General features: G+C 42.9%; 1 protein-coding gene across 1 annotated transcript; it reads right to left on the bottom strand.

Annotated features, from left to right (window-relative positions):
* Nucleotides 1-20,507: 20,507 nt before the first annotated feature.
* On the bottom strand, nucleotides 20,508-59,660 carry YWHAQ (tyrosine 3-monooxygenase/tryptophan 5-monooxygenase activation protein theta). Its single transcript, XM_041756783.1, has 6 exons — nucleotides 59,538-59,660; nucleotides 58,788-59,145; nucleotides 26,053-26,176; nucleotides 23,519-23,682; nucleotides 23,210-23,305; nucleotides 20,508-21,585 (listed from the first exon to the last, which is right to left on the bottom strand). Exons 2-6 carry the CDS (start codon nucleotides 59,079-59,081, stop codon nucleotides 21,526-21,528), a joined length of 738 nt encoding a protein of 245 aa, XP_041612717.1. The 5' UTR covers nucleotides 59,082-59,145; nucleotides 59,538-59,660; the 3' UTR covers nucleotides 20,508-21,525.
* Between the last annotated feature and the right edge of the window lie 50,936 nt (nucleotides 59,661-110,596).

The following is a 110,596-nucleotide window of genomic DNA, read 5'->3' as shown; positions in this document are numbered from 1 at the left end:
TGGGTTGTTCAGTTGGTTAAGCCTCTGGCTCTTGATCTTAGCTCAGGTCTTTTTTTTTTTTTTTTAATTTAAATTCAACTAATTCACATATAGTGTATCTTTAGTTTTATAGGTAGAGAGAGCTCAGTTATTCATCAGTTGCATGTAACACCCAGTGCTCATTACATCATGTGCCCTCCTTCATGCCAGTTACCCAGTTACCATCCTCCCTCTGACCCCCTCCAGCGACCCTCAGTTTGTTTCTTATGGTTAAGAGTCCTTTTTGGTTTGTTTCCCTCTCTGATTTTGTCGTGTTTTATTTTTCCCTCCCTTCCCCTCAGCTCAGGTCTTGATCTTAGCATTGTGAGTTCAAGCTCTGCCTTGGGCTCCAGGCTAGGTGTGGAGCCTACTTAAAAAAAAAAAAAATTATATATATATATATATATATATATATATATATATATATGATTTTAAAATGCGACCATTTTATATAATTTTTTGTATATAATCATAAAAATCATATATATGATTTAAAAATGCGACCATTGTATATAATTTTTTAAAGATTTTATTTATTTATTCATGAGAGATAGAAAGGATGAGTGAGAGTAGGCAGAGGCAGGCTCCCCTATGGAGTAGGGGAAAGCCATTAAAAAGCTTGGCTTTTACCCCAGGACCCCAGATCACCACTGGAGCCAAAGGCAGACACTTAACTAATTGAGCCACCCAATTGCCCCTGTATACAATTTTAAGATTTTGTTTATTTATTCATGAGAGACACAGAGAAAGAGGCAGAGACACAGGCAGAGGGAGAAACAGGCTCCATGCAGGGACCCCAATGTGGGACTCGATCCAGGGACTCCAGAATCATGCCCTGGGCTGAAAGCAGGTGCTAAACCGCTGAGCCACCCAGGGACCCCACAATTTTTTAAATACAATTAGAGTATCATTTCCTGAACAGCTAGGCACCATACTCTCCAGCTTAGAACTTTAGTAGGTCCTAGATTATACTTTTTGGTGTCTTTCACAGCTCTATAGTGTCTTGCTCACAGAAGGCACTTAGCTATCTATTTAATAAATGCCATTTAATTTTTTTTTAAGTAGGCTCCATGCCAACATGGGGCTTGAACTCACAACCCCGAGACCAAGTTACGTGCTCTAACAACGAAGCCAGCCAGGTGCCCCAATAAATGCCGTTTATTAAAATGTAAAGCTCTTGATCCATTTTCTTACTCATATCCAGAAGTCCTAGATTTTCAGGGACAGTCCAGATATGAAGCAATCCGATTTACAAATCAGTACCCAAATTAGGATTTCCAATTTGAGGTTTGCCTTTCATTTATCAGTTGTTTGTATCTTTAAGATAAATTAACACCACGTGGGGGAGATAAAGAGCCAGAGGAACATGATAAGAGGGACAGGTTAGAAGAACTAGTAGTCTGAGCCAGTGATCTTCAAACTTTTATTCTCTTATCCCCAAAAGAATTGATCAGAATGAACTTTGCATCATAACGTAAATACATTTAAAATTGAAATTGTTAGGGTCATTCTTTTAAATTTACCTAATGGGATATAAATATCTGAGAGGTTTGTTTTTTTTTTTTTTAAGATTCTATTTATTTGATACAGAGAGAGGGAGGGAGCACAGTCAGGGGGAGCTGCAGAGGGAGAGGGAGAAGCAGGCTCCCCGCTGAGCTACATCCCATGGGTGGGGCTACAACCCACATCTGGCTCCCTGCTCAGCGGGGAGCCTGCTTCCCACGACCCCGGATCATGACTTAAGCTAAAGGCAGATGCTTAATCAACTGAGCCACTCAGGTGCCCCTAAATATCTGAGAGATTTGATGGCCACAGTGTTCACCAGCCCCCAAGGAGCCCTCAGCGGTCCCTGCTTCAGTCCCCCAATAACACATTGGACAAAGGGTTGGTCCATATGGTCAACAGCATACAGCAGAAGTGACGGTATTTCACTTCCAAAATTGTAAGAGACTATCATCCATCTGCCGTGCTCTCTTTCTTACTTGCTCTCTCTTAGGTTACTCAGTGGAACATGCAGGAAGCCTACAGAGGCCCACAGCCAGCAACGGAGACTTACTGCAGACTGTAAGAGTGAGCTTGGAAATGAACTCTCCTGCCCTAGGTGAGCTTTGAAGTGACTGCAGTCCCCCAGCCCAGCAGCTGGACAGCAAATTCCAGAGACCCTGAGCCAGGACCACCCAACTAAGCCATTCCCTCATTCCCGACCCTTAGAAACTGTGGGAGAGAATAAATGTTTTAAGTTCCTAAGTTAGGAACTAAGTTAGAAAGTCATCTGCTTTAAAAAATACAGCCTGGGCACCTGGTTGGCTCAGTCCATAGAGTATGCAACTCTTGATCTCAGCGTCCTGAGTTCAAGTCCCAAGTTGGGCATAGCACCTACTTAAAAAAAAAAAAAAAAAAAACCTTAAGCAGGTTGACTGGATCCTAGTTTCCTCTTTTTCTTTTTTCCTTGCCTTTTGTTTGTTTGTTTTTGTTTTTTATTTATTTATTTATTTATTAGAGAGGCAGAGACACAGGCAGAGGGAGAAGCAGGCTCCACGCAGGGAGCCCAACATGGGACTCGATCCCAGATCTCCAGGATCAGGCCCTGGGCTGAAGGCGGGGCTAAACCACTGAGCCACCTGGGCTGCCCCGCCTTGTTTTGTTTTTATTAGGGAACAACATCTTGTGCTGCTTGTGGATCAATTTTATTAGTTTCAATTTATTCATTAGTTATTCATAAATTATCATTAGTTATAATTTATCCACTTTTATAGTTGTTTATATAGAGAAACTAGTCAGGTAATAGTCACATCAAAGAGGAAGTCCCAGTTAATAGTGCTTTGAAGTTAGCTTTTTTTTTTTTAATTTTTAAGAAGATTTTATTTATTTGAGAGAGAGAACGCAAGAGGCAGGAAAGGGCAAGGAGGGGCAGAGGGAGAAGCAGGCTCCCTGCTCAGTCTCAGATGTGGGACTTGATCCCAGACTCCTGGGATCTTGACCTGAGCCAAAGGCAACGCTTCACCAACAGAGCCACCCAGGTGCCCCTGAACTTAGCATTTTAAAATAAGGTAAAATGTAGTTCAGATAATGATAAGTCTTTTGAAAAATACAAGAAGTTATAAGATGTCCCAGCTATAGTACTCTTACATGAATTAAAAAGTTTAAATCTGAGGCCACCTGGGTTGCTCAGTCAGTTAAGCATCTGCTTTCCCCACCAATGAACTTCAGTTTGTTTCCTATGATTAAGAGCCTTTTATGGTTTTCTCCCTCTCTGATTTCGTTTTATTTTTTAACTCTTGTTTTATTTTTTCCTCTCTTGGAAACTAGAGTTCTTGGTAGATGATTACATCCAAGATTTTAGTTCAGAAATTGTAACTTATTTCAGATTCTTTTAGAAAGAAAATTGAAAAATATATCATGCATAGAGCATAATATTTGAGGATCCTGAACAATAAACAAATGATTCTTTTGTAAATTATTTAATGGGCAAGACAATAACCAGGTCTAATTGGAACTGGAATAATATTTCCTCCCAAGTTCAAAAAGAGAAGGAAACAAGCCATTTCATTTTTTTTTTTTTTTGGAAACAAGCCATTTCATTTAAAATATTTCAAGGAGATTCATTTCTAAAAATTTTTAGTAACCATTTCTCTCTCTCTCTTTCTCTCTCACACACACACACATACACACACACATTTTTTATGCCTTTTTCTTATCAGGCATCTTTATCAGAGGATTATTTGCAGCAACTCACTGGACATCGTGAGCAGAGGAATCATACCTCCTTATATTATATGCCATAGAAAATATGGAGCTGTGTTAGTTCTTTCTGTTCTTTGATCCTTTCTCTCTCCCTTGAGATCTCAGAGTAATTGAACCACATGAATAACTGAATATAGAGAGTAGATTGGATAAAGAGAAAAAATGGTAACTCGTGCTGGTTTGAAATTACTTCAGGTCTAAAGTGGCCATAAGTCATCACTCTTGGGTTGACAGGCCCCAGAGAGGAGGCCATCACCAATTACCCTCTGGTTCTACAGTGGCCAGCGACCTTAATTGAAAACCTGTTCTATTTAGCACCTTTCAGAAAAACAGACTCAGTTGTTGAATGTTTAAGATCTGGAAATTCTACTAGTATTTTAAGAATAATATCCCCAAAGGCAATGAAATCAGTATTTTGAAGACCTATCCACACTGTCCTGTTCATTGCAGCATTATGTACAATAGCCCAGATAGGGAAACAAGGCCAAGTATTCAGAGAGATGGATGATTAAAGAAAATGTAGTATAGACATACAATGGAATATTATTCAGCCCTAAAAATGGAATTCCTGCTATTTCCAACATGAATGAAACTGGAGGACATTATTATAAGTGAAATAAATCAGACACAGAAAGACAAATACTGTACATGTATAAAGTCACTCAGAGGGATCCCTGGGTGGTGCAGCGGTTTGGCGCCTGCCTTTGACCCAGGGCGCGATCCTGGAGACCCAGGATTGAATCCCACGTCGGGTTCCCGGTGCATGGAGCCTGCTTCTCCCTCTGCCTATGTCTCTGCCTCTCTCTCTCTCTCTCTCTCTCTGTATGACTATCATAAATAAATAAAAATTTAAAAAAAGTCACTCAGATGTGTAATTTTTAAAAAGGCAAATTCAGGTGATTGCCAGGGGCTGGGAGAGGACGGGTGGGAATGGGATATGCTGATCAAAGGCACACACTTTCAGGTTTGGTTTTGTTTTTTAAGATTTATTGAGAGAGAGCGAGACCATATGAGCAGGAGGAGGGACAGAGAAGGAGAGCGAGACTCAAGCAGACTCCCTTCTGAGCATGGAGCCTGACAGGGGCTTCTCTCAGGACCCTGAGATCATGACCTAAGCCAAATCAAGAGCCAGACACTCAACCAACTGAGCCACCCAGGTTCCCCCAAACTTACACTTTGAAAATGAGTAAGTTCTAGGGATCTAACATAGAGTATAATGACTATAGTTAACAATACTGTGTTGTATCTTAAAATTTGCTAAGAGTAAATCTTCTCATTACACACACACAAAAATGGTAACCATGTGAGTAGTAGATGTGTCATGTAGCTTGATTGCAGAAGTCATCTCACAATGTATAGGTAGGTATATCAAATCATCATGTTGCACATCTTAAATACAATTTTTATTTGTCAATTATACCTCAGTAAAGCTGGGGGGGGGGGAGTGATACCAAAGAGACCCACATCATACATTTTCCCTCAAAGGACTTCTATCTCAAAACATGGAAGGTACATAGAAACAAAAACACACACAATGTGATATTGGCCTGAAAAAACAGAACTGGACACATGGATTTTTTTTCATATTTTTTAAAATAGAGTTTTCATTTTGGAATTATTTTAGATTTATAGAGAAGTTCCAAAGTTCAAACACAGTTCCCACATACTCATCATCTGGCTTCCCCTAATGTCCACATCTTGCATAAAAGTGAACATCAGCTTTTACGATTTTTAAGGTAATGTGTCTTTTATGGCCCTTCAAAATAGTGATAAAACACACACATAACATAAAAGTTACCATTGGTGACATTCAGTACATTCACGGTGTTTGTACAACCATCACCACTATCTGGTTCCAGAACATTTTAATCACCTCAGAGAGTAATTCCACACCCACAGTCACTCTGTTACCCCCTCCCAGCCCCTAGCAAGCACTAATTGGATCACACAGTTTGGCCACTAATATTCCTTTTCTGTTCCCCAGTCCAAGTCAGGATACCACCCTATATCTAGTTACATTAATTTTTTTTTTTTTTTTAAGTAATCTCAAACTTTCAAACTAACGACCCTGAGATCAAGAGTCCTATGCTTTTCCAACTGAGCCAGGCAGGTGCCCCAGTTACATTCACTTTTTAACTCTTTAGGTTTCATAAACTATTTCTAAGTATTTCATTCTGTAGAGAAGCCCTAGTTAATTTGCTTACTTGGTATTTAAGGAAATCGTCCAGCATGATCCCTCACTACCTCCCCCTCTCTTCTGCTTCTGAAGTGACTTTCTTGTGTCTGCTTGCTCTCCACCAACACCTCTTCTTGTCTGGGTAGGACTAGCTAAATGTCTTCTTCTCGTGGCATGTTTCTTGCTTCTCTCATCATCCATGTGTTATTTCTCTTTTCTTTCTTTCTTTCTTTCTTTCTTTCTTTCTTTCTTTCTTTCTTTCTTTCTTTCTTTCTTTCTTTCTTTTTTTTTTTTTTTTGTAGGATCTATGTCCAGCATGGAGCCCAACATAGAACTTGAGCTCATGACCCTGAGATCAAGACCTGAGCTGAGATCAAGAGTTAGTCACTTAACTGACTGACCCACCCAGGTGCCCATATCATCTATTTGTTTTACCTTGCCTTGTTGCCTACTTGGTATCTTACTTTTCTCCACCAGAGCAAAAGCTCCTAAGGCAGGGGTACCCTGCTCCCTTTCAGAGCAAGTTATAATGCTGTGCATAAGGAAGTCAACAGTATTGATTAAATAATATAAGCTATCTGACATACAGCCAGATATCTCATAATTTCCCCATTTTCATCAAATTAGACATTTTAATGCTTGTAGTGGGTAGAACTATCTCCTCCCAAAAAGATAGGTTCAAGTCCTAACCCCTAGTATTTACAGATCTAGCCTTATCTGAAAATAACATCTTTGCCGATGTAATCAAGCTGAGATGAGGTCATGCATTCCTAAATCCAATGACTAGTGTTCATGTGAAAGAGAAGCCCCTCACGCACATGCACATACATGCACACACCATGTAATGACAAGAGAGGCAAATGGAGTAGCGACAACTGGCTGGCTCAGAGAGTGGAGCATGTGGCTCTTGATCTTGGGGTCATGAGCTTGAACCCCATGTTGGGCACAGAGCTTACTTTAAAAAAAAAAAAAAAAAAAGTAATGCAGCCAGAAGCCAAGAACCAAGGGTTGCCCACGACTTGCCAGAAGCCAGGAAGAGACAGGTAAGGATTCTCTTCCAGAGCCTTCAGAGGGAAAATGGCTCTGCCAACACCTTCATTTTGGACTTCTGGCCTACAGGACCCTGAGAGAATAAATTTCTGTTGCTTTGAGCCACCCAGTGTATGATCGTTTGTTACACAGACCTCAGGGACTAATCCTGGCTGATGGCACACGGGGGTGGGGGGTGGGGGGTGGGGATTGGGTGGGGGGTGTGTGTTTGTGTGTGTGTCCTCCCCTTTTGCCTTTTCTTCTGAAATTCCTCTTGCTCAGAACATATTTCTAGCTATCAAAAACCTAACCACCTTTCAGGGGCCAACTTAAGATACTGTGTCAATTCCAGGTCTCCTTGACCATTTTTCAGTACTTTCCACCTTTCGAAGATTCCACAGTAACTGAAAAAGTGTAGGCAGAGAGCAGTTAATCAGGAGAGTTTATTTAGGAGACTGTTTTTTAGTGGACACAAAGCATCTACCAAGCCATGAGAATTAGCTCCCTAATCCAAACCCAACTAAATGAAGTTTTCATGCAGTTCATAAGTTCCAACATTATTCAATATTCTCCCCAGGTTCTTTTAACTACTATGCCATTTCCAATCACGGCAGCCCTCCTAGCAAAGGAGGCAGAAGGGCCAACGTTGTCTTGTCCAGGAGCTATGTCTCACCCTTTGTTTTCCATAATTGATGCTTTACCTCCAAGTTTCTGTTCTTTGAAGATTTCATTGTGGCTTAGAAAGGAGGGTATGGACTTTGCAACCACACAGTCTGGGCTTGGACACTCGGCAATTACTTTTGACAAGTTAAAACAGGGAGGTACGGGGTGCCTGGGTGGCTCAGTTAAGTGTCTGCCTTGAGCTCAGGTCATGATCCTGGGGTCCTGAGATGGAGCCAGACATCGAGCTCTCTACTCATTAGGGATTATTCTTCTCCCTCTCCCTCTCCTGCATGCGTTCTCTCTCTCACTCTCTTTCTCTCAAATAAATAAAAATCTTAAAACAAACAAACAAACAAACAGGAAGTAAAGAGAACCAGCCTTATAGGGTTTAGAGGCTGGTGTTGTCCAGTAGAGAGATGGGAAAATAACTGTAGCATTTGAAAGCAATTTGTTGGAGCAACAGCATGATCAAAGGAAAAACAAAGCCATACATTAAAAAAAAAATACACTATGCAAATATTTAGTCTTTCAAAGCCCTTTTGACAGAGGATGATGATGTCAAGTAGCCTGCAGAGAAGAGAATAAATTTGCATTGTTTTCTACTCTTCCCGATCTTCAAAATTTTAATATGAAAGCTCTTGTGATTTAATCATTATTGTTCAATTGATCCCATTCTAAGAAGCCCTGAAGCCAGGTCACATGGTAGATATGGACCCAAGCCCTTGCTTCTATTCCCAGTTGGGGGAAAGCTGTCCTTGTCCTGGGCCCCACATGCCGTTCCGAGAAAATGTGTTTATCAGGTTCCATGTAAGGAATCTTAGTTCATGAATCTGTTCCCAGAAAATAAAATAACTGGCTAATAGTCTTGAATGATCTGTTCTTTGCTTTTGGGCAAGTTCCAGTTTATTCTTGCTTGAGGGTGAACAATAAAATCCACAAGAAACTTCCATGTTTTTTTACCTAACCTGGTAATTTAACCTCCTCACCCACTTTCCAAAGCTAAGAGGTAGTCGTGTGCCTGGCCTCCCGCCCCTTCTCTCCCCCTGGCCTGCCTGCTGGTAGAGTGTTCATGAGTCATAAAATAACCAGGAGACTGAGAGAAAAGCAGCAAAGCTGGAGGTAAGTAGGCCCTGAATGAAAAGTGTCAGGATCTTAGGGGAGTGCTTTTTACACCTTTAAAATAGCTCAGTGATTTTCCATGAACGTGTTGGCTCAGGGTTGGAGGAGTGGCGCCCATCCACAGCTGGTTCTCAATAAAAGTTTATTAAGAAACAAATTTAGGCTTGGAAAGTCCTGGCTGATTAGGAATGAGTCTATTCTTTTTTTTTTTTTTTTTTTTTTTTTTAAGATTCTTATTTATTCATTTAAGAGAGCAAGTGTGCAAGAGCAGGAGGAGGAGCAGAGAGAGGAGAGGCAGACTCTCCGTTTGGTGGGGAGCCTGATGCGGAGCTTGATGCCAGGACCCTGAGATCATGGCCTAAGCCGAAGTCAGATGCTTAAATAACTGAGCCACCTAGGCGCCCAAGTCTCTCCTTTTTATACAAAAACAGATTTTTTACCCATAATTTGGCTTAGGAGAAAGAAGTCACAGAGCTGGAGTATCTGTGCTGCACTCCTTGCTCTTAGGCGGTATCACTCAATGTTGCAGCCCATGTGAATGGCCCTACTGAGTTGGGCAATGGGCAGTAGGCAATGCACACAGCTGACCATGGCACTGCTGCAGGGAACCAAGAGGCCAGACTCTAGGATCTTGATCAATGAGATCTGCTTATAAAAACATTAGAATCTAGACAACAGAAAGAAGCACTCTTGCTTCCATGCTGTTCAGATTACATGACCACCAGTGAGAACTGTTGGTCTAGTGGTGCCTCTCTCCAGTGTGGGAATTCCTGAATTCTGATCTACATGGTCACCGTGCAGTCCTGTGCTTTGCTTCTGAGGGACAGGTCACACGGAAAAGCCAGAACATAACAGAGTTGTGGGGATGGGGTGGGGAACATCACCATTTCTCTATTGGCTGATCTGAAGCCATGTAGACCAGATACATAAATTGATGCTGCATTACAACACTGGATCCTATACAGCCCTCGATACTTCATCAGTATGACCATCTAGCTATGTATTATTTACACCCTGCCTTGTTCTAGAAATAATTTCAAAGCAGACATCCGTTAAAAATTCTAGGTAGGGGTTCTTGGGTGGCTTAGTCAGTTGAGCACCCATCCGACTCTTGATTTTGACTCAGGTCATGGTCTTAGGGTCTTGGGATGGAGTCCCGTGTTGGGCTCCACGCTCAGTGGAGTCTGCTTCAGGATTCTCTCCCCCTCTGCCCTTCCCCCTTAAAACAAATAAATCTTACAAAAAAAAAAAAAAAGATTCTATCTTTCCCTCTATTTAAAACAAAACAAGAAACAAACCCCACTCTAGGTAGTGGGGCATCTGGCTGGCTCAGTTGGTAGAGCATGCAACTCTTAATTTCTTGATCTCGGGGTTGTTCCAGCCTCATGTTGTGTGGGATTACTTTTAAAAACAAAACAAAACACAAATCTCCAGTTAGTGACATAGACGTGATTTTTAAATAGTAAAGGGAATGTGGTTGTCATCTAGTCCAGTGATGTTTTCAAGCCCCGGCCCCCTTTTAAGGATAGTTTTTACTTTTAGCTGTAGCACTCTATCCATCAAAGGAATCTTTTGCAGAAACAATGCAGCAATCTATTTTATATACATCAGAGCCTTCGGGTTTAAAATACTTGTGAAACATCTTCATTGAATCTGTAAGCCTTCCTGAAGTTTCCAGAAGGAGGTTCAGTGATCTTAAAGCCCCCAGCAAATTAATAACAGGAATGATAGCCCAGGCCTCTGATCTACAGTCCAGGGTTCTGTTGCCTAAACAGTGGTTTACTCTTTAGACAACTCCTAAAACTGGGCCCCAGCTGAGGATAGGCTAGTTCCGGATTGCCAACTGATGGATAAGGTGTGCGGTCCAACAGTTGGTAGTAACAGGAATGTCCACACAGTACAATATACGCAAAAAGAGCAGCTGGAAGGCCAATTATTCACCAGTTGTCACATCTGATGCCTTAGTAACAGGCCCAAGTTGAGTGCTTAATGCAAACTTCAAATAAGTTTTGGGAGACTTGAGAGGGTACAATATTCTCTTTACACAGGAGCTTTTCATTACCTTTTCATAGGTTTTCATTAGCTTTACTTCAATGAAGCAAGGTTTTGTTCTTAAATATTTTATTCATGAGAGACAGAGAGAGAGAGAGAGAGAGAGAGAGAGAGAGGCAGAGACACAAATAGAGGGTGAAGCAAGCTCCCTGCGGGGAACCTGATGTGGGACTCCATCCCAGGACCCCAGGATCACGATTTGAGCCGAAGGCAGGCACTCAACCCTGAAACAAGGTTTTACAGGAGGACTAGGAATTTGCTAGGCAGAAAGGGAAAGGAAGGACATTCTAGACATAGGGAACAGCATGGATAAAGATCCATAAGCAAGTGGCACACAGTACAGCTATCGATTTCTTGCCAGAAAAGCTGAACTTGAACCCAAGAAAGCCTCTTGAGCTAATTTCCACTTATAGGAGATATGGGTGGGGGATAAGGAAACTAGCTAAGTAAAATCACAAGGAAGCAAGAGACAAATCTAAAATGGGAGATATTCTGGGGCGTCTGGGTGGCTCAGGTTAACTGTCTGCCTTCGGCTCAGGTCGTGATCCTATCCTGGGGTCTTGGGATTGAGCCCCATGTCAGGCTCCCTGCTCAGGGGGTCTCGAAGTAAATAAAATCTTTTAAAAAATAAAATGAGAGACATTCTAAAGGAACCTATCCTGCTTCTGCAGCAAGCCAACACCCTCATCCAAAAAAGAGACATGCTCTAGAGTAAGAGATGTGAAGCACCGCAAACAAATGTAGTATGTGGTCCTTTTCTGAATCCAGATTCCAACAAACTCACTAAAAATATGCTTTTGAGACAACTGGGGGGGTGGAGGGAAGAGACAACTGGGGAAGCACGACTACCATGAACTAAATAGATGATGCCAAAGAATGAACGTGATTTTTGTTAGGTGTGAAAATGGATGTGATAATGAAATATGCTGTATTTCTTGAGATATACCCTGAATCATGTAGTAGTAAAAAAAAATACAGAATGCCTGCTGTTTGCTTTAATCTTCAGCAAATAATATTTTTTAACAAAGAATTAAAATAAAATGATATAGTGGCATGAAACACAGTACATTATGGAGACAACTATCAGATTCCTACTACTGCCTGAACCAGGCCCTTGTTGGTTTGTTCATCTGGCAAAATGCCTGGCATACCATAATCAAGTATTTATTGCATGCAAGATACATAAATTATTTCATCTAATCCTCTAACAATCCTTTGAAGCATTATCCCTGTTTTACATATGAGGTGACTTGCCCAAGGTCACAAGATTCAAATCCAGAGCCATCTGACTTCACCTTTATAACAAACACCTGTAGAATCTGGCGGAAGTTCAGGAACTCTACTGGGCAAGTGGCAAAACAAATTCTAGCCAGCATCCTGTAATATTGAGATCAGCCTACTTTTCCACACTCCTGCAGGCTGCACTCATGTCCCATGCCCAAACTCAAGACATTTCTGCCAGTGTACTGCACACATTCCACTCACAGATGAGATCTATTGAGCCACAACATGCAACAGGCATTGTGTTTTCGTGTTTGGTGTCCCAGGTGTTCACTAAACACGTCCCCTCAGACCATACACCTGAGAGGTGAAGCCAGCCATTTTAGATAGTCAAATCCTTAAAAAAATAAAATAAAATAAATTTATTTATTCATGAGACACACACAGAGAGAGGCAAAGACATAGGCAGAGGGAGAAGCAGGCTCCATGAGGGAGCCCGATGTGGGACTTGATCACCCCCCCCCCCCCAGCCAAAGGCAGATGCTCAACCACTGAGCCACCCAGGTGTCCCAGATTGCCAATTCCTATTGCCAAACACAGTACTGAAAACACTATCCTCATTATTTTGATCTATTAGAGACTTAAACAAAACTTGCAGAGCTCACTTCAGGTTATCTGTCCCCTTACAGGAAGCACTTGTGATCCAGCCTGAAGTTGCTTTCTGATCCTTTCACTATAGCCCCGCACCTCAAAAGCAAATGAAATACGTAAACACAGTAAATACCTATGTATTAGTTCTATTAGATCCCTGCATGGAGCCTGCTTCTCCCTCTAGGTCTCTGTCCCTCTCTCTGGGTCTCTCATGAATAAGTAAAATCTTAAAAAATAAAAATAAGAGAAGCAGGAGAGATCAAAGTGCTCTACCACCTAACAGGAGTACTGGGCCCTCAGTTTGCTCCTGGAGACACGAAGAACCAGGTCAGCTCACACGATGCCCTCACAGGTTTCTGGCTTCCTGCCCACTGCCGAGACACCTCCTTGGCTTCCTGCCTCAGCTTGGCACTAACCTCCCATCAACACGGATCTCCCACTAACACCGAATGCAGATCTCTGGCCACATACCCAGCAGCCAGATCCCCGGCTTTCTTACCTAAGGCCTTAAGGATCAAGTCTACTAACTTATTCCTCTCAGCATCTTGTCAAATCATGAAATCTGCTTGGTCAGGACAAGAGTAAAGCTGTATTTTTACTTTTAATACAAAACTGTTGACACAGAATGATGACTGAGGGCCTAGGCAGTTATCTAGAGTCTTTGGTGCTCTTCTGCATATACAACCCAATTTCAGTTGCTGAAAGGAAAACCGTCACACTGATGAGCTTCAAGGGAACACAAATCTCAAGTGTCCTGCTCCTCCCAGAATTCTTTTTTATTCCCCTGCCATGAAACTCACCTGATCTTTACTTTAGCATTAATTATTCATGCTTCCTTAAAGCAGTGGTTCAGAATTACCAAGTCCTGACCAGCACCAGCACCACTTTGGAATCTGTTACAAGTGCACATTATTTTTGGGCACTACTCTACACCTACAGAACCAAACACTGTTTCAACAGGTCTTCTCAGTACTCCGTACTCCTGAAGCCTGCTAAAGTTGGTAATTATGGCCTGGAGGCACCATCAATCACTTACTAGTTAACTCTTGAGAAACTAAGGCAATTCTCAGCACTTACTCTCTGGGTCTTGATTTTTCTTATTTTAACACAATGACCTTCCTCCATTTTATTCCATCAGAGAATGCTAATTAGAAGCAAAACTATTGCTTCATTTTTTTTTTAAACTTCGCATTCCCAAGTTACACTGTCATTTTCTTTTTGTGTCTATGTCCTTGAAAATCTAGGGCAATAGGTCTGTTCAAAGTGTGGTTGATTTTATCCACAAAATTGTTTTCACTTTATTAGATCTCTCCAATTCTGAAATTAGGCTTCTTTCCCACGTAAGTGTTCCACATACATATTTTCCACAATCTTTTACCCTTGGAAATAAACACATAGGCTCACAGGCAGAACAGGTGTCTACCTTTCATAGGTAAGAAAACTGAAGCCGAGAGAGATTAAGCCTACACCTGGAATGTGGCAGAGCTGCAAGTTCTAGTATCGTATCCTTGGCTCACAGCAGGCACTCGATAGGGAATGAATGAACAAACAAATGAATGTCTAAGTTAGACCTTTTGACTTCCAGGCTGCTACTCTCTCCACTTAGGTCTCACTGTCTCTCATGTTACGCAATCCTGGGAACAGACCAGCCTAGTTTGGAAGAGTTAACAATCTGGTCCCATTTGTTGTCCTAGCTCTCAAGTAGTCGTGTTGTCAGCAATCAGAGAACACAAGTCTTCAGAGATCTTTGTGGTGAATCCTCCAAGGTTCTTACCACTTTCCAAGATAGCTGAAAGAATACCATGCGTCAAGGACAATGGCTGGAACACAGGGCCTTCTCTCAAGACCCTCAGGTCTAGGATGAAGAAACAGCACTAAGTCCAGATGGGTGAACTGGTGATATCAGCTGAAAACAAGAAACAAGAGGTTTGGTCTCTGCCAGGGGCCTGAGTTATTCAAGTCAGACGGTATGGAATGAACGGCAGGTATTTTTACACTAAATGCCAACTTCCAGTATACACATCCACACATATGCAGAAATGAGGTTAACCCGAGCCACATTCAGTGGGCTTAACTCCTCTACATCTCTGTAGTGGAAAGGAAAACAGACTGCCCTAAGTTAAATTTTAGTTGGCTTTAAACAAACCTCTTCTAGTTTTCACCAATGACATGTAGGAAACAACAGCAGGCTGTCAGAAAGAAAAATGATTTTTGTATATATATATGCAAGTATCTATGAATAACCACAACAGGGCGTTTCTAAGTAGCCTAGGTGACAGTGATGGCTATCTTCACTCAGCGGCACATTATCACAAGAGCAAAGCAAATGGCCCAGAGAAGTAGAGAAGGAAGCCTGCCTCCCAAACAAATGAGCCCACAACATGTAATTTTATGTCTGAATTAGCAAGGAAATTACTAAATCTTCAGTTCAAATTATAGTACTTAACCCTTTTGATAAGCATTTGAGTAAGAACCCCAGATATCCCTGAAACAGCTGTATTCCAGCTCACACAAAAGAATTTAAGGGTTTAGAGTTGTAAGACCTATTGTATTTTTTTTTTTTTTGTACTTCTTTTAACTCAGGGCTCAACCCTGCATTTCGAATGAATTGCCCTTAGTAATTCGTATCACGTGAAAGCCCTCAATAAGCCTCTCCGCTACTTGAGTAAATCCTAACTAGGCCCTGTGTCCAGGGTTTAAGTACTTCGTCCGTAGTCTTAGGCCAAGGCTGTGATGTGTTGCAGAAATAGTGTTTGAGGACAAAGGGAAGATAAAATAATTAATCTTTACATAATCCTTCAAGCAATGTGAAATAAAAGCATCACTTTCAAAAGAGGGAGGGAGTCTCTCCTTTTTCTAGAGGGCACCAAGGGACTCACTGCTCAGCACATTCTAAAGTAGAAAGTGTTCCCGTGATCACAATGCTGTAAGTGGAAGGGGCCCAGCCATTAAACACTGGGATTATTCACTACAGTAAAATTATGAATTTATAGTCCTAGGACATAGACCGCAAAGAAACCTGTAAAATCACCTAGGAGAAATGGTTTCCAAGCTCACTTGAAATAAACTTTACATAATCCAATATTTACATAAACTGACTTTACTATTACCCTTATTAACATGTCATATATTTTCCATCCTATTATTTTAGTGTAAGCTCTACATCCAACATGGAAGCTTGAACTCATGAACCTGAGATCAAGAGTCACATGCTGAAAAAAAAAAAAAAAAAGTCACATGCTGTATCAACTGAACCAGCGAGGCATCCCAAAGATTTTTAAGATTTTATTTATTTATTCATGAGACACAGAGGGAGAGGGAGGGGGGGTAGAGAGAGAGAGGCACAGAGACATAGGCAGAGGGAGAAGCAGGCTCCACGCAGGAAGCCTGATGTGGGACTAGATCCTAGGACTCTGGGATCATGCCCTGAGCCAAAGGCAGACACTCAACCGCTGAGCCACCCAGGAGTCCCTAAAAATTAAAAAAATAATAATAATAATCTCTAGGCCCAAGCTTGGGCTCGAACTTACAACCCTGAGATCAAGTCACACAATCTGCCTACTGAGACAGCCAGGGACCCTACTTCCCATCCTATTAACAAAATAAGACTGGCAGTGACACAATCCACTACCTGGTTACAACCTAAAATGTAAGAAAGTAGTAATTATTGCTTCACTCTCCAAAAAAAGGGCAACACAGTGCAGGAGCTGAGTACCAACTTGAAAGTAGGCCACTTAAGTTCAAATCGTCATCCCGGGATCCCTGGGTGGCGCAGCGGTTTGGCGCCTGTCTTTGGCCCAGGGCGCGATCCTGGAGACCCGGGATCGAGTCCCACATCGGGCTCCCGGCGCATGGAGCCTGCTTCTCCCTCTGCCTGTGTCTCTGCCTCTCTCTTTCTCTCTGTATGACTATCATAAATAAAAAATATAAAAAATTAAAAAAAAAAAAATATAAAAAATTAAAAAAAAAAAAACAAAACAAATCGTCATCCCACTACCTGTGCTAGCTTCTGTGCTTCAATTTTTTCCTCCAAAATCAGGAGAAAAGTCTAACCCCCAAACCTCATGAAATGGACTTCTATTTGTGAAGATACTTAAGAAACAGGACCTGTTGCGATGGGAGAGTCGGGCCTCAATATGCTGGCCCAAGACCACATGGAGCAACGGGAGTGGAAACCTGGGCTGGAATAGCCTGATAGCTCTCCCACTCTAATACAGCACTGAGCAGGATTAAAATTCAATGGCCTTCAGCAGGAAGCATACACAATGAACATATCTGAGCCATAAATTTGACGAACTGCTTGGCAATGAATGTGATTTCCTTACTTTCTCTTAAGATTGTCAACGGGTTCACCCCTTAAAAAAAAATTCTGAGAAGCATAAAGCCTTCATTTTTAAAATCTGGTTGATGAGAAGAAATAGAATAATTTTCATTGAAAATCCTTTTCAATTTAGCTAGTACAGAATTACTGAGAATTTGGTTATTTGCATCTAGTTCTTTTGTCTAGTTTCAGGCCAAACAGCTAGTTGCTGAGCCCTCAGGTAAGTCAGTTGGTCTTTTCAGACTAGTTTCCATACCATGAGTTAAGTCTAGCATATCCTAGAATTTCTCAAGCTGCTCTTGAGGTTTTACTCAAAGGGCAAAACTGACAGCTTAAGGAGATTTGAAGGATTTGAGTAAGAGGTAAAACAAAAACGAAAATCCCTAAACTTCCAAATATGATAGAAAAATACTAATTTTATTTACTCACTATAATAAGCAAACCGATCCATCTATAACAGGGAACAGTGGCATAGAAACGAATTTGGTATGCCATTTGAATTCAAACTCTAGGTCTGTCAATTTAATAAGACACATAATTTTGGGCAAATAATTTCATTTTTTTCCTGATTAGATGTCCTGTCAGTCAAGTTGAGAGGGGAATCCTCTCAACTTGACAGGGAAGTTGAGAGGGGAATCCATTCAATTAAATATGAATGTGCATGGCCTGTGACCAGGCACCAGAACCTATTTAATTAATATGGGTTCCCTGTAAGTAAAGCAAAAGGGCTGGAACATCCATGGACATGCTCAAGGGGTTATTTTAAACTGAAAATGAGATAAGTCTCCAGCTTTATTCTCTGGACATTCATTATTATTATTCCCTTTAAAACATTAGTTCTGAAGGCATATAGCCATTGACAAAGTGTGGATAAGCAGTAAATGGCAAGACTGCTTCAAACTTGATTTCATAATGATGATCTTCGTATCTTCAGGTACCATTGGTTGTCTAAGCTCATGCTGAATGGATCCAAAAAAGTTCGTTGTGGTTTATATTGGAACTTAATTGCAATGTCCTCAAAATTCAGTAGTTACTACACATGGTATACATAACATGGTAACTGTCCTCTTGCAAAGCTCATCAAATACAAATTAGAGAAGGAAAGACAACAGATGTAGGTCAGAAGAAAATATAGTGTAACTGCCTTCACCAGTTTAAAGTGAAAATCTTCCTAAACCATATAAAGAAAGATGAGGTTAAATGTTCGTTTTAATATATTCAGATGGCACTCACCTATAATCAGTCCAAATAAAATCAGGCTCACAATTAGAGAGAAGCAGTCACATGTCCATGCCTGTAATTTTTGAATATTTGGCTCAACTCCTTAAAAATCAGTGCATTTAAAAAATAAGTGATTATAATTCTGATTTTCTTAAATTATTTTACTCTAATAGAATTTTTACACACCTCCTTTCTAGTGTTTTTCATTTTAAAAAACCACAGTAAAGTCTCTACCGATAAATACTTTAAATTATATACCTGAATGTTGTTCTACCAATCCCGCCCCCAACCAAAAAGTAGTTTTTCTTATCTCAAAACAAATCATAGTTCACTGTACTGTTCACTGGGGAACAGGAATCCCCAATGCTTCTATTTTGGATAGTCCATGTTAGAATGTAATCCTCCCAAATTGTTTTATTAAGTCCAAAATGACATTTAAAAAAACCCAAACAAAAAACAACAAAAAAAATAAAATAAAAAATAAAAAAACCCAAACAAACCACCCTCCCAATTAATAAGTTCGAATTATAAAATAGTTGTTAAGATTTAACATTTGAGGTCTGAAAGTAATTTGAAAAGTTCGAATACAAATACACCTTTGAACCTTTCCTCCACCAGAAACTTCATTCACATACTCCTTTCCTCTGAGGTGTTTTCTCTCCTACTGAGTTCTCAGCAGTGTTCTACAAATAAACTCTACATCTAGCGTAAAGAAGCCCCAGAATCAGAGGGTCAAAAGAGATACCACAAGGCTCGGTTCCTTTTAAGAGGCCACTTTCTCCTAAAGCAAGGAGAGGCTGATATTTGAGACTAAATGCTGAGAATAATCTGCTCTTTAAGGAGAAAGGCCACTTTGTGGCACCTGGGTGGCTCAGTTGGTTAAGCATCTGCCTTTGGTTCAGGTCACGATCTCAGAATACAGGAAGGGAGTCCCAAGTCGGCACCCTGCTCAACAGGGAGTCTGCTTCTCCCTTTTCCTCTGTACCCCCAAATTCCTCTGCTCATGCTTGCTCTCTTTCTCAAATAAAATCTAAGAAAGAGAAAGAAAAAGAAAGAAAGAAAGAAAGAAAGAAAGAAAGAAAGAAAGAAAGAAAGAAAAGGATAAAGAAAAAGAAAAAGAGAAAGAAAAAGATAAAGAAAAAGAAAAAGAAAAAGAAAAAAAAGGAAAAGGAAGAGGAAAAGGAAAAGGAAAAGGAAAAGGAAAAGGAAAAGGAAAAGGAAAAGGAAAAAAGGAAAAGGAAAAGGAAAAGGAAAAGGAAAAGGAAGGAAGAGCCAGCAAGCAACCAGGCAGGCTACTTTGTAATTACTCAGTGATTACATAGTACTTACCAGTACTTGTTAAAATGTGGTAATTCTTTCTCCTAATTCACAATGCTCTTCCTATGTTCAATAAACTTTTTATTTAAAAAGTAGTGTCTTGGGCAACCTGGGTGGCCCAGCAGTTTAGCGCCTTCAGCCCAGGGTGTGGTCTGGTCCTGGAGACCCGGGATGGAGCCTGCTTCTCCCTCTGCCTGTGTCTCTGCCTCTGTGTCTCTCATAAATAAATAAAATTTAAAAAAAAAAAAAAAAAAAAAAAAGTAGTGTCTTACTGACTTAGATTTGGGGGGACCAAAGTTCTATATTTAAATGGGTATCTCCCCAAGTCCCATTCAATTCTTTTCATGGTCACATTTTAGGAGATAAAGGTTAATCCTACACAGCTGAATTTTTCAGATTATCTTCTGACTTTAAAATAAATCCTCAGGTCAAAAAAAAAAAAAAATCCTCAGGTCAATATCTAAGACAGGTTAGTGTAACAGCCAATGTGATATTATAAAATCAAAATTAAAAAAAATTAAAAAAAAAAAATCAAAATTATTTGAAACTCACTAATGGCACTACAATGTTTACAAAAACTGAAAACTAAACAAGTAATATACTCTCAAACTTTGACATTCTGCTTCAATATCCACTGAAGCATACTTCTAACACCAGCCAAAGCACTCATACTCACATAATTAACTCTTCTAATTTCAAAATGTCCACTTTATTCCATACAACACTTAACTAGGTATCATTTACATCTGAAAAAGAGATGGCCCACATAACTGATCTATGGTAAAATACTAATTCTAAGACATGTAGTCCAATTTTATACATTTCCAGGCATCCCTAGACAAGTCAATCACAATGCAGGTACAGGTATCACTACAATTTACATAAGATAAAAGGGAAGTATCAGTAAACTTCAGAAAGTAGTAAATTCATCTGTCCCTTAAAACGAGTGTGCCATTGTTACAAAGCCATAGTAAATGGTTTATAAAATGTAGTTTTATTTTATGTTACTCTGCTGTTACATAGGGCATAACATTTTCACAAGGCTTTTTTGGGACTACAGTCAATGATTAGCAACACACAATAGTGGTCCAACTCTCTACATGACAATCACTAGACAAACTGGACACCCTCTCACATGTGTACACATCTGCATGGAAAAGTACTAACGTTTTAGACTTGGACTTGTGTACTTTATTTCCCCTTTCTAGTGTAGTAAGAAATGACATGCACTTTAATTTGCCAAAAGCAATGCTTGTATTCTGGCAGCAACATGCTACTTCTATTACATAGTAAAGTGAATACCAGAACTACAAAGGCAGGAGGTGTAAGTGAATTTTTATTGGGAAGGGAAGTTGTCAACTTAAACAGCAGCAAATGAAGAATGAGTAAGGAAACTTCCTGTTGTCACAGATACACAAGACCTCCATCATATATGATACGGGAGGCATTTCAATTTGTGACCCCCAGCGCAGAAATGCCAAACGCTTTCCACTCAATCTAATACTTCTGGATTCCTACCAAAAAGGAATACATTAAGAGCATGAAAAGTTGCTTACTGAAAGGAAACCCCTGAAGAAGAGTAGGGGAGGGAATGTAGAAATTAAGAAGTTATGTGGAACACTTTTAAATTGTAATGACTACATTTCATATCTTCACAGTAATACAAAACACAGTCACTTGCAGAACTGGTTCAGATTACTTAAATACCAGATACATTTTTAGTCCTCTACATAAGTGTTTGGAAGTTACTTATGTTTATATGAAATGAAGCTATTAATACTTTTCTACAGCAGTAACTGCACACCAGGAAGGCCAAGACAAACACAAATCAAGGAATGGAGTTTTCCCAAAGCTGTGGTGTGAAAAGACTATAAACAGTTGATTCCATACACATGAATGGGTTTCTTTGCTATAGGAAATCCAAATGGAATAAGGAATGGAGATGAGTAAAAAGGTTTCTCGAGGGGAAGAAGGATGACCACCCTGTATGCATTTAGTTTTCTGCCCCTTCTGCTGCATCACATTCTTCTCCTGCACTGTCTGATGTCCATAACTAGGAGGAAAAAAAAAAAACAACCAAATTAAGTTACCCAGACAATAGACCATGACTTAGAACGGAAGTTAGGTTTCTCAAAATCCCAACCACCACCAACTCCCTCCCCAAAGTGTATCTTTGTAAACCTTTCACTATGCATTTACAAATGACACACAAACATACACCATTTGAGTATATTTTTAAAGCTTTCTCTCTTTTTAAATAGTATAATTTTAAAAAAAGGCAATATCCTTAGATTTTAACTTTCTCTCTGTTCACAGCAGCCCTAATGCTCTTCCTGAAAGCACTACTGAAATATCATTTATGAGATGAGTAAGGCAAAAAAAAATTTATAGGGAGAAGGTGAACCATAGCCATTATTACGGTTTCCAAACATTTGAAAGGCTATCCTATGGAAAAAGGAGGCAAACTTACTATGCTTGCCTGATGGGTAGAAGGAGTAGCAGTGGGCAGGAGGGTGCAGAGAGCATTCCTGAATTAGACAGGATGTCAAGACAGAATTGATCTCCAAGGAATCTCCAATTTTAGGATGGAACAATGAAGTGAAGAAGGGATTATCAATACTTATTGACTACAATCAACAGTTCATAAAAATGAATCGCTATTCAACACCAAGGGGACTACTGGCATTTCTAGCTCCATAGTATTCTTGAGAAGAGGTGTACTGGCTCCATCTGCTCTTCTTCTATGGAAGTGCTTTATGCCCATCCTTCCAGTGTTACCCTACAAGTGCAGGGAATTCTAATGGCTGGGAATGAAGCATCACAACTTCCTTGTTCAACAGCAAAGTTGAACAGATACGGTACTAAAAAAAAAAAAAAAAAGAAGGAAAGAAAAAGAAAAAAAAAAATCCCTCCTTGCAAAAGACAAAGCTCCAAACTGAAGGCCTAGAGAATTACTTCTGCCACATTTAGCCTAAAATTTTTGACATATCCATCTACTTGAACCTATAAAAGCTAAGTTCAACTTATATTTTTTTCTCCATTACTTTTCCCTTCATTATCTGCCTATCCACAAAGCAGAGAGAAAAACAAAAGATAATTAAGTAAAACAGGTTTTGGCCTACAGGCAAAGGTGAAGTAAATTGAGGTTAAGGTTTATTCCCCCATCAAATGCCTGTAAGACATCATGCAGAGCTCACAAAGTGAATTTTCATTACAAGGCACTTCAACAGGATTTTAGGAAAGCTTAGATACCTACATAGTCCCTAACTTGCTGTAGCTAATTTACCCAAAGGAAGAAAATACTGCAACCACAAAAACTTTCTTTCTTTTTTTTTTTTTTAAAACTTTCTATATTAACGTAATTTATCAACATCTTCATTCCAATCAAATAAATAGCCAATGACATTAATATTAACAGTTCCTACAATCTTACTACCTTCTCAGGAAAGGTCTAGGTCTGATAAAACGCCTACTCAACTTAAAAATCTGCCCACAAAAGAACAGATGGCCAATACAAAACACTAACAAGCACTTAATACTTTTACTTACGTATCTTTATACTCGTTTTCTAAAAGAAAGTGTAGCTCTTACATAACCACCCCAAATGATAGGAAGACTGAACTAAAATATAAGTACTTTTATTCTTAAAAATAAAATTAAAAGAACGAACAACTCACTGTTAGGTTGTCTCTAAGCAACTGCATGATGAGGGTGCTGTCTTTGTATGAATCTTCATTCAGTGTATCAAGTTCTGCAATGGCCTCATCAAAAGCCTGGTAAATATTAATATCCATGGTAGATATTTGCATCAAAACAAACTGCATTACTCTACAACTATAAACTATTTTTATAAAATAGGTGAACATCCACTTTATGTTCTACTATCAATTAAAATAAAACTCAATGGAATCATTTTCAGATTCCCAGTTTATGACAATGACCCCATCAATATGAGTAAGAACATGTAAGAATGACCCGAAACTTACTGTTTTAGCCAGAGTGCAGGCAAGCTCTGGGTTATTAAGGATCTCGTAGTAAAATACAGAAAAGTTAAGAGCCAGCCCCAGGCGAATGGGGTGTGTAGGTTGCATCTCTTTCTTGCTTATATCAAAAGCCTCTTGGTAAGCTCCTTGGGAATTATCTATCGTTTCTGTGAGGGGGGGAAAAAGACAAAAGAAGCACAATACTGAAAATATCCATCAAGTATACAGCATATTAACCTTTAACTTATGCTACCTCATGTAGAGCTGGATTTTTCTCTGTGGCCTTCCTTTAAAACCATAGTAGCAAATTGAAAACATTACCTCATACCGGCTTATGGAGAAACTAGTTTATAATGTTGCTTTCTTTATTTTTTTAAAGATTTTATTTATTTATTCATGAGAGACAGAGAAAGAGGCAGACACACAGGAAGAAGGAGAAGCAGGCTCCCTGCAGGGAGCCCAATGTGGGACTTGATCCCTGGACCTAGGATCACGCCCTGAGCTGAAGGCAGATGCTCAACTGCTGAGCTACCCAGGCGTCCCATGTTGCTTGCTTATAATCAGCTTTAAAAAACCCAGTATGAGATAGTGCAATTGGATTTTTCCAGATCTGTAACTCAAACAATTTTCTTTTTCCATATCTTTTAATTTTACTAATTGGAAATTTAGCAATTAAAAATACTTTCACCGATACACGTCAATAATACTTAAATAAAGCTAGAAAAAAATTTTGGCTATCTCTTCTCAAAATAATGAAAACACTTTACAAAGATCATACCACCAAAATCTCTTTTTTTGTGACTTATTTGTAAAAACAATACTAATCCTTGGTAACAAGATGTATTATGTGAAAGGCAATAGAAAAGTGTCAAAATACAAAATAAAATCTGCTCTGACAAGAGATTGATTACTGGCCTAATAAAAAGGTTACCTTCCTGAAAAATGCTGTTCAGTGATTGCTACCAATTCTAATCTGACTATGGCCATGCTTTCAAAAGAGTAGGTAGGTTTTCTCAATGAGACCACTGGCTGGCCCATTACAGCTTTAGAAATACTCATCTAACAGAAATGTAAAGTTAACCTTTTTATGGCCTGAATATAAGGATTTTTCCTTCTTCAGAAATGGCACACTTATTAATCTAAATATAGCTGGTAGAGCCCTCACATAGTAAGGAGTTCTTGCTGTTTGGCATTTAAGGAAGTACTGTAATGAGTAGCAGTAAGGGGTCTCAGCTCCTAAGCTGTGAATACAGACTATGAGTCCCAGTCTACCGGAGTATTCTATGGATAGGGATAGAAATGCCAGGAAGCTAGAAAGGGTTAAATAAGATTAATGCTGGGGCTATGTCCCAATCTCCCAAAGATATCCTTGTGACTTGCAAATATCTGTTACTTTCAGCTTTGCTTATCTTTATGGCAACAGAAATTATACATCATTAAGTTTAGTATACAAATTGTTACAGTAGGATGCAATAGTTTTCTCTTTGTATCTTCAATTACACTGATATTTGGGGTGGTAAAACTGTTCCACTTTCAGTTAGTACCTCTTTGAGGGTAGGAAGCCACAGTAACTACTTGAAAAAGTACACTCTTTTTGGATGGGGCAAAATTAAAAACAAATTAATAAACCTACCAGAAATAAGGAATTGGGTGAAACTTCTAACTAGAACTTGATAAATATGATAGCAGGCACATACACAAAATTTAATAGGACCTGACTTGTACTCAGCTACTAATACTCCAGGAGGCTAAGTCCACTGTTAATAAATTGCTTTGATTTCCTTTTTACAATCAACTCTAGCAATTCATTTATTCTCTTTCCCAGATCTATATTTTCTATGACAAACTATATACCAGCAAAACTCTCACTCACCTCTCTTCCTCAGAAATTTGGTCTTGTAAGTATTGGTAGTCAATGTAATGATCCTTCAAAATAGGTAGTTAATAAATTGTCAAACAGAAAAAGCATACATGCTGTTTCTATATTCTCTTTGTAATTTCCAGTAAGTTTCAAGGTACGATGACACAAGAGGCCATGTAACAGCACAAACTCTCAAAGCATATGCAAATTACTAGGGGGCTAAAAAATATGCTTCACCAAACTCTAAAGTATAAAAGAGTAATAAGCCTCTCTTATTTTTTCTTTATTACTATTATTTTTCACGCTGAGTGTGGAGCCCAGCATAGGACCTGAACTCACAACTGTAAAGATCCAGATCTGAGCTGAGATCAAGAGTAGGAAGCTGAACAACTGAGCCACCCAGGCGCCCAAGATTAAGCCTCTTTTAAATAATATCTTAGCAGATTATCACCAGAATTTGAGTTTAATTTTTCAAAAACAGTACATAATGTAAATTCATGGCTATTTTCACTTTTTAGAACATTAAGGTCACACTACATTAATTTTATCGTATGTAGATTCCAAGATTTTTTAAAAAGTTACAGAGGACCTGGAGATTACATAGAGACTACTGTCACAGTGTCCCACTTATCCTCCCTTCCTTTTTTAACTTTACCTATAAACCAAACATACTTACGTTTTCGATCATCACCACACGCAACTTCAGCAAGGTACCGAAAATAATCTCCCTTCATTTTCAGATAGAAGACCTTACTCTCTGGATTAGTTGCGTTGGCTATTAAATACTTATCCAACAATTCCTGAAAAGAAGGAAGATAAAGTATTAGGTACCAATAAAAAGCTATTTTATTACAGGTAAGCACAATGAAGGACTACCACAGTAACTACAACCATTCCACCTTGGACTTGAAGCATGGACTGAGAGCAGGGGTCATGTAGTTGTCATCAGTTGAATGCTTTGGCCTATAGCAAGTCATAGTTTCTAATAAAGCTAGGTTACATCAAACACTAAATATAAAGAGCTTGTCTATTCACTCATCCATTCATTCAAGTAAGCATTTCTTGGTACTGGCTGGGTGCCAGGCACTGTATTTGGCCAGAGGGGATATAAAAACACAAAGTTCTTGCCCTCAAGGAGCTCACAGTCTTAAATAAGATACATAAGCATTATCTTGTTTATCCTTTATCTAGGATAGTGGCACCACAGAGAGAGCATCTGGGTGTGCTAGAGGTGGCCACTAGCTAAACAGGATTTCCCTGAAGGGATATTTCTGACTTGTTAAGAAGGAACAGTAGGAATGTATCAGTTCAGAAATGTGCATGTGCAATCAGCTTTTTTTTTAGTTTTACATTATGTTTGTGTGTTTGTGTGTGTATAAGTTATCTCCGCACTCAACGTGGGCCTCAAACTCATAACCCCCAAATCAAGAGTCACGTGCTCTACTACTGACCGAGCCAGCCAGGTGCCTCTGTACATTTTAAAGAAGGGAAACAAAATGTTTAAGACATCAAGTATGAAGAATATAATCAGAACAACTAAGTCAGCATGGCTCAGAGCAGGCCTGGCTCTTCAGTGTCTCTTACAGACTACTGCTCATCCAAAATAAGGGTAAATACAGGGATCAAGAGAAAGTACTTTAGAAACACATATAACAATAAATGTCATGTCTACTAAATAGAATTATTTGAAAAAATATTGGGTTAGTAACTAAGTACGACTTCATTCCCTATTTTATTCAAAGAAATGTACCCTTGGATCCAATGAGCTAGTAGCGCTTCTCAAACTGAGGGATTTATACAAGATGTGCCACAAGAATAAAAAGTTACAGAAGAGGGGGTGTCTGGCTGGCTCAGTGGGGCATACAACTCTTGAACTCAGGGTTTTGAGTTCCAGCCCCTGCACTGGGTGTAGAGATTACTTAAAAAGAAAATCTTAAAAAAAAAAAAAAGGTCACAGAAGACAAATAGGATAGAGATCTTCTTGAAATATCAATTTTACTTGATGGTACGTAAAAATCTTTTTGTAATAAAAAAGTATTATAGGTGGTTCAGTGGTTGAGCTTCTGCCTTTGGCTCATGTCGTGATCCTGGGGTCCTGGGATTGAGTCCCAAATCGGGCTCCCTGCAGGGAGCCTGCATCTCCCTCTGCCTGTGTCTCTGCCTCTCTCTGTGTCTCTCTCATGAATAAATAAATACAACCTTTAAAATATTATGGAGTAGAATAAAATTCTCATAGAAATTTTAAGACACTAATGCCTGTACCTCATAGGTTTGTTTGGAGAATAAAACCAATAAATAGATGTGAAAGTATGGTATGATGTCAGCATGTTAAGTGCTAATGTTAGTGATTAGCTAGCCAGGTGTTCCCACTCTTCCATCTAGGTGCATAGTTTGAGAAGCATTGATCTAGGTGATATAAAACTAGTGAAAAAGTTTAAGCAAGGAACAGATACAATCATGTTTGCATTCTGGAAAAATTGCCACCAATATTATCAATTAACATTATATGAAAATATTAACTACAATACAAAATTAGAAGTTTGGAAAAGAACTCAGTTAAAATTGTTTCAAATTCACGTAAATATATTACTGAAAAAGTAAAAGCAGACTTTTACAGATTAAAAACAAAAAAGGGTAAGAAAAAGTTTAGAAAACGCAGTTCTAACTCAAGAACTTTCATGTATCTGACTAAAAGTGGCCTAAACAGGAATACTTGGGTGGCTCAGTGGTTGAGCACCTCCCTTCAGCTCAGGGCGTGATCCTGGCTCCCTGCATGGAGCCTGCTTATCTCTCTGCCTGTGTGTCTCTGCCTCTGTGTGTCTCTCTTGAATAAATAAAATCTTTAAGAAAAAAAAAAGGTCTAGGGCAGCCCCGGTGGTGCAGCGGTTTAGCGCCGCCTGCAGCCCAGGGTGTGATCCTGGAGACCCCGGATCAAGTCCCACATCGGGCTCCTTGCATGGAGCCTGCTTCTCCCTCCCTCTGCCTGTGTCTCTGCCTCTCTGTGTGTGATTCTCATGAATGAATGAATGAATAAATAAATAAATCTAAAAAAAAGAAAAGAAAAAAGAAACAGTCTAAACAAAATGCAGTGGTTACAACCATGTGTTATTTTAAAGGAAAAAAAAACAGAAAAACATTATATTTTACACCCCTAATTTTTTAAAGTTTACATAAGCCGCAGGAAAAATTAATTAATTAATTTTCATAATTATGAGAATCAGGCTCCATGCAGGGAGCCTGATGTGGGACTTGATCCTGGGACTGCGGGATCACACCCTTAGCCAGAGAAAGGTAGGTAACTCAATCGCTGAGCCACCCCCCAGGTGTGCCAGGCAAAATTACTTCAAAAATTTTTAAATTGCCCAACAAAGCCCCAGAAGTCTACATATATTATAAAACTGGCAAACTCTATCAAAATTGTGGCTTCAATCTGGAAAGTTGCCAGGCCAGCAACACAGCATTAAGGACCACACCCAAACATGAGAGGCAACAGTGAAAATGAAGGCTTCCATTCCACCATCCTCTTAACTAAGACAAGATTCGAAGGATCAGCTTGTAAGAATTTCTTCTGCTCAACATCACCAATTCAATTTTATTTATTCATGAGACACACAGGGAGAGGCAGAGACACAGGCAGAGGGGAGAAGCAGGTTCCATGCGGGAAGCCTGATGTGGAACTTGATCCCAGGATCCCAGGATCAGCCCCTGAGCCAAAGCGGTTGAGCCACCGAGGCATCCCACCAATTCAATTTTAATAGTTACTAAAATGAACCTAAGAAATTTTCCCAGAATCTTAAATTCGTACTACTTTAACTTTTTACTCTAATATCATTTTTATCTATCTTGGATGACTTTCAACTTAAAAACTACTTTGGGGAACACCTGAATTTAGGATCTTTGCAGGGAGAAAGGCAACAGTGTGACTGCCACAAAAAGTTTTTTTACTTATTTTGAAATCTCAAACTGACTCATAGTCATCCCTATCTTAAAAGAAAACTCAAACAAGAGTGGATTCTGAGAAGTTGTATTAAATAACGCAAAGACAGTATTTATTCTGTGGGAATCACCACCTCTGCTTGTACCCAAACTGAGGAACTATAATGTAAAACAAAGTGCCTCTCACTTTTCTTTTTCTTCCAAGTGAGTCAGTCAGTTAAGATAAGATCTCAGAGGATCTCCAAAAAGGTGCCAACTCTGGTGAAGATATTTAGTCACAAAAAAAAGCTATTTGGTACCTTTAAGATCTAGCACTTTGTGATTAAATGTGGTAGAAGTGTGGTAACAGCGGCTGAGAAAAGCCTGAGTAGAGTGAGGACTTGCGGTAAGAAGGGAAATGTGGTTCTAGCACCGATCTGTCCTCACTCCCACAGCCAGATGTGGGCATGCTTCTGAGGATGCGGGATGGCTGAGGATGGCTTACTAGCCTTCCCAAAGACTTTGGCTAGTGGCTCAACAGCTACTGCACTAGTAACTGCACAGCCACTTATGAGCTAAACTCTTCCTTTCTCAAATCTGGATTACTAGTTTGCATCCAGCCATTACATACGATTGACAACACTGGCTTTTATAGAGGTATTTGTACATCACTTTCAACCTGGAGTTTCAGCCAGGTAACTCGGTTCTTTTTCAGATGCCACTAGCTAGCTCTCTGTGAAGGAAACAAGAGGTACAGAATAGTTCTGTCTTTCCACATGCTATCAGTAGTAGAGATGGTATATTAACCCAAAAAGACAGTGGATTCTGCTTCATGTCTTATCAAATGATCATGGCTGTTATCAAGTAGTATCAATACCAGTATTAATTATTAATACCAGATAGAATAAAGGCTATGAATACTTAAGAAATATAGTCTAAGTGTACAGTTTTTGTAAAAAAAATTATTAAGAAAACTCAATATGGATCAGAAATGACAAGTGGCTCCCTGAGTAAGAAAATCTTTCCACATAAGGTCATTGGTAAGAAGTCAGGAGACAGGGAATCAGTTAACTATATGTAGTTAAAAAAGCTCCCCTTTAATTTCTCTTGTGCGTTATTCTTGCTGATTAAGCATGAGATCCCCTTTATAAATCTTCAACCCACAGATTTTATTATCCTGGAAGACTTGGGGAGCTAAGATTGAAGTTCTCTCCAGCACTGACAATGTTATCTGACTTGTGCAGAAGGCAAGTGATGCATTCCTTTTTGAAAATGTAAGATTCTTTTTAAGATTTGAGAGAGAGCACTCGAGAATTTGGGGGGGGGTGGGCAGGAGGAGACAGAATCTCAAGCTGGGTGCAGAGCCTGCTCAATCCCACAATGGCAAGATCATGACCCGAGCCGAAATCATGAGTCAGACAAAACCAAATGGGGCACCCAAGTGCCCCAAAATTCTGAGAGATTTGTAAAGAAGTTGATGTACTCATTCCCCAAAATTACAAGATGGACTGTAATTGAGATCTAGACCAAAGAAACTCAAATCTGAGCAGGATCAGAGGAAAAAATATCAATTACCATACAGGTCACTTTAAGAGATGCTAAAGGACCTTAGAGTAAGCTTAATCTCATACAAATAGGATGGCAATGAAATTGATGTAAATTCAGTACCATAACCATTCCTCTTCAATCCCATGTCTTCAAGAAAAGGCTAGGAAAAAAAAACAAAACTTCAATACGAATTCTCTCTCTAGGAGTCAATTATTTTGGTATATAATAATTCCACCATCACATCAACAGTTTTTTTCTAAACAATTCACCTGGCTTCAATGGAAATATTCCGTGGCATTCAACAAACTATAACAATTATTTTTACCTTAAATTCATTTAAGTGGTTTCTGTTTTATAGACAAAATATAAACTGCTTCTGTCCCTCATTACATAGGTTACTCTTTATATAAGAAACCGATTTAATGAAAAGAGTAGGTAACTGGTAACTGGTGAAGAGCTTTAAAATACAAACAAAATAATCAAAAGGAAACAAAAAAAATGTTCTAAGGATTTTCACTTCCCTGTTATAGTAGCTTATTGAAATTCATTAATAAAAACTATTAATTAATTAATAACTATTAAACATTCAATCTCTGACTTTAGGGCATATATACTCACCATTATCTGCATATTTTTATCAATTTAAATCAGCACATATTACCATCAAAACGACACTATGTTCATTCAATTCAGTAAATATTCAAGTGCTCTACATGTGCCAAGTCCCATTCTAACCACTTTATGTAGTATTTATATATAAACAAACCACTGACAATAAAAATCACACTGGAGACCAGAAATGTGTCCAAAGTCATACAGCTAATTAAATGGAGCCAGAATCTGAAACTAGAGCATTTTTAATCACTACCTGATAAAATAAATGTTAATATAGCCAAAAATATCTACAAGCATTTGGCCTTATGTTAGATATATAATTAGTAAAACTAAAGAATTAATATGGTATACAGGGCAATATAATTATTTAACAACTGGAACATTTACTGAATGGTAAGAACTAACTTTTTCTAACATTCCAACTTTAAATATTTTATATAGTACAAAGAACCACTGACGCAGTATATATGAAAAATAGTCTCTAGACAGAACTGTCTCTTAATTAGATTAATTCAAGACATTGAAATCAAAGTAAAACTCAAGAAGGAAGTCCTGTGTCATCCAGAAAGAAATTACACAACCACCCACCCTTGAGGTGAAAGGTCTGAGGGAACCCTTCAGAAGCTGCATGTGGTAGGCCAGAATTATGGCTGGGTCCAAGAGTAAGGAAGATGAAGGTCAAGAGTAACTTTGGGTTATTTTAGAACGTAAAATTTCAGAAATTATTTGTGAAAGTGACTTTTGTTATTAGCTCTGTGATCTTGTGGCAAATCATAGCTTCTTAAAGCTCTTTCTTTTCAAAGATTTTATTTGGGATGCCTGGGTGGATCAGTGGTTGAGCGTCTACCTTGGGCTCAAGGTGTGATCCCAGAGTTCCGGGACTGAATCCCACATTGGGCTCCCTGGAGGGAGCCTGCTTCTCCCTCTGCCTATGTCTCTGCCTTCTGTGTCTCTCGTGAATAAATAAAATCTTAAAAAAAAATCCAAAGAAAAAAAATCCAAACATTTGGCTACATTATGCTTTAGACATGTGAACATTTATATATGGAAATACATACTGTTTTACTACAAATTACTTCTTAGAAATTACCATTCTATTACAATTTTATTTTATTTTATTTTTTATTTATGATAGGCACACAGTGAGAGAGAGAGAGGCAGAGACATAGGCAGAGGGAGAAGCAGGCTCCATGCACCGGGAGCCCGACGTGGGATTCGATCCCCGGTATCCAGGATCGCGCCCTGGGCCAAAGGCAGGCGCCAAACCGCTGCGCCACCCAGGGATCCCCCATTCTATTACAATTAAAGCAGCTAGAGTTGAATCTCATAAAGGATTTGTTGCCTTAATCAAGGAGTCAATAACATTACCTGTAACACGATCCAAGTGTTGATCATATATTACATCATCAATCAATGGAAGTATTTTCTACTCTTAATGAGTGCCTTGAACAATGAATTGCCCTTGCACTATTTTAAAATGTTTACTGATTTAGAACCAAGAGACTTGGAATCTAAGTCTTGAAACTCCAGCTCTGGTGCCCAACTAAAAAATGAAGGAACGAAGTAAAAATTTTCAAGATAGAGGCCAATGACCAGCATAAGGGATCCCATAGGCTGTGTGATTTAGCTGACAAAACATAACAGATGAGATCAGTTAGAGCTCAAACTCAAGTTGCAAAGCCTATTCAGGTTCCTTACTTCCTTTACTTAAGCCTGTATCAAATCCCAAACCTCTACAAGCAAACACACATTTTAACAATAAATTATACCAGAGAAGTAGAGTGATTCTATGCGCTCTCTCATTCTTAGTAAGTATCCCAATTCGGAAGATATATAATCATCCTGAAGGTAAGGCATGAGTCATAATTCAGAGCATTATTTCAATACTGAAAGATAAGGAATTAAACTTCTTGTCGTACCATTTAACATTTGCATAAAAGGCACTAAAATTTTTAGGCATGTACTGAGAAATGAGTGAGGTCATGTTACTAACAGTGGTTCTTTAAAAAAAAAAAAAAAATTTATTTATTTACGAGAGACACACAGAAAGAGGCACAAGCAGGCTCCATGCAGGAAGCCCAGTGTGGAACTCGATCCCGGAACCAGGATCATGCCCTGAGCCCAAGGCAGGTGCCCAACCCCTGGGCCACCCAGGCGTCCCCTAGCAGCAGTTCTTTCCCTGAACATCTTTATATTTTTATTATTGCTTTTTTTTTTTTTTTAACATTTTATTCATCTATTCATGAGAGAGAGACAGAGACAGGCTCCATGCAGGGAGCCCAACATGGGACTCGATCCCAGGTCTCTAGGATCATGCCCTGGACCGAAGGTGGTGCTAAACCGCTGAGCCACCGGGGCTGCCCTTATTATTGCTTCTTTAAAAAGACTTACTTATTGCCGGGGAGGCAGGGGCGGGGGTGGGGGTGTGGCGCACAGAGGGAGATAAAGCAGACTGCCTGCGAGTGCAGAGCCTGACCTGGGCCTCGATCTCACAACCCTGAGATCATAACCTGAGTAGAAATCAAGAATCAGACACTTAACTGAGCTACCCTGAACAGCTTCTATTCTATTATTTTTTTAAAGATCTATTTATTTATTTTTATTTATTTTGCGTGAGAGAGAGCATGAGAGCACGTGCATATGTTTAAGAGTGAAAGGAGAAACAGGAAGAGAATCTTAATCTTGTACAGACTGTGGAAGTCTGTATTTGAAGGTTCTTGCATTCATGGTGATTCTTAGGGGCAAACATTTGGCTACATTATGCTTTATACTTTAGACATGTGAACATTTATATATGGAAATACATACTTAATTTTACTACAAATTACTTTTATTTCTCCTTAAGTCTTAATGTATATCACATTAACATATTTAAAATACCTACTAATTCATTTTCATTTAGTTAAGGACACATAAAATACTAGTCACATAGATGGGGTTATCTGAAAGAATAATTGAATAGGGGAGCCCTGCACTGGGCTTTGTGCTCAGGGCAGTCTGCTTCTCCCTCTCCCTTCGCCCTCCCCCCCCCCCCACCACGCGGCATACTCTCTCTCGCAAATAAAATCTTTAGACTTAGGGGAAGGATTCTTCCTCTTGACACAAAGTAAGACTCTGGTTTCCATTAAAATAATACAAGTCCATCACAGAAATTTTGAAAGCGATAGTTTCTCTCCTTTCCTCAGGTTCTTAGCCATCCAATTCTTCCTCTCCCTCAAGGCAACCATCATTATTAGTTTCTTGTACATTTTTCCAGATATTTTATACACTTAAAATCCATGTCCCCCCCCATGTCACCACACTATACATTGTTCTATACCTTGCCTTTTCCATATAATAAATAACCCCTCTGAGATCATTCCATATCCATTTATTTATAACTGCCTCTTTGTATATGGAACACTGCACAATAGTCCACCAAATGGGCATACTATAATTGTTTAAATAGTCTCCGCTGATAAACATTTAAGTTGCTTCAAATCTTTTGATATTTCCAACAATGTACCAAATGTGCATTTTATCCTTAGGATAGAATGTTAAACTGTCCTTCCTGGAGGCCTCTTTCAATTTATAATCCCACTAGCAATGTTATAAATGTTCATATTTCTCAACATCCTCTGAATTCAAGAGTATTATCAAACATTTTTTCTCTTTTCCAGTCTAGCCAGGGAAAAATATCAGAGTTTTTTGTTTGTAGCTTTTATTATCAATGAAGTCAGAGATTTTTTTCTACACTGTATTTATAACCTTTGCCATTTTCCTAAATTGATTTGTAGGAACTCTTTATAAGTTAATGATAGGAGTTCATTTCCCAGATGTATCTTGTATAAATTTCATGTATTTAAAGACTGGCAATTAAATGGCATTTGTTATATTTTTTATTATATTAAGTCATGTAATACTACCAACATTTCTGACCAATATGAGAAGTACAAGTTAATGTGACTATCCAACTTTAGCACAAATAAAATACACAAACAGAAGACTTCTAGTTAAAATACAAGTCTGAATGTGTTTAATGTACCATCTACCTGACCATATCAAATGGTAATACATCTTAAATGTTACCTGAACAGCAGTACATCAAATTAAAATGCACATACAGAAACATACACTCTTAGTATGAAGTACTTAAGAAATTTGTGACTCACTATCTTAAAATAGACAAAAACAAGACTTTCTGATTCTGGAAATACAGTAAGACTGGGCAGACTTTCCCTTCTAAAAATAATCAAAATGCTAAATAGAAGCAAATAAAATAGAAAAACTACAACAGAACTCCAAAAGAAAAAAGGGGTATCTTGTACTGGACAGGAAGATGAAACGAAAACTACAAGTTTATAACACAGTGACAGTGGTGTGGGCAGGTAGTAGGGGCCCTAGAAAAACTGCCTGCTGTTGCTGAGAAGTAGCAAGAAAGCAATTTCCTGGGCTTGTGTGGTGGGTGGGTACAGTCTCCCATAAAAAACGAAAATCCGAATCCATGTTATGTGCAAGTGCTATTTAGATTTTTTTTCATACACAATGTATGAATCCACAAGCTGAAAATGTATGTAAAAATATGTCAAAAATATGTCAAAGTTCAGTGTGCCCAGCAGAAACAAATCACCAAAACCACTATAAAGACACTTCCAATCCAAGGCATACACAAGTTCCACAGAAAAAGCTACATTCATATTACAAGTGACAAAACTACTCAAGGAACAAATACACCATTATGAAAGATCAGCACACAAACAAGGGACGGTTAGTACCCAAGAACTTAAAAAAAAAAAAGTGTGTAATAAAACATAAGTTTTTAAAAAATTATTAAAGATATACATCTTAATAGTTATGGATAAAATAAATGATGCTGCCCAGGACTAGCTTCAAAAGGGGTGGAAGGGCGGATACTTGGGTGGCTCAGCGGTTTGGCGCCTGCCTTTGGCCCAGGGTGTGATACTGGAGTCGTGGGATCCAGTCCCACATTGGGCTCCCTGCATGGAGCTTGCTTCTCCCTCTACCTATGTCTCTGCCTCTCTCTCTCTCTCTCTCTCTCTGTGTCTCTCATAAATAAATAAAATCTTTAAAAAGGGGCGGCGGGGAGGGAGGACTATTTCTGGTGGGTATATAAACAAGTATATAAACAAAACAGAATTCATAATTGCTGAAGTTGGGTAATGAGTTATTTAGAACATTCTCTATTTTTGTAGAAGTTTGAAACTTTTACTTGATTAAAATAACCAAAAAGGTTGGGGGGGGGGGGGAAGGAAACAGAAATTAGGGGGAAGTACAGGATACAATAAATTAAGAAAAGGCAGCCTGAATTGAGGGGAGAAAGGGAAAAGTTTTTACAATTAAAAAAGAGAAAATCCGTAAAATGGATTTTAAGAAACTAATCAGAATGCAAAACAAATACCAAGATGAAAAAATTATGTGTAAATCTAAGGATGCAAATAGAGAGGCCTAAAATATGTTTAGGGGTGCCTGGGTGGCTCAGTCACAATCTTGGGGTCATGAGATCAACCTCTTCATCAGGCTCCAAGCTGGGCATGGAGTCTGCTTAAAGATTCGCTCTCTCCCTCTTCCCCTTGCTCTTAAAAAAAAAAAAAAAAAAAAAAGTAAATACATTAAATAAAAATGTTTAGGATAATATGTGGTTGGAATTCCAGAGAGAAGAGAAAGAATGAGGAAGAGATGCTATTCAGGATATTCAGGAATAAGGCTGAGACTCTCCCAATATTAGTATAAAAGACGATTAAATAATCATCTTCAGACGAGAAAAGCACACTGAATCCTAAGCAAAAGAAAATAAAAATAAATTCATACCTAGACCATCATGGTAAAAACAAAGAATGCCAAAGACAAGAAAATTCTTAAAAGCCACCATAGGAAAAAAAAAAAGCAACCAGAGAAATGACATGTTACCTATAAAGGAAGAGACAGTAAGTATGCCCAACAGATGATTTTTCTTTTTTTTTTTTAAGATTTTATTTTTTTATTTTTATTTTTTTAAGGATTTTATTTATTCATTCATGAGAGAGAAAGAGAGAGAGAGAGAGAGGCAGAGACACAGGCAGAGGGAGGAGAAGCAGGCTCAAGGCAGGGAGCCTGATGCGGGAATCGATCCTGAGACTCCAGGATCACGCCCTGGGCCAAAGGCAGGTGCTAAACGGCTGAGCCACCCAGGGATCCCGACAGGTGATTTTTCATCAGAAAACAAGTCTCTTTGAGGTGCTGAGAAAAACACCTGTTGACTGCAATTCCTTAAACCAACAGAAGTACCATATAAAAGCAGATGCAAAATAAATAATCTATCCAAAGATAAAGTTCCCACTCAGACCTTTACTGAAATAACCCTTTTAAGAGTGGGAAAGAAAAGTAATAGAATAAAAGAGAAGCCATCCATTAGAGTAATTACAGTAACTGAAATTTCAAGTAATTGAAAAATTCCTGGTCTTAATCTGTGAAGTTTCCACTCTCCTAAAACTGTAACCAGAATTAGTATAAGATGCTAAATAACAGCACAGGTGTGATACATCAGGTTTGCAAAGGATAATATTTCAGATTACTTAGCAACACAGAGTTCTTTCATACTTAGTATGTGCAAAGAACTGAGGCCATAAAAAGGACATGGATCTCCCAACTCTTTTTTAGAAAAATTTCTACATTTTTAAGTATAGTTAAGTATTTTTTTCAACAAGTGTCTGCCTTTATGACTATACTTTTTTTTTTTAATTTTTATTTATTTATGATAGTCACACAGAGAGAGAGAGAGAGAGAGAGAGAGAGAGAGAGAGGCAGAGACACAGGCAGAGGGAGAAGCAGGCTCCATGCTCCGGGAGCCCGACGTGGGACTCAATCCCGGGTCTCCAGGATCGCGCCCTGGGCCAAAGGCAGGCGCTAAACCGCTGCGCCACTCAGGGATCCCTATGACTATACTTTTTAAAATCTGATGACTAACTATGAAATTTGCTACCAGGAAAAAATGTTTCATTAGAATCATCTATATCTCAAACAGTCAATAGTTCATTTTAAGGTAACTGAGAAGGTGTGGGTTCATTTGAGATATTTATTGGCATGACTTTAACCAAGATCTACAAGCTAATGACTCACAAATTTGCCCCTTTCCTATTTGGGTAATTTACTTTTACAGCTCTGTACCTCAGTTTACTCATCTATCAAACAGTTGATGCCAATCTCTGTTTCTTCACTGGGTTGTCCTGAAAATCAAGTAAGTTAATTCAAATTGCTCAGAATACTGCTTGGTACATAAACGTCAACAACCATACACCACCACATATATCTTTCTCTGACATATCAGACTTAGTGTTCTACATGCACACACATGTGCACACACACAGAAACCCCTGGATGGGCCATTGGGACTTTAAACCCCGTAAGAAAAAATTAATTTTGCCTTGTAAACACAATCTGTTGATTCTCCCCCCGCCCCTACTCCATTTTCTTAGGAAAAGCAAATGCCCCAGTTAGAAACCAGGGTGTCATCCTGATGTTTCCTTTGGCCTTACTCCCCTAGCCCTCTGATATTTAGTCACCCAAACCCGTGAATGTAGTTTTATCCAGGTCAAGATTTCATTTGGAAACCTCAGACAAATAAATAAGCATGGTATACTTTGGGAACATAGATCTCCTCTCTCCTTAACTATAAACCACTGAAGGAAATGGATTTGTCTAGATTTGATATATAATGCTTTGTATAGCAAATTAATAAAAACGCAAGACTATAATCTGACATAATGGAAGATAAACTTTAAAAATAAGGATGAGTCAGTCAAAAGAACAGAGACGTGGAAAGAGAAAAGAATGAAGAAAACAATCCAATATATAGCCTAAGGAGTATAAATCATAGACAATCAACTCACTGACAAATCCATGCCCTGCTGTGGAGATGATGGCCTTATTGAACAGCAACAGAATTCCTCATTATAAGGCCACATTTACTAAACAATTTCCTGATGATGACTTCATTTCTACGTGAGTCTCTCTGCCTACTGAAAGAGAACATACTGGTCATGCCAACGCAAGTACTGCAATCTGTGCTAATTATTCCTCACTATAAATTAATAATGTTCTTGGTTTTATACACCAGTCACATGAACTTTTAATTTTTTTTTTTTTAAATTCCTGAGAGACACACAGAGAGGCAGAGACATAAGCAGAGGGTAAAGCAGGCTCAATGTGAGATTTGATCCCAGGACCCCAGGAGCCAAAGGCAGACATTCAACCACTAAGCCACCCAGGTATCCCCAGTCACATGAACTTGATTGCCGGGATCTATCCCTGAAAAAGGGCTCCCCTTCAGTGTGTCTGAGTTCACAAGGCTAAAGGCCATACTATTATAGTGCACTCGACTGGACGCCTGCGTGGCTCAGTCCATTTTGGGCCAGGTCATGATCCCAAGGTCTTGGGATTGAGCCCCATGTTGCCTGCTTCTCCCTCTCCCCCCCCCCCCCCCCCGTTCATGCTCTCTCTCTCTCTCAAATAAATATAATCATTTAGAAAAAAATAAAGTGGACTAAACTCATGCAGGTAGTAATACAGCCCTTCCAGCAGCTCATTCACACTCTCAACCTCTCTGTAGTGTTGTATGGTTGAGTATCCTCATACATTTGTAAATGAGTTTCTACCAAATCTCAAGTGCCTTCAACAGAAATGAATTTATTTCCAAAGCTGTTTCTATACTTATATTCCATATTTCTACTAATTATTACACCATCCTCTTCCCTCTCCTAGCTACCCAAAGCCATCAACATTGCCTTTGACTTTTACTCTCCCTTTCCCATCCTACAATCACCAGATGACAAGCTCAACTGATTCTGCCTCTATAATAGTATGCAGATCCATCTTCTCAGTCTCATTCCTACTCCTATTACCCAAGTTAACCATAGCATTTCACCTTAATTAATCCAATCACCTAACTGATCTACCAGGCTTTAGGGTTCTTCTTTTTCTAATCCATTTTATACCCTGCTGCCAGATTAACCTTAAATTCCATTCTGGGTATTAATAATCTCCTGCTCAAAAATCCCAATGGCCTGTTAAAGAAAGAATAAATTTATAAGCTTAGCATTCACCATCCTCCAGAATCAGACTCTAACCTACAGCTTCTAACTAATATAAATGGTAACAAGATATTGATCCCCTCTGCCATCACAGCAACAGGATGAAGCTGGGGGAAAAATCCACTTTCCCCAGTATATCATATAAACATAGTTGTGTGCCATAACACAAAAACATTAGGGAAGCACTGTTCTGAGTGACTGATGTCCAATCTTATTTCTATCATCACCATTCCTTCAACAGCAGGAAGAGCATGGAGCAAAAATGAGGTGTCTCCAAAATACCTGAAGCAAAACATACTGGCAATCATTATGTTAGAAGCTGGCAATACAGCAGGTACTGGGGAGAAGGTGAAAAAGCAGAAACACTGAGTAATCTCTAACACTATTAAGAGGAGAGGGTACTTGGGTCCCTGAACACAGTCTTTCAACAGCAAAGCACCTATACAAAGGCTGGATTCAGCAGGTGTCAAACTAGTCATTAAGATCATCCAACTATTAAAAAAAAAAAAAAAAAAAAGATCATCCAACTATTGCCTTATGTTGGATTTCTCTGCTCACCAAACAATTTCCAAATGCTAAAATTGGTTCTCCCTGTAAATCTGTCCATAGGCAATAAACACAAGACCATTATTCTCTGATCAATTTATAATCTTGCAGTTCCACTCTCAATGTGCCAGCAAATTAGACATGGAGCCCAAAACACCAATGGGACAAACCCTGGACTGTAAATGTACGCTATTGGTTTTTGTTTTGTTTTGTTTTGTTTTTTAATTTTTATTTATTTATGATAGTCACAGAGAGAGAGAGGGAGAGAGAGAGGGGCAGAGACATAGGCAGAGGAAGAAGCAGGCTCCATGCACCGGGAGCCCGATGTGGGATTCGATCCCGGGTCTCCAGGATCGCGCCCTGGGCCAAAGGCAGGCACTAAACCGCTGCGCCACCCAGGGATCCCCATTGTACACTATTGTTTTAGTGTTCTGGCACCCTTGCCAAACAAACCAACAAATTCTTCCTTATCCTGATTTTGGTGGTAGTGGGGAAATCCCTGATAAAGTATTATTAGACCATGATAACAATAGTTGTGTGTATGTGTTTTAAGATATTATTTATTTATTCATGAGAGACACAGAGAGAGGCGAGACATAGGTGGATGGAGAAGCAGCCTCCTTGCAGGGAGCTTGATGCAGGACTCCACCCAGGATCCCAGGGTTACGACCTGAGCAGATGCTTGGCCTCGGAGCCACGCAGGTGCCCCACAATAGTCACTATTTATTAAAATTAATACAACTCCAGGGCACTCATGAATGTGCATATGCATTCTTGGGAGAAAGAACTGATATTAGTGTTAGGCTAAAAACCACCATATATTCAAACTCTTGAAACATAATTCTAAAAGTAACAAAGACTTAAAACCCAACACTGGTTGGGATATTTGTCAAATTGACAAATCAATATTAATATGATTACTTTGTTATAATGAATTATCATCATGGTTAGAGAATTAATATGGATTCTTTAGACCCAAAGGGATATGTGCCACTGTAGTTACAATAAAAGTAAAAGTAAGTCAAATAAGTCCATACAATCAAGCGGTTATTTTTGTGTGCAAAAGAAAATAAAGAGCTAAAAAGGATAAATTAGAGGGGAAGGGCAGGAAAAAGAATCCAGGGCTCTCACTAAAAAGAGTAAGTTTAATCTATCTCTCTGCCCCAAATATTTCTAAATTCCTTCTCTTGGTCCATAAGATCTGTAGCCACCACCAACCCATAAGTGGGGAAAAATGATTACCAATGACAGTGGTATTGTTATCAACACCTGCTATAGGACAATGGTGCTTTTTAAGGGGCCAAGATGGCTTTTTGGTGAACACAGTTCACCCCCCCTCTGTTCCCCTAAATAATTAGTACTTTAGAAAACCCAAAACCAATAAAATGCTCACATGTAAGAATGTTCACCCTATCTTCCAACTCAGCTACAGAGCTGTTATGACTACAGTGGTAAAGACACATAACAAAGTTTTAGCCTCTAACAAATATCAGGGTGTCTATGAATGGCCATGAGCCAGTATCAAAGAAAATCATGGTCTTTGTACCCTCAATTCACACAAAGCAGCTGAACCAATTCCAGGTATTATTGGAAACAAATGTAATGCCCAGTCCTTTATCTCTGACCTCTGTCTGTTATGTATCTTCATATTTTAGCAGTGGGATACTGAGTGGCCATAACAGCAAAGACAGGAATGTAACACCTTCTGTTCAAAGATTCTCAAACTCTCTGGCCAAGATATACAGGTTTGGAATGACAGTTTAATACATCCAACTGACTAACACTACTTTCCAAATTTGTCAATCTGCATAAAAAACAATTACACACACACAACCACAATATGCCAACATTTACAGATCAGTGCTACCAAAAGAACCAAGGCTAATAACACCAGTGTCTATTTCCTTCCCCTCAGAGAAATTAAAATTTACCGGTATCCAGAAAAAACTCTAGCCACTGATTTGCAAAGTAAAAGAAAAATGGTAGTGAGAAAACAAAGAGTTTTCCTTAAAAGGAAAAAAACCCAAACAAAACAGGAAGTCAATTTTTAAGTTTGGTACTGACAGACATCCTGATACCTAATAGTATGTTCTGATTAAAAACAGGTCAAAACTTCCTTGCTAACTTAGTATATGGGTCAAGTTTTGAGATATCCTAGGAAAACTACTAAAAAAAGATAATAGCATACACTAGCAAAGACACCAGTATACTTTCATATGAACTTTGTCTTCTGTAAGTCTATAACAGATTGGATTAAGCCATTTCTACATCACAGAAACTATAAATTATTTGCAGACTAATTTTTCCCTCTATGGCTAATCCATGCCATCTACGTTTATCTCTGCGGCTATATATATATATATATATATATATATATATATATACAGTGCTCTAGTCTATGAGATCTGTTACAGGGCACAAAGGGAAGAACAGAGTCAATAGGAATTTAAGAGACTGTGGTAAGAAGATTATTCTGCATTTGGAACTAAATGGTTTAGTTATATGGCTTACTGATTATATTCAACTAAACTGGGCACAGTACAAAAAATAACTTTGAAAAATATAGTAGTGCTTAAAGTATAGAGAGGACAAGAGAAAGATAAAGTCCTTATTCTTACATATCCTTAAAGCTTACCAGTACCGATCTGAACTGGTTACAATTTATTTTAGGGGCAGTTACTTGAGGAACTCAGGACACAGGTAAGCTCCAGACAGTATGAAATTGGGCCTCATTATTAGGCTGGGTAAGAAAGAAAATGCTGTATTAACAATATAACACATTCTTACACAGGGGGAAGAATTGGAGCAAAGGTAAAATTCACAACAGAACTGAAGTAGTTCAGTGTGGCTGAAGCACAGAGGGAAAGAGAGTGAGAAAGGAGGCTGAAGAGAGTGGCTGGGTAGGGGTGTGGGGGGGGGAAGGAGGCTAGTGGGTTTCCTAAGTCCTATTCAGGAATCTGGACTCCTTCTAATATGGTAATAGTTGCAAAATTTTAACAATTAGTAATTATTTCCTCCCCCAAGTCTTTTAAAGCAATATTAAGTATATATTTAAAAAGGTAAAAGGGAGCTGCTCCAGTTGAAGAGCATGGTTGTAGAAGGTCCCAATCCTCCCCTATTTTCACACAGAAGAGAATCCAGAGAAAGAAGAGAGGAACTTAGAAGAGTTGGGGTCTGTAAAGGAAGGCTTTATAAAGGAAAGGCAATGGAAACGGAAAGAACACTTTTCTAGAAAAGCTGAATTTGAGTTCACTGCCAACTGGCTATGTAAGTTACATAAATCAATACGCTTCAGTGTTCATACAAGTAAACACATCTCATTTATTCATAACTGCACATAGAATAGTGCAAGGAAATAGATGTTAAAGTATTAATAAGCTATAATTTGTAACTGACTATGGAATGAGTGCCGGGGTACATAATTATCTGCAGGACAGGTGTGACTTTAACACACAGAAATGGTAGAGGGAAGGCTTTACAAGTGAGAAAAGCAGTAAGTAGAGGGATGGAAACAAACTATAGAGTGCTTTGGCCAAACAATTTGGCTGGAGCAAAAGAATGTTAAAGTCACAAGTCTTAAGTGAATCTTTATGCCAAACCATTTCGGATTATTTCAACAAATGGTTCTAGGCAACTGAACAGCCACATGAAAAGAATAAAGGTTGGACCCCTTCCTCCTACCATATATAAAAATTGACTCAAAATGGACCAAAAACCTAATCATAAGACCAAGATGTTGTAACTCTCGATGAAAACAGAAATGCAAATCTTCGTGACTTTGAATTAGGCAATGGTTCCTTACATATTACACCAAGAAGAGCACAAGTAACCTAAGAAAACAAAATTATTTGTGTTTCAAATATTTATCAAAATTAACAACTTTTGTGTTTCAAAGGACACTATCAAGCACATGAAAGACCACCTACAGAATGGGAGAATATATAAGTAAATTATATAACTGATAAAGGTACAGTATTCAGAATATATAAAATACTATTACAACTCAACAACAACAATCCAGTTAAAAAATGAGCAAGGATTTGAATTGACAATTCTCCCAAAGACAGATAAATGGGCAGTGAGCACATGAAAATATACACAACACCCATTAATCATCTAGAAAATGCAAATCAAAAACACAATGGGATAGTACTTCATACGTACTAGGACTGTTGGCGAGGATGTATATACTTGAAAGTCTAGTGGAAATTTAAAATGGTGCAGCCACTGTGGCACTAGAGCAGTTTCTCAAATGGTTAAACAGTGTTACCGTTATCATACAACCCAGGAGCATAACCAAGAGAAACAAAAACATTGGGGATCCCTGGGTGGCGCAGGGGTTTGGCGCCTGCCTTTGGCCCAGGGCGCGATCCTGGAGACCCGGGATCGAATCCCACATCAGGCTCCCGGTGCATGGAGCCTGCTTCTCCCTCCGCCTGTGTCTCTGCCTCTCTCTCTCTCTCTCTCTGTGACTATCATAAATAAATAAAAAATTAAAAAAAAAAAAAAAAAAAAGAAACAAAAACATTTGTCCACACAAAAACGTGTACATGGGGAGCCCCTGGCTGGCTCAGTTGGTATAGCATGTGACTCTTCATGTAGAGGTTGTGAGTTTGAGTCTCACATGGGGTATAAAGATTACTTAAAAATAATACCTCAGGGGCATCTGGGTGGCTCAGTCAGTTAAGCCTTGGTTTTGGCTCAGGTCATGATCTCATGAGCCGTGGGATGGACCCCCACATCGGACTCCATGCTCAGGAGGGAGTCTGCTGGAGATTCTCTCTGCCCTTCCCCCCCACTCATATACTCACTTTCTCTCTAAAATAAACAAATAACATTTTTTAAGAAAAAACTCAAAAAAAGCATACATGAATGCTCACAGTAGCATTATTTGAAATAGTTGAAAGATGAAGTAACCGAAATGTCCATAAACAGAGAACTGGATAAAAAATGTGGGATCCCTGGGTGGCACAGCGGTTTAGCGCCTGCCTTTGGCCCAGGGCGCGATCCTGGGGACCCGGGATCGAATCCCACGTCGGGCTCCCGGTGCATGGAGCCTGCTTCTCCCTCTGCCTGTGTCTCTGCCTCTCTCTCTCTCTCTCTCTGTGACTATCATACATAAATAAATAAAAAATATAAAAATAAAAAAAAATAAAAAAAAATGTGGTACATCCATACAATGGAATATTATTCAGCCATTAAGAAGTCATGGATGAACCTTTAAGACATTACGCTAAGTCAAAGAAGCCAGATACAAATGGTCATAGACTGTAGGACTCCATGTGTATGATGAAATGTCCACAATAGGCACATCTACAGAGACAGTCAAACAGTAGTTGTTAGGGATGGGGGAAATGGGACTGAGGGATAACTGCTAATATGCATGGGATTTCTTTCTGTGGTGATGAAAACATTCTGGAATTAGATTGTAGTGTGCTGCACAATTTTGTGAATATACTAAAAACAACTTGAGTTATATGCAATTAAAAGATACATATGGGGACACCTGGCTGGCTCAGTCAGTAGTGTATGAGACTCTGGATCTCTAGATTGTGAGTTCGACCCCCATGCTGGGCATGGAATTTAATTAAAAAAAAAAAAAAAAGATAAATATGACTGATATTCCAAATCATTAAATAAAGACAGTGAAAAAAGATAGAAAGCTTCTCTAATATAGATAGTATCTGTAACTAAAACAAATTACTTTGCAAGCATTTCTTTGAAACCAGAGGAAGATTATTAAGTTTCTTTACAGGAAAAAGAGAAAGAAAGGAAATTATCTATATAGCACTCAATACTAGGACTTTAAAATATATGTAAAATATCACTAAAATTGAGTGCCTTGACTTTTTATTTTAGAAAATATTTAAAAACAGAATAACACGGGCAGCCCTGGTGGCGCAGCGGTTTAGCGCCGCCTGCAGCCCAGGGCGTGATCTGGAGACCCTGGATCAAGTCCCACGTCAGGCTTTCTGCATGGAGCCTGCTTCTCCCTCTGCCTGTGTCTCTGCCTCTCTCTCTCTCTCTCTCTCTCTCTGCATCTCTATGAATAAATAAATAAAATATTAAAAAAAAAAAAACAGAATAACAGCACACAAGATCGGATGATCAGAGACCACTTGTTAAATGAAAAACATTCAGAGTTTGAGAGATTAATTTTTAAACTCCATCCAACCCTTTAATCCTATTTTCCCCATAAACTCTCTAATTATAAATTCTACCGCAGGGAAGATAGAACTATATCCTATGGATAAATATTTGTTTTATTTTACTGTTTTTAAATAAGTTCTACGCCCAACATGGGGCATGATCTCATGACCCAAGCAAAAGTTTCATGTTCTACCAATGGAGCCAGCCAGGTACCTCCTATGGAAAAATATTTGAGAACCTATACTAACAATTCTTAGCAGGTCCCCCAAAGACTCAACAGATTTGGAGGCTAGATACTCTGCTTTGAAATCTTGAAAGAAAACTGATAGGAAGCTAGTTCTATCAATAGCTGAAATAAGCTTTATAAACATCTGCCAGGCCATTTAGATTAAAACTAGAAATTCTCAGAAGTCTGTCTCAAAAATGGATCACTTAAGTGTTTTTTTTTTGACATCCACAGAAAGAGGAACACCAGTCTTTTTCTTCCTAAAAATGTACAGCTGGTTATAAATAACACAGAAGTATAGCCCTCTCTTCTACCTGCTGGGTTATTCAAACTGCACCAGGTTACTCTGGACTATATATTAATTTATTTTATATATATAAAATATATATATTTTATAATTGAGTGGGGGTACCTGAGTGGCTCAGCCAGTTAACTGTCTGCCTTCAGCTTGGGCATGATCCTGGAGTCCCAGGATAGAGTCAGGCTCCCTGCTCAGCGGAGGGCCTCCTTCTCCCTCTCCCTTGCTCAGATAAATAAAATCTTAAAAACAAAACAAAAGATTTTAAGTAATCTCTACATCCAGTTGAGGCTCGAACTCAATCCCCCAGATTGAGGGTTGTATACTCCTCCAACTGAGCCAGCCAGGTGCCTTTTTTTGCACTATTTAAACACAGCAATAAATTAAAGATAAATCATAATAAAAATAATATAAAAATAAATGTCATTTTCTTGACATAGCCTTATCTCTGTGTAAAATAAATGAAATGCAAACTTGGATAAACAAAAGAAATTTGCCAAACAAATAAATACTGCCATTTAAATATTTTTACTCTTTTTTTTTTTTTAATTTTATTTTATTTATTTATGATAGGCACACAGTGAGAGAGAGAGAGAGGCAGAGACACAGCCAGAGGGAGAAGCAGGCTCCATGCACCGGGAGCCTGACGTGGGATTCGATCCCGAGTCTCCAGGATCGTGCCCTGGGCCAAAGGCAGGCGCCAAACCGCTGCGCCACCCAGGGATCCCAATATTTTTACTCTTAAACTTAGCCATCGAGCCCAGCCAACACACACCACCTCTACCTCCTTCCCCCACCTACTGAAGTTGTTATTCTCCTAATAATTTCTCTAATTAAATGGTCCCCAATTTTTCTTCTACTTCAAATCTCTTGGCAGATATGGGGAAGGAGGAGGAAAAAAAATTTCCTGGGAACCACCAGTAGTTTTATAAAGGCTCCCATCTCAATTTGAAGTCACTATGTAAAACATAGTGCACCATTTCCCATTTTAAATGGCAATCCCTGGATGTTTAAATGTATTAAAAAAAATTAAATGCGGTAAAACCTAATTTACATTAAAAATAACATTCATATAGCATGATTATATTAACTGGATAATCGATCCTGCCAAACTCTTAAGTTTTTGACATCACCAAGAAACAAATTATCTGGTCTCTGTCATCAGCCTCCAAATAATCTAAAGCATTTTCTGATTAAAGGATGTGTAAACACTTACTGTAACCTTTCTAACCTCTTCAATAGTCCATCAGAATTATGAGAGGACAACACATGCATGGAAGATTTAAAAAATATATTCCTGGGGTGCCTGGCTGGCTCAGATGGTAGAGTGTGCGACTCTTGATCTCAGGGTTGTGGGTTTGAGCCCCACATTGGGTGTAGAGAGTACTTTAAAAAAATCCTTAAATAAATAAATACAATATTGTTAAACACTTGGAAACAGTACCAAGCTGAAAGATCAGAATACAGCGCGAGCTAACAGCAGGTATCTAACAACGCGAGCTAACAGCAGGTATCTAACAACGCGAGCTAACAGCAGGTATCTAACACTGTAGTTCTTAAAAGAGCAAAATTTTTCTCATCTGTTTGGTGGAATAAGCAAAATAAGGGGGAAAGTGGGAGTACTAATACTAGACTAATACTAGATGAGAAACACCAGCAAGAGTAACTTGGCCAGTAAAAAGTCTAATCTGAACATCAGTAACATTAATTTAAGCATTTTCATGTCCTTATTTCCCATAGTTACCCGAACATTTAAAAACAGCAATCTAAGATTGTCCTTTAAGAAAAAGCATTTACATTAAGTTTATAGAAATCCTTATAGTTATGTTCTTACTACTTGTACCACTATTTCCCCATTTCTCCAAGTAAAGTCTATGCAAACATACAGGAGAACATTCACAAAGTTGAAAGTCAGTAAACTAAGGATAACATACAAGTTTAGTACTAAATCCAACTGGAGTAAAAGGTCCAGAGGACAGAAAGATCATAGAATACAGGTCATGTGAATAGAACTGTGAAATGGATACTGAAGATCTGTATGAAAGACAAGTTTCACTGAGGTACTTCAACCATGCTGGCTAACATCTAACCTATCTCCAAAAGCTGTGTAACTTTCAAACCTAACTGCACAGGTTTGCAGTTAGCTAAACCTACATATTTCATTCATACTAATTCTGCTTTTGAGTTGGGAATTCATGAGTGAAAAGAGGTATCATCTTAGCCTTACATTACCATTCTCAATATAAGTAAGCAGAAGTCATTCCAACACACCATTCTTTTTTTTTTTTTTTCCAGGAATAGGGGCTCTTTATTACTCAATTATCTAAAACCGACTTTTCCTTTTTCTTGGTTACCAAGTCTGAGACCCTTCCTGAAATAATTCCTAAAACCTATATTCCTAAAATAATTTAAGGGATGAAGGGATGAAGCAATGAGAAGGGAGGGGAAGGTTTTACAAATTTCATTATCACCATATATGAATGACAACTACTCAGAAAACTGCTCGATCACCCAGTGATGATCATAGTGATGATTATCAAGTTTCAAAGCAGAATCTCCCCAGGGTATTAGTAATTTTCGAAGTGCAGTCTGGGGGCCTTTAGGAGTCCCCCTTCCACTCTTTGGGGAAGGAGCACAAAGTCAAACCATTTTTACAATACTAAGATGCTATTTTGCTTTTTCATGGTCACTCTTAAGATGAGTAGGGTTTTCCAGCAGCTCTAAGAGATGTGATACTACAATAGACATAACAAAGTGATGTCACTATTTGTGATTCCACTTATATGAGGGAGGTCTCTAGAGTAGTCAAATTTAGAGATGGAAAGTAGAATGGTGGTACCCAGAAGAGAAGAATAAAGGAGTTCAGTTGGAGAAAATGAAAAAGTTCTGGAGATGGATGATGGTGATGGTTGCACAAAGTAAACATACTTCATGCCCTAGAACTGTACACTTAAATATCTTTTTTTTTAAGATTTTATTTATTTATTAATGAGAGACAGAGAGAGAGAGAGACAGAGACACAGGCAGAGGGAGAAGCAGGCTCCATCCAGGGAGCCCAACGACATGGGACTCGATCCTGGTCTCCAGGATCATGCCCTGGGGCCAAAGGCAGGCACTAAACCACTGAGCCACCCAGGGATCCCCGGAACTGTACACTTAAAATAGTAAATTTTATGTTAGATATATTCCACCACAATTTTTATTTATTTTATTTTAATTATTCTTAAAGATTTTATTTATTTATTTATTCATGACAGACACAGAGAGAGAAACAGAGATATAGGCAAAGTTAGAGAAGCAGGCTCCCTGCAGGGAACCTGATGTGGGACTCCATCCCTGGAGTCTGGGATCACACCCTGAGTGGAAGGCAGATGCTCAACCACTGAGCCACCCAGGCACACAACACAATTTTTAAAACCACACACTATTCTAATGAGTTTATTATTCCAAATGCATTCTAAATGGATTACAAAATTCTCACTTTTAATTTCTAATAATGTAAACACCTACGGGTATAATATACATGAACAAAAGCTTTTGGGTTCCACAATATGTTTAGGTTTGCAAAGATGTCCAGAGTCTAAGAAGTTTGAAAACTACTGCCCTGCGGTACGGTTGGCTGGCTCAGTTGGTAGAGCATGAGACACTTCATCTTGGGGTAGTGAGTTTGAGCTCCATATTGGACAAAGAGTTTACTAAAAACAAAGACAAAAGACAAAACAAAACAAAACAAAACAAAACAAACAACACTGCCCTAGAGTATTGGTCAATTATGTAAGTCTTCCACTGTACATCATAACTCTATCAATCTAATTAATATTCATCACCAAATAAAAACAAAAGCTCACCTGATGCCAAGTCTATCAGTCCTTTCTGAGGTAGATACTGATACCTTTCCACACATGCTCATACCTTGACATCAGTAAGACCTAGGTTTCAGTTTATCTTGCCATAGGTTTTATTTTTATTTATTTTTTAATTGTATTTATTTACTCATGAGTGTGACACACAGAGAGAGGCAGAGATATAGACAGAGGAAAGGAGCAGGCTCCCTGCAGCATGCTTGATGTGGGACTTGATCCCAGGACGCTGGCATCATGCTGTGAGCTTAAGACAGACGCTCAACCACTGAGCCACCCAGGTGTCCCATTCAACCACAGCAGTGTAAAATATCATACCCCTAGTTCACAACAACTACCAACTACAGTGAACATCCCTTCAGTTTCTACATAAACTGAAGACACCAGTATGTGCATCAATAGTTTTCTTTACTTTTGAAACAAAATTTACGTACGATGAAATGCATAAATGTTAGGTGTACATTTGGTGAGTTTTCACATATGCACATACCCGTGGAACTCAAACCCATACCAACATAAAGAACGTTACAATCACCACAGAAAGTTCCCTCCAGTCAAGTCCATCTCTGCCTCCATCCCCACAGAGGCCACTATTCTGACTTTTCACCCACAGACTACTACTGCTTGTTCTAGAATTTCATATAAATAGGATTACATGATGTACTTTTTGGTGAATCTTCCTTTACTTAGCATGTTTTTGAAATTAATCTATCTTGTAGAGTATAGCAACAGTCCATTCATTTTTATTGCTACGTAGTATTCCATTGTATGAGTACACCACAGTTTACCCACTTTACCATTAATGGACTCTTGCCAGTTTTTTGCTCTTAGAATAGAGCTGTTATATAAACATTCTTTTTTAGGTCTTTTTCTGGACTTACATTTTCATTCTTGTTGTATAAATACCTAGGAGTGGAATTTCTAGGAGGAAAAAAACCCTTTTTAATTACAGAAAATTTCAAACATACACAACAGAGCGAATAGTATAATGGATTCCCATTAAAGCCAGCTGCACCTATATTGATTCATGAACTCTCCTGTTTCATTTATGTCTTCACTCATTATTTTGAAGTCCTAGATACCATCACCATCATTTTGTTTTGAAATACTTCAATATGTAAAAAATGTTTTCAAATTTGGTCATATTATTTATCATGAAGGATTTAAGAAACCTTCATCATTGCTTTACCTATGGATTAAGAGTTTAAGTAAAGTAGCAATGGGTGAACTTTAATTTTTCTTCTCTTCCTATCTTTTATTTTTATTTACTTTTTAAAGATTTTATTTATTTATTCATAGAGACACACAGGGAGGGAGAGAGAGAGAGAGAGAGAGAGAGAGAGAGAGGCAGAGACACAGGCAGAGGGAGAAGCAGGCTCCATGCAGAGAGCCTGACGTGGGACTCGATCCAGGGTCTCCAGGATCACGCCCTGAGCTGCAGGTGGTGCTAAACCGCTGTGCCACCGGGGCTGCCTTCTTCCTATCTTTTAAATGATGTCTTCTCTACCACCCCTCCTTATTACCTAGAGTCAACAGGAAAAAGATATATTCTGTTCTTCCTCTGAAAGAACTTAAACACAAAACCTGGTATTGAGAAATATCACCTAAGAACATCAATATGATCAAGCCGATCACCCAGCTGTTAAGCATCCTAAATTAACTAATCCCATGCTATGGTACCATTTTAGAAGTGAAACTGTACATGAGACTTAAAAAAAAAAAAAAAGTCTGGTAACTAGCCCTTTCTGAGAACAAAGGCAGTCCTCATTACCTTCAAAACTGAACAAGGAGGTAAAATTTGAACTCTTCCAGTCACTAGATTTTGGTTATCCTCAAAAACCTATCTGTCTTGGAGAGTATAAGGGGGAAATGGCCATTCTCAACAATTGCTGGTGACAGCGTAAATGCATACAATCTTTTCTGAGGGCTATGTGGAAAAAAGATAAGCCCATCTTTTGATTTGGAAATTTCACTTCCAAGAACTTAACCTAAATAAATCCTAGCATTTAGCATCCAGCAAAGATGTCCTTCCCAGTGTTGCCTGTAATAGAGAAAAACTGTTTACAACCTAAATGTTCAATAGGGCATTAGTATAATTATGCAACATTCAAATAAACACACACCAAGGATTTAAAAGCCCGGAACCACATATGCATATGCACATATGCATAACTGTATATATACATATACACTAGCATATATGGCAGTTATGAATGAGAGAGGAATATTTGCTGTTCATCAATTTTAATCACCTATTCCTAATAAATTTCACTATAATTTCAGTTGCATCTTTTTTCTCTGTGCCAAGTTTTTCAAAGAGCAAAGCTTAGAGCTTTGGAGGCAACCATGATGTGCATCCTTGAAAATACAGGACTCAATGATTAAGTTCCAGAAAAGTGAACTACAGAGTCAAAATAGTACACACATGACAGTAACAAGGGAAAAAAAAATGGACTGAAGTCTAGACAAAGGGTTCTGACAAGATGCCAATGTTAATAAAAACCCAAAGAGAGGCCTTATACAATCCAGTACAACTTAATATTGTTCACTTTATTCATGTTCCAGCCCAGTTTCTCAATGCTGGCATTACTGACACTTTGGGCTGGGAAATTCTTTGTTGTTGTGGATCTTCCTGTGCATGATATGATGCTTAGCAGCATTCAGGCCTCTAACTCACCGTATGTTAGTAGCACCCCTCCCTTCCCATTCTTGACAAGCAAAAACTGTCTCCAGAATTTGCTAAATGTCCCCGAGAAGGGGGGTGGTGTGTGTGTGTAAATTCACCCTGGTTGAGAACCACTGATTTAACTTTACACTTGTATATCTGAATACACAACATTCTAATCCATCTCACTCTTCAAAAACAACTCTTGGCTTCAAGGAGTTAACAATTTAAAGGCAAGAGTCAAGAAGTTTTAGAATTTTATTGCAATATCCTGTGTAAGAGGAGGGCTTCAAAATTATAGACTGGAGTTTTGTCCACTACAGACCTATCTTTCTTCCTTCACAACGTACAGACATAGTGGCTTATACTAAACTGTACAAATTCCTCAAAACAGAGATTCACACTGTAATCTTCAGTCAGCTACCCTGTATTTAGCACTACACAGGTTTTACTTAATCTCATCTGGAGTCCTACCACTTGGGTTCAAGTCCCTGCTCTACCATTTACTAGTTTTGTGATACCAACTAAGTTCTTTAACTTCCTTATGCCTCAGTGCTCTCAACTTTAAAACAGAAATAATACTATCAACTTAACTTTACAGGAACAAAGGGAGTATAAAATGCTTAAAACAGTGCTTAGTGTATAGTAAATGCCCAATAAATATCAGTTATTTGATATTATTTTAACTACAAGCCTACTAAGGCAGGCACCATCATCATCACCAATTTATAGATGAAGAAACAGGTCAAGAGATTTAAGAAACTTGTCCATGGTCACAAAACTGTAATGCTATGGTGCAATTATTCAAAAAACAGTACCTATGATTCCAGAGCCCATAATTTTTCCATTATGTAAATAAAACTGCATTAAGTATCAAGAGTAACATATCAGTCTTACTTCAAAATAATAACACAAGACACATTTTCAGTAAAAGATTAATTTAGAACTCTTTAACTAAATTCAACCATATTACTGAATTAAAGTCACTTGCTTTTGCACATGGACACAGACAACTTTGTTTCTATATCCCGTTTCAAGTGATTCTTATTTATATACACCTTAGTTTTAGACATTTATATTTTATACCGAAGCAGATTATTAAGATTAGTCTACTAAAAGACCATCAACACCCAAGGATAACATGGGGTTGCCTGTGACAGAAGTTATCATGTATACATTCTCTAAGTGTCTTGTTCTTACTCCAAGGTCACTGACTTCGCAAATGACAGATTTTGTGTTCCCAAGTCTCAGAAGGCTCTAGTGAACCTTTTGGTTTCTTTGATTTGCCCTTACCTCACACCTAAATTCTTAATGACTCCCATATACCCCAAATATACTATTTACATTGCCTGGTTGTCATGTAACTTTCTAATCTTTCTTGATTAAACTTTGCTACTCCCAATAAACCAACAACTCATGCATCATCTCCTCCTGAAACCATTTCCGTACTGTTGTTAGTTTTCCAACGTTTCATACATGTCAATGACACGTTCTTCAACCTGGACTTTAGAGCTGGGAGAATGTCAGAACAGAGGTTGAATGGCTAGGTCCTAGAGAACTTTCTAGTCTCCAAAAATGAGAATGAAAAGAGACTCAAAAACTTAGCCCAACCCTCTGGTTTCACAAATAACACTGAGACACCAATAACAGGTGAAATCCCTAACCTCTTTAAGATACTATGAAGAGTTTGGTCTTGGCCATTTGGGCCCTCTTACTCTCCTTTGCTCTTACAATTACTCATTTGGATTTAAATTTTTTTTCCTGCCTCCCCAGTTCAGTGTCCTCCTCTCAATAGAGTGATTTTCAAAGTTAAGCGCTGTATATCATGGTCATTTTGAGTAAACAGTGCAAATAGTTTCACCCCAACCTGCTACTCTATAAAGGAGCCAAGAGCTTAAGAATCTCTATTTAGAACTAAAGTTTTGTCTACCCTTCAGGTTACTCTTTTACTAGTCTTCTATATAACAAGTCAGTTTCACTTAATTTCTCCACACCAAATTCACCTTCTTGTTCACCAAAGGAAAAAAGAGGAAATTTCATTTTAGCACCCACGTTCAGAAATCTCATGTTTCACTCTTTTTTCCTCATTATTTTGGTAGACTCTGCATTAAATTACTAACTTATCAATCATCAGACTCTTGCTCACTAGTTTATCACTTCCTCCTCATCTGTCAGTTCAGATTACAAGCTGGTAATTAGCACTCAAATCATGAATTCTAGATGCTGCCACATGTACGCCATTCAAAAACCTTTGATGCCTCCCTGGTCAACCAAATGAAGAAATTTCACTCTGACATTCTCTTAAATGGTTTCTACCTCGCTTTCTTGATTCTCCTCCATCAGAGCTCATTCCAAAAACCACGCTTTTGTAAAGCCTTTCCTGAGGTTTCCGTTTCCTTTGAACCATGCAGCATTTTGTTCATAACCAACTTACGGAAATTATACATTGGGGTATTTCTCACATGCACTCCTTATTACAAATGATTAGAGGAAGAAAATCTATGGTTCTTAGTCTTGTTCCTCCCCATACTGCTTAGCAAAGTGCCATGCACATACCAAAGCTCTCAAATACAGTTGCCAACTTGAAGATGGGCTTTCCTAGGATTTCTTTATATGCCTGGCCATCAAATCTAAATTAGTTACTTAAGCAATTTTGTTTAAAAAAAAAAAACTTTACTTACACCCTGGTGTCTCCAACTAATCAAACTAAACTTTATTTCACTTGGTATATAAAAAAAATTGTCCTCATTTCAGGGGTTCTCTCCTATTGAAATGATCTGTATGAAAGTCTAGAACACTTAGTCTCTCTTTCAAGTCACTTGTCAACAAAGCAAAACTCAAAAAAAAAAAAAAAACACAAAGCAAAACTCTTTTCTCCTCATGCCATCATAAAAACTAAATTTCTAAGAACCATAAAATAAAACAAATATTCCTTTGACCCAGAGTTCACTTGCTTTTAGAAAACAGGAAAAGCTCTGTGGTAATTCTGAATTGCTGCAAGGTAAGTAACAAAACGCAAAGTAATAACTGAACAGAAAGAGGATGAAACATGCCGTGAGAGCCACCAAACTACTACATATACACACAAAAAAACTTCTCTTTAACATATGGAATTTGTACGAGTCTTCCCTTGATAATAAAGTCTATGTTGTCAATAACCATTACCATATGCTATTTAAGTCTGCCATCACTTTCAAGTTGGGAAATTTCTTGAAGCCAAGTGGCAGCAATTCAGTTCAAAAAGCTTTCAAAGTGCCTCCTCAATGCCAGGCAGGGAGTGGAAGCTAAAGAAACCTATAAATACAACATAAAGTGCACTCTCCGCATTGCCGCTTAGCCTCCTATCTCCGTTAGCCATGATTCAGACCAGATCACTCATTCTTTGTATTACAAAACTACCTTCAAGAACTAAAAAAGAGAAAAAATTTCCTGCCGCACCTATCTGATGGGGCAGGGAAAGGAAGGTCGGGAAGGAAAGAGGCATTTTCTCCTCTATTCCTTCCTGAATAATCACCGATCTAGCATGCTTGCCTTTCAAGCCCTCCTAAAACATCAAAATTCAGTAGGCCTTTTGTAAAAGTGGTACTTAAGAATAACACTCCGGGATATGATGATGGCATTTAAAATTTAAGAACTTGTTACCGATCAAAAGATCCAATGCCATGACAAAGCTAAAAATGTTCTCACTAATAAGAGTGAATCAGAGCAGTTACCTACTCCACCCAATAGCCACCCTTGCTAAGACTGGACAGTTTGAAACCTGGAAAGCTTTCTTGCCTGCTCCAGAAGCGAATTTGATTTGATACATTAGCGTTTAAGTGTAACTAAACACTTAAAATAGCAAGAAAATGTTACCAGATACTGAAATTTATCAGGACACTCTGTCCTTTAGATTTATCTGTACCTTTTTCAGTTACAGAACTAGAACTCTCGCACCCCCTCCACTGCCTTTTTTTTTTTTTTTTTTTTTTTTAAGCACGGAAAAGCTCAACGGATACTCTTGCTTGAAAAATGAGCTATCTGTTCGGATTTCTGAAGTACAAATTCCCGTTACTAGCTTTGCGAGGAAAACCTACTCCACGCAGAAGTGTCTCTAACGAAAAGGTGCCTGCACGTTCGTTCGAGAAGGCTGGAGCCTGCGAGCTGATGCCACACGTTTCAAGGCTTCCCAGATCTCAGCCCGCGGACGAAAATGATGCTCAGTCTCGCACAGACCAACTTGGATGTTTCAAAGTTGCACGGTTCGGAAGCAGCCCAGCACCTGGGCAGAGATCTGCTTCCCCACCACCACCACCACCACCACCACCACCCTTGGAAAAGCAGCTTTTTGAGTCTCACGAAGCGAAACAACCACATCTCCAACCGTCCACGCGTCCGCAGACAATCAGGCAAGCCCCGGCCCACGTTTCTTTCCCCGTCCCCGTGAAATTCTCAATGAAAGGCTTTCACACACAAAAGGACCGGCTCCCGCCACCCCTTCCCTCGGGCGCAGCTCGGACGAGCGCGCACGAGCGCGGACTCACCAGCACCGTGGTGCAGATGGACCTCAGCTCGGACTCCACTTTCTCCCGATAGTCCTTAATCAGCTGCAACTTCTTGTCCGAGGTGTCGGTTTTCTGCTCGATGCTCGAGATGACCCGCCAGGCGGACCTGCGGCCCCCGACCACGTTCTTGTAGGCCACCGAGAGCAGGTTGCGCTCCTCGTTGGACAGCTCGGCGCCCTGCTCCGTCACGGCCTTCATGCAGGTGGCCATGTCGTCGTAGCGCTCGGCCTGCTCGGCCAGCTTCGCCTTCTGGATCAGCTCCGTCTTCTCCATGGGGACGCGGAGAGGAGAGCGAGGGCGAGCACCGACCCGGATCGCGAGGAGGCGTGCGGACGGCCTGCGGGCGGGAGGCGGGGGCGGCGCCCTCAGACAATGCGCCCGCCGCCCCGCGCCGCCCGCCCCGCCGCCCCGCCGCCCCTTTTGTCCGTCCCCGCACGCGCCGCCCAGTTGAATTTCCCTCCCCCGCCCACGCTCCCCGCCGGCGCCCGGGAGGCCGAGGGGCGCCCCCCGCGGAGGCGGCCCGCGCGGCTCGGGGGTGGGGGAGGCAGGGCCGCGCCCGCGCCCGCGCCCGCCCGGCCCAAGATGGAAGCGGCCGTTGGCCCACACCTTGCCGCCAGAGCCGTCCCCGAGGAGCGCGGCGTCGAGGCCGCCCACTCGCGCGGGGCCGGCCTCCCGCCCTGCCCTCGGGCCCGGCCACCGGGGACGACCCGGGGCCACCGCGGCGCTCACCTTCACGTCTCCGCGGCCGCGGCGCGAGTCCCACCACTTTGATCCGCTTTGGGCTTTAGCCGAGGACCCTCCCGTCTCAGCCTACCCCGGAGCCGAGGGGCGGGCCGCCGCGCCGCTGCCCTCGCTCCTGTCGCCCAATGACGCGCCGAGCTGCTCCCGGGAGTCCCGCCTCCGGCTCCGCGGCTGGCCAATGAAGGCTGAGCGCGCGGAAGGGGGCAAAGAGGGCGGGGCGGGAGGGGAAGCGGAGGCTAGGAGGGTGGGTCGGCTTGGGCAAGTTCGGTTGGCCGGCAGGCTGCGGCTTCGGCCACGGGGTTTCCTCCAATTAGATCCAGGGTAAAAGGACGTCACTGTTGCCATGGCGATGCTGTTACCAACTCCCCTCAGCCTCCCGCCACCCCCAGCGCTTGTGGGTGCGGCACGGGAGCGGGAGGTTCGCACCACCTCTGCCGCCGTAGCGGCGTCTCCTGCTGCAGCAGCGCTGCAGATCGTGCACTGCATCTAGTGCGCTGCACCTAGCGGGCTGATGCCGCTGCGGCTCCACTCGGCCCTGGCGGGGAGGACCCGCGAGGCTGACAGAAGCGGCTCTTTGGTTGCACAAGCCCCTTTCTTTCCTCCACCTTCCCATTCGTGACAAAGGTTTGGAGCTCCAGACGCTGAACGCAGCCTTTAATGACGTTGCGATTGGAGCTGCGAATTAGAAATAATCCCATCCCCGTTAAAGAGGAATTTGTTCCTGGAGAAAGTCGCTTAAGAATGTGTCTTCGTGATCAACTCGAGTTTTCAGACGGGCACCCAAACCTAAAATTCTCTTGTAAAACCCCCAAGAAAGTCCAGGCAGGTCTCTCGGGCAATGGCCAGATATTCTAATTTTATTCTGACAGTCAGGATGTTTTGGAGAAAAACACACATTCGACACCCCTCCCCGCCCAAAGCAGCTGTTGTTATATCTCTTCTCGTCTTTGCAGGTTATGCATCTATTTTTTTTTTTTTTTTATGATAGTCACAGAGAGAAAGAGAGGCAGAGACACAGGCAGAGGGAGAAGCAGGCTCCATGCACCGGGAGCCCGATGTGGGATTCGATCCTGGGTCTCCAGGATCGCGCCCTGGGCCAAAGGCAGGCGCCAAACCGCTGCGCCACCCAGGGATCCCCAGGTTACGCATCTAAATACATGTTTCTTCTATCTCGTTTTATCTGTATATGGGTTTTGTTTTCTAGTATTATTTTTCAGAGGACACGTGAAAACCTAAACTTGTCTCCCTCGATGTTCACTTTTGACTTTCTCCTGGACTTTCTGCTGTTCACACTCTTGAGAAGTGAGAAAGTTTGCCCCACATGCTTTGTATTCAGGGTCATCTCTAGCACTTTCTTTTCTCTTTAAAACTAGGCACACCCCTCCAGCCACTCCCTTCCCTCCTGGCACTTTGCCAGCGCCTGACACATAAGGTAGCCGGTCCTGGGTGTCTGGGAAGAGGCCTCTGTGCCATCCTAAGATGAAAATTGCCATCTGGGCTCACACTGCTACGATTCCAGTTCTAGCACGTCTAAGGGAGTGGATGTTTCAAAGCCAAAGAATGCCACAGCTGAGAAGGAATTTTAAATCCAAATGGGGGCTGGAGCAGATCTGGAGAATCTCTAGAATGGAAGATCTGAGAGTTCACACAGATGGCAGGAGAAGGTACAGACTTTCCAGAAATCTAAACTCCCTCCTACGTGCCCCTCCCTGTCCTGACTTGTAAAGGTTGCTTTGTGCTTTGACGGACAGGAGAGGCCTGGGTTGGGAAGGGCCTGTGTGGATGCAAAAATGCCTTTCTATGTCCTAGCGTTCTAATGTAGGGCCCTGCTGTTATTTCTGGAATCCCTGGGGCCAAGCTGCAGACACACAAGTGTTTATGGCCATGTGGGCTGGGGTGGAGCCGGACACCAAGAAATCCCAATGGAAAGAATTTGCATGTGGAAGGTCAGATAAAATGCTTTCTGTATGACCAGTGAGTTTCAAGCTTAGAAATTAGAGACAGCCCAAGCAAGGGGACATACTGGTGGAGGTTGACCGGAGTGGGGGTGGGACAGAGACCCTTGAAGGCGACTGTCAGGGGACTGAACCTCTGTGGGAGGCAGGGAGGGAACAGGCAAGCACACTAATTCTTTGTCAGAAGGTCTGGGTTGTCCTGCCATCTCCCTGGGTGACCTTGGGCAAGTTTTTGCTGCACTCTGTAACTTAGCCTCTAACATTTCTGCTTTCATTCAATCATCAAACACTCATTGAGCACCAACTTCTATCATTACGATCATCTGCAATCATGGGTGAAAAACTGCTTGGAAATAATGGCACGCTATGAAATTACAAAGTATTTTACAAGGGTCTAGAGGGACAAGTGCGTATCTGAACACCTCTGCAGTTGACCGAACTCAGGGAGAGAAAATTAAAGCCCTGGGAACTTGCAGTTCCCCAACACATAAAAAGCTAACATTTATTGAGTGAAGTGCATGTGTCAGATGCTATTTTAAGTCTTTCGTATTCACTCATTTAATCTGCTTACTGCCACTGTGACGTAGGTACTACTATGACCATCACATCTGTCTCAGAGGTCAGGAATCTCTTTTTTTTTTAAAGATTTTATTTATTCTTTTTTTTTTTAAGATTTTATTTATTTATTCATGAGAGACATAGAGAGGCAGAGACACAGGCAGAGGGAGAAGCAGGCATAGGGAGAAGCAGGCTCCATGCAGGGAGCCTGACGTGGGACTCGATCCCTGGTCTCCAGGATCACACCCCGGGCCGAAGGCAGGGGCCAAACCACTGAGCAACCCAGGGATCCCCTTATTTAGTTATTCATGGGAGACGCAGAGAGAGGCAGAGATACAGGCAGAGGGAGAAGCAGGCAGGCGCCCCGTGGGGAGCCCGACATGGGACTCGATCCCAGGACCCAGGGGTCACGACCTGGGCCGAAGGCAGACGCTCAACCGCTGAGGCACCAGGCGGCCCAGAGATCAGGAATCTAAAGCACAGAGAGGTTAAGAATTACACCAGAACCCCTAGCTGGTGAGCGGGAGAACCTGGATGCGGACCTGGGCACCGGTCTGGGCACTCAGGCGCATCTCTGCTTGCACTGTGCCAGAACTCTGCTGGGTGCTGTAGGGCCCCTGAGAAAGCTCAGACCAGCCTCTCTCCTCCAGGGGTTTCACCCTGTGAAGATAAAATGCGTTAAACATCCACGCCCAACATGCTGGGAAGCACAGGAGGGAGCAGACCGCTCACAAAGAAAGTACTGAGAAGTTGTTACATATCTTGTGAGTTTTGCTAAATTACTTGGTGGGAAGAAGCTGCTGGAACAAGAGGGAGCACGCTGAATTCCAAGCCTGAAGATCCGAAATTCCAGCCTAACCTTGGGTACCCATGACCCCCGCCCACCCCCCCCAACTTCATCTCCCGAACCTGTGAAAATCATCGCTACCTCAAGGGTTGTTGCAGAGCTACCCCATAGGAAGATAGATACTGGGCTTATCACACATGTTCGGTGAATGCTAGGGTTTGGGTTTTTTTCCCCCTCCTTTCCCTGTGTTTGGGGATGGGGCATAGAGGAGGGAGGGAGATGCCTGTCCCCGTCCACAGCAAGGAGCCTTCTCTCTTGAATCACTGCTGTAATTAGTGGAGTTAATGGCCTGCGGAATGGCCACAGTCGGTGTACTTTGCAGAATGAATGAGTCTTCCCAGTTGAGTTTACTCATAAATTATTTTGGTGGTTTATTTGCACAGAGCAGTGGGTCATTTCAGAGGAACTTCTTCCTCTCTTGCCATATGGCAGATATTTTACTGACACGCAAAACATTTGAGTGGGACTCTTCATTCAAATCCCTGGATGATCCTTGTCGATATTTCTGTTTAGTGGATAGTTGAAGAGTTACCCCACTGTTCACTCCACCTGGAGGTGCTAAATGAGAGTCCCATAGAGCCCAGACAGGTGGGAAAATCAAGGGAGCTTGGTCAGGGAAGTCTTCCAGACATTCCCTGGGTCACGCCTGTAGAACTGTTTTCCATCAGGCCTGCAGTGGGTGAAGTTTACTCTTGCTGTGTGCAGGCATCCCTCTGTGCCCATGGTTGCCCCATTTCTGGAGTCTCCTGGACACCCCTTGGCCGTGTAACTGTTTTCTAACCCTCAGTGTACGGGCTTTAAGAGGAAAAAAAATCAAGTCATCCCTTCATTAAAAAACATGTAGGTTGGACAGCCTGGGTGGCTCAGTGGTTTAGCACTGCCTTTAGCCCAGGGCGTGGTCCTGGGGACCCGGGATCGAGTCCCATGTTGGGCTCCCTGCATGGAGCCTGCTTCTCCCTCTACCTGTGTCTCTGCCCCTCTCTCTCTCTTTTTTTTTTTTTATTTTTATTTATTTATGATAGTCAAAGAGAGAGAGAGAGAGGCAGAGACACAGGCAGAGGGAGAAGCAGGCTCCATGCACCGGGAGCCCGATGTGGGATTTGATCCAGGGTCTCCAGGATCGCGCCCTGGGCCAAAGGCAGGTGCCAAACCGCTGCGCCACCCAGGGATCCCCTCTCTCTCTCTGTGTCTCATGAATAAATAAAGAGCCTACTTCCAAACAAACATATAAGTCTTCAAGTGGTGTTTCTTCAGCCACAACTTGTATTTTTTTTTTTCACAACTTGTATTTTAAGAGGAAAGAAAACTCTTCCATTTGAAGAACAAAACTTCACTCGTAGAATGTCAGGCATTCTGAACCGGCTTTTGGACAACCGGCCTCTTGGTGAAGGGTTCCAGCATCCTGCCATTTCCCCAGCATTTCCTGTGTGCCAGGCAATAGAGTATTTTTTAAAATGCTTGATTGCTTTTGTAATGATGATAGTGATGATGATAATATTAACCGAAAATGTAATAGCACTCATTCTACCAAAAAAATGAAACAATACATTAAAGTACAAGGGAGATTAAAAAGACCTTGAGAGCCTGACTCTGAGAGGTGACCACTATTAGCGTTTTGGTGATTGCCTTCTAGACCTCTCTCTTTTTGTTTGGACATATGATTGTGGTTTCACATTTATGAGATTACATTCTTCACTCTGCTCCGTATAATGGTTAATTTAATGTGTCAACTTGGCTGAGCCACAGGGTGCCCAGGTATTTGATCAAACATTATTCTGTGAGTGTGTTTTGGGGAGAGATTAACATTTAAATTGGTGGATCTTGAGTAAGCAGATTTTTTTTTTTTGAGTAAGCAGATTGTGCTCCATACTGTGGGTGGGCCACATCCAGTCAGTTGAAGACCTGGAAACAACAAAAGAGTAGTTTCCCTTGAACAAGAGAGACTTCTCCAGCAGATAGCCTTTGGACTTCATCTGAAACATCAGCTCTTCTTTAGTCAGGCAGCCTTTAGACTCAAACAGAAACATTGGTTTTCCTGGGTCTCTAGCCTATAGGCCCACTCTGCAGATTTTGGATTTGCTAATTATTTGTAATAAAAATCTTTCTGTATGTACACACATCCTATTGGCTTTCTTTCCCTGGAGAATCTCAACTAATACAATAGTAACTTTCTTTTTTCACTCAACAAATGACATGATATTTTTAAATAGCTTTAAGCATATGTCTATGACATATCAATCTCTCTCAGCCAGACTGTGAGCTTCCTGGTGGTAAGAATTTTTTTTCTTTCTTTTCTTTTCTTTTCTTTTCTTTTCTTTTCTTTTCTTTTCTTTTCGTTTCTTTCTTTTCTTTTCTTTTCTTCTCTTTTTTTCTTTTCTTTTCTTTTCTTTTCTTGTCTTTCTTTTTTCTTTTCTTTTCTTTCTTTTCTCTTCTTTTCCTTTCTTTTCTCTTTCTTTCTTTCTTTCTTCTTTCTTTTTTAAAGATTTACTTCTTTATTCGAGAGACAGCACAAACAAGGGAAGGGCAGAGGGAGAGGGAGAGAGAGAATCCTGAAGCAGACTCCCTGATGAAAGCAGAGCCCAAAGCATGGCTCAATTCCAGGACCCTGAGATCATGACCTGAGGCAAAGTCCAGAGTCAGCTGCTCAACCAACTGAGCCACCCAGGTGCCCTGCCCCCAACTCAGGACCCCGAGATCAAGAGCCATATGCTCTACCAGTTGAGCCAGCCGGGCACCCCAAGAGTTTTCTTTACTAATCCTGTATTGCTAGTACCCTTTCAACAAAAGACCGGTATTATAATCCCACTGTGTGGTTGAATAAACTGACTCTCAGGGAGGCTACATTACGTGTCCAAATTGATAAACGATAGAGTTAAAATTAAAAAACAAGCCTGTCTGAGTTCAATCTTCTTCTATTACAATAAATAAGACTGTGCTACCCGAGATGGAAGACAGAAACTCCCAAGTTTGCCAGCCCGGGAATAATGTTTAGTTATTCGAGGCTGGTGGGTGGCTGAGTATATATCTGCCAGTGAGTCGGTGGCTGATTTTATTTTCATATGGAAATCTCTGTTTTTACACTCAACACATCTGCAGGGAGAGGGCACCTTCTCGTTTGTTGTCTGTTCCCTTTAATTAATTACATGCCCATTTCTCCAGTTAACCTGTGACCTTCCAGTAGGCAGACCTTCATCTGCCTTCTGCATCCCTGGTGTCTCTGACTGACCCATAGAAGGCATTTAGCAAAGTTTTGTTTTGTGAGTGAATCCAGGTGATCAAGGGGGGCATTTCCACTCATAGCAATTCTTCTTCTTCTTTTTTTTAAGATTTTATTTATTTATTCATGAGAGACAGAGAGAGAGCGAGAGAGAGAGACAGAGAGAGACAGAGAGAGAGAGGCAGAGACACAGGCAGAGGGAAAAGCAGACTCCAATGCAGGGAGCCTGACATGGGACTCGATCCTGGGTCTCCAGGATCACGCCCTGGGCCAAAGGCAGGCACTAAACCGCTAAGCCACCCGGGCTGCCCCGCTCATAGCAACTCTTTGCACTGAATGCTTACCATGCACCCAACCATATATGAAATCACTAGAACTTTAGTAAATTCACAAATGCCATAAACACGGGATTGCATCTGCTATGAAGAGCACACCAAGAGCCTTGAAGTTAGTGTGGCAGGTCCCCTGAGAAGTCCTTCCTCAACTTCCCACATGAGTGCACACACACACCACGCTCAGAGGAGCACTCCCAAGCCCTAACTCACGCTCAATCCATTTCTTGCCAGGTCACAAAGTATTGAAGGTCTACCATGTTCAGACACTATCTTAGAGGCTGGGATTCCAAAAATGATTATGACACAGCCTGTACCTCTAAGGACGTTGGCAGAGATCCCAGAGGTGGGGTGCCAACCCCCGAGCTCACGAGGAGCTGGGAGGGTGTCCTTCTCTTTTTGGTTCTTGGGTGCTCACCTACCTGGTTTCCAAGCCTGTGGTGGGTCTAGAGGTGGTTGCATAGAAGGCAGGAGTAGAATTACACCTGGGAGTCCTTCCGAATACACTCTACCTTTCTCATCTGATGATTCAGGGCAGAGTAAGAGCCGAGGCTTTAGAAGGCCTGTCCCCAGGGGCTGTGTCGGGATCCCCTCTATGCAAGGCAATCAGTTGTCAGGGCAGAGACATCAAACCCATAAAAAGCACATGAAAAAGTTCTAGAGGTTGGTGCCAATCAGGGGAAGGGCACCCGACAAATCTCTCCCAGACAGGGCCGAAGCATACAGCAATGAGCCTTAATCATCACAAAAAAATGTTCATGATGTTCTCACTCTGTTGTTGTTGAAGAAGTCAGTGATATACTTATATCTGTATATTTAAGTTCGGGTACATAAAAGCAACAAATCTTCAACATCTCCCAAATTATGACTCATCTCCAGACAATTCAGGACAGTTGAACGGTTGAATGAACACAGAACAGTTAGAGAACAATGCACACAGGAATCGATTGTGTGGCTCTCACAGTAAGTGCTATGCACGTCGAGAGAAGGGAGACACGAGTGTGGGCTGGAGAGATTGCAGCAGATGTCAGGCACCAGAAAGCTTCAGGAGAAAAGGAGTCACCAGAGGAAAAGAGGAGAGCCACTGAGAGGAGGAAGAAGGTCTGCATTTCCCTCCGCTGGTCCGCTGCCCCAGGGGATGCCTCTGGGAGGACAGAAGGGCTACACTTGCTTCTCCTTGTGTGGGAGTCAGCCTTGGATGGGCCCAACCCCAAGAAGAGAGCTCTGGACAGCATGTTGGAATGCAGCCCACCCAGGGAGAGCTTGGTGTCCAGAGGAGCAATCTTTTCTGCTTCTTTACCTCCTTCTGCCGTAACCAGCTCAGCCACATAGGCAGCTTAACAAGTGCAGGCCACGCTGGGGAGACTGGTTACGCTAACCTCCTGCCCCCTTCATGGGGAGGATCTTGTAAAACATGCAAGTCTGACCCTTACATTACTTTCCTGCTTAAAAATCCTCAGCAGCACTTAGCTGCAGCTCCTGGTTGGACTCAGAAGAAGCCAGATGGCCTGAGTTTGAATCCTGGCTCTACTCCTCACTAGATATGTGATCTTGGGCAGGTTACCTAACTAGTCCGTGCCTCGGTTTCCCCATTTGTGACATGGGGATGATGATAATAATACCTCTTCAGAGGGTCATTATGAGGATTTGATGAGTTAAGATGGATAAAGCGCTTTGAACAGTGCTATGTACGTGCTCGTGAGATAAACAGAATCAACTCAGAATCCTTCAGGGGACTCACGAGCCCCCCAGTGATCTCCATTGGAGCCTTTCTCCTTATGCCTTGGCTTCTCCTCTTTCTCTTGGGCTTCAGCCCCTTCTGAGTTTTGCTCCTGCTCTTTCCCTCTTTCCTTACATCTTCATCTTCTCATTTCCAGAATCTCAGCAGAAATGACACTCCTCTCCTCTCCCAGCTGGGCAAGCTCCCTGACATGAAACACATGACATCACTTCTCCTGGGTTTGATTCCCCAACAGGCTGAGGCACCAGGAAGGCAGGATTATGCCTCCGGGATTTGCCTGAGGAGCCCCAGTGCCTAGCAAGGTGCCTGGAGGATACACTGGGTGCCAAGAAATGGACGACCAATGGACAAATGAACAAAAAGATGGACAGAGGGAGGAGTCACGGGCAAGCACACAGTGGCCTCAGGACAGGGTGAGCTGAGGCTACTTGCTCAGGAAGGCTTCGGGCTGGCCTGGGTCCAGCCCCCAGCTGGAGGCACCCAGGACTCTAGCTGGGAGGGGCTAGAAGCTCCAGGCAGCCCCCTGTGGCCCTCCTTCCTCTCAGTCCTCTCAGGCTCTGTAAACAAACTCCCAATTGCATCAGACCCAGTAACGAAGAGAATCCAGGGAAGCAACCTTTTGTAGAGGAAGGAACGCTTTTGAATACAATAACTCCCTAATTTGGACAATTTCTTTTCTGGATTTCCTGAAAGCCAGGATAAGCCCAGGTGAGAAATTTGGGGGTGTCACACATCTAAGCAAAACCCTTAAGAGCTTGTTCTATCAAAAGCAGCCCCTGGAAGAGGGGAGCTGATGCCACCCTGCTCTGCTATTAATGTGCCTTGAGGTACCTGGAGACGGAGATTGTTCTAATCAATGCTAATGGATGGAGGATCCCTGGCCCTGCTCCTGGCTCTGCAACTCGGAGAGCTGCCAGCCAGCCCCAGTGTGTTCAAACGGAACCCAGCAGCCCTGCTACAGCTGTCCCACAGCTTCCGGAAATAAAGGGGAAAAGGCAGCAACTTGTTTCTTGAACCAATGGATATAGAACACGAGACCCAGTAAGAGAGATTTTAAAAACCCACAACCTCCAGGAAGTTGGTGAAATGAGAATTTGCTCAGCAGCGGGCAGCAGGCAGTCTTGGGGCTTTGACAGGTTGTGGCCACACAGGCAGCCCCTGAAGGCCTGGGGATGGGGAGGCTGGCTGCTGAAGCTCAGGCTGGACATGCATCCACAGGCATCTGGCCGGCCTAGAGGAGACCCTCACGGGGCCCTCAGGACTCTCAGAGCCTCAATGAGAAAAGCATGTTTTGCTGTGTTACCTCTTAGGTGCTCAGAAAATGCAGATTTCCCTTCCCCTTCCTAGAACCCCAGGACCCAGCTTGGACAAGGTTAATTATTGCACTAGAGCCCTTAGCTGCAAGTAGCAGAAACGACTCCAGTGGACTTAAATATGAGACCATTATTTCTTACTGATCATGAGGGAGGCTGGCAAACTGGGCCTTTAAATGGGTGGGGACTAGGGCGGGCATCTAGCCAGAACCACAGCCAAAATCACATTGCAGACAAAATCACCTTGCTCAGAAAGATCCCTGTTGTTTCAGCCTCTGGACCCCTGACACCAGTCCCCTCTGCACTTCATGTGGGTGCAAGACACTGGCCCTCGATCCTGCATTGGCTCCATCTTTATTGAAACCCAAGGCAGCCTAGCTGCTGCCCCTAGAAGGGACTCTCTACTATCCCCTTTTCTTTGGGTCATTCTTTCTAGAATCAAAATCCTGGGTGGGGCGTCTGGCCAAGCCTGAGTCACTCGCACCACACCTCACTGTAAGACAGGCCGGGGAAGCAGGTATCAGGAACATATACCTTCCAGGGAGGAAAGCAGGCTCTGCCTCCACTAAAACTCATAAAGTGAGGAATTCCTCAAACAACAGAAGGGGTTTCAGATGCCGGACAGCCTGAAAACAGCCCACGTCCCTTAGTTACACTTGGGCTTCTGATCTGTATGGAGAAACACAAAAGCCTGGGGTGGGGGTGGGGGGCATGAAAGTTGGAATCTGGAAAAAGCCTTAGCCTGGATCTCATCTTTCTCTTCCTGGAAGAAAGACAGGGGGGCTTTGCTGTCATTGACACCTCTGTCCAGAAGGCTTGTCCTCACTCAAACTTGACCTCCTCCCAGATCCACAAAGATCACTCTCTCTCTCTCTCTCTCTCTCTCTCTCTCTCTCAGAAGATGCTATTCCACCTCTAGATTGCATCATACTTTTAAGAAATGAATCACTTCATTTATGTATGTCTCAAAATCTCCCCCAGGATGGAGACAAAAATCTTATTCATTAAACAGTTAACAAACATTTATTGAGTGTCTGCTAGGCCTTGGGGAGCCTGACTGGGACAAAGGCAGGGCCTGTGCCTTAGAGAAAGAAGGCATATCTGTGCCAGGTGTGTCGAGGTGGGAAGGCTTCTCTGAGGAGGTGACCTGGTTTAAATGGGTCTTACAGATTAAGCCGCTCTTGGCCATTGAGGGGGCAGGGGGAAAAATACATTCTAGAGAGAAGGAACAGTAGAGACAGAGACAAGGTATCGTGAGAAGGCATGCTGTGTCTGGGTAGCAGAATGGGTGGGACATGCTGTGAGCATGTGGCCCCTGCAAGGAAGTGGGAGATAGGGTTGCTAATGAAGACTGGGACCACATTCTGAGGAGCCTTGTTTGTCTTTCTGAGGAATGTTGTATCCTGAGACCACTAGGAATCACCAGATACACTTTTATTTATTCATTCATTCATTCATTCATTTAGCTCTATGCCCAACATGGGGCTTAAACTCATGACCCTAAGATCAAGAGTCATGTGCTCTACCAACTGAGCCAGCCAGGCGTTCCTATTTTTATTTTTTTTTATTGTGGTAAAATATATATAAAGTAAGATTGACAATTTTAACCATCTTTAGGTGTATCTTTTAGTGACAGTAAGTACGTTCATATCATGGCACACCAATTGCCACCATCTGGCTCCAGAAATGTTTCACCTTCCCAAACTGGAACTCTGTGCCCATGAAACAACTCTGCCTCCCTTGCCTTTCCACCCAGCTCTGGCAACCACCACCTGCTTTCTGTCTCTGTCATCAGATCCTTTTAAGCAAGAGAATGACCTGATGGGATTTTCTAGAAGGATTCCTCTGGCTATGATGAAAAGGGTTAGCAGCCTTGAGGCAGGAAGCCATTGCAGAGAACTCTGGAAGAGCTAAGGAAGAGGAATCATGGCAATGTGCAGGGTGGCGGATGGGAGTGGAAGGAGCAAGAGATCTTTCAGGGATAGTGATTAGATGTAGGAGTGGAGAGCCATCCAAGACTATTCCAAGGTGTCTTCTTCTACTTTATTTTCTCTCTGTTGACCCCTGCATGCCTTCTTGTGTGAGGAAAGGAGATTGATGATGCTATAAAATTGATTTTTAAATAATCCTCAGGCTGTATTGGGTCATAAATATTTCAAAATTACAGCCTATGTAGATGAATGAAGTTCATCCCCACATCATTACTGTAGGGTGTACAAGATGACTTTGGGACAGATGGGATCATTGCACACTTTGGCCAATTTTACAAAAGAGAAATAATTCACAAGAGTAGTTTGTGGCCATTAAATGTGTGATGGCAACTCAGAACATTTTCCCTGCTAGGAAAATTAGCTGAGGCTTATGTTCAAAAGCCAGCTGATGGTAGGGTCTCAGAAAACCTGGGTTCCAGCCCAGTTCTGTCCACTTCTCAGCTGTGTGGCCCTGGACAAGTTACTTACCCTCTCTGCATTTCTGAATCTCCTTCAGTAAAATTGTTGTTGTATAAACAAGCTGATTTGGAAAAAGCACGAGAAGAGTGTCTGACTCGCAGTAAGGGCACAATTTGGGCTGTCTTGCTATGCGGTCATGATGATGATGATGATGATGATGGTCACCACCAACACCCCGAAGGGCTCCTTCAGTGCTGAAGCCCTGAGATGTGCATCGTTCCTGAGAGGGAGATGGAATCACCTATTCCTTGTTGTTCTGAAAAAGAAAGGAGTCATCCTCTCCCTGAAGGCTCGGCCTTAGCTTTCTAAGAAAAAAAGTGTTGCACATGACACTTCTGCCCGCCTCGTTCCCCCACCCCCCCCATTTCTTCTCCCAACTTGCTCTGGTCCCAAACCACCCTGTGTCCCTTAGCAGCTGAGACCTGTCCTTTCCTGCTTCCACGATGCCCGCCTCTCCTGCTGGGTCTGGGAGCCCAGGAGGTGGAGGATGAGCCCCTCCTCACAGCCGGCTCCCCCTCCAACTCCCCTGCACACTCTCTCTCTGCCTGCCCACCTGCCTCTCTGTCTACCTTCCCCACCACTTGGAGCTCCCCTGCCGGTGCCCTTCTGAAAGGTGTGTTCTGGGCACAGGATTTCACCTAAAAACTAAAATAATGGGGCTTTCCATGCATTGACACCATGAGCTCCAAGTGGGCTGGTGGTGTGTGAGTGGATGCAGGGGGGGCACCGAGAGCAAGGTGTGGGCCGTTGTGAACTCTGCTGATTAAGAAGAGACTGGCAGGTGCTGGGGATGGGACAGGGTTGGAGGCATCTCAGAAACTCATGCCAATAGGAAATGCTGCAAGCCTTGTCTGTTCCCACAGGACTAGGCTCTGTCTGCCTGGGGGAGAACGCATGCATTCTGCTTCCTCGTGGCATGTAGTTTTAAATCACAGGCTTCGTAGACAAAATCCACAGGGTCGGGCAGGTATCTCATTGCCAGGTTAGAGAATCCAATATTTGTTGATGAAAAAAGCTTTAAGTTTCTTTTACAGAATTGCTCATTGAAGTCAAACATCATAGATGCTGAAGGTACTTTGAGTGTGTGGCTTGAGGGTCTCTATCACTCCACGCAGTTTGCTCTTCATGCTCAAACATCATTCAGTGTCTTTGATGAGCGATTTATTGTTTTCTATGTGCCGAGGTATTTCCCCAACTTGAGGGCAGGGACTGTGTCCCCACCCCCCGACCCCCAGCACATAGCAGCTACTCAATTAATATTAATGTCAGGAATCTTTTACAGCAAAAATGATTCATTTCCAGACAATTGGACTCAGAAACTTCTTAGTTATGGGCACATCTGATTCCTTGATTCAGGCAGGTGAGACCCAGCTCAAGGCTGCCTGAGAATAAGCACATATGTGCCCACTGGTGTCCTTTTTGGTTACCCTGCAGCCAGCTGGTGGTTGAGAGTGTGTGTTCAGCAGGAACACTTTCCCAGAAACATGATGTGTCTCTTTTCACACACACTTCTCACTTTGTGACCATTTTCCTGGTTTCTGATGACAGCAAGTGTTTATCTATATTTCCTGGGGTAAGATTCTAGTCCCCTGACAGCTTCTATGGAGAAGTTCAGGGGCTCCTGGCTGGCTCAGTTTGAAGAGCCTGCGACTCTTGAACTTGGGGTTGTGAGTCCGAGCCCCACGTTGGGTGTAGAGATTACTAAAATGAATAAATGAACTTAATAAAAAGACTAACAGAATAAATACATGTTAAAAAAAAAAAAAAAGAAATGCAGGCAGGAAAATCACTACACCCTCCAGAATTCTTTTACATGGAATTTCATCATTACCCAGAATTTTGAGGACAAAGAGCTATTGTATTGGTTAGCCAAGAAGAATATTTCTGACAGACAAATGTTCCTTCCGGTTTTGTCCTTGTTGAGTCTAACTTGAACTATGCTTCCCTTAGACCAGGGTCTGTACTATTTGTTGTGGGAAGAAATTTTAGTGAGCTTCTATTCTGTGGAACTGTGAGGTCACAAGCCCTTGGGGGCCCATGCCGGACTTGTGTGCACCCCAGGACGATGATATGCACCAATATTAACATATTGGAATGGTCTGCTCTTGTGAGTAAGCGGTGGCTGCTTCCGAGCCTCACGAATGCCACCCCATTGCTCCGGCTCCTTCCTGAGACCCCTTAGACTCTCCACACTCTTTTCTAGCAACAAAAGGCTCAGTGGCTGCCACAGCCCTGGGGGTGAGGTAGGGAGTCCAGCTGTGCAGCTATGTTGGGGGGTTAGATATTTTGGCTGTCACTGCTGGGCAGTGGACTTGCAGCCGATGCACCAGGGAGTCCCACCGATGAGCACTTTGGAAGAGGGAAGTCAGGTGCTGCAGGGGACTAGCCCTTCGTGACATGGTAGCAGAAGGTTGAGGACTCACATGCTGGTGCTTGAGTGGTGTCCATGGGAAGTGATGGCACTACCTGCAGGTAGCTGACCAGGTGAGGCAGAAATGATTAGAGAGAGAGGGACCCGAGAGAGGACAGGATGATGCCACTCCTGGTGTGAACCTCTCTGATGGCTCTCCATCACACGCAGGATACATCCAAACCTCCAGGTGTGGCTCCAAGCCCCCACTCCTGGTTCTTACCCCCCATCACGATCCCCTTGGCCCTCACATGGTGTCCTCCTGCTCCCCGTGAAGAGGCTCTGCCGAGGCAGCCAGCCCCCCACCCATTGTGCAGGTGGTCTGTGTGTGCCCCCACCTCCCCAGCCTCGGCCTGGCAGGACAGCCGCCCTGTGGATCACCCCTGACTGCACCCCTGGGCCCTGGCAGCCCTTGGCACTGCATTTCCCATCCCCTGTTGCCATCATGGTTTCCTCCTGGTGAACTTTCCAAAGACAGGGCCTATCATGTCCCCAAGCGCCTGGCTGAGTGACCAGACCACATGGCAATTTGTTCACAAATGTTTGCTTCCAAGAGAAAAAGAAGTACAGGGACAGAGAAAGGGGTGGATGGAGGGGCCCTGTCTATAACCTGAGTCTCCTGGTGCCCTGGGCGCTGTGCTCCTCTGACAGCCAGTGGCAGCCACGGAGGAAGAAGAGAGACGGTAGGCACAGCGGGAGACTGGAGGGTAGGCTCGGGGCCTCCTGGCTGCCTGGGGGGCTCCTCACCTGGCTTCCACCTGCCCAGCTCCACAGACTCGGCAGTGTCTGGGGGCAGGAGTACACAACAGGCCCACCTCTCAGGAGGTGTGTTTGGGCACAAGGGTCTCCTGGACACAGGAAAGCACAGATCCTTCAGGGGACCTGTCTTGGAGGCTGTGTCTGTTTTTTTAAGATTTTATTTGTATATTCATGAGAGACACACAGGAAGAGGCAGAGACACAGGCATAGGGAGAAGCGGGCTCCCTGTGGGGACCCCGACATGGTACCCTGGGATCTCGACCTGAGCCGAAGGCAGACGTTCAACCGCTAAGCCATCCAGGCACCCTGAAGCCTCAGAGTTTAAGGGACAAGGAAAGGACCCCCCCCCCCAGAAAGGGTGTCTGGCGCATCCTCAGGCCTCCCCAGAGAAATAGGCACTGGAGGGCCTGTCAGAACTGCACCCACTTTCCTGAGCTCTGTCCCAGGCTGGGCCACAGAGAGGAACAAGGACGCCCTGCCTTCGAGGAGCTCCCGGGTCTGTGGGGACAGGGTAAACCCCAAGACAGTCCAATACAGGATGTACAGTAGGAAAGAGTTTGCCCCAGATGCCCAGTAGCCCCGAGAAAGAGGAAGAGATGAATGCCCACAGGGGAAAGGAAACTCCCATGTGATGTGGAGGGAAGGGATAAAGAGGACTTCCCAGGGGAAATGACATCTAACTCGGGTTTTAAAGAATGAATAAGTGTCAGCCGGGCCAGTGTGGGTGGAAGACAATTCCAGGCAGGGGGAACAGCATATGCAAAGTCACAGAATCGAATGTGGGAAACAAAGAGTGCTTGGGAAAGTGCGAGCAGGTGGTCATGTTGGGAACTTCAAGTGCAGGGCAGGGAGATGAGGGGTAGGGCTGAAGACAGGCAGGGGTGAGAGCCAGACAGGTTGTAAAGAGATTTGCAGAGAGATCTTCAGTTACACGCTACATTCATTCCATTCATTATCACTTATTGAGCTCTTTCTGTATGCAAGTTGTTTGTCTTCGGACCTTCTCATCAGTCCTCATTTTTGCCTGTTGCTAACTCCTGGGGACACCTGAGACACCACAGAGTCTAGACCCATTTTACAGATGAGGAAACTGAACTCCAACTAGTTAATGTGACATCTGAGAGCTCGCAGTTGCTTAGCAGCAGAACCAAGACTAGTCTCCAGATCCCCAAACGTCCCAGCATGGGGTCCCAGTGCCTTGTAGTTGGTGTGCAAACCAAGCCCCTCAGAGCTGAAACTGCTTCTTATTTATTTAAGATTGAAATGGGCTATGAAATGATATGCAGGGCAAAGAAGTTCAGACTTTCTGAAGTTGAGAAAATCCCTGAAACCCATGACTTGTTGAGCAGACGTCCATTCCATAAGCATCAATGTGAATTTGAAAAACCACGTGCTTGTAAGCACTGAGGCCTCCTTCCAGACTCCTAAGAAGCCCACTTTGGAGGTTGGCCTGTTGGTTGCTCAAGTGCTGCCGCTTTGCGTGAGATCCACCCACAGGGTGTTAATCCCCTCCCAGGTCTCCCAATGTCTTCATGACCAGCGAGCGTGCTTTCAGGCCCATGCCAGTTCTTTCCCAACATCACCCTCAGATGCCAGCCTTCCCATCAACATTCTTTGTTGGCAGCAGCCTTGTTGGTTTGCAGAGACAGCAAATACTGGGAGATTAGAAGCTGTGTGCTCCTGGCTTCTCTGCAAGGTATTGGGCCCTGCAACTAAGTGGGGTTTGTAGAGAAAGAAGTGAGGGACATACAGTGGCTGGTGCTTGGGCAGACGACATGTGGAGGCCTTGCCTGGGTGAGTGGCTTCCAGCCAACAGCTCCATTCGTTAGATTCTCCTGGGATGCTTCAATAGAAGTCCTCCCTCCGGCCCAGGATTGTGACTGCAACTTCTGCCCCTGATTCACTCCTCTGTACCCCCACCCCATCTCAGGGGCCATCTCCTGAGCTGGCAGGCAGTGGGGAGCACCTCTGCCCAGCCAATGTGGGATGCTTCTGACCAGTGGTGGGTGTCAACCCTAAGGTCCTGGTTGTGTGGGGTAGCAGGCAATGCCCTGGTTTGGTGTCAGGCAGACAAAATGCATATCTCAACTCTACTAGCTGTGTGACTTTGAAAGGTTACCTGCCTTTGGGGGGCATTTTAATTTTTTTTATTTTTATTTTTTATTTTTTTAAAATTTATGATAATCACACACACACACACAGAGAGGCAGAGACATAGGCAGAGGGAGAAGCAGGATCCATGCACCGGGAGCCCGACGTGGGATTCGATCCCTGGTCTCCAGGATTGCGCCCTGGGCCAAAGGCAGGCGCCAAACCCCTGCGCCACCCAGGGATCCCGCATTTATTTTTTAAATAGGTGTAGACCAGCCTGTCTGATATGGTAACCACTAACCACATGTGGATACTCAACACTTGAGATGTGGCTAGCCCTGAGGTGTGCTTGCTGTAAGTGTAAAATACACATGAGGTTTCCTCCCCTGCCAGCTCCAACTAGGGACACTACTGGATGAGGCCCAGGATGTAGGGAACCGGACCAGGGAGGCATTTGTGAAAGGCCCTCCTTCCAACCCATTACACTCATGGGGACACCCGACATCTAGCAGTCCAGGCAGGTGCTGCACATGGCCTCACCCCATACCTGGCTTCTGTGGCATGCCTCGGAGAGAGCATGCTACCTTCCCACACCTGGCCCAGGCCCCTGGGTCCCATGCTAGAGGAGCAATGGGGTGTAGACTGTAGATCTCCTAGCTTTGGCTCTGCCACCTACTCCCTGGGTGACTTGAGACAGCTGCCCTTTCCAAACCTAAACTTTGTCTCTAAAACGGCCAGGCCTCTGGTGCTGAGTAATTCTTTAGGTGGTATTTGTTTTGTTTTGTTTTGCCACTAGATGCTCGTTGGCTTGCAAATGTGTCATTTCAATCTCTGCCTCTGTCATGACATGGCCGTCTTCTCCCTGGGTGCCTTTGTCTTCATGTGGCTTTCTCCTTTCTCATGGGGACTGCAGTCACTTTGGATTAAGGGCCTGTCTTACTCCAGGATGACCCCACTTGAATTAATTATATCTGCAATGACTCTATTTCCAAAGAAGGTCATGTTCTGAGGTACTGGAGTTGGGATTTCAACATATCCTTTAGGGGAATAATTCAACTTGTGATACCCCAGGAGGAGCTGAAATCAAGGTCTCTTGCCTGCTCTCTAGTTTCACTGCTTTCCTCTACTGGAAGCCACAGCTTCCTCTCCTGTCGGCTACTCTTTCAGGGTTCTGGTAATTACTCTTTCCCTTTGCCCTGAAACTGTATCCATATCTTGTTGATTTCCTTAAGCCCTTGTCTACTTCTTTGTAAATAGCTCTTGATTAAATTCTCCTCTAGTTTCCCAATTTGTGCATGTTTCTTGACACAGTTCCTTACTAGCCATTCACCTATCCACCATCCACCCTCCCATCATCCATCCATTTATCCATCCATGTACCCGTCCACCCACCATCCATCCACCTACCAACCCATCCACCCATCCATCTGCCCACAATTCCATCCACCCACCCATCCGCTCATCATCCATCCATCTATTCACCCATCCATGCATCCATTCACCTACCATCCATCCACCCACCCACCCACCCATGTACTCTTCCTCTCTACACAGTGCAGAGTTCATTGTGGATGCTCAATACCTTAGGAAACACTAAGCACCTACTACGGTGCTGTCTGTGGCTGGCTCTAAGTCTTATAATAAGAATGCAGCAAATAATACACAGTCCTTATTCTCCAGAAGCTGGTGTTACAGTCCATACATATGACTAAAATATACACACTCCATTTCCTGATAATTCTCTGCATCTAGTGGCAAAACAAAAGAAAAACCTGGAGAATTACTCAGCACAATTTGGAGATGAATTAGGAGGTACATTCTGTTATTTTTAAATTTTGAAGTAGTTTGGCTCTAAAATATTCTGTTTGTCTTCTAAGAGACAGAAAGAGAGAGACCAGATTAAATAATCAATGTCTCCTTCTGAAAGAGGCTTCCTGGTGGCCAGTTGCCACCTACTACGTCCTGGGAGGATGGCTCTTCCTTGGGCCCCTGAGCCAGACCTCTCCTCATTCTCTGGTCCACCCAAGAGGGAGGCAAGATCTGAGATCAAACATTGGATCAGGGAAAGGGAGGCAAGCCAGAAGCATTTTAGATTCATGGTGAAGCCCTTGCAGTGGCTTCTTTGGCAGTTCCTGGGTAATCTGTAAGGGGCTGAGGAGGTGGCACAGGTTCACAGAAGCCCACTTGAAGTTCACTCAAGCCCAGGTTGAATCAAGTTGAGTCAACTCAGTAGACTTTGGCTGAGCCCCCCAAATAGCAATCTACCATGCCAGGCTTGGCTGTGCATGGATAATACACTAGCCGACCCTGGTGGCTTCATAACTTAGCTGTATTGAGAATGATGCACAGGGAGTTCAGGAGATTTGCCTAGGTCATGCATCTAGTAAGCAGGTGTCAGCTGCGAGGTAGCCGTGAGATTTGTTTGATAAATATATACGTACCATGTGCCTCGCATCACTTGAGTGTTAGACACAATGGATGAGATGCAGAGAGAGAGCCTCTAACTCTGGGGGACTTCTGCTTGAGGGGCAAGGGAGAGATAGGCTGTGGGAGAACTGGGTGTGAACTCTCAGAAGGCAGAGGTCCTGGGGCTCAGCACAGAGAGGAGTAGGTGCCCAGTGAACTTGAGAGCATTTCATTGATTCCGACCTGACCATGAGGCTCCACAAAAATGCATATACGGGGAACAGTCTGCATTCAAAATGGTACAACTAACAAGCAACCAGCAAAACTGCTGGGTGGGAAGGCAGCTCCCTCCCCTCTCGCTTCCTGTCTATCGCTATGGTGACCATCACCAGGACTGGTCAAGGTCAAACGTGGTCAACCTAGCAGCAATTCTCCTGGGGGCTCCAGCGGCTGCATCATTGGCTGCATCATGGATTTAGAGCACAGCATGAAGATCTTTTGTATTTCACATTATGAAGCTCCACTACGCACGATATCAGAGTCTTTTTGCTCCTACACGAATAGGCTGAAAACTTTAAATATATTTTTGAAAGAAAGAAAAACAAACCATCTCTTTGCCATAGAACAGATTCAATTTTTTGCATTTCCTTTCCAGCCTTTGTCCGTATGCGTGCACTTTTTGTACTCAGTGGTAATCACACAGCGAGCATACCATTTTGCATTCTGCTTACAAAGCTTTTTTTTTTTTTTTTTTTTTTTTTTTTTAAGCATTTGTTCTTTCATATAGATTCTGTACTTGGGGCCAGTCTTTGTTGGCACATCAGTTTTCCTCTTAGGAGCACGTCACTGAAAAGACAATGGGGATGTTTTCATTGCTTGTATTGAGTATCTGTGAAATGCTTTGTTCTCCGGACTTCTACAGACTAGGGAGTTAGCACAAGAGCAGAACAGAACAGACTTTTCATGCAGATTATTTGTATTGTTATCTAAGTAGGGTGTTCTATCTGGATGGGAGGAAACCTCCCACATAGATCAAGTGGACACAGAGTTGGTGGTGAGTCCCCAGACGGTCACTCACTAGTTGTGAGACCCTGGGTCACTCAACCTCATTCTCTGCTTAAGTAAGGACAGTACTGTCTGTCTCACTGGGCTGGGGAGAGGAATTATGGGAGATACGGCCTGGGCTTTGGCCCGTAGAGCATGTGGTCTATGATGCTCCCTGTGGATGGACCCTGAGCAAATCTCTCTGAGCCTCCGTTTGTCATATGTGAAACGGAGAATATAGAAGTCCCAACGAGCTGACCAAAGGATGAATACAAAAGTGCTTTGTTAATTAAAATGTGTCGGGTCCTTGCTCCGTTCATCTTCTTGTCTCTGTTCTCCCTTGGCCCCAGGATGAGGTGTGGAAGTCTGGGGCTGAGTTCTGAAGCAGGTCCTCCCGCTGGAGCCACAGCGGCCAACGACTGCATTGGGCCAGCAGCTTGCAGAGAGTCCTGGGGCACCAGCTCCAAGTGGGAGATGCTGTGCAGAGCTTCAAGCTCCCCTAGTCATCTCTGCTGGCTGCCCTCTCCCCGGGGACCAATTCCCAGGCAGCTTCAGCTAGAAGCTGAGGATTTCATTAAGAGCCAGCCCTAAAATAGCAGCAAGTGGGTGTGCAGTGGGGACCTGGGGATGGGCCCAGGACAACCCAGCCCAGCGCAGGGGTGAGCTTAGGGAGGCAGGCAGGGCTGCTGCAGCTAGAGCTGAAGCCACCCAACCTGAAGCCTTGGTCAAAGGTCATCTGCCCTCCCTCCTTGCTCTTCTCTCCTCTTTACTTTCTTTCTTTCTTTTTTTTTTATAAATTTATTTTTTATTGGTGTTCAATTTGCCAACATATAGAATAACACCCAGTGCTCATCCCATCAAGTGCCCCCTCAGTGCCCGTCACCCAGTCACCCCCACCCCCTGCCCACCTCCCCTTCCACTACCCCTAGTTCGTTTCCCAGAGTTAGGAGTCTCATGTTCTGTCTCCCTCCCTGATATTTCCCACTCATTTTTTCTCCTTTCCCCTTTAATCCCTTTCACTATTTTTTATATTCCCCAAATGAATGAGACCATAAAATGTTTGTCCTTCTCCGATTGACTTACTTTACTCAGCATGAGTGAAGTTCCATCCACGTTGAAGCAAATGGTGGGTATTTGTAATTTCTAATGGCTGAGGAATATTCCATTGTATACATAAACCACATCTTCTTTATCCATCATCTTTTGATGGACACCGAGGCTCCTTCCACAGTTTGGCTCTTGTGGACATTGCTGCTGTGAACATCGGGGTGCAGGTGTCCTGGCGTTTCACTGCATCTGTATCTTTGGAGTAAATCCCCAGCAGGGCAATTGCTGGATCGTAGGGCAGATCTATTTTTTCTCCCCTCCTCCGTCCTCTGCCCACTTCCCTCCGGGATTCCCCAGTGCTTCCTGCCTCCCCGCTTCCATGGGCTGCAACCCTCCCAGTGGTGTGGGATCTGCTGCATGATTCTAGAAATCCTTCAGAAACCTTCAAGAAGAAGCAAAATCAATGATCAAATTCTGAGCCACTTTTCTTGCAAAAACAAACTTTTTTTGGTGAACTACTTCTTCTGGGAAAGGAAACCAGGGAGAAAACCATTTACAGATTATCTCAGACTTTGAAGTGAGAACCACAGGCCTGACCCCAGTTCACCTACAGTTGACTGTAAACAGTAACCACAGCCTCCTTCAGGGATGAGATGAGCGAGGCGAAGCAGGGCTCACCCCTGCATGGCCTCTGCCTCTCTCCCCGACCCCCTCCCTCCCTCAGCCCATGCTCAGTACCTCCCCCTCCTCAGCCAGAACCCAGAGATGCAGCCAAGGGGGGCTCAGCACCTTTCCCTTTCCCAAACACTTTATTGGGGTGTAAACACATCTGCCACCCAGCACCCTGCTGACCGCCTTTCCTTTGTGCTAGGCCATGGGCTCCTTGCTGTCACTCTTCACACACTAGCGAGGTCCAGCTCCCCCACTGGGTCAGGGTCCTTGAAGGCAGGCCCCATATTTGAGGCTGTAAGACAGACATTGTTGTCTGCTGGTTCTGCCTTCGTTCCCTCTTCTGGGATGGCCTCTGGGTTTTGTTTGCTGGAGCTGTGATCAAAGGGCCTTGACCCTCCTTGGTACTCGGACTTGAGTGGGTGACGAAAAGACAGAAATGTCTGGAGCCAGGTTGGGAAGAGCCTGTCCTCTGGCTCCTCAGGGTCCCTCCCCTCAGAAGCCTGGATCTTCAGCCTTTCTGTCAGCGTTGTGAGGAACCCCACAGCTAGAGGCACCCTTTTGTCACTTACAATCAAAAAGCCCAATCCAAGATGGTACCCTCTTCATCTTTGTGTCCCCGGAGATGGTATGTGACCCAACACACAGCAGGCCTCGAAAATGTTGAATGCTGTTATGCTGTTGACTTCCCTTTGCAGTCTGGGTGCTACAGAGAGAGAGGCACCTGGATGTCTTTGGTGGGAGAAGCTCTGTGTCATCACCGTTCCCAGGCGCCTTGGCTGGAACGGTGCTCACCAGGGGCCCTCTCAGTATCCTGGGTCCTGGGCTTGGAGCTCCATGTGACTCCACCCAAAGCTGGGCACAGACTAACAGGATTCCCATCCCAACTTGCAAGATTGGTCTCTCCTTCCTAGTAGGTGTCTCCCAATCCTGAGCCCTGTGGAATTCTAAGATTCCCACTTCCAGTGCCTTCACATCCTATCTGCTTTATCTCCCACCTCTCTTCTCAACCCCTAACCAACCAGTGCTGCGTTTCCCAAGAAGTTTAAAAACATTAAAATACTCATACCACTTGAGTATATCAGTTAACACAATGTACAGGTCTCTTAAAAATCAGAAATCATTTGGATTTTTTTCAAAAGTGCATTAGAAGGAAGGTTCTAATATGGGCAATTAAGTCACATGCCCTGACTGGGGGAAGGCAAAAGTGAAGTCCCTCAGTTTTTCTCTCTTTTTCTGGCTCAAGATCCATCTGACCTTGATCAAACACTATCAGCACTACTACAAGAAAACCTTTGTTTGGGGATCCCTGGGTGGCTCAGTGGTTTAGCACCCACCTTCAGCCCAGGGTGTGATCCTGGAGTCCTGGGATCGAGTCCCACGTTAGGCTCCCTGTATGGAGCCTGCTTCTCCTTCTGCCTGTGTCTCTGACACTCTCTGTGTGTCTCTCATGAATAAACAAATAAAAAATCTTAAAAAAAAATAGAAAAGAAAACCCTTGTTTCCTTTATTGACACTCACAACCACACCACACTTCTGACACAAAAAGTGTGGATTTTCTCCATATACCAACTAATTCTCCAATTCTCTGGACATCAGCTGGGTGTCCTACAATTAATTCAGTTTGGACAGTGACTCCCTGCAGTTAGTGCAGACCTCATAGGTTAAGGGCTCAATACCACAAGACTACCCCCACTTCAGATGCCAACACAGCAAGGAGTGGATCCCTAGGTTACTCTACCCTTCTGTCTAATATTGCCACAAAGTGAGGGTTCCCATGCCCCTCCTCAGGTTTGATCGTTCATTCTAATGGCTCACAGAACTCAGAGTTATCTTACTTACACATTTGCCAGTTTGTTATGGGAAGAGGTACATAGGGCAAGGTCCAGAAGGGTTCCAAGTACAGGAGCTTCTGTCCCTATGGAGTTGGTGTGTTCCATCCTCCTAGCACATGGTTGTGTGTACCAAACTAGAAGCTGACCTGCATAATATGGGGATTTAAAAAAAAATTCATTCATTCAATCATTCATGAGAGACACACAGAGAGAGGCAGAGACATAGGCAGAGGGAGAAACAGGCTCCCTGCAGGGGATGCAGGACTCGATCTCCAGACTAGGATCACACTCTGGGCCGACGGCAGGTGCTCAACTACTGAGCCACCCAGGCGTCCCTAATTTAGGGATTTTTAAAAAAAGATTTTATTTACTTATGAGAGACACACAGAGAGAGGCAGAGACATAGGCAGGGGGGAGAAGTAGGCTCTCCACTGAGAGGGGAGCCCAATGCGGGACTGGATCCCAGGACCCTAAGATCATGACCTGAGACAAAGGAGAATGCTGAATCACTGAGCCACCCAGGAGCCCCTAATTTAGGGATTTTTATGGATGCTTCATCCGTAGGAATGATCCATTATTAACTCAGCCCTAGTCCCCTACCCCTCCCTGAAGAAATGGGGGGGTGGGGCAAAAAGTTTCATGCTTCTCATCATGGCATGCCTCTTTCTGGTGACCAGACCCTCCTGAAGTTATCCAGCAGCCTACCAAGAGTCATCTCATTAGAATAAAGATGCTCCCATTGTGCAAAAAATTCCAGGGGATTTGGGAGCTTTGTGTCAGGGACTGGGGACAGAAGCCAATATATATATATTTATTAGTTTCACAGTTATTCATAGAGAAGTTAATGAATCACAAATGTGAAGTGACTTCATATCATTGTCTGGTATTGTCACTTAATTACTAAATGCCCATGCAATGTTAGAATACTTTGCTTACTTTTTTTGTTTTTAAAGATGTATTTATTTTTATTTTAGAGAGAGAGTGAGTGAGCATGAGTGGGTGGAAGGGCAGAGGGAGAGACAGGATCTCAAGCAGACTCCCCACTGAGCATGGAGCCCGATGTGGGCTGAGATCATGACCTAAGCGGAAACTGAGAGTTGGATGCTTAACAAACTGAGCCACCCAGGCAACTCTTGAGTACTTTGCTTTCTTAAACTCACACAGTGAAGAGATTATTTCAGTTATTTTTGGACAGAAGAGCTGCTCAGTAAATGAGCAGCGTGGAGGGATCAGTGCTTCCCCAAGCCTATTATGGCGTTCTGGCTTTCTTTCCTTTTTTTTTTTTTTTTTTTTTGTTTTTTTTGTTTTTTTTTTTTTTTTTTTTTTTTTTTTTTTCTGGCTTTCTTTCCAAATTTACTTTTGTTTATAAACATTTTTTCTACATAGAAGCAGAGAGAATTGCATATGGACCACCATAGATCTGTCATACCATCTCAACAATGATCATTGTGCTATTCTTGTTTCATCTACACTCCTGCCAAAAAAATTTTTTTTCTGGGGTAGTTTAAAGCAAATCTCATTCATCATGTAATTTCAACCATAAAGCCTTCAGTATACATTTCTAATACGGCTTTTTTTAAAAAAAGATTTTATTTATTTATTTATTTATTTATTTATTTATTTATTTATCTGAGAGAGAGAGCACAAAAGAGAACACGAGCAGGGGAAGGGTCAGAGGGGAGGGAGAAGCAGATTCCCCACTGAGCAGGGAACCCCAGGATCAGGACCTGAGCTGAAGGTAAATGCCTAACCCACTGAGCCACCCAGGCATCCCTAGGACAAGACTTTTTTTTTTTTTTTTTAAGATTTTATTTATTTACTCATGAGAGACACACAGAGAGAGAAAGAGAGAGGCAGAGACACAGGCAGAGGGAGAAGGAGGCTCCATGCAGGGAGCCTGACGTGGGACTCAATCCCGGGTCTCCAGGATCACGCCCTGGGCTTGATCCACAGTGCTAAACCGCTGAGCCACCCAGGTTGCCCCAAGGACAGGACTTTAAAAAAAAAAAAACAACTCAATTATAAGCCATCTTCATACCTAACAATAATCATACTTAACAATAATTTCTTAATATCATCTTAATACTTGGGCCAGACTCAGTTTTCCTCAACTGTCTGAAAATATTCTTTTTTAAAGTTCTTTTTACAGTTATTTTGTGCAGATTAGGATCCTTAAAAGGGTACATGTGGTATTAGATTGGTATGTCTCTATGCCTGTTTTCATCTCTTTTTTTTTAATGCCTTTTTTTTTAAATTTTTTTTTTAGAAGGAGCCAGGCCATTGGTCTTGCAGATATTTCCTATGGTTTGGATTTGGCCAATTGCACCTGCACGATGACATCTGGCACATCCTCCATCCCAAGATGGCAGATGTTTGCCCTGGACTGTGCTTTGTGGCAAAGGCCTGCCTAGTTTCAGAGTAGCTTAAATGAAAAAAATTGTGGTCCCACGTTGGAGCAGGGAGGACTGACTAACTCCTAGGAATGTTTAACCAATGACAGATAAGTCCCCCAGCTTCCCCAGCTTCTGTGGGCATCTCTCTAGAAGGTTCTGCAGAGGGGTCCCCAGCAGGACCAAGTCTGGTCATCCGGGGTAACCAACACTGACTAGCTTTGTTATTAATTTAGTAATAAAGGGTGACCACTCGCTTCATTGTCTGTTTTCTTTTCCTTATTCCCTCATTTCTTCCTGAGACCACCTCCCAAAGAAACTATCTGCACCCAAATCCTTGTCTCAAGCCCTTCCTCTGTGGTTCTGGGGGTTTGGCCAGATTTAGACTCCTTTTCCTTTTCTTTTTGACAGTTTGGCTTCTTAGGTGGTGCTGTGTGCTTTCTGTTGCACCACCCTGTCTCTGGCGGCATGTAGGAGGGCGACCTGCTCGTATGTGCACCTCAGAATATCAGGGATCTACCTGGAAGCCTCAAGAGCCTTCCTCTAATCTTTCCTTGTAACCATTCTGGAGTCACTCCCCCTGCACCTATAGCTAAGCTCTTCCACAGCTGATAGATACCCTCCGCCTGCAGGTAGCATGCTATTCGTTTAACGGGAGGAGACGTGTCTGGCCCCCCTTGCAGGTAGCTCTCAAAGGAGCCGCATTTGGTTCCTCTCACCTCACCAGAGCCTCCATGTGTGAGTCATTTCTGCCAGGAGTATGTGTGTTGTGAAGTCCTCATGGATAGAACACTTGGTATCACAAAAATAGAAGCTCATCAAAGGTGTGCTTTGCTCAGCTGGATGGCTGCTAACCAATTCATGCGAGGCTTAGCACCCTGTAATGGAAAAGCAGAGGGGGAGGACGTTGGCTGGGCAAGTGCATGTGTGTATATGTGTGTGTGTGTGTGTGTGTGCATGCGTGCATGCATCTGCACACAAGGCCTCTTTCCTCTTAGGTGGCACAGATCACTGCCTACTTGGTATAGTTTCTCCTTCTGAAAAGCCTTCCCCCTTCTTATTCTGCTCATTATCCCCAATTATCCACCCCCGACCCCCCACCGTCCAAAATACCTGAAATGGAACATGTTAAGGTGGAAGGTAGCTCAGTAGTGGAATTTTGAGTTAGAGGATCTGATGACTCACTGTGTGACCCTGGGGCAGTCACCGAACCACTATGGGCTTGATTTTTCTTGGCTTTAAGTTGGACATAATAAAAACTATATGTTAGAATGCTTTGACTTAACAAATCAAATGAGAGTGCATCATGAGAAAAGAATATTGTCAATAGCCTTGTCTGAATGAAAAGGGATATTTTTATGTCTTAGTGGAAATAGATTTTCAATTTTTTCTTGGACAAGTTTTGATAGGAATAAAAAATGGGGATGGAACCAGACAGGGTGCTTAGTTGCAAACAACAGAAACAGACTCAGGCTAAAAGAAGCAGATAAGATGCTTGTCGACAGTATATCGAGTAGCTTTCAGACCTGCCAGGAGGATGTGAGCCAGGTGTGTTTGGTGATCGGGAGGGAGGAGCTCTGGGCAATGACCACAGTCATGGCCAAGACCATGCTATGGGCCTGGGACACTGGCATGGCCACTGGTGAGCACAGGACAACACAGCTTGCTCTGGAATGAACAGTCTGTGGCCCTGGAGCAGCTGGCACCTCCTGATACCAGATGGTTCTCGGTGGGCTCTGCTCCTTTGTAGCATGTGCTTTTTGCCAGCGTCTGGGTGGGCCTCTGAGGGGCCCAGTCACTGTCTGTGCCTGCCTGTGAGAAGCCGGGTCTGTGGGCCACTGGGATCTTCCACCCCCATGGTGGGAAACACTGAGGGAGGAGATCAACAAGCAGGAGCAGCAGTGGGATGGGGTGGGAGGCTGATGAAGGCCAAAATTAAGATTGATATTGTCATACTATTGATTGTTGACCGAGACTTCCTGATGAATATTTGTTGAAGAACTACTATGGCTGAGTGTCATGTCAGCAGATGACAGGTAAGACCTAGATAATTCCTGCTCTAAAACAGAAATCATGTAAATGATGATATGCCCCATGATGAAATAGTTTGTAGCTATTCCTAAGAGTTTTTCCGAAAATACAGGAAAATGCTTTTGATACACGTTAATGAAAAGTAAAGGAGAATGCTAAGCTGTAGATATGCTCGATCATAAGCACATAAGACAAGTACGTGCATGGATGCTGCCGTGCAAAGTAGAAAAGAGCTATTTGGGATTAGGATTATGGGTGATTTTTATTTTTTTTTAATTTTTATTTATTTATGTATTCATGAGAGACACAGAGAGATGATTTTTATTTATAAACACTTTTTCCTTGAAGAAATGCAGCAAGGATTCTAAGATACATATTTAAAGGCAAAATAGGAACTCTTTGGGAGGATGATGTTAACAGTAGCCGAAACTTGAAGAGCATCCTGTGGTATGCTCAGAATGAACGATCAGGTTGCAAAGTGGGAGGAGCAAATGCTGATTCTTCCAGAAAAGCTTTCCTTCCAGAAAAGTGGATTCCTAAGACACTAGCAAGTGGCCTGTCCCTAAACCCAGAGCAATATTTCTTTGCTGCCAGAAGGACTCCTTCTCCCTTGTTCTGCCTGTTTTCATAGCATGAGTTTCCTTGTCCGGTGCCAGACCCCTGACCACATTTGCATGAACGGGCCTCAGGTTCGGAGGAGAAAGCCGTGCTCCCAGCTGCAGATAGGCTTGTTTCCAACTGCCCGCTCCTGTTTCTCCTGAGACCATGACTTGCCACTCTTCCTGCCTCTTATCCCACCAGCCAATGCACTTGACTTTGACAGGGGACAAATGGATGTGCCCTTTTGATACAAGAACTTCACAATAATACAGGTTGTGAAGGGCTGACCTGCCCCCGGCTTATTGGCTGGTTCTTTGACAGTGCAGGCGCACAACACGTATGTAGCGCGAGCCCTCGTGGCAGCGATCTGATTGCCAAGTGCTAGTCACTGTTGTGTATTTGCCACGTGGATCCCCACTTCATATAAGATGGGCAGCAGATGTTTCAATTGACAGTGGCTTTAGGAGAAACAAATATATGCACAAGATCACCAAGCTCTGCAAGAGGATAGGGTTTGCTAGATACAATCCGAGGGCATTTCCAAGGTGTGGCCTTCCATATTCTAGGGGCTGTATGTAAACTCTCTGCCTCTGTCTCAAAGACCCCGTTCAACCCCACAGTGGCCACTTCTTCTGTTTTGTCTGTAATTTGGCAGCACAGAATGTAACTCACTATCACTCATGTGGGTGGACAGAAAAAAGTGAGTGCAATTTTTAGTTTGTCCATAGTGAATATGGTTTTCCTCCTGGGGTCCTCTATCCTCCACCCTCCACTCATGGATTAATTAATTGGTAGCAATTAATTCACTATCTAATCCTGTTTAAATGCGGTCTGATCTGTTCATTTAACTGGCTCCGTTAGGAAAGTTTTATTTGGACAAAGTTGCTCAATCTCTCAGGCCCTTCTCCTTTTCCATCTCTGGCTCTGAGAGGTGTCTGGGTTTATGGAGAAGAGCATACTTTGTTTACAGCAATAATGGAGACTTGGGGTGCCCAGTGATGGTGTCCTCTCCCCGCTGTCCCCTGACTTATGGGTTTGGTTCACCTGGATTCTTCCTGTTTGCTGAAGTCGGAGGCCGATGGAACTTGTTACCTGGCTTCTGCCTACTTGGTGCAGATTCAGCAGGGCACCCTGGCTGCCGATCCCCATGTGTCTGCCCTGTCCGGCATCCTGCCCTCCTGCTCAGCTGACGTCCCCAAGTTGTGCCGTGGTTCTCCTCCTTCTGTCATGATAACCTCCTTAGATACGGCATCTGCCCTTGCTATCACCTTGAACTGATTGGGTGCTCTGTTTCCCTGTCCATGTCTGAGCTTGGACAGTGGATGTTGGGAGTCCCATGACTTCTGCTTTTTCTCCTCATTCTCTTCCCTTTCTTTCTTCCATCCGTGAAGCCAGGGAAAGGGTGGGCTTACCCTGCATCATGTCTTTCTCCATCGACCCTCTAGCTAAGCTTTAACGATGAACTGGATCTCTCCTACAAACCTCCTGGGAACTCTATATACCACCTGGGAGCCCTCCAAGCTGATACGCCAAAGGAATAAAGGAATTTGGAAAATCTCTTCTTTAGATAACAGTCTGACTTGCAAAACAATTTTCTGCTGCCAAAGGCTATTTTTGGATATAGAAGTTCAATATTACTCTATTACCCATTTTTTTTTGTTCTGTTTGCAACAAACTCTAACCTCCTTCAGGGCAAAAGTCTTTGTACTTGTGAAAAGTCTATAATTCTATTTCAGGAATCCTTTACTTGGCCCTCAATCAGGCTCTTCTTCTCTCACTGCTGCCTTAGTTTCCTTAAAGTTCAACTTTGATCGTGTCACTGTCCTGCATAAAAATCTTCAATGACTTCTTCTTGGCTTGGAATGGACTCCTCGGGCTTTACCCTCATGTACCTGCATCTCCCCAGATTCTCCTTTATAACAGTCTCAGCAAAAACACTGAGTGTTTTTGCTTGCTTTTTTCCAAGTCTCTGCTCACCTAACATATCCCCTCTTCTTTCTGCTTATTAAAATTCCAACATTTCCCCAAGCCCTCTGTCAATCCCATCCCTTCCATGACGTTCTTTGGAGCATCTCGGTGATCCTCCTCCTTCTGTCCTTCCATGGCCCTCTCGCTGGACAGTTAGCCAAGCCTGCTTCATTGAGTTGGCACAATGGAGTCTGTATGGTGGAGGTGGCCTATTTGTGACAGGGAAGCTTGTCAGAACCCAAAAGTCAAGCTATTTAAAGCAGCGTGTGAAAGATAAAATCACGTCAAAAGACAGAACAGCTCTCAGGAAAAGACCAAAGGGGAGTATGATTTCATGACTTGATCATAACTCAATCAATGGAATTCATGGATGACATAAGAAAATATGTTAATTCAAGACCAAAGAACCATCCAAGGAAATTTGGCCAGGGTACATTCCTGCGGTACAGGACAGGCCCCAGGCTGAGGATTGGGCCCCTCAGGCCATGGACAGGCCAACTGAGCCACCCAGGTACCCCAGCCCTTTCTATCTTGATTACTGTTTAATGAGACCTTGTCTCCAGAGACAGCTTCTTCTTTAAAACCATACACTCTTGGAAAGACATAATTCACAAAACCTGAAATACAGAGGGATAAAGAAATTATACAACAAAGTACACTAAATCCAAGATAATAAATTATTTGCAGGGTTGCTGTTAAAATTTCAAATTATACAAATTTTACTTATGTATAACTTCTTAGGAACTATTTTCTTTGGTAGAAATGGTTCATCTGAGTGAAAAAGAATGGACTCCTTTGGGTGGCTCAGCTAGTTAAGTGTCCAACTCTTGATTTTGGCTCAGGTCATAATCTCAGGGTCACAGAGATTATGAACTGCATTGAGTTCTGCACTGGGCATGGAGCCTGCTTAAGATTCTCTCTCTCCCTCTTCCTCTGCCCCTTCCTACCTTCTCTCCGTCTCTCTTTCTCTCTCTAAGGGATTCCAAATATGCCATGGTAGGGTTTGGGGTCTGGAAGAGACTTCCACAGGGAAATTTAACTCAGGATCTTCAGTTTTGTAGAGACTACAATGGGCCAGCACCAGGAGGATACCCCAGATGATCCAGGTGTGAATCAGCTGTACCGCAAAGCCCTGGGAAGGAGGAACTAGAATGGTGAGGGTTCCCTCTAAAGGACCAAGTAGCAAAGGAACATGAGAAGGAGTCATGGGCAAGGGAAGTCTTCCATTCAGCTCTAGAATGTGTCTTCTTGCTTAAAGACGAGGAGGTCTATGAAACAGCCCCCAACCCTTGTAGCTGTGACAGACGTTCCTAGAGGGAGATTTTCAGAATTGTTCTCACTGGAAGAAAGTGCCTGGAGAGAGCATCCATCCCCATTTCAGCTTCCCACAGATCCTGCAGATACAAATGGAAAGATCCAGGCAGGAGGACAGTGGATAAAGCTTGTGCCATTGAGACAAAACTTGGCAGACAGAAAGAATGGAGACCTCTCTGCAGAATACACTGACACCAACAGATACTGTACCATCATCATGGTCTTGTGGGGCTGGAACGGATCAAACACAGGCTCCGGTAAAGCCTCTGGTGACCCATCTTGTTGTCTCGGATGCAATGAGGCAAAGGCATGACCTTTCAATTTTCTGTGGATGTTCCTGAGTCTGAGTGATCAGAGACACACATGTGTAAAGAGATGCACCTGAACAGTTCGTTCAGTAGCATGGGTGCGACTTTCTGCAGCTAACCTTTCAGATCTCAAAGTACAAAGTACGAGAACCTCTGGAGGAAGTGTTTGAGTGGAAACATGTTGTGGTTGCTGCTTCCCTTTCTAGAGGGGAGCCTGGGAAGGGTGAAGTCTGTTGGAATGGGCGATGTCTTGCGCTTGCTCATGCCTGGCATGCATTTGCTTTCCTTGGGCTGGGGCCAGGCCCTGTTGGATCATTTGGTTTGCTGACTGGCAGGTCCTTCTTGGGGGCTGTTTGCAGGACCTGGGGCTTGGATGGAGGAGCTGAGGCAGCACCTGGCTGGACTGTCTCTGGGTCCTGATGACTTGAGCCTGAGGATGAGATGGCCACCTGGGGATGGCTCTCCACTTAGGATGTGTAGATTTGATACCATAGCCAGCAAGTTTATACTCATGGCACCCTGCTGCCTCCACCTCTCTCTCTCTAAGCTTTTGTTTACTCATGAGTAAAAAGTAGATAATTACTCTACTTAAAAAGTAAACAGTTTTAGGCATCTGACTACCAACAGAACATTTCAGACTCTTGGAATGGTCTGGAAGACTCTCCAGTTGAATACTCTTATTTTATAGAACGAACCATGAGGCTCATGAACAGATGAACAAGTAAATGAATGGATAAATGAGTGAATGAAAGAAAGACATTTGGAGCCCCTGCTTATGCTTCGGAGGCTCCTCTGCCCAAGCTGCCTGGACTTCTGGGCCTCTGCCCCACCTGCTCTGGGTAACACCCTTTCCCACAGGCAGCCCCCCCAGCCTCACCCTGGCTCCCTCAGCTTCGGGTCCCTGACTTTGGATTTCTGACTCTTCCTGAGAATGTCTCTCAAAGCCCTCTTGTCAGCACACAGACGAATAAGCTCTTTCATTTTCTCATCATGACAGATTTAAGGCCCTGGAAGTCTCAAATTAGAATTACTCCCTTGATACCCTTTAATCCCTCGTAATACCCTTCTGGGCAGCCATAGCCACAGGGACGAAGCCATTAGTTATTCTCTGACTATGACACAAAGTGGCTGATGGATTTCTCACAGGCCCTGTCATTTTTTTTTAAAGGACTATATGCCATTACAGCAGTCCGGTGAATAAATAAACATTACTACACATTTTTGCTTAGCCAAAGTTCAATTGAAGTGCAACTTTGCTGAAATGTGCTGATTTTATGCAGTGAGGGACGCCTGCATGGTGCATGTCGGACTGCTAAGCACAAGAAGGCCTTCGTGGAGGACAGGTGAGAGACGCTTGGGGCTGATCCCAAAGGCCCTGCTCTATAACCAGGTGAGGACGACACAGCAGGTTCACAGAAGTCATTCTTTTTCTTAAGACCTGTATATTGGGCCTTAAGACCTCCTGGCTGGGCCTTTATTTTGAGGAAGAGGACATATTTGTGTGTCAGGCTATCTCAGTGTCACTGGTCCTGTTTTTCATTTGCCAAATCCTTTATTTCAAAAGGAAACTTTCTATCAATACTATGCATGCAAAGCAGGGTGCCTGCGGGGGAGGGCACAGTTGGTGGAACATCTGACTTTAGATTTCAGCTCAGGTCATGATCTCAGGGTCGTGCTCAGCGCAGAGACTGCTTGTCCCTCTCCCCCTGCTCCTCCTCGCACTCTCTCTCGAATAAATAAATACATAAAATTCTTCTTAAAAAAACCCTATACATGCAACCTAAATTTATTCTGATAAATGTGAAAATATGAGAATAAAAAATATTTCATCCGTGTACCACCTAAAACCATTTTAGGTGGTACAGTTTTAGGTGGTACAGTTGAATAAACAGTGTGACCATTGCATTATTGGAAGTTTGACATGGTACAGATTTAGTAAAGAGGAAGGTGCAACATGCTACTACCCAGAGTTTTTCTCTTGGACTTCACTTTTGTTAATTCAAGAGTGTTGTAGCTTCACCCCATATCATATCCCACATTTAGTAATTTTTTAATATGTGTATGTATGTGTATTTGTATATGCATGTGTGTGTATACTTTATTTTTTAGAACAGTATTTGTTGCACAGCAAAATTGAGAGGAAAGTATAGAGACTTTCCATATATCCCTGCCCCATGCATAGACTCCCTCATTATCAACATCCCCCACCAGCAGATTATTTATTTCAGTTGATGTGGACCCTAACAGATAAAATGGCTCTGTCTTTCACAGCAATGACAATTGTGGCTTGATGTTCTGTTAGTGTTGTGAGGCAGTCATCAGAATCTTCTAGGATTGTCATTGTTGGTGACAGACTATTTGAACTGGAGGTGCTCTTAAAGATCATTAGATCTAATCCCCCAATTTTATAGTAAAGAAAGCTGAATCCCAAAGAGAGTCTGGGGCTTGCTATGTCATGCGCCATCACAATTATCACCACCATCATCTACCATTTAGCTAACATCTACCAAGCATATGTATCTGATGCTATAATGAAGAATAAGATGAGGTCTTTCTTGCCCTCAAAGAGTGTACCATCTGTTGTAATGATGGGTCTTGCAGTGAGTTAGTAGCCATGGTCTGACTCAAGTCCAGGTCTCTCTCTGGACTCCCAGAGCAGTGCCTATTCCATTATACCATGGCCTCTTCTGCTGCCAGGATCACATGGGGGCAAGTGTCTTTAGTGACAGGGCAGTAAGGACTATAGATGCCTATAGGTAAGTTGATTATGTCCGTGATGTCAATGATGATCTTGGCTCAGGACTCAGGACAGATGTTGGAGTGTGACCTGGGCTGAATGCCAGACAAGATGAGTTATAAAAAAAAAAAAAAACAAAACACCTAAGGAAGGATCTCATTGGCCTGTCTTGGATCAGGTTTCCACTTTTGGGCCAATCATGTGTGACCAGAGGGCAGAGTCAATGAGGGTATATGGAAGCTCCTGCCAGAATCAGTGGTTGGAGTCAGAGAGGAGCAGTTCAAAAGCAGAGTGTTTCTCCAGAAGAAGGAAGAGGTACCGGGCAAACAAAGCAGTAAGTGTTCTATACAATTATAGATGCTCCCTCAAAAAGACACTAAGGTGGGGCACTTGGGTGGTTCACTCGGTTAAGTGTCTGCCTTCAGCTCAGGTCACGATCCCAGGGTCCTGGGATGGAGCAGGCTTCCTGCTCAGGAGGGAGCCTGCTTCTGTCTCTCCCTCTGCCCCTCCCCCACCTCTGCTCCCTCTGCCCCTCCCCCCTCGCTCTTAAATAAATAAATAAATATATATTTTTAAAGACACCAAGGATGTTTAAAGAGGAGAGAGGTTCTGCCCCATTGAGGATTAGGGATGGCATACTAGACATGGCCTCAAAGATGGAAAAGAAAGGGAGAAGTGTTGGCAAAGGCAGAGGGACAGGAAAGTCCCAGAGCAACACATAGGAGACATAGGAGATAGTTAACTTTGTCTAGAAACTAGACTGGAGGCCAGAAAGGGAACAGTGTGTGGGAAATGAGGTTGCAAAGTTAGGAAGGGGCTAAATCCTGGAGAATTGGATTCCAGAATTTGGGCTTCAGGGTATAGCCATTGAGGATATTGGGTTTCCAGATAAAATACAGGATGCCTGGTTAAATTCGAGTTTCAGATAAACAGCAACTAATATTTGCACGGACATAATCTCACTAAAAAATTATTCGTTCAGTATCTGAAATTCAAATTTAACCAGGCATTCTGTGTTTTTGTCTGCTAAATCTGGCGATCCTAACCGGGGAGCCAGTGAAGGGTTTTGAGCCAAGACATGCGTGAAACTGTTGATTCAATCCAAACTCCGGAACCCCTTAGGTCTAGAGTCCTGGGCAATGAAAACCGATGGCCACTACAACGAGGCAGGCCTTGACAGCTGCTGGGGTTGCTTGAACTCCCACGGAAAGACCGAGTCCCCATTGTGGAGCACGAGTGTTGAATTCACTCATTTAGTGTCTTCATGCTCTCAGCCCTGGCACATCCATCGTCCTTTGTCACTCTGATAACTCAATTGGAGCCACAGAATTCAATTAACCAGATACCCCATTCCCTGGAGGATGACTCAGGAGTCAGACTCCCCGGGCTTGCTGATGTCATCCACGATTTATTCCCTCAGAGAGCCTGGGTATAAACCCAGGCAGAGAGGTGAGCAAAAAGGAATTACACATTTGCAAACTCGTCACCTGCTCTTCTTCCGCCATCCTTCCTCCGTGGCTGAGAGGTCACAGGGCTGGCCTCAGGAAGCCACACAGCCCTGGACTTCCTGGACAGCTGTGAAGAAGGACCTCATCAGCCTTCACAGCCAGGACCCTGGGGGAGCTGTTACTCGCACACCTATGAGCAAACTCTCCCTGCAATTTTCACTTCCAGCAGCACAGAGTCCGCTGGGGAAACACATCCTCTACAAAGGAGTGATTCAGATGACCTGATCCCAGCTTCTGGCTCTCCTCACCTCAGCCTTTCACACACTCCCCATCACAGATTTTGAAAAACTAACCACGAAGGGGATGGTGTTTAGGATCTCACTCAATCCTAGAAGTTTCTAGAAGCTGCCAGAAGTTTCTTCCTCCAAGAGGCCTTCACTTTTGCTGCTGTCCCAGATGATGCCTTACTCAGAGCACCCAGTGAAGGGAGTGAGCAGATGTCCACCCTCTGCAGGAGGTCCCAGGCCCACGTGCTCTAGCCCCCTTCTATAGCCGTGCCTCCCCCCTACGTGCTTGTGGTGACCTGCCATCGCAAGCTGCCATACCCTCCAAGCACCCTGCTTGCACCCTCTCTGCCCTGGTGAATGTCCTTCTTTCCAGCCTAGGATCCATCACCTGCTGTCACCAAGACTTCAGATCTCACTCACACGTGGACTTCTCCAAAAGATAGGCCTCTCCTCCTCCTACCCCTCCCCTTCCTCCCTAAAGGCCATGTCCACTCTGTCACTCTCAAAATGTTGTACCCAACCTGTGTGTTTATATTCCTGTCTTAACTGTGGGGTCATGCTCAAGGTCAGCATGTATGACCTCTCTCTGTTCTCACAGGGCCCGACAACACGCTAGGTAGAGAATGGAGCTCAGCATCTATTTCAAACTGTTTTTTTTGTTTTTCGTTTTTTTTTAATTTTTTTTTTTTTTTTTTTTTTTTTTTTTTTTTTTTTATGATAGTCACACAGAGAGAGAGAGAGAGAGAGGCAGAGACATAGGCAGAGGGAGAAGCAGGCTCCATGCACCGGGAGCCCGATGTGGGATTCGACCTCGGGTCTCCAGGATTGTGCCCTGGGCCAAAGGTAGGCGCCAAACCGCTGCGCCACCCAGGGATCCCTCAAACTGGTTTAAAAAGAAATTCCAATATTGCAGAAGGGTCTAGAATAAGTAATAAATAATAAAATAACCCATGTTCCTGTCCTGTCTCAGCTCCACTCCCCAGAGGCATTTCTGGATGTTTGCTATGTGAATAAGCTCAGCACGTGAGCAAATATGCACACCGCAGGTCATGAGACACACGCGGTTCCATATTTCACTTTTTGCTCTTTATCAGTGCATCTTAGATAACTTCCCGTGTCAGTATGCGTAGATCAACCTCGTTCTCTCTGTGGACAGCATCCTATACCCGAATGTAAGAGTGGAAAAATGTATTAACGTGATCTTGTCTCCACGAATATGTAAGTTGCTTTTTTGCCCTTCACGTATAAAACAATACCGTGAGGATGCTCTCCCTTTCTTATATGTATTTTTCTGCTCTTGCTCAGGGATAGCAATAGGATAAATTTCTAGAGAACAAACTTGCAAAGACATTTAAAAAGGCCTTTGGAATCTCTCAAACACTCTCCAGAAATATGGCAGCTAATTAAATTCCCACGTACGGGGAGCACGAGTGGCTTTTTCTCAAAATCCTAACCATCGTGATGTCTGATTAAACCGTAATTTTTACCAGTCTGAAAAATGTAATTCACTGTTCTGACCTGCACTGTTTTATTGATGAGGGACGTTGCGTTTTGGGGTACTTTAACCATTTCTGCTTCTCTTTGATGAACTGTGTCATTACGATGTTCTTTGTTCATCGTCATATTTGTTTTTTTCTCACTTTCATATTGATTAGTAGAAGTCCTTTATATTTTAAGGACATTGATCTGTTTTCATGTATATACATAGAATTCTTCTTCAGTCTGTTGTTTAATTTTCTTTCTTTCCTCTTTCTTCCGTTCTTGTTTATTTTTGTCACACGAGAGTCTTGTATCAGTAGTTAACCTTATCGACGTTCTCGGGGCTTCTGGGAATGTGTGCTTATTACACAGAAGTAAGTAAATGAAAGAATAAACAAACGCCCAGAGCACTTCCTGTACCACGTTTTAGAATTTATATGCTCATATTGTTTTTTTTGTTCATGTGTCACACTACCTCCTCATCTGCATTGAAAGCTAGACCTGGAATTGATACTTCTCTGTCGCCCCACAGCACCCAGTCCACTGATGCCAAGTGCTTACGTTTTGTTCAGACACTGCTCGCACGGCGAGGCCCGGCCCTCTCGCCTCAGCGCCCTGAATGCCGAGCCCTGGGGGGCACCAGCTCGGGCTCCTTCCTGCACACACAGGGAGGAGCTGAGCAGGAGGGGGAAGGCCAGCCCCGGAGGGCCTCTCTGGGCCCGAGGCGGGGAGAATCGGAGGAGCTGCACCCAGAGCCCGGGCCTCAGCCTGGGGTGGGGCTGGGGCGGGGCGGGCATGAGGTGGTCCTTCGCTCACACCTCCTTCTCGAATTCCTTGTGGGCCCTGGGCTGAGAGCCGCTTGCTACATTCCGGCCTTCAGCTCAACAGTGGCAATGCCATGGTGGGGGTACAGGCCGTGGGTGCTTACGTGGGTCCGGCCAGGGCGCCCGCTGAGTTCTCCTTGTCTCCTGGGCCTGGGCTCTTTCCTCACCACCTGCCTCCTGCTCTGGCTCGCTCAGACCCTCCTCTTCATGCCCACAGCTGCCGTGGTTCTGGGCTGGACTTATGCCTGGAGCCCTTGGCACCTGCCAGCATCACCCTCCCTGATCCTGCCTGCCAGCCTGCGGCCCTGCTTTTCCCTGAAGGGACGAGGGACTAGTGGGACACCCCTCCCACATTTTACCTGGCTAGTGCATATTCTTTGTACGATTTTTATTCTTTGAACTTTAAAATTATTTTTATTTTTTTTCTTTGTACAATTAAACTACTATTTAATGAGTGTTGGCCATGTGCTAGACTCTGCTTGGTGCTCTACACCTATTATCTCCTTTATTATTCACCAGCAGAGTTCTGAGAGGGGTTACAGCCCCACGTACAAAGCAGGAAGTGGAAAGTCAGGGAGGTTACGTCAAGTGTCTGAGATTTCGCAATCTTGGAGGAGTGAGGTCAGGACTCCAACCGTCTGCCTCTGCACCTGGAGTCCTTGAGGCCCCTCAGGCGTCACACTCCACCTGCTGAATGCAATTTCCCTCCCAGGGCCTGCTGTGGGCCTGACCCCCAGGGCGTAGCCCCCAGAGAGAAGCAGGGAGTCAGTACGACCTTTCCCAGATCAGCCAGAGCCACCCACAGCCATCCTGATACACAAGGAGGTTCTCTTTTTCTTTTCTTTCTTTTCTTTTCTTCTTTTCTTTTCTTTTCTTTTTTCTTTTTTTTCTTTTTTTTTCTTTCTTTCTTCCTTTCCTTTCCTTTCTTTTCTTTTCTTTTCTTTTCTTTCTTTTTTTGCCTCTATCCCCATAGGTCTTACAAATGTTCTAAACAACAAGGGGGAAAGCATCCAGTTCTCCCCTTCCCCCCCAAGTGAGAAAAGCCAGGCTAGTCGTAATCCTTGAAAGCAGGATGTACTGTGTCCCCCTGGCCAATTAAAGATCCTCCTTTCCACATGGCACTACCAGGAGACCAGCTCTGTACCTCTTGTCCTACCCCAGACCTCCTTGTTCCTCCCCAAGGAACACATGCAGTCACATTTCCTGGGAAGGAATCTGGTTAACGTTCCCCATACAGCCCGCCAGGGACTCAAGGACCCAGGGAGGGAGGCATTAAGTTGAGATAATGGGCTTTTTCTTCTCCTCTTATGACATCTTTAAAAATTGTTTAGTCATGGAATGAAACAACATATGAGAATATTATTTTTAAAAAATAATTTTTTTAAAGATTCTATTTATTCATGAGCAACACAGAGAGGAGAGAGAGAAAGAGGCAGAGACACAGGCAGAGGGAGAAGCAGGCCCCACGCAGGGAGCCTGGCGTGGGACTCGATCCCAGGTCTCCAGGAACACGCCACGGGCCGAAGGCGGCACTAAACCCCTGAGCCACCCGGGCTGCCCGAGAATATTATTATAATAGATTCAAATACAAGCACTGTAATAAAACCTGAAGCTCTTCAGAAGAGATCATTAACAGTACAATATATATCACATACATATCATCCACATACATGTATGAACATAAATGTGATGATGGCATAGTACACAAAACAAAATGCTACTGCTCCATGGCTTTTTAAAAATTTTTGCACATTTAATTGGATTCGGAAAAAAAATTCCATATGAAAATCTAGGGTTGTATTTCATTGTTTCTCATGGTACGGCATAGTTGATAGTAGGATTTTTTTTAAAGATTTATTTATTTCAGAGAGACAGAACATGAGCGGGGGGGGCGGGGGTGCAGAGGAGAGGGAGAAGCAGACTGCCGCTGAGCGGGGAGCCCGACTAGGGGCTCAATCCCATGATCCTGAGATCACAACCCTGAAATCAGGACCTGAGCAGAAACCAAGAGCCGGATACATAGTCAACTCCATCACCCAGGTGCCCCTTGATAGTAGGATTAACCATGACTTAAAAAAATGTTAAATGAAGCCTTCTCAAATTACATGGTCCTCAAACCCCTCAGGAAACCCAAAATCCTCCAGGGAGTCCTTGAAATGAAAACTATTTTCACACCAATGCTAAGATCTGCTTTTCCGCTGTGCTGACAGTCCTCCTGGTGGTTCAAGAACAACGGTGGGTCAAGTGTTGGCACCTCAGCAGGAAGCAGGGCAGAGACCCCACACTGCTCTAGTGGTCACCACTTTCTTCACCGTCCCACACTCCACAATGGGAAAAAAAATCCAGTTTCACTTGGGAATGTCTTTGATGAAGCAATATAAATTACTAATTTTATTAAATCTCATACTTTAAATACATGGCTTTTCAACATTCTGCATCAGGAATGGAGAAATAATCATAAAGTGTTTTATACATACCGAAATATGGTAGGTGAAGAAAAACACTGTGAGGTCGGCTTGCAAGCAGAACTAGCTGCATTTTTCATATAATATTGTTTTTAGTTGAAAAGAACAACTCACAGGCAGAGGATGGTTATTCTGACTTGATGTTTGGCAAACATTTCCACAAAATGAACAAAGTGAACTGTCTCTTCAAGGAAAACAACTGACAGTGTTTGTTGCCAATGAGGAGATTTAAGTTTTCAAGTGAAAAGTTGGAATTTGGAAAACTGTCTGCCACCTTATGCTTGATAGCCTCCCAGGACTTAAAGACTGACGAGATGTGGTTAAAGATTAATGAGTGTGGTCTCTTTAATATTGTATGATGAAATGTGTCAACATTTGGAAGCTCTGTATAACTCAGTGAACCAATATTTTCCAAACAACAAATGCATTATGTTACAAAATCATGCATGGATAAAAGATCCATTCAAAGTACAAGACAGAACAATGGATTTGAATGTACCACAGTATAAAAAGTGTATTGATACGGATTCAGATTCCACATTGCAACTATCTTTAAGAAACTACTGAGGATTTAAGTAATGCTGAAGAAGAATATTTACAATGATCTGAAAAAGGCTATTAAACTACTTGTAAGTCCAGCTATTCTTTGAATTCATCAATTCTTTGAATTCATTGGTTCTTTGAACCAATATATTGCAATGGATTGAAAGCATGTGGTGTAGAAATCCATCGTGAATGTGGAACAGTGTCACCCTCTAAGTCTTTTTTATGTGTTTAAAAAATACAATTATTTTTTCACAGACATATATTATTTATTTTTACATGTAATGGGTAATTATTTTATTTATTTATTTATTTATTTATTTATTTATTTATTATTTTTTTAAAAAGACTTTATTTGTTTATGCATGAGAGACAGAGACAGAGACAGAGACAGAGACAGAGACACAGGCAGAGGGAGAAGCAGGCTCCATGCAGGGAGCCTGACATGGGACTCCATCCCAGGTCTCCAGGATCATGACCTGGACTGAAGGCGGCGCTAAACCACTGAGCCACCTGGGGTTGCCCGGGTAATTATTTTAAATTCATTAATAAATATTTTAAACCTTAATCAGTTTTAATTTCCAGTATAGTACATATTGATAAATATATCCATTTGTGGATTTTAAGCTTTTTGGGTTCTTTGATAACTTTTTTTTTAAACGATTTTATTCATTTATTCATGAGAGACACACAGAGAGAGGCAGAGATACAGGCAGAGGGAGAAGCAGGCTCCCTTGGGAAGCCTGATGTGGGTGGAGCTTGATCCCAGGACCCTGGGATCACGCCCTGAGCTGAAGGCAGATGCTCGACCACTGAGCCACCCAGGTGTCCCTGATAATTTTTTTTAAAGATTTATATATTTATTTGAGAGACAGCGAGGCAGGGAGGGGCAGAGAGACAGAGAATTTTAGCAGATTCTGCCTCAGCACAGAGCCTGACACGGGGCTCAAGTTCACAACTCTGAAATCACTAACTGAGCTGAAACCAAGAGTTGGATGCTCAACTGAATGAGCCACCCAGGCAACCTAGGTTCTTTGATAATTTTTAAAAATGTTAAGATGTCCTGAGACTAAAACATTTGAAGATCACTGCTATAAATAATGAGCTCTTAGACCTGAAGGCTAGTTGTCATACTTGACCCTATTTTGGCCAAAACAGGCAGCTCAGGCTCATTCAAGAATTAAAGATCCATTGTGCAAATGATCTATGTGCCATGTCGGGCAGACCCTCCTCAACATCCAACACACATAAACACACTTCTGATTTTTCCTGTCCTGGGAAACCAGATTAATAGGTTTGTTAAATTTAAGTATAAGTTTGAGTCAACAGACTCTGAATGAAAGGAAAAGAGAGTAAAGACTTTTTTTTTGTCTTCTCATTTTTGTCCCTCGATTTTACAACACCCATTTAGGAAACTCAGAAGCCCTGATTTAGGAATGGATAGATTACCAGTGTTTTCTGGGAAAATGTTTTCTATAACCTTGCTACTCAGAGCAGTCGTCCACGGCCCAGTAGAGCAGCTTCAGCGTCTTCTGTGGTTTGTTAAAGATGCAAATTCATGATCCCCACCTAGGCTACAAAGTTAAAATACACATTTTAAGAAGATTCCCCAGTAATTTGCATGCACATTAAAGTTGGTGAAGCCTTGCTCTAGGATAAGCATTTTAGAATCTAGAGTCTAAAATTCAATTAGACAAAATAGAATTTCCAGTATGGTTGGTAAATTATTTGGACTAATTCTACTATTGGGAGAAACTAAAGTATGGGTAAGATATATCTTCATTAAAGCATTAAAAAGATTTCAAGACAGCAAGAAACTACCACACCCAAACTGAAGGGCACACTCATTGAGAGAGGAAAGTCTAAAGGAGGGTACTCAGGTAGCGAAGAAAAGAACCCCAGTTGGAAAGACTGAGGTACAAGAAGAAATGAGGAACAAATAAACTGGGAAATGTGTGGATACATTTAAATGAACATGGACTAGATTAGGCAATGTTAATAATGTCCCATAGGATTTGAGAAATAGAAGTAAAACAGATGACAGCTGAAGTGCCTGGCTGCCTTTGTGGGAAGAACAGGAGACTCTTGATCTCAGGGTCCTGAGTTCAAGCCCCATGTGGGGTGTAGAGATTACTAAAAAAAAAAATGAATCAACTTTATAAAATAAAGTAAAATAGGTGAAAATGGGGTCAATAGGTTAAAAGAGATAATATTTGTTGATGTTAGACTTGGTTAAGCTAAGAATGCATGTTGTAATTTAAAGGTAAACTGAATACATTCAAACTGTATTGAGAGAATACATTCTCTCAAATGAAGAGAGGGGGGAAAAGTAGAATGGTAAAAAATAATCAGTCTAAAGGAAGACAAGATATGAGAGAAAAAAACAAAATGGGCAGGACAATTAGAAAGTAGAAAATAAGATGGCAGATTTTTGTAACTTTTTTATTATAGAAAATTTAAATAATGTACAAAATTGAACAGAATGGTAAAATAGACCTCACACCCCCATCATCCTAACACTTAATACTGGAACAACATTTCCCTCTCTCATTTTTTCTTCCTAGAGTAAATTTTTTTAAAGATTCTATTTATTTATTCATGAGAGATACAGAGAGAGGCAGAGACACAGGCAGAAGGAGAAGCAGGAGGAGGGGCTGAGGGGAAAGCAGACTACCCGCTGAGCAGGGAGCCAGAAGTGGGACTACAACTGGTAACTCTGGGATCATGACCTGAGCGGAAGGCAGACACTTAACCAACTGAGCCACTCAGCATCTGGGCATACTCATTTTATTCATACATATCTTAGTATGTGTCTTTATTAGATAAGGACATAAAAAAATATAGCAGCACAATCCATTCTTATATTAGAAATTATGTTACACATAAATGGATTAGGTTTTTTTAAGTTTTTATTTATTTATTTATTTATTTATTTATTATTTTTTTAAAAAGACTTTATTTGTTTATGCATGAGAGACAGAGACAGAGACAGAGACAGAGACAGAGACAGAGACAGAGACAGAGACAGAGACAGAGACAGAGACAGAGACAGAGACAGAGACAGAGACAGAGACAGAGACAGAGACAGAGACAGAGACAGAGACAGAGACAGAGACAGAGACAGAGACAGAGACAGAGACAGAGACAGAGACAGAGACAGAGACAGAGACAGAGACAGAGACAGAGACAGAGACAGAGACAGAGACAGAGACAGAGACAGAGACAGAGACAGAGACAGAGACAGAGACAGAGACAGAGACAGAGACAGAGACAGAGACAGAGACAGAGACAGAGACAGAGACAGAGACAGAGACAGAGACAGAGACAGAGACAGAGACAGAGACAGAGACAGAGACAGAGACAGAGACAGAGACAGAGACAGAGACAGAGACAGAGACAGAGACAGAGACAGAGACAGAGACAGAGACAGAGACAGAGACAGAGACAGAGACAGAGACAGAGACAGAGACAGAGACAGAGACAGAGACAGAGACAGAGACAGAGACAGAGACAGAGACAGAGACAGAGACAGAGACAGAGACAGAGACAGAGACAGAGACAGAGACAGAGACAGAGACAGAGACAGAGACAGAGACAGAGACAGAGACAGAGACAGAGACAGAGACAGAGACAGAGACAGAGACAGACAGGCAGAAGGAGAAGCAGGCTCCCCATGGGGAGCCCGATGCAGGACTTGATCCCAGGACCCCAGGATCACGACCTGTGCTGAAGGCAGACGCTCAATCACTGAGCCACTCAGGTGCCCCCTAGAGTAATTTAAAACAAATCTTAAACATCACATCATTATTTTTAAAAGTTTTTATCCATTTTTTGAGAGAGAGACAGAGCATGCATGAGCTGGAGGAGGGGCTGAGGGGAAAGCAGACTACCCGCTGAGCAGGGAGCCAGAAGTGGGACTCAACTGGGGACTCTGGGATCATGACCTGAGCGGAAGGCAGACACTTAACCAACTGAGCCACTCAGGCATCCTGGCATCACCTCATTTTATTCATACATATCTTAGTATGTGTCTTTATTAGATAAGGACATAAAAAATATAGCAGCACAATTCCATTCTTATATTAGAAATTATGTTACACATAAATGGATTAGGTTTTTTTAAGTTTTTATTTATTTATTTGGGAGAGAGTGTGCACAATAGAGAAAGAGAGTGAGCGAGAGAGAGCAAGAGCACGAATGGGGGTGGGAAGGGGCAGAGGGAGAGGGAGAAGCAGACTCCCCACTGAGTAGGGAGCCCAACATGGGGCTCAATCCCAGGACCCTGGGATCATGATCTGAGCCGAAGGCAGACGCTCAACTGACTGAGCCACCCGGGCACCCCTAAATAGTCTTTTTTTTTTACCCCTAAATAGTCTTGTTAAAGATAAAAATTGTAAGACTGAATAAGAAACAATAATCTCACTTTATGCTATTTATATCTAAAACATAAAGATTTAGGAATGTGGAAAGTAAATAACGGGAAAAGATATATTTTGTGAATATTAACCCAGAGAAAATTTGCACAGACAAAAGAAGGAAAAGATGTTCCGCATTCCCGACAGAGAGAGTTTGTCTGGGGCAAAGTTTTTACACCGATAGCTGACACGCCTGGAAGCTCGGTTCCCATAGCTGATCTCAACTGAGACAGGAGGGACCCTTCACTGGGCTTCCAAATGAAGAATGAAGGCTCCTGAAGCTGATTGGCTGGCTCAGGACTGGCTGGTGAGGGGCTGAGGCCGGACTCCAGGTCAGGGGCCCAACACCAAGGGAGTACCCCCTCCCCACGCCAGGGTGCTTTACCAGGCCTGAGGAGAGGTGTGCAGGTTCCTGGTGAGGGGGCGGAGAGGGCGGGCTGGAAATCTACTGAGAAGGGGTGCCAGGGACAGGTAGAGAGAGCTTGGGGGGGGATCTTTAAAAGGAAAGGCAAAATAAATAAAAATAGAATAAAAATAAGAGGGAAGGCAAGAGGAGGGGAGGCCCCAACTCCAGAGTCCCCTAGCAAAGACAACTGGGAGAGAGAACTAGGAAGACAGAGTGGCTGTGGGTGCCCCTCGGTGCCTTTAGAGCACTTGTTTGGAGGTGACTTTCCAGTGGGGGCCCCGGGAGAGAGGAGTGTGAGGACGCGGGGCTCAGGCCACTTCGCAGGAAATGCGTGGGTAAGTCCCGGAGGCCCTGATGCCCTGGGAGCACCCCAGGCTCCGAGGTGACCTCAGGTCACTTCATTTCAGGAGGCTCCTACCAACGCAGCCTCCATCTGATTTCACTCAGCTCGTTCCAGCAGACGGGAAGGAATTTTAAGAAGGAAAGGCGGCCCACGGGGGATTCAGAATTTGTGATTCATCCAGACCTGTCCAGACCCATCTGGGAGGAAAGCGGTGTAGCTTCGCAGCCAATCCTGGCACTTTCCTACCCGGAATCCGGTGGGGCTGCCAGCTTCTCGGTGTCGGCTCGAAGGAGCCGGCTGCTCCCGCTCCGGGGGCCTGGCTGGAGCCTCGCCTCGATCCCACACACAGACAGAAACACGGACACAAAGAAACGGGTTTCAACCCCGCACACAGACAGGTGCACGCACACGCACACTCCCGCTCCAGGCTTAACCACATAAATACACACACACTTAGGATTTAGTTTCACCTCCCACCCAGTCGGGTCTTACCTACAGGCAGACAGACAGACACACGTCCAGGGTTGCCTATGTCCACGTGAGCACATAGGCTGCTGCTCTCACCACCTGTGTTGCTGGCTTGATGGTGGGGGACCAGCCAGGAATGGGCACGCGGGCTCGGGCGGGGGCCACTGCCAGCCAGGAGAGGGGGAAGGAAACCCACTTTCCCAGCATGTCCAGAAAAGCAGGGGCTCTTGGCTGGAGCCGGCAGCCTCGCTATTCCTAGGGGGCAGACATATGGAAGAAGCACATTTATTTTTTCTGAAAAGCCAAGTGCAGTCCAACCTGGCTCACGTGGGAGCTGTTGTTAGGCAGCCCCGCTAAGTGTGCTGCCCGTCCTTGAGGTGATATCAAAGAGCCACGGACGCTGTTGCAAGTACAGGCTTTGGAGCTAAACGGATCAGACTTCTGGCCTAGGGGTCATGCTTTCCACCTTCCGGGCTCAGTCTTCCCATCTATAGAATGGGGGCATCAGCCTCATTCAGTCAGGAGGACTAAGTGAAATAACACGCATGAAAGACAGGACCCAAGACATGGTGGTTGCTCCCTTCCTGGTTTCGTGTCTTCAAACTACACTACTCACCTGGGCCTTCAGGGCAGAGGACCGAGTCCAGGCTAGCAGGAGTTGACAGTCTTGTTGCTGCTCTCTCCCTCCCTGCCAGCATGGCCTCACGCCCCTTGGCCACACACCCTCTTCGTGGGCCTCCCTCCTGCAATCTCCCAACTTAGGCTTCCTGGTTCAGTTTGCAAGGGCAGAGGGCAGGGGAGGCAGTTTGAGGGGCAAGCACAGGGCCGGCCAGCTCTGGGGGAGGGACTGACAGACTGCAGGTCCTTGAGGGAGGGCCGGATGGGCGGGGGGGCGGGGGGGTTAGGATGCAGATTGGCAATGTCCTCCAAAGGTCCCAGGGACTTGGAGGGAATAAACGGGATGGAGCCGTGAAGCTCATGGTACAGGGCCTGGCGCTTATGAGACGCTGACTAGTCACTCCAGTTATACTTTGATTCATTCCCCCCGCTTCCCTCCCCAGCCCCTCCTTCTGTATGGGAGTCACTCAATAGGGGGATTGCAGATTGACGGCCCACAAACCGGATTTGCTTTGTTTGGCTTGTATCCAAATATTTCCAATAGATTAACAGACTTCTGACTTCTCTTAAAAAATCAGAAACTCTAAGAGCCCCGAGAACGGAATTCCTTTGAGGCAATAACTAAAACACAGCAGGTCCTTTTGAAGGTATGGGCACATCCCTCTTGGCCGTAGTCCACACCAGTCCCTACCGCCTCCACTGGGTCCCTTCCCTTGTTCCCACCACCTGTCCTGCTCCTGGATCTTTGTGTTTTGCAAATCATGCCTGAGTGACTAGTTCCCACTGGCTTCACAGGGGTAGAAAAGGACATTAGATCTGGAAGGACCTTTGAAGGTGATTTTGGCCAGTGGATTTGAAACTTTTTGAGCAGAAACAAGATCTAACTAGGAGGCATAGCTAGACAGCAGCAGAGCTGTTCTGGTTGAAGCAGGACTTGAGATAACTGAACCTTTGTTTAGGGGAGGAAATAGGATCACGTTGGAGACTTGGCCTTCCCCTAGGAAATTTCTGGCAATGCCCATCCATAGTTTGACACTGCTCACCATCTGAAGGCAGGTTCTAGGTGAGGAATGGAGAGAGGATGGGGAGGATGTTAGACCCACGGGGTGGAAGGGGAGCTGTCAGGTGAGGGGACTGCACAGGCAGGAACACAGAAGATATCTCCCCCACATTGTGAGTCGCCCTGGGATGTCCTGGTGCCAGGCACCATCAAGGATTAACAGCCGTGCCGGGTTAGCAGCCAGTCACACAAGCATTCACTGTGCCTTCTGGCATCGTGGTGACCCCTGGCCTCATGATCTCAGTGTGACCCACCTTGAACAGGACACACAGGCCCTGGGAGCAGGTGAAGAGCTAAAAGGCTGTGTCAGGAAGTTCACATAAAAGAGGGAGAATTTATTGAATTAATGAGATTGCACGCCTTTTGAAAGGGCCTCAAGGAGAGTCGAGTCCTGAGTCAGCCTTGGCATTAAAAGTGAAATTACCATGTACTTCTGCTGGGACTCATCCATGGCAGCTGGAATGATCTGGGCTTCAAATATGAAGAGCCTCCAGGGGAAACGAATCTGTGAGCTCATGGAGCAAGCAGTCAGAGGGCAGGCCCCTCATCGAAGACCCAGGTCTTTTTGTCCTTCTGCTCTGCGGTCCTTTGCCCTCAGGTAAAGCCCTCTTCATGGTAAAGCTCTAACAGACCCACTTGTTACATTTTCATGACAGTGTCCAGGGACTA

The sequence above is a fragment of the Vulpes lagopus genome, chromosome 5, assembly GCF_018345385.1.
Source record: "Vulpes lagopus strain Blue_001 chromosome 5, ASM1834538v1, whole genome shotgun sequence".
NCBI lineage: Eukaryota > Metazoa > Chordata > Mammalia > Carnivora > Canidae > Vulpes > Vulpes lagopus.
This window is presented reverse-complemented; position numbering and strand designations above follow the sequence as displayed.

Coding starts and splice junctions, on each gene's coding strand:
- YWHAQ (XM_041756783.1), bottom strand. CDS start 59,081: ATGGAGAAGACGGAGCTGATCCAGAAGGCGAAGCTGGCCGAGCAGGCC. Junction 23,683..26,052: donor GTGTGGTGATGATCGAAAAC/GTAAGTATGTTT, acceptor CCCCCCTCACAG/AAACGATAGATAATTCCCAA. Junction 21,586..23,209: donor TGCTTAGAGACAACCTAACA/GTGAGTTGTTCG, acceptor TTTTCCTCCTAG/TTATGGACATCAGACAGTGC.